General features: G+C 35.7%; 1 protein-coding gene and 1 pseudogene across 1 annotated transcript; one reads left to right on the top strand and one right to left on the bottom strand.

The window, feature by feature from the left end:
* Positions 1-26929: 26929 nt before the first annotated feature.
* On the bottom strand, positions 26930-112806 carry LOC149547793 (uncharacterized). The gene is made up of 5 exons (XM_089791842.1): positions 112181-112806; positions 110985-112080; positions 110576-110890; positions 109297-110460; positions 26930-28368 (listed from the first exon to the last, which is right to left on the bottom strand). The coding sequence occupies exons 1-5, from the start codon at positions 112702-112704 to the stop codon at positions 27130-27132; spliced, it is 4338 nt and encodes a 1445-aa protein (XP_089647968.1). The 5' UTR covers positions 112705-112806; the 3' UTR covers positions 26930-27129.
* Positions 112807-112903: 97 nt separating this feature from the next.
* Positions 112904-131193, top strand: LOC149547792 (cell division control protein 2 homolog D-like; annotated as a pseudogene).
* The last annotated feature ends 12986 nt before the right edge of the window (positions 131194-144179 follow it).

Below are 144179 nucleotides of genomic sequence, written 5' to 3'. Positions count from 1 at the left end.
TTGTTTCTTATAGAAACTTCATGTAGAATCCACTTATAATCAGCTAAAAATAGTTAACCTCAAAATTTGTACCACTAGCTCATCATCCTTATCTTCCATTTGGTTCACAAAATTCAAGATAACAAACTTATCAGCTTAGATTTGGTGAATCTTTGACTTTTCAAATAATGTAGTAGCTCGGCACTATTGATCTTTTGATGCTCGGCACTTACTGTGTTACTTAGCACCAACTATGAATTCACTTGGCATCAACTAAGTTTTACTAATGCTCGGTACCTATTAGATTTTATATGGCTCAGCACCTAAACTTGTTTAGCACCAACTACTTCACTCGGTACACACTAGATTTTGCTTTTACTCAGCTCTTCTTAATTTTTTTTGCTCAGCATGAACTAAATTTACTCAACACCCATTAATGAATTTAGTCAAGCTTTACAGACAATTTTGTTCAACTTGTTCTTCTAAAGTTTCTAAGTGTAGCCAGCCTCTATACCTTCAAGTAGATTATCAATACATCATCTTATCATTGGCTTAACTGATCCTTGTACTTCATTACATTATCATAACTCAACCTTTCCTCTAGGTGTTGTTGTTACATCTTGTTGATTAAATCCTCTTCATCAATCAACTAAGTTATAGTACTTGGATCTTATAAGCAATTATCATTCCAGAAAATAGTAGGTTTGACATCAATGGCAAAATAATAATTGAAAACATTCTTCATCAACAATCTCCCTTTCTCAATAATGATCTTTTCAATTAGATTTCAACAATCTCCCTCTTTGGCATTGATGGCAAACCAAACTGATCAACCAAGTTACCTACAAATTAACTAGGTTAAAATAGTAAGGTTGAATGCTAAAAAGAAAAGCTTGTTCTTTCCATTAGCATTCTTACTATCAACTTCTTATCTTACCTTATTACTCCCTCTTACAAGATAGATCTTTATCCTAAACCTGTTTCTACTTATTCCCTCTGAGTTCTTGATCTTCTCCCTCTTAGCTACTTCTTCCTCTCTTTTTGCTATTTCTTCCTCAAGAGTTTTCCATCTATTTGATCCTATAGATTTGATCAGTTACTATTATTCCTCCCTTTTTAACAACAATGCCAAAGACATGTTATCTCAACATCTTAATCATGCAAATGTAGCATTTGTAGTAACTTCCAGTTTCTCCCTCTGTCACCTTGCTTATGACTATTTTGGAATTTTAGCACTTTGATTACTTTAGGAAAAATCCTAAAGTAAGTATCCTCTACATCAATTTATATCATTTCAACAATCAACCTATTTGATGCAAGGCAGTCTTGTTGTTGCTCAAACAACCTTGAATAGGAGTATCACCCCTAACTTACCTCTACAATATTCAAATGCATTTTTGGGTAATGGTTTTGTGAAGATGTCAGTAATTTGTTCCTTGGAATTAACATATTCGATCTTCACCTGTTTGTCTTCAACTAGCTCTCTTACATAATGATACTTGATCGCTATATACTTTGTCTTGGTGTGCATCATAGGATTCTTTGATATTTTGATGACACTTTTGTTATCACAATAGAGTATCATAGGTTTAGTTATTTCTTCCTTCATACCTTTGAGTAGATGCTTAATCGATACAATATTGGTGTAGTTGATGGTAGCAACAACATATTATGCTTTAGCTATGGATTGTGAGGTACAACTTTGCTTTTTACTAGTCCAAGTAACTAGTCTTCTGCCCAAAAAGAGTGCTCCTCCACTGGTGCTTTTTCTATCATCTATGTTGCCTCCCCAATCTGCATTAGTGTAGGCTCTTAACTCAAATTTTTCATTCTTCTTATAGTATAGGCCAAAGTCATCTGTTCCTTTTAGGTACCTCAAGATTCTCTTTACTACCATAAGATGATTTTTTCTTGGATTTGCAGAAAATCTTGCAACTATACCAACAAATTATGCTATATCAGGTCTACTATACACAACATATTGTAACTTACCAATCATTGACTTGTATAGTGTCTGATTCACTTCAGTTGATTCATCATTCTTTGATAACTTATGTCCTATTATCATAGGTGTAGTCATAGGTTTTGAGTCTTGTAATCCAAATGTTTTTAGTATCTCCTTAATGTACTTTGACTGGGTAACAAATATGCCATGCTTTAGTTGATAGATTTGTAGGCCAACAAAGAACTTGATTTCACAAAACATTGACATCCCAAACTCATGCTTCATCTAATCGGCAAAATCCTTGCATATAGCATCTTTACCTCCAAATATTATGTCATCAAAAAAGATTTCTGATAATAGTATGTCCTTACCTCTTTCTATTTTGATGTACAGATTGTTGTTATCATTAGTTCTCTCAAATCCAATCTTTACAAGATATTTGTGAAGCCTCTCATACCATGCTCTTGGCACTTGTTTTAGCCCATAGTGTGTTTTATGCAATCTACACACCATATCCTTGTTGTTTTCATACACAAATCCTTTTGGCTATTCTATGTAGACTTCCTCTTCCAATGTACCATTCAAAAATTCAAGCTTAACATCCATCTAGTAGACGGTGTATCCTTTGTAGGTAGCATATGCAAGTAATGTTCTTACTCCTTCCATTCTTGCAACAGGGGCAAATGTTTTCCCATAATCTATTCCTTCTTCTTGAGCATATCATTTGCAAACTAGTCTTGCTTTGTTCCTTGTGATCTCACCATTCTCATCTAGTTTGTTCCTAAACACCCACTTAGTTCCAATCACATTTTTGTCAGCTAATCTTGGAAATAGGCTCCAAGTTTTTCTTTTCTCTATCTGGTCAATCTCTTCTTCCATGGCCTTGTACCAATCATCATTTTCTAGTGCATCTCTCACTATTTTGGGTTTTGTCTAACTCAACAAGCACAATTCACTCCTTAGTCTATTTCTTTTCATTGGTCTGGCATCCCTATTTCCAATTATTTGTTTAACAGGGTGATATCTTCTAACATACTTGGATAATCTTGATTCTGTCCTTGCTTCCACATTTGGTCTTTCAGTTTCAGAGTCACTATGTGTATCTCTTTTAGGTAACTCAACATCTCTGTCATGTGTGCTAACTTCAAAATCAGAATGAGCATTTTCTTCATACTGCAACTTGGCATCTAAATGCAACTTGTCATTTACTAGTTGTGACTTGGCAGCTACTAAAAGTTGTTGATTCCCAATTTGACTGGCAACTTCTTCTTCAACAGGCATTCCCTCATAGAAGTATACAAATGATTTTTATTCCTATGGTCTTTTGATGGGTTCATCATCATGAACTTTTGTGTATTCATCAAAACTTACATTTGCACTTTCCACAATTTTGTTAGTGTTAGTATTTAAACACTTATATGATTTACTTCTTGTAGAATAACCAAGGAATATACCTTCATCACTTTTTGCATCAAATTTTCCATTTCTAGTATCCTTAAGAATATAGCATTTTCTACCAAATACTTTGAAATGTTTCACATTGGGTGAGTGACCATACCATAATTCAAAAGGTGTTGCATTTGTACCTTTCTTGATTTGTACTTGGTTCAGGGTGTAGACAGTTGTATTTACAGCTTCTCTCCAGTACTTTAGAGCAACATTTTTCTCCATCATTAGTGTTCTGGCATAGTCCATCACTAATCTATTTCTTCTCTCAGTAATTTCATTAAGTGGAGGGGTTCTTGGTGCTAAAGTATGTCTCTTGATTCCTTTATCATTACAGAACATCTCAAATTCTTTTGATGTGAACTCTCCTCCTCTATCTGATCTTAGACACTTTAGACTCTTTCCTATTTCTTTCTCAACCCTAGTCAAATACCACTTAAACATTTGAAAGGCATCAGATTTTTTCTTTAAAAACACGATAGTCATCATCCTAGAGTAATCATCAACAAACAACATTATATATCTATCTCCTTTGTAACTTTGTACTTCTATTAGACCACATATGTTAGTATGAACTAACTCTAATACTTCTTTAGAAGTATAGGTTTTTCTTTTGAAGCTTGACTTGGTCATCTTGCCTAGTTGACATTGTTTGCATATTACATTATCAGGTTTTTTCAGTTTAGGCAAACCTCTAACTTTCTTCATATTGTTGATGCTAATCAGATTGTCAAAGTTGACATGACATAGCCTTCTATGCCATAGCCACACATCATCAAATCTTACAATAAGATAGGTAGCATCCTCCATATCTAGGCAAAATAGATTACTTCTAGTTTGGTCTCCTTTTCCTATCATATTTCCATTAGTGTCATAGATCTTGGTAGTTTTATTTTCAAATTCTACTTTGTAACCTATATTGCTTAACTATGACATACTCAGTAGATTGTAGTTCAAACCTTCAACATAATATGCATTATCACAAGAAATCTTCTCTGTAAGCTTAATGGAACCTTTTCCTTTTGTTAGACATGGAGCATCATTTCCAAATCTAACACTATTTCCATCATACTGGGTTAAGGTAACAAACTTAATTTTGTTTGTTGTCATGTGATGTGAGCATCCACTGTCTATGATCCATTTGTCATTCTTGTTCACATAGGTTACCAGTATTGTTGCTTCATCTTCATCTGAGCCATCCTTCATACCAACATAGACTACCTCATCGTCATGTTCATCTGAATCATCTTCTTCAATAATGTAGCACTTCTTTCCTTTGTCTTTGTAATCTTTGTCATCATCCTCTCTTCTATTTTTGTACTTTTTCCCTTCTCTGTAGTTCTTCTTTTTTGTACATCTTGCTACAATATGACCAACTTCATTGCAATTGAAACAAATGATAGGCAGCTTACCTTTGAATTTACCTTTTCCTCTGTGAAATCTTCTAGCTAGCAGTGCTTCCAGTTGTTCAACATCTTCTTCATCTATATTGTTGTCACTGGATGCATATTTTATCTTTCTTATCTTCTTCTTTGGTTTCACTTCTTCAGAGTCTTTCAACAACAGTTTGGCCTTGAAAGCAGATTCAAGACTCCTAGGTTTGTAGTTATCAAAGTTGAATAACTCAAATGTAGTAAGTCTTCCTACTAATCCTTCAAGACTTAGTTTGTTTCCTGGTATGCACCTGAATTCTTGAATAGCTAAGACTCTAATAGCATAGATAGGTAGTAGGTTCTTAAGACTTTGCTAAGAATAGTTTCATCATCTAAATGACTAGCAGCACTTCGAATTGCACTTACAACCTTTTTATTTTGGAGGCATATTGAGCAATGTTCTCACCTTCCTCCATTCTCATGTCGTCAAACTTTCCTCTGAGGCTTTCTAACTTGGCTCTTTGGACATTTTTATCTCCTCCATAGATAGTTGATAGGGCTTCCCACATCTTGAATGCAGTGTCACATCCTTTGATGTCATCAAATTCTGCATAGTTGAGGATAGAGGCAATTTCCAACATTGCCTGGTTGTGCTCATTCTTTTTCTTCATATGTTTAGCAATAGGCACACCAACTAGATCAACATGTTCCACTGTAATTGAGGTTTGTGCATGATCACATATTGATACAAGATGTAGCTTCATTAGACTTTACCATGCAACAAAGTTGTCTTTTTAGAGCTTGGAAACTTCTCTCTTAGACATCTTGATCTTTTTTATTCTAGTATCTTCAAACTAAATCAGCAGATGACTCTGATTCCAATTGTTAGAAATGCTTTTAGAATAATTGAGGCCAGGGGGGGTGTGAATCAGTTATTCAAGGTCTAGATGTCCCCATAAAAAATTTTCACTAAGTATAGTGAGCTCATTCAACAATTCATACATCCAAGCTAAACAATCTAACTAGCAAGTTACTGATAAATCAACATGCAACAATAAGTCATGAAAGATCAACACATAACATGGTGATTTACGTAGAAACCCAATTTGGGAAAAACTACCAATAACATGCTACTTCTTTCTCACTCTTCTAAAGTGATGCCCTATGAAAGGCCAATGCTTTTAAAGGTTACAACACACATTGTTAAGTGTGACCCAGTTAAGGGATTTCAATCACCCTATTAGAAGTGAGCTTGGTTAAAGGACCTTAGAGCATTCACTTGGAATGCCACCTTGTTAAAGGATTTCCCAATGGTTGTTAGACCAACCTAAGTCCATAGGATTTTTCCCTGACTGGTACAATTGTTAGAGAGTAATAATAAGGGCTTTTGATCTTATATGACTTACAACTTCACTTGTAGATTTTAGATCTTAATTCAGTTTATAGTTCTGCTTGGCTTTTAGTCTCTGCAACTCTAACAGCTTGTTCACTCCTCAAGCTTCTATCTCCATAAGTCTCCTTGCTTGTTGTGCCAATGTAGTCACTCTTGTGGTCACTTGATGAAGCAGAGTCTATGTACTCTATTCTCCCTTAGGTCCTCTTGACCTTCTCTATTTTTCACTCCTCTACACACTTCAACACATTCTCTTGCCAACCACTTACTTTACTTCATGACCAGTAATTCCTTAAGTAGGAATTTAGAATTCTTTTCCTACTCTAATTTCCCTCACTTAGAATAGGGTTTGAATGGATTAGGTCAGATACAATGTATCTACCCTTTATCTTGTTTCTTCTAGAAACTTCATGTAGAATCCACTTGTAATCACCTAAAAATAGTTAACCTCAAATTCTGTACCACCAGCTTATTATCCTTATCTTCCATCTAGTTCACAAAATTCAAGATAACAAACTTATTGGCTCAAATTTGGAAAATCTTTGACTTTTCAAATAATGCAACAACTCGGCACTATTGATCTTCTGATGCTCATCACTTACTGTGTTACTTGGCACCAACTGTGAATTCACTCGGCATCAACTAAGTTTTACTAGTACTTTGCACCTGTTACATTTTTTTTTGGCTCGGCACCTAAACTTGTTCAGCACCAACTACTTCACTCGACACACACTAGATTTTTCTTTTTCTCGGCTCCTATTGATTTTTTTGCTCAGCATGAGCTAACTCTGCTCGGCACCCACTAATGAATTTAGTCAAGCTTTGCAAACAGTTTTGTTTAACTTGTTCTTCTAAATTTTCTAAGTGTGGCCAACCTCTATACCTCCAAGTAGATTATCAATACATCATCTTATCATTGGCTTAACTAATTCTTGTACTTCATTACGTTATCGTAACCCAACCTTTCCTCTAGGTGTTGTTGTTACATCTTGTTGATTAAATCCTCTTCATCAATCAACTAAGTGATAGTACTTGGATCTTATAAGCAATCGTCATTCCAACAAATAGCAGGTTTGACATCAATGGAAAAATAATGATTGAAAACAGTCTTCATCAACAATCTCCCTTTCTCAATAATGATCTTTTCAATTAGATTTCAACATATGTATATATTTTGACCCTCACAAAAGGGTTGTAAACTAATGTTTTGAAGCCACAAACCTAAATGCAGACAAAACACTACTTTAAGTTATTTTGCAATTCTAATAATTTCCTATGGTGGATTTGTAGTTAGAGAAGAGGGAGAGGTAAAGAGTCTTAGAGCTATGACTCAAGTAGTAGCCCTATTAAAATTTTGAATGCACATTAGCTATTGATTGTAATGATGATGTGAAGACTAAATTTGTTCTTGACATGCTTTCAATTTGCAATGTGAATAAAAGGAAGTTGTTAGTTTGTTGTAAGTTCCTATTGATGTAGAGGAAACAATGTAGAATCAACAAACTCAATCTCCTACCCTCCTAGACACAAGGATTCACTTGGTAGAATAGGTGGTCACCTTTTCACACACCTCATCAATCAGTTGTCTCAAAGGAAGCCAAAATCACTTCAAGCTCCTGTAGATCTTTAACAATTTCCATAAAAAATTCTTCATTGGAAGCTTTAGTGAAATATTCTTTGAATTGAATTATGAGTTTATCATTTTCTAGCTTCAAAAAAACTTCATACCACATAGCGTATGTAGACTTATACTATACAAATGGAAAACAATCAAGTTTGCGCATTCTTAAAGATTTTCCTTGTAATACAAGATTAAATTTTCCTTGGTAAGCTATTAAATGTATTTCAACTATATACATGATGTTTCTTAGGACTATTATTATTATATATTGAGTAGAGAATGTACGCCATATAGCGCATGCATGCAATGGAATGGTTTGGGCTTGGAAAATCTAATCCATAGTGTGGACACGTTTTTTGGGACCAAAAAGGAATTTGGCAACTTTTTCCTCCCCCATCTATGTGTGCATACTTCCATAAAAATCCAAAATATACAACGGGACCCAATTGGACTCAAGCTAAGAGTATGGCTCTCACAAGACCCCTTTAAAGCACACTGAATGTTCTCATGCTACAACCTCAAACGCCCACCTCACGTACTTAAGATGTGACCTCAAATCAAGCACTAAGTCAAATCCACCCAAAGGAAATTAAGCCAAACAAAGAACAAGGAAAACATAGTCAAGTTTGCTTCTAGGAGAATGGATTTTTCCCCAAATCGAAAATGAACAACGTGAATATATAGAATGATTCTAGACATGGAGGAAAATCCACTCCAATGATCAAAAAATTTCAAATATTAAAAAGAATTGGGTGATATGCAAAATGAGGAAAACCCAAAGTGCTCAAAAATTCAAACTTCACATAAATTGACAAAATTAAAACACATTTGATATTTTTTGCCTGAATTCTCATTAATCTAATAAAATCTAAAATTCGGTCACACAAAAAATCCCAACAGCATAATGAGCTGAGAAATTTAAACCCCAAACACAAAAGAATTAAAACACACACAAATTGTACAACCAGGCAATGAAAATAAACAAAAATGTGGGGGGATTCTAATTCTCAACCCACAAATCTATTGCAATTTAGTTGACTCAAAAAGAAGAATTAAAACAAAAGATTAAGAATGCCCTAACTCTTAAGAATGAAGAATCTTTTTTTAAGAATAAAAATAAATGGAAGCGTCATCAAATAACCTAAAATCTTTGACAAAGTTGATGAATTACAACATGAATGATCTAACAAGTCACTCCTTGCAATGATCTACGACCTGAAGTTCACACAATGAGCAAATCATGATTTTTCTCTAGCAAGGTTTGGAGCCAAAAATCTGAAAACACGCATAAACATCAAATTCTAGGTAAAAATAAACTCACTTTTTTCCAATATAAGCATTTTTTAAGTGACATAAAAAATAGATCATATAAATGATTGAATAATCAATTGGACCCTTTTACTAAATAATATAAATTGATTCTAGAAGTCAATAATCCAACTGTGACAAATTACTCGGCAAATAAAATCATATAATAATTTTCCTAGAAAACATTAAAATCAACATTTAAATTAAAACTTTCCATGACAATTATTGGGCTCTAAATTTTTTAACACACTCACAGGTCAAATCATGATACAATATGAAATCCAAATTTACTAGCATGTACTAGTCGGATAATAATATGATACATATACACCATCTATACATGAACGAAATTGGATCAATATGCAAAGCCAAAGTTACTATTGCCTAGGAAACAGACACACTTAACTCCTACAAATGTTGTGGAATGTCATGTTTACTAAACTAAGTAAACATCAAGTGTAGATGCTCATAAAATAATTGTTGAAGTACATAAAATATATGATAACAATAGTAAAGGAAATCAATGCATTGTATAGATATCACGAGTAAGTATGACTCCAACTCACTTCATATAGACACAAGGGGAAAATGAAATAGGGAAGTACACATCATATCATAAATTGATATTGCATTTAATTTAAAATGACTATTCTGAGCATATATCAATGAAAGTAAATAAATGATATCCATAGCATAAAGCATAGTAATCATGGGTCCAATGGTCATCATTGTGATGTACAATCTATAATCTAAATAAATAAAAAATCAGATATCATCATATAGAATAATGTCATGTCAGTAGCATCATCATGCAGAAATGATTAAATGCAAATTGTAACATACTTTAACATCTAACAACTATGATACTGGTAATAAAACAAGTATTGTCATCAATGCATCTCACAATGTCGATAATCACATAATAATATCCAAAGTATATATTAATCAAAATAACCCTAGAATGTTAACCATGGAAGACACTACACAACTACCTTTTCATCTACTATATTCAACTTTTTTTTATTGAACGTGTTTTTTTTACTAATTCTTATATAGTGACCAAATTTTTTATAATAATTTGATTATGCATTACTCTAATTGTGCTTGTTTCTTGATCTAATTCTACTCATTTTGGATCTTGGAGTGCACAAAGAGTTCCTTGATCCTTGGTTGTGTTTATCTATAGTATTCATTCTTCTTTACCAAACCTCATAATTGTGTCTCTTATATGATATGGTTGTTGGGGAAATTCTCAATAAATATTTAGAAATTACCTTAAATTGATTATCTTTGGCTAGAGCTATTTACTAGTGCAATGTACACTCTATATTGTTATTTTAAAAAATCCTCTTCATTGATCTAATTCAACTTACTATAAATGCCCATTTTTTTCCATTTTGTCTCATCTTTTTTCTACTTAGATTCACCTATTTTTAAAATTAAAACTCACCTACTAACTTCTATTAGTGCACTATATTAAGGGAAAACATATACTAATCTTATAAGAATTCAGTCATGTATTTGTCCACAAATAGGATTAGTAGTAACAAATTGCAAAAGAGGTGAGCCAAATCTAATGACTTTCACCTAGATGACCTTGATGAAAAGATGAGCACAAAGAATATGGGAATTTTAAGCTATTTTGGATAAATCAATTGGAGAGTTGTAGTTTGGGAGATTGTTGGGTCTTTCTTACATGGTAATTGTGTGGTTGAAAAGTGAATTAAGACTAATTAGCGTGAATTTTAATTACCATCACCATGTCAAGGGTGGTGAATTCCAAACATTTCAAAAAAACTAAAAAGATTATACTAGATTTTTCAATCCAATTTCTCACTTTGATCTCATTTTTAAAATATGTATAATTTCCATTTTATGTTATAATTTCCTCTTAAGTGAATACTTCTTTTAATATAAGATCAATGTTAGAGATTTTTTAGTTGTTTGTAGCTACATGTAGATTTTTAAATAGGTTGTAAGTCATGTTTATTTTGTTTAATATATTGTTGCATTTCACAAATATGAACTTAATTGTTTCCATCTTTTTCGTAGTTGTTTTGGATAATGGATAATTCTCATAGAAATGGTGAGGTTTTTGGGAAGAATACACAAAGCCTACAATTTTTAGTGAATATTTTTAAAAATATGAGAAATCTTAATAATAAGATAACGAAGATCTCTACAAAGGTTTTGGAGCAAAAAAATGATTAATAAATGGTATTTTTTTAACACTAATTAGATCTTCATCAACTCATTAAAATTTGTATATTTATTAAATATATGCTTTATAGTTAATGATAATGTTGTTGTAAGGAACCCTTTAGGAGACATTGACGAGTCATGCTCTGATCAAGAATGTGGAGAAGCGTTGGCTGCCGGCTAGGCTAGGGTTTTTCCCCTAGCCTGTTCTTGGTGTTTGATCTTTACTATTTTTTTGTTCTGTTTGGATTGCTAGCTACTGGACATAATTTGCGTCGGTGTTTTTGGAAATCTTCTACAGTCAATTTTGGATTGGGGTTTTATTGTTTGCATGGCAGGGCCTGGGATTTCTTCTCCGTTGGTGAGAACAGATGGTTCTTCTCCAACTATGCATGCAATGCGATCTGAATCATTTTATTCAGGGGAGAGCTCCAAGCTTAAAAAAGTTAATGGTTGTTTTCTGCGTAGCCATGATCGCCCTGTTCTGGTTATTCCTCCAACGGCTGTAATGGAGGACATTGATTATTGGACCAAGCATGCTTTGATATGCAAATTTCTTGGAATTTGAATTTCCCTATCCGCTCTTGAGGCATGGATCCGCTGCTCATGGCAGGTGGAAGGCGATGTGGAGATTATGTTGGCGAGGAATAGTTATTTTTTTGTTGTATTCTCTTGCATGTCTGATCGGGATTGTGTTTTTGAAGGAGGCCCTTATTTCTACAATCATGTGGGGTTATTTGTCAAACCTTGGCATTCAGGTTTTAATTCTGTTGAGGATCTCCCTTCAACAGTGCCAGTTTGGCTTCGCTTGCCTCGTCTTCCCTTGGAATTTTGGCGTGAAGACATCCTTCGACAAATTGCTACTTTGTTGGGGAAGTCGGCTGCGATTGCACATCAATCCCTTGATAAAAAGGTTATTTCTTATGCTAGAATTTGTGTTGAAATTAATTTGAATAACCCATTACCAGATTCTTTGGAAATTTGTATGGGGGATTTTTCTTGGGTGCAGCAGTTAGATTATGAATCTCTCCCTTTCCGTTGCCGGATTTGTCATTAGTATGGTCATTTACTGCGTCAGTGCCCCCGTAACTCAAGATTCAAAGGAGTGGATGGTTCTACAGCTGGCAATACTGGTGGTTTGGCAGATACTACAGGGAAAGGACAATCTCAAATGGCTAATACTACCAAGGGGATGAATCCGCAAGATGCTACAGGTAAGGGTAAGGCTCAAATGTAGGATAAGGATGGATTTACCCCTATTCGTCCTTGTGCTAAGGGCCGTGTTTAAAAGAGGCCTTTGAAAGAAAGATTATCTGATTCAGGTTTTAACCGCTTTGAGGTGCTGGATAGTATGGTTCTAGAGGAGGGTATTCCTCCTCCTATCTCTTTTGATCCAGTTTGCCCAGATGAGAGATCTGTTCCTAATGATGCTTGTGGGGCATCTAACCCTTTAAGCGAGCTTCTTCTACTCCTCCTCTAAGGAGTGGGCGCAAAACAGACCAAGAGAAGATTAAACTCACAGGAGATATATTGATTGAGTCTGGTTCAATGAAACCTTTGGATTCTCATTTTCCCAATTCTACCCAATGATGATTATTCTCTCATGGAATGTAAGGGGGTTGAATAGCATCCCTAGACAAAAGGCTATTCATAACTTGGTGGTTGATCATAGCCCTGATGTTTTTTGTATCCAAGAGACTAAGCTCTCTGTGGAGTCTATGGTCCAACATGCCTCTAGTATTTGGTCTCATGGCCAATGCCAGTGTGTTGGGGCAATAGGCAGTGCGGGTGGTTTAGCTATATTTTGGGATCCTCAAAAAATTTCTCTTCTTGGCTGTATGTCTTCTCACTCAACTCTCTCTATGGTAGCTTCTGCTCTAGACTCAGGAGAGGTGATCATGGTTACTAATGTGTATGCACCTGTTGATCTTGTGGGAAAGGAGGAACTTTGGGAACATATTCAATATGTTAGAAATTGTCATCCTTATCATCCTTGGGTGTTAGCAGGGGACTTCAATTCAGTTTTAAGTCTGGAGGAGAAGCATGGTGGTTTGGCTAGATTGGGGCCTTCTGCTGCTCTTCTTCGGCAACATATATCTCTTTTGCATCTCTCTGATGTTAAGCCTTCTAATGGTCTCTATACCTAGAATAATCACAGGACTGGTGTTGCTGCTATCTCAGAATGTCTGGATAGATTTCTTGTTTCTTGCTTCTGGGTTAGTGGCACCCTTACTATCTCTTCAGAAATCCTTGATTGGAGGGGTTCAGATCATTGGCCAATCAAATTTTCCGCTATAGGGGCTTATGTTCTGAAGCATCCTCCTTTTAAGTTCCAGTTGATGTGGCTTCGGGACTCCTCTCTTCATGATTGTGTTTTCTGTTGGTGGAAAGATGGTGCTCCTGCATATGGTACTGCAATGTTCTCATTTTCTAAAAGGCTTCAATATGTTAAAAGGCAGCTCAAGATATGGAATAGGGAATGCTTTGGGAACCTTCACTTTATGAAGAGGCTTGCTCAAGAAGATCTTGATGTCATCACAAGGGAGATTAGAGATCGAGGTTTCTCAGAGGATCTTGGCAAGGCTGAATCCCTTGCTTCTAGAGCTCTAGAAGAATGGGAACTTCGAGAGGAAATTTTTTGGAAGCAAAAGGCTAGAGTTGATTGGCTCCAGGAAGGTGATCGTAACACTGCCTTTTTCCATAAAACAGTGCAATCTCGCTGGAATCAGAGCACTATCTCTTCTTTGGTTAATTCTCAAGGTATCCAACTGAATTCCTTGCCAGCTTTGTTCCAGGAGGCTATTTGGTACTTCTCTATCCTCTTCTCTGAGGACTCTCCTCCTGCTGATAATGAAGAAAATCTTATTTTGTCCTCTATTCCTTCCCTTATCACTCAAGAAATGAATGATTATCTCATGCATCCTATTTCTTTGGAAGAGCTGGAGGAGGTGGTCTTTGGCATGCCTAAGGGGAAGGCTCCTGGTCCTGATGGCTTTCCAGTTGAATTCTTTCAGGAATTTTGGGACATCATTAATCCTGATTTGTTGGAGGTGGTTAAAGAATCCTATGCTAGCAAGCAGATGCTTCGAGCTTTGAACTCTACATTCTTGACTCTTATTCCTAAGAGAGAGGGTGCTAATCAATTGGAGTTTTTTAGACCAATTACCTTACGTAAGGTGGTTTACAAAGTTATTACTAAGTTGATTGCTGAGAGATTGAAAAGGTGGCTTCCCATTATTATCTTAGAAGAACAAGGTGGTTTTGTTGCTGGCAGACAAATTTTGGATGGGGTGGTTATTGCTACTGAGGCTATTCACTCTATGGCTACTTCAAGGGAGAGAGCCATGTTTGTTAAGCTGGATATGGCTAAGGCTTACGATAGAGTTAAATGGAGCTTCCTAAGGAGTATTCTTCTTTCTTTTGGATTTAGCTCTGACTGGGTGAGTTGGATTATGAGTTGTGTTACTTCTGCCTCTTTTTCTGTTCTTATTAATGGTCAACCTTCTCAACTATTTGGTGCTTCTAGAGGCCTCCGCCAGGGTGACCCTCTCTCCCCATATCTATTCATCATCATGGCTGAAGGCTTGGGCAGATTCATTAAGCATCAGGTGTCCCAGAATTCTATTCAAGGCTGGCGGTGGGGTAATGGCTTACCTTCTCTTTCCCATCTTCAATTTGTTGATGATTTTGCTCTTGTTGGTCTTGTTAGGATCAAGGAAGCTGAAGCCTTTCGACATGATTTGGACGTTTATTTGGCAGCTTCAGGCCAGAAAGTTAATGAGCACAAATCTTCCATTTACTTTTTTAACACTCCTGATTCTATTCAGCACAGGATTGTTGGTATCCTACGGTTTCAAATAGGATCACTTCCTTTGACTTATCTTGGCATCCCTATTGCTGTTTCCAGGCAGCCACATCTCTTCTGGCAAAATTTGATTACCAAGCTTCAGGATAAGGTAAATCATTGGACTCATAGATGGCTTTCTACTGCTGCCCAGGTTACTCTTCTTCAAGCTGTTATCCAAGCTCTTCCTACTTATCGAAGCATGGTTCACGCTGCACCTATTTACTTTCTCAAGGAGTTTGATGCTCTTTCTCGGCAATTCCTTTGGAGTGGTAATTTGCGTAGTACTAAATGGAGCTTGGTTAATTGGGCAACTATTTGTAGGCCTAAAAAGGAGGGTGGTCTTGGTCTTTGATCTGCTCTATTGAGTAGTCAAGCTTTGGCTGCTAAACTTTATTGGCGATGGTGCTCTGGACAACATCAATTTTGGGCTCGTATTATCACTCATAAATATTTTCATGGTGCTGCTCCTTGCTCTGTTTCTACACTTCCTCTTGAAGGTCGTGGCTCAATGGTTTGGCATACTTTGAAGACAGGTGCGATGTTGATAAAGAGGGGTCTGTTTTGGATATGTAAAGGAGGTTCTCAAGATTTGTTTTGGTCTGATGCTTGGGATGGATTGCCTTTCATTTTATCTATATACCCTCATCTTCAGCCTCTTTGTGACTCTTTTCTTGCCGCTGGATGGGATAAAGTGGCTCATTACAAGACTCCTTATCAATTGGGACCTGTTGTTGGTTATAGATGGAAGCATTCTTCTAATTGGCCTCCTGGCAGTACAGACATGGATCGTCAGGAGCTTTCTCAAATTTTGGCCTCTAGAGAGTGTTCTTCTTTGCTTGGTCCAGATGTTTTGGCTTGGGGCGGTACCTTGTCTGGTAAATATCATGTCTCTGCTGGGTATCAAGAGATAACTAGACAATTATTTGGGGATGCTGAGGTCCCTTGGTGGAAGCAAGTTTGGAATAAAGTTTCTTGATCCAAGTGCAATTTTTTCATGTGGCTAGTGGCTCACAACCGTTGTCTTACCTAGGATAATCTTTGTAAATGTGGATTTCAGGGCCCCTCTTATTGTGTTTTGTGTGGTAATGGAGAGGAGTCTTTCTCCCATCTGTTCTTCCATTGCTCCTATTCTACTCAGATATGGCACCTTTGGTGGAGCGCTTGGGGTTGCTCTTGTCGGCATGCTTCCTCTTTGCCTGAGTTCTGGGCCCGCTTGGGTACTGCTCCCTTCAAGTCTTCTTTTCTTCATGCTGCTTGGATTGCTAGCCCATCTTTTATGCTTTGGCATATCTGGTTGGAGAGGAATCGTCGCATATTCCAAGATGTTCGGCTTGGTGTTTTGCATCTTTGGTGGAAAATATCACATTCTCTTCAGGAAACTATTCTTGTGAAGTGTGAGCTTGATGGGGGTATGGATCCGGTTGATCTTGCTATCTGTAATCGCCTCAATTTTCATCTGCAGGATGGGGCTCCAGCTCATAGGTTTCCTTCTATGTCCAGGCAGCTTCACCATCAGAGGAAGGGTCAAGTTAACCGGGATGGGCACTGGACTCCTCCTCCCTGTGGAGTTCTGAAAATTAAAACACTGATGGTTCTTCCCGTGGGAATCCTGGTCCGGCTGGTATTGGCGGAGTGGCTCGTTGTAGTTCTGGGGATGTTAAATTTTTCTTCTCAGTTCATAAGGGTGATTATACTAACAATCTAATGGAAGCTCAGGCTATTTTATATGTTGTGGAACAGTGTTGCTTCCGGGGATGGAGTAAGATTATCTGTGAGTCTGATTCCCAAGTGGTGGTGAACATGCTTTCTTCGCAAGAGCTTGAGGATGTTAGTTGGCAGCTGGCCACTGTTGTTAAGCAGATTCTTTTCTTCTCTTCCTCTTTTCAGTTCATTAGGTTCACGTATATTCCTCGTGAATGGAATAGAACTACTGATTGTTTAGCCAAATGGGCATCTAGTCATGATCCGGGTTGGAATATTAGGGATAGGAGGCAATTATCCTTTGAGATGGTGCAAGAATTTGATGATCTTGTTGCTCAGGATCGAGCTCCTTGTTGAGCTCTCCTTGTTGTATTCCTTTCTGTCTTAATAAATTTTTACCCCTCTTTTTGCGAAATTGTTTTAATATCTATTATGACATTTTGCTATTATTTCTTTTCTTTTTTTAATTAAATGTTAAGAATTATGGATAGATTAAGAGTTTCACATACATTGTCACTCATTGTATAATTTTTTTTAATTATAAATATAATTGATGTTGGAATTGGATATCATTGTTAATCTTTAAAATATCAAGATAATAAGAAATATCATAATTGCCATGATGTCAACATTTAATTTATAACAATAATTGACCTTAATGCATTTATAAATTTGACATCGTATAAGATAATGTTATTCTAATACCACTTATCTTAAAATACAAAAACAACATAGTCTATTAAGTCATTCTTCTTTAAATATTCTTATCTTTAATAATATTTATTAATTGCAAGATTTTAAAGGATTAAGTTTTTAGAGTTATTTACTTGCAATGCATTTGGGTAAAAGCACATCTATGTCATTCATACAAACACCTAATTAGTTCAATTGAAAATATTAATTTTATTTTCATTTGGGCATCTAGAATAAGAATTTTCAGATATTTAAATAAACTAGAATTCAAATTACCAAAAGTGCTCCTATTGAATTGAAAGATATTTTTTTATTATATACGTATATATGCATATGTATTACAAATTTTTATTTTTAATTATTATTAAGAAATAATTACTAAATTCTTATTTACAATTTTTTATTTCCATTTAAAATTTATTTGCATAAAAAGAAACTAAACAAGAGCATTCTGTCATTAGCTTTGAAGGCTTTGCAAAAATGTCTGACCTAAACTTTTGGGCTTCACTCATCCTAAGGTTATCATTTACAATTTTGAAAAAATGTTTGCTAAGAATACTTTTCTTAGATGTTCAAACTCAGACCAACAAGTAGCCAACCATCATTCACTTTAGTCGAGACAGGTGTTCTAGTAGCTTAAACTTGGAGGTTTTTTCAAACCATTTTAATTAAACAGTTTCATTAACTCACATAGAAATTGGGGAGGATCTTGGTTTGGCTCTATCTAGTCAACACACATCCTTGTCAGTGTGTATTTATTAATTGCAACTAATGAAGTGTGTGATACTCAAGCATTTGTCTTTGTTGCTTGTAAACTCTGCATCTTACCTTTCTATTGGGCGTTTTGTATTTATCATTGTGATAAGCAGTAAAATATGTCTCTCTATCATTTGTCAGTTTTCTTATCAAAGCTAGATGATTACTCTTGGATGTTTGTATTGGCTAAAAAGCTTGTTGAACGAATTGTCGAGGCTAAGTTGTAGTAGACATACTAAACACTTCCAAAGCATAAGGACAAATGACTTGTTGAAAAATATGTGTCAGCATTTCTACAAACATGTAAGGATAGTATAACACAAAATCAAATCATTTTATACTCACGTAAATCAACAAGTAAAGGATCTTCAATAGGGTAGTAAAGTGTTTGTCTCTCACAACATCGGAATCACCACTACAAAACATGAATCTCGTACAAACAAAATATTTTGCAAGTTTGTCGAAGCAAACAAAAGGAACTGTTAACTTCTCGTTAGGAACATTAATTTTCTTTTCCACAGTTTTGACACTTTCATCAATTGCAGCAGATTTGACGGGTATATCTATTAATGGGCTTCAATAATTTTTAGTCTATCTAATTTGCAATTCTTCTATTTGTATAGAATTGCTGGACGAAATTGGCCTGTAAAATCTCCATGCACAGGTGAGATTAAATCTTTTAAGTACTCAATAAATATGGGATAGTGTACAGGTAAAAAATATCAAGGATAATTATTTTAAACTTTTTATGTTATTGGGAAGATGAACAAATGCATATTTTTACATATCCCAAGTTTTTTCCATTCAGAGTTTTGATGAACAACAGGAGAATAATGAAATGATAAGTGCACAAATTGAAGTATACAAAAATAAACTAAAAACGGTTGTATTTAAATCATCATTATTGTTATGTTTGAAAATTTTATTTATTATATTTTATAAAATTATAAAGAATTGACGATTTAAATATATTTTTAATATTTTCTTTCTTTCTATTTTCTAAAAATCCTTCCAAAAATATTGTACATATTTTTTTATATAACTTTGATACTTCAAAGAATAATATATTTGATAAATATTTAATAAATTTATAAATTTTCTAGCAATAATGGTATGTTTAATTTTTTTTATTAGGAGGAGGAGAAGATGGAGAGGAGGAAGAGACAAATGAGGAGGAGAAGTCAGAGATGGAGGAGGAGGAGAAGAAGAAGAAGGACAAGGAAGAGGATGACATAAAGGAGGGAGAGGAAGAAGAAGAAGACAAATATGACAAAGAAAAAGTAGAAATGTTTATTAATTTTATAAATTTTCTAGGAACAATGATATCTTTTTTTAATATTATAAGGAGGAGGAGATGGATATGAGGAAGAGATAGATGAGAAGGAAGAGGGCAAGCCAAAGATGGAGGAGGAGAAGAACAAGAACAAGGACAAGGAACAGGATGACATAAAGGAGAGGAGGTGGAGGAGGAGAATAGGAGGAAGAAGAAAGGGGGAAGATGAAGCAGACAAAGAAAAAGTAGAGCATAATTGTATACATGGTTATATTTTTTTCTATAGGGTTATTAATACTTACAAACTCAATAGTTTAACACACAAGACACATTTGCACAAGATCAAATATATGTTTCCAATTGATGAATAACTCATATATAGAGTTTCTTATCAACTTGAAACATAGTGAGATATTTCTCATGCATACACATGACTATTGCAACATAAGAAATTTTATTGTCATTGTATCAAAATACATATCATGGAATCTTACAATGGAGTCACTTAAGTTTTAAATAGAATAACAATTACAATAAATCTCTCACATAAGCAATCTATGAAATGTAACTATTGATTGATTCATGAATATACATGAGGACAAATAACTCATTTACATAACTTCAACATAGACTTCATATTAGTGGTTATTCCCTTACATGAAACTACTTCTTTCATTCCTATACAACTTATGAATATGGAACAATCTTTCTATTGCATTGGCAACCATATGCATAGCATCACATATCATTTTCCCCCTTCACAATATTATACAATAAGATAGAATTCCTTTCCACATTACGTAGAACACAATGGAGATTTTTCTATCACAATACATTACAAATTAACATGGGAAAGATTGATTTCTTCAACTATATCACACAATAGCATAACTCTTGATTCTTCAACAATGTCAAGGAGAAGCCCTAATTTCTTCATGGATCCCATAGCACAAACTTACAAATAAAATAAAATCAAGAACCATGGAGGCTCACCTCCCATCCTAGGCTTCTAAGAACCCACCCACCAAGCTATGGGAAACAAGGCTCAAATGGGTTACACTCAAGCAACAACAATGCATAAAACATAGCATTAAAACACATATAAACTCCCTCCCAAAGTTTAACACAATTGATTCTCCATTGGAATCATGAGACATGGGTGAAGGTGGGCTCTCCAAAGAGGAGAATGCCATATCCATACAAGTATACATATTTGCAATTGCATCATACCCTTTCGAGGCTATCAAATTCATCCTCCTCAATACACCAATACAATTATACCTCTCATATCACAAAACAAGGCATATGGCTCCAATGGAACCCATACTCCATGAACAACTAAACCCTCTCTAAGAGGAGAATTTCTCAACTTCATTGTTGAGCCCAACTAACCCCTTCACCCAAGGCTTCTCTTCCCTGTTAAGGGTGAGTGAAGCCTTCGCACCCATTATAAAAACAATGAAAATTTTGCAAAAGAAATCCATCACAAATAATGGCACATACCAACAATCTCAACACAAACACATTACATGAATCCAACACAAACACATTACATGAATCCAACACAAAATGAATAAGAAGAACATTGAGCAAGTGCAATGAGAACTATGGCATGGGCACCAACCTTGGTCTAAGCTAAAGGAAAATAAAAGTTGTTGAAGAGCTCCCTTCTCCTTAGTCCTTCCTCCTCCAAACCCTAATTGTCTCTAAACTTAGAGAGTGGGTGAACGCCCCGCTAGTTTGTCCAAGTCCACTAACAAGACTCTCCCACTATCTCTTTTGGCAAAATCATCAAGCCACTATCTCTTACAACTTTGTCCCCTACCAATTTTGGTACATTTAACTAAGTGGAAAGATGGGGATGAACTCATGGGACAACTCAATTTTTGAATTGGTGGAAGAATGCATTGTTTAAGGGGTTCCCTAGGCTAGCCAAGCACTAAATGGTCAAATTTAGGCCCCTGACATGTTATGCCAACATATGGGTGGCTTATTTTCATAGAAACAACACTTTGGGACCACATATTGACCCTCTAAAATCCTTGTCAAGGTTGAATTCGAATTTCTCTTGATAGTGACCCATCCTATCCTTTCTCCAAGTGGATTTACTTAATCTTTTGAAAAGCAATTAGTTTAAGGTTAAGTGCTACCATGACCAAAACCCTAGGTGAGATGTCATCAACACATAAACAATTACAAGTGTCAAGTGACACATTAAAACACATTACACATGACCATGACATGTCCTTAATGTATTTATGAATTTAAATTTACTACACACATGCAAACCTACATTTACAAAATAAACACATCACAACAAGGCTTTGAATCTTCCAAAGATTCGCCTTGGCTAAATTGTGTCCACATAAGTTTGGACTTTGTTTCCCTAATTAATTTTTCCATGGTTCAACTTCTTGCACACTAAACCAAAGCATCAATAGCCCAATGAAAATTCATATAAAATACATGTATATAGGTGCATGAAGTCTCCACATTAACACACTCAATTATCATAATTAACTTTTAATTCATAATCATTTCATATAGAGCATACCAAAACATTAAAATGTCAGAGGGATGCATATCAACATTAATACTTAATCACATGATCAAATTAGTATTTTGAACCACATCATAATCCAATTCCTTACATAATGGTGAAATAAAGAATATATATTGTTAAATCATCCTACACAAAAGTTAGGTCATATCATAGGTGAAATTCACCAAAATGTAAACATCACAATTAGTATCCTTTATAATTCAATTATATCTAGTATGATTACTAACAATATTTCTTTATAATTTGCTAATGTTGATGACAGAAATGTCATCCTGGGTCGTGGTTTCTCTTGGGAGGAAAGGTTTCCCCTGATGGCCAAACCTTGGTTTTTGGCATTTAATCCGACTACTAAAACTTTTAATAAGATTCCTCTTTGGGTGAGGTTATTGAATCTTCCCCTTCATTTCTAGCAGGATTCAGTCCTAGAGGCTATAGGGGATGCTCTTGGCGATTTCATATTGGTTGATTCAGTTTCTTCCAATGTCTTTAGAACTACGTATGCTCGCATCCTAGCGGAGATGGATACCTCCAAGGGACTTCCAGAAATGTTGAAGTTGGCTTCTCCAAATGGTTCTTGGATTCAACTACTTTGATTATAAGGGTTGTGCTTGTTCTTTTTTGGACACCATTTGGTGCTCCGTTTGTCTGCTTTTTCCTTTTTATAAGCTTCCAGTCCCATAGACCCACGTTGTGGTCTTTTGTTGGACATTAACAAATTTATCTTATCTTATCTTATCATAAGATCGGCCATCTTGCTTCGAGTTGCTCCTCTGACAAGGCTAGATCGAAGAAATCACCTTCTTGGTGGTTGGGGGTTTCGGATGATCACTATACGATTCATAAGGTTTCTATGGAGGTGGATGGTTCGGATAGCTCTTCGCATTTTGATCTCTCTTTGGCTAAGGGTTCTGTTGTTGTTTCTGATGATTCGAAGATTGTCCCTTCTACAATTTTCAATCAAAATGTTGTTTCTGACTCGTTGCTTGCTCTTATCTCTATTGATTCCACTATTGTTCCTTTGACAGCTTTGGATCATAATGTTGTTGTTGTCCCTTTTTCTGTTGCTGACTCTATCTAGAACACTGTTGATGAGGGGTTTTGGGGGGTCAGAAAGGATTGGCAAAAGGCTACTGGGAAGGTAGAGGATGGTTGGACATCTGTAAAAGGAAAAAAAGGCAAATCCTTCGTTCCTCCTTTTGATATGTCTTTACGTTCTCAAAAGACTGGACCAAAATGTAAATCTTGATGGTCTGTAACTTCTTGGGTTGTTTGCCCTCTTGTTGGGCACTTTGGTGTGTCCCTCTATTTTGCCAGGTGGCTTTTTGCAGTTGTGTTTTGATCCCCATTGTTATATCTTTCTTGCCCTTTGTAAAAAGATTCTAGGTCCTTTCAAAACCTGTTTTTACTTAATCAAAACAATATTTCTTTATCATTATGAGATAACACATCATAAGGCATATGGATAACAACGTGAAGTTTGCATCCTATTTGCAAGAGATTGAAACATATCATCATATCTCTATATCTTACTAGCTCCTAATCTTATTTGTGTCATCCAAATTTATAATCGAGCACTAGGGAAGGGGCCTCATAGATTATTTATGTTGACTAGGAAATCACCGCTAAATAATAGAGATACCACAAGTTTTATTGCTAACATTTATTAATGCATGTATGATCATTTTAAAATTCATTCTAATAATTTATATGGGCATTTTTTACAATTTTTCTAATATGGTTAAGGAATGCAATGGCAAAACAAAGAATTATGACGTGATTGAGGTGATTTTGTGTTTATAGGTAGATTTTTCATTGTCCAAGGTCTTCCTATGGCTTATGTTGTTTCTATCAACAAACTCAAAGAAATGGTTGTGCAATTTTAACTCACTTTGCCCTTTGTAGATGTTAAAGCTTTTAAACACCTTTTTTCCCCTTGTTTATAGAGGTCAATTTTGGACATTTGTTGTTTGATTGTAGTAGTCCAAATGATTAATAGATATGTTGATAACTGGATGGTTTTATAGTCCATCTATTTAAGTGTTTGTACTACTTACACTTTAAAATCCTACATTACTTAATAGAAATATAATCCTATTTGCATTTCTTATGCAACAACATAATTTTGTTTACATGAAATGTCAATTTATAGTTGGCACCAAAAATTCTAGTTTGAACTACCCTGAGTTTGAACACATATAACCAGAGCTAGTACCACACTTGAACAAATGTACTCTAACCAAAGCCATTACCAAACTAGAACCTTGAGTGCAAATGAGTGAGAGATATCACTCAATTGTTGAGGATTGGTTGTAGAGTTTTCATAGCATTGTTAAAATCTTCTATATCTTGACATGTCTTGCATGGTTAATGTTAGCATCACTTCGTGGATTTTGTTTGATGACAATGATAGTTTAAATTAGTTACTAATATTGTTGATCGCATAAATTGTAACATGTGATCAATACAAAAGATCAAAAATTGGTATAACCCTTGGGCCTCTAAAAGAACAAGTGCTAGTTATTTTGATTTTTTTAAATGAAAATGAAATAAACCCTATAGCAAAAATATGAAGAATTGGTTTTTTAAAAATAATATAGCTCAAAAATCCAAAATAATAACAAAATGACTGCTAAACATTATAAATATTGTTTAATATTCTTAAATGCACGATTTTCTAAGGAAACAAATGATTTTAAATGGAGAGAAAACAGAAGTCTCCGCTAATAAAGGCAGGACTAAAAATTCAACGAGTCCGGATTCCCTAGCAATTTCCTGCATAACGAGTACGTGCCTTAAAATCTGCTCAAAAATGCTCGATCCTTGGGTCAGCTCCAATAAGTCTTAGTATATGATCACTCCCATACCCAAACGTGGTTTAGGTCATTATCACTACTGGTATTTGCTGTGTTTTGAGTTGTTCTATACTATTTTGGAGGTACTTCTTAACGCTGTATCTCTTTTAATGTAAATGATTCAAGGCGCTTCCTAAACCTTGCTTGCTTTGTGACGTGAATATCAGGATTTAACTGTGTGATTTTTGAGTCAAACTCGATGACCCATGTTTCATGAGTAGTGATTCAACATGAATCCATCTCTCATGAGAATAAATGGAACACTTAGCACTCATTGGATCTAGATGATGCTCACAGGGGTGAAGCACCGGGACTTCCCGGGAGGTCACCCATCCTCCAACCTGAGCGCGCTTAACTACAGAGTTTCCTCTACAGTTAAACCCAAAGTTTGCAACCCCATTTGCAAAACCTTCACCAAGTGTTGTGCCTTATGAACCATTCATTAGAAAGCCCCTTAAGCTCAAAGTAGGAGATGATTTCCACAGCTAGTCAAATTGTGATGTGAATATCAGGGTTTAACTGTGTAATTTTTGAGTCAAACTCGATGACCCATGTTTCATGAGTAGTGATTCAACATGAATCCATCTCTCATGAGAATAAATGGAACACTTAGCACTCATTGGATCTAGGTGATGCTCATAGGGGTGAAGCACTCGGACTTCCCAGGAGGTCACCCATCCCAGTACTACTCCAGCCTAAGCGCGCTTAACTACAGAGTTTCCTCCATAGTTAAACCCAAAGCTTGCAACCCCATTTGCAAAACCTTCACCAAGTGTTGTGCCTTATGAACCATTCATTAGAAAGCCCCTTAAGCTCATCAATTGATAAGTAGGAGATGATTTCCATAGCTAGTCAAATTGTGATGGGTTAAAAATTGTATAAATTGTATAAATTGAAAAAACAAACGCCGATTGCACAATCATAAACTGAGCGGTACTTATTAATAAACAATGTAATAGTTTTAAAAATAACACCTCCGACACCATGATGCTTATGACCACTCCTAATGATTGATTGGAAGGAAAAAGCTTTAAAGGTAAAAGAGAGTTGATTGAAAATGGACGTGGCTATCTGATATTGACTAATTTTCAAAAAATCAAAAATATCATAGATTTTTCTAAAAGTTTCTGTATTTTGTCTTCATGATCTGCACAGTTTGTAGTCGGAAAAAAACAAATTTGAAAAAAAAGGCTACATTTTCGTGAAACTGAAAAAACAAGTTTGACTTTGTTTTGTCTTTAGTACAGTTATCTGAAAATTAGCTTGTCCCATTTAAAATAGCCTAGTCTTCCAATAGTGTAAAGTTTGTAAAGTTAGTTGTTAACACCTCAATGTTTCCCAGGTGATGCTAGACATAACTTGCTATACCAACTTTTCTTCATGCCTAAAAATTTGAATTGTCATGAATAGACACCAGTGGAGGACAAGAAGATTGCAAATACGTAATGTAAACCAGAACACTTGAACTTTTATCGGTGGACGATAACTTATTTAGCGATTTAAATAAAGACACCAACAATAACTGTAATGATTAAAAACATTTATTGTCACACATGTATATATAACGTTAAAAGACTTTATAAATTAGAAACCACTTCAATTTTTCCTAAAGAAACGGAGACACCAAACCTTCCAACCCCAAATTGTTATCATCCATGTTACAATAACGCATATAAATACAGATGAAATGAAACCAAATCATTGGGAGAACAAGGAGAAATCATTTTTAGTTGATACTTTGAGCTCCAGAGGAGTTCTATGTATTTGTTTTAAATTCATCAACTGCACTTCTGTATAATAAGCACCATGTTTTGAAGGGCACTGACGGTGTGCTGAGTAGACATAGCGACATTTAATGAAATTAAGATCAAAATTGACAAATAATGTGAACTTAAGCGTGATCTAATATCAACAGCTAAACTTAAATTTGAGACCAAATGCTGTGACTTGACATGGTATAAAAGTAGTGATGAGAACATATTTTAAAAAAAATCGGGTATGTCCATATTAAACAAATAATACCGTAGTTTCCTTGGAATTTAACTCTAAATGTACATGATAATTAAGCTTGGGTTTCTTCGACAATATAAAGGAAAATACATTGTCAATCAAAACAGCCTAATTGACAATGTACACAGAGCCCTATATACTAGTCGAATGAATAAATTGTCAGCATACTATTAGATAGCTCTGTTTTGCAATCCAGTACTCATGAAAAGCAGCCATTGTTCCCGTCCTGCTATTACCTTGAACAAATAAAGAACAATTATTCCCATGAATCTCCGAATATTTTGATCCCATGTCTCTTTTCTTATAATCAATTTCAGTACCTCATCATGGGATACCTCATCCTCAAATGTATCAGCAATTCCAGATAATCTTTGTACCATTGATTCTCTCAGCTGAGACAGACATTGCGTCCGTTGTTTTAATAGTCCCTGATCAATGATAACCGTGAAATCTTCCAAAGATTTCAGGGCCGTCTCCAGGAGACCGCCAAAATATCTGATATTTGTCCAACGTACCATCATTTGTTTCAAATCTTCCCGGTGTTCATCTTTGAATCCTACTGCTTTCCAACTTTCTACAACTCTTCTAAATTCTCCCAGTAGTTCAGGTTGAGGTTCTTCTGCTTTCCAGCTTTCCAACACTCTTTCCATATATTCCATCTGCTGAGCTTCTATTTCAGACATAGATGCAATCATACCTTCCAACACAGTATCTACTGGGTGTTCAGCTTTAAACCCTACTGCTTTCCAACCTGAGCCGACTCTTTTAAAATCCACCAGTACTTCATCTCCAGCTCCTGCCTTCCAGCTTTCCAACTGTCTGTCCACTTGTTCCATAGGTTTAACTTCAGACAAACATGCAGTTAAATCTTCCCACACGGGATATGCCGGAAGTTCAGCTTCAGGTTGTTGTGCTTTCGAACTTTTTAACACTCTTTTGGTATCTTCTGAGCGTTCAGCTTCAGCTTCAGTTTCAGATTCTTCTCTTTCACAACTTCCTAAAACTTCTTTAAGAATTCTCACAAATCCAGCTCGAATTCGTACGCTCCAAGTTTCCTCCACTCTTTCCATGTCATCTAAGTGTTCAGCTTCCCAACTTTCTAGCACTCCTTTACAAATTTTCTCGATTTCAACTCGATTTACTCTTGCTTTCCAACTTTCTGCCACACTTTTCTTATCTTTCTGGTGTTCAGCTGCAGCGTTAGGTCCTCCTCCTTTCCAACTGTCTCCAACTCCTTTCATACCTTCCGAATGCTCAGCTTCAGGTCCTTCTGCTTTCCAACTTTCTGCCGCTCTGTCCATATCTTTCAGGTGTTCAGCTTGAAATTCATTTTGGGCCTTTATAAGAAATTCAACTAGTTCTATGAAAGCTTGCAGACGTTCTTTATAAATTTCTAGAACAATCATTGCCTGTCATAAAAAAATATATATATATTAGTACTACGAAACTTCCAGGTATCTGTGCAAAGCTAGAAATAGGTAAACGACTAACAAATGATTGGCCCGCAGAGACATTATTTTACTCTATAGAATACAATAGGCTTTCACTTTCCCAAGTGAAACTAATATAAATCATCTCAAGGAAAATTAAAGGTCAAACATGCCATGGTAACAGTGTGGTTGATCATATTTTTTACTCATTTAGGGCTATTTCTAGCGAACTGGAGTTAGAAATTGGGAGATTCCCTACAACAAGAAGAAAAACAAGAGTTCTAAGAGAGCTGCAGTCGCTGTCTTATGATAGGGTTGGAAGGGGAAGATAGTGAATGGTAGTTGTCATTGTATAAGTATTATTCTGAAATAAAAATAGTTGCTGAATAGTAGAAATTATTCTGAAATAAAAATAATTGCTAAATAGTAGAAAATGATCAATAGATGTGATTGAATTTAACCATTTTGTATATATGACAATTGATATAGAACACCAAATTTTTCTTTGAAAAAATTAAAACACTAAATACATATAATGACCATAACCATGAATCAATTTTGAATTTTCATTTATTATCACTGACATTTCAACTTCTCTCTATATATTACAAAATATTTCAAATTTAAGAACATGAGTCATGATCAATCATCTAAATAAAATTTAATTTTAAAAAAATTCAAATTAATTTTTATTATAAAATTATTTATTGTGTGCATTTGAAACTATATCTTTACATCAAATTCAAATTAAACTCAAACAAATTTTTTTAAGAAATTCCTTTGATATTTTTTACATATTTTTCTATTAAAAATAAATAAGCAACTTACACTATTTTAATTCAAATTCTCCCAATAATGAAAATATTTTTTAAAATTTATACTTATTTGAAACAAAATATTTATTTATTAGATATCTTTAGATTATGTTAAAAAAGTTATCTTTGTAATACTAAACTTTGATATCTAATTAAATTTATCATTATACTATCTAATTTAGAGTCGTAATTAAATACTTTCCAGCACACTAGTAACCAGTAACAAATTCCAAATAGTTATTACATTTAATTGTATGACATTGAATGTGTGATATTATAAGTTACCAATTTTATGATTAAATTATTTTATAATGTAAATGTAATCATCAGAGATTAGGTAATAATTTTTTTTTACCTCAGTTTTTAATTCTTTTTCTAATACCAACATTTTATCCCCAGCATAAGATTTCAGTGTACTGCAAGTAGAGATGTCCTCCTCAAAGTGACTTCAACCAGATTTTTTTTTGTTGATGAACAAAATAGTAAATTTTCGGCACAAATTTCTACCGTCAATTATTTTGGTTGATGATAAAATCACAAATTTCCAGTTAAAAAGATGTTAGACATCCACTTTCTGGTCAGTTTCACCATCTGTTGTTCCTGTCACTTTCGTCATTAAATGCACTGCATTTAAATCATGTATATCTTGTCATTGATTTTTTATTTTTTTTAAATTTAAACGCAAAAAGACCCCAGCAAAATTATCCTTCACCAATCAAAATTTTGAAATTTCTACCAAGAAAATATTTTTTAAATAAACATGCATCAAACTTTATAGATTTTGAATTTTTGAACTCCAAAAATTAATTCAACATGGAAACTGGGAACATTAGTTCTAAGGCAGGGACTAATAACAAAAAAAATATATAGTATCACAAATTTCCATATGTAATTAGACAAATAAATAACATTAGTATTAGGTCAAATAAAATTAAAGATATAACATTATGATACATGAGAACTAAGAATTTTTAGGATAACAATTGAAATAAAATTTTAAAAAAGTATACATGTATCTCTATCATAAAAATAGTAATTATTTGTCCCTGCCTTAGGGTATTAAATTCTAATGATTCCACAGGTTGATGTTCAATTAGTTTAACAGTAAGGAAAATTCAAGATTCTAAGGTTCCGAAGTCTTTAGTTTTAAAGTGAATTATTGATCACTAATTCCTATTTTTCTATTGGTTGTTGCCAATATTGCTGGGGATAAAATTATTTTCTGACCCCAGAAAAACAACTAATATATACAAAAATAAAATTATTTTCTGACTGGTTCACTATGGACAGATGGCAAGAAATGATGGAAAGGGTACTTCCAATAATAAATTTGCGTGGTTCAAAAGGGAAAGTAAATCGAAGTATATGATTCGAGTGTAATTTTTATTATTTACTTTATCATTTTTTCATACTGGACACCGAGTAATAATTCAAATTTCAAAAGGCTTCGGCTTCTTGGAGATGATGATATTGAGTGGTATAGGGGTAACAGCAATTGGCACGTGATAACAAATCCGAGAAGTGACACAGGTATTCATGACAGTAAAGGCTTTTATGAGTATTTTGTGCAACTTATTTTTTCACGTAAGTGTGACTATGTTTTTAAAATTTACCTCTGGTCTAGAGCTTTGAAAGGTGTGAGAATTGTGGTGAAGGGTTCTGCGATGGGGGCAGATCTGTTGCATATTGAGTCTTCGATGATAGAGGAGAGTGCCCATAAACCCCTAACCTGGTACATACTTAAGGGGATTGGTCTTGTTCATGGAGGCGCTAAATGGTTTTGATGAGAGTTGCTCTCAGCAATTTGTGAATTCCTGGGATGATAGAAAGGTGACGATTAATGGTATTACGTTTCAGGTGTCGGAGGAAATTATTTCTTTGGCGGTGGGCCTTGCAATGAAAGGGAGAAAATGGCAAAAGGTGACTAGGGTTGCGGACAAAGCAAGTCTAAATCGCTTCTTTCAAGAAGGTGAAGAACTCATTCGTCATCGACAAGGGTTTCTACGTGATAAGCTTCTAGAGCCATGGAATGAAGATTGTTTGGTACTAATGAAATATCTCACCTTAGAAGGGAGGTATGGTGTGTGCTACTATTACCATTTTCCCCTCCTAAATCATTTCCGCCATCGTGATTATATTTCTATTCCTTTCTTCCTATTACATGAATTAGTTGATACTATTTCTGATGTTAAGGAAAAGATGAAAAAGGGGGTTAATTATAAAATCCTTCACTAGAGTTTGATGTTCTGCCTTTACCAATCCATTTGGCATTGTTAACCCCTAGAATTGTGGAGGCTGATATCTCGACCCTTCGTAACCCCCGCCCTCACCATATCCCTCTGAGAATTACTAGCCCTAGAGCCCCTAGCCCCCAACCATCACCCAATGGGTCCCCTGAGGAGAGACAAATTACCCCTCCTGGTAAAAAAGTGAAAACGGAGAAAGGGAAGGAGGAGCTGGAGGAGTCGGAAGAAGAGGCTAGAGGTGGAATTCAAGGTCTGGAAGAATTTCAAAAACGAATGCCAAAAAGAAAATGAGGTCCACTGCTTCACAGGAGGAGGATTCAGATTCTAAGGAGACAACCCACCCCAAACAAAGAGTGAAACAATTGATGTTGAACTATGGCTTGGGGAATGAAGAGGATAAGGAGGTGGAAATTTCGAACTCTTCTATGTCAGGCTCGGGTGGTGAGGATAAGGAGAGCAAAGAGATGACCCATGTCTCCACTTCTATTACCATGGGTATGGTGGACCTCACGTAGGATCAGTTCCTAAAAATGGTGGAAAAGGCCCCCTCCCCTACGACGGTGTCATCTCTGGCTAGAGCGATACTTAAAGAAAAGAGTACTTCAAACCCCTCGGTTTTGCAGGATAAAGGCAAGGACATGGTGGTGGGCAATTCGGGTGGTAAGCTCAAGGATACTGAGGAGACCCACAATGTGGAGGTTAAAGACCTGAGAGATTGGATGTAGGCTCTGGAGGAGAGGGTCAAACTTCTGGGAAAGTTTACCATCAAGGTGACACACACGACGGCCACCACCCTGCACCTACTGAAGGATAACCAAGAGGAGGATTTGACTCACAAGGACTCCAGGATGCTCTTTGATTTCTTGGCAGAAGATTGGGCCAACATCCTTCTCAAAGGGAAGGATGAGAAGAAGTCCAATTAGGACCTACTCCCCTTTGTTTTATGTGTTTGTTGATTTTCTAGTTTAAGGACTTTGTTTGTTTAAAGGTCGTTTTGCCTTTGTTTAAAATCTCCTTTCTTTTAAGTAGTACTGTTTCAGGTCTTCTTAGTAGGATGCCTAGTAGTTTTTATTATTATGCTTCTTTGAATGATGTTTTTGTTTTGTTAAGCAGTAGTAGGGGGTAATCTTTTGTTTGAATAGTAATCTGCTGGTTGCAGGCCAATTTGTCTTATGTAAGGGCCAGCCCCCTTGTTTTGGCTGCTTTATTATTCAAAAATCAATGGATAAACATGAAATGAATTAGTTGGCAACAATTATTGTTCATTTGGGACTATACGCCATAGTGTCATGTGCTGAGGAAGTTTTGGTTTTTATCTTGAGAACAATCTAGATATTTCTTGCCGCCTTGACAGAATATAGGTTAGGATTTTTTGATCTTATGATCTAGCTGCAACATGCTATTCATCGTGGAATGTCTTAAGAGCACCGAAGATTATTGTGACAAGGATTTTGGTGATAGTTTGCAATCCTTGTCATGCTTGAAAAAATCATCTTTGCTGGTATATTTTGCTTTATGTAGATTAAAATTGGAAATTGTCATCTTCATTGATGCTTCTAAATTTTAAAATTTCTCATGGCTAGTTATGACTTGTTGATGGTCTCTTATGGATTGTTTCAATTCCCCGTTCTACTACTTCTAAATACCATTATCAAATTCCGCTTCTTGCATTCTAAGTTGTTTGCATGCAAAACCCCAATCTACAGTCACGTGGAGTATTCCCAACCACGAAAGTCATCCAGAACCGGCATGAGGAAAGCTAGCTCGTTCTCGTCCTACTCCAAGTTCCAAGTCCACCTTGCACATATCAACACCATTAGTGGTGAGAGCCAAGCCGCAACCATAACCCACTAATGTCCCAGCATTGGTCATGTCTCTTTTTCTGCAAATTTTTTACAATTTTTTCTTGATTTGGGCGAAATGGGTCATTCAAATTGAATGATTTATCTATCGAAATGGGTCTTTCAAGTTAAATGTTTATTTATCTTCAGGCTGAGGGATTAGAAAATACGTACAAGTCTTCAAGAAGGAAAAGAGAAATCCCAAGTCCTTGTTGAACATGTCAAAATGTAGACATTACCATGGTAGGGATGGTCTAAAACAAATTAAAGGTAAAATGTTCTGGTGAATAAAGTATCACTGTGGGCAGTATACTCCCCTTTTGAAACAGTGGACCTAGCCAGTGTTATGCAATAGATACAAAAATCTTGCTTCTAATTGTTCAAACCATTTCTTCCGATTAGGGAGAGGAAGTATGGCTCTTCTTCAAACAAATTCTGAATTCTTCCAAACTGTATTTTATTAATCCAACTCTTAACAGCCTCAATTATTCTCTTTGTAAATGCACTGATAAACTTAATAGAAGACTGTAATTTATTCAATTTCAGAATACTGATCTGATTGTAATGTCTTGCAGGTATAAGCGATCGAAATGACAAAGTTATTATTCAGACTTGAGAAGTAAATTCTGGAGTTAATGCTTTTATTGCTTCTGATATCCGAATGCAGATATAAAACTATTTATTGTTTTCGATGGTTCTATCTCTTGCGAGTATATCCACATATATAGCCCTTTGAAAGGGCGGTCATGTCTATTCTGAATAAGGAGGCATGACGTTTCAATCAGAAATAGTTATCAAACAGCCCCAACCCTAATCCGGTGTTTAGCAAATAAACTAATTTAGCACCCATCACATTTGGTGTTAGTTTGAATAACTAATAGAAAGCGATATATATATATATATATATATATATATATATATATATATATATATATATATAATGTAATGTGTAATTTGAACAATGCTTAATCGATTTCAAGAGATAATTGAGGGTTTCATCCTTGGAAAAATATGCAGAGTCAGATTGCTGATGGAGAGGAATAGATGTTTAGTTTATATATATATATATATATATAGTTTTAATTTTTAATTTTTTAATTTTTTTGTATGTATGTATGTATACCAGTTCACAAGGTATACATGTATGCATACCCAAACATCAATTTTACATCCCTCCATACTGATTGATGCTACTATATTTTAAAACTCCCTCTTAGCTAGGAAAGGCAACAAGGTATGAATAGGTTTAGATATCACCTAGCACGTGATATCAATGAGTATACAAAATATCAAGTCGGTATGATACTTGTATATCCTAGTTATGGTATGTGCACTAACACCACGTTGCATGATGTCTACCATAACATGTCATGGCACGTCCATGGACAATACGTCACATAATGTCCACCATGATTATCTCATTAAGACCAAATTGATCTGCAATAGATATCAAGTCAGCATGATATCAATCAATTAGTTTGAGAGATATTAACTATCAAGTTATCATGAAGTAGACATTGTAAAGTCGTCACCTTACAATGTTGAATACAAATGTATATTATAGGAAGATCATCACCTTCCAGTAATATACATAGGGGCCCATAAAGTCATAGTCACACATATGACAGAAGAGTTTACACATTAAACGTCTTTAAAATATATACTAGTAGAAAAGAACAATTTTTGAGATTTAGTGTCAATGAATTACATTTCAACCATACTAAGTTTCTTTCTGAGGTGCTCCACTTTAAATCTAGAGAGAGGCTTAGTAAGGATATCTATTGTTTGATCATTTGTACAAATATATTCCAATTGAATTGCTTTCCTTTCAACCATATCCCTCACACAGTGATAAGAGATCTCTAAATGCAATTTTGAATGTCCCAATGGATAGTAGTAGGTTTCAAGAATGTTCCAAATAATCCCACAATCAATTTTCGAAGCCATGCTACTTCTCTAGCTCCCATGGCGGCTGCAATATATTTTTCTTCATTGGAACTTTGTGCTACAGAAGATTGTTTCCTACTTATCGCAAACTAAAACAACATCCACACGTGCTCTTTCAATTAGTTACACTTCTGGCCCAATCTGAATCTGTGTATCCATGTAAGTCTAGATCAACATTCTTATATTTGAGTCCATATCCAATAGTGCCCTATAGATACCTCAAAATGTGTTTAGCAGCAACAAGGTGTATTTCACATGGTTCACACATAAACTGACTCAAAGCATTCACTACAAAGCAAATGTCAGGTCGTGTGTTAACCAAGTACATCAGGAATCCATTGATTTGTCTATAGAGGGTAGGATCTACAAATCTAGATTCAGTTGCTACTTCTTTCAACTTGTCTAAGTTTGTTTCAATGGGTGTGGACATAGGCCTACAATTTACCATTCCAAATCTTTTTAGAATATCAACGGTATATTTTCCTTGATTTAGAAGGATACCATCAAGCATTTGTTAGACTTCCAACTAGAAAAAAGTGTAGTATACCCAAATCCTTCATATCAAATTCTGATGCCAAATCTTTCTTGCATTGAGTAATGAGTTGATCTTCCATGTAACCAGCAGGTCATCAACATATAGAATTAATATTAGTATGTCACATTTAATGACTTTAAAGTAGAGATTTGGATCAACTTCATTCTTAGAGTAGCCTAGTCCCATAAGGTATCTATCAATTCTCTTGTACTAGTGTAACATAATAAATTTCTGATAACTATTTTAACCAATAAACAAATGAAATACATCAAAATCTTAACCGAATAAAAGATGAGACAGTTATATCAGTTATTCTACTCTTTCACATGGAAGGGAAAAATACTAATTAGCTGTAACTTATATTCCAATAACTAGAAACTAACAATCATTTCAACTACTAGGTTCACATGATATTCAGTTAGAACCTACCATTGCATTTCATTTCCTATATCTAATTTTTTGACATCTAGAAATAAGAAAATGCAAAATTTAAATTACATGATAATATGTACATTAGATGAAATACAGAAACATGAAATAGATACCAGAGAAAAAGCAAATGATGATGTCCCTATGTTGTGCAAATCTTGGCATATAGAAGAGAGGAGAAGCATTGCTATGGACTTAACCTCCCAACTACGGACCTTCAAGTATCCCCACACAATCTCCATCGAGAAAGGCCCTCCCTACCCTTGGGACACCACTGTCTTGCCACTAAGCATCCTAGTGTTAGAGTGTTGACTAGTTAGCTGATGAGATCGTGGATGCTTTCCAATCAGCCTATCTTCTAGCTGCTAGCACTCTAACCTCTAGAGATCGCAGTGGAAATCATGCCATTAACCTACTTTGGCCAAGGATTTCGAATGGGCAACATAGATGCCTGATCACCCACCACTCAACTTAACAAGAAATTATACAAAGGATTTCCATGAGCTAATTTTGTTACTGAAATTTGAATGTTGTTACTGATTATGTTCCCTTTTCATTGCAGGGATATTCCCATTCACTCCCTTCATCTCGACCATACCGGCCTTCATCGATGAATTCTGTGGAGGTTTCTTACATGATATATGATTTATATACATTGTCATCTTTCATGCCAAATCTGGCCTATGGCATCATAAATGAGTTATGCTTTCATTTTGATTAATTCATTATCATATGGAGCAGCACCCCATCTTAGAGATATATTGACCATATCTTTGTATGAGTTAGCACTCTTTGACATAATAACATAGGTGCATTCACCTTCAAAAGTTATCACAGGCAAGGTCTTTCGATAAAAAAGTTGTTCTTTTCTTATTAAAATTTTAATAGATAAAGAATACTCGGGCTAAAATCATCCCGATTCTGGATTTCAAGAAAAGATAAATATAGAAGCCTTCCTTATGAGGCAAGTCAGCAATTTCAAATGCATGACTTAAGCAGGATAACAATACAAAAAATGTAATGTAGGACCTAAGATCGGTTTAGCACGATTTGGAAATGTAAATGTAATGATGTCAAGTATGAAACCCTCATGTGCTATCAATCTTAAAATCTCGTCTACCATAAGGAATCTTGAGAAATCTTAAACAAGCTCAGCTAATTCAAAGATAGTCATTGTATATGATCACACTCTCGCTTGGAAAGAGCAAAAAAGCATGGCAAGTAAAATGAATTATGGCAAAGGCAAAGATGCTTTGGAGAACCGACCGAGAAGGTGAAAGGCAATATATATAAATGCATCCTTGTTGAGGGGAGCAAATATATGCAAAGAGGCATCCATGTGCATGCTCAGTTATGCAAGAATTATTGAAGTGGCAAGGCGTTCGCACGAGCCTTCTAATTGAATTTGAATTTTTTTTAAAATGGAATTAAACATATAGCCTAATGACATAAAAGAGATATGGAAAAGGTAGCCGCTCAAGGCATAATAAATAACTATTGCCAAACTCCGAAATAAAATTAAGGGTGGCAACTGATGTCTTCATTCATGCCTTAATATACTAGTGTCGCCCCTTTATATTCATGCTTGTTTGAGTATCTTAACTTATATATATATATATATATATATATATATATATATATATATATATATATATATATATATATATATATATAGGTTTGCATACATATGTATGTGTGTGTATACATATGTACATATTTTACAACCACCCAAGTATGAGTATAGACACGATATTAATATACTAAGACATGAAGGAATTGCAAGGTATACAAAGATCATCCACATTATGAAGGTAATCTTTCTCATTTGAGTTTTTTTATAATGTTATAATTCGACTAGTTAGCTCATGGCAATCCTTTGTACATTCTTGTTTGTCCAGCCATTTCATCCTTGAACCAAGTAGTTGGATTTCATAGCTGATGTTTTGACAATGGATTTAGGTGTCCCATTCCAAACTCTCATTTTGGCAACACTCCCCCCTTCATTGTAATCCTGCAAAAACGAAAAAGGTTCCAAAGTAATAACATGTTTTCATAGTTTTGAAATATAAATAAAATATTACATAATCATTTTCAATTTCTAAAATATTCATGTTTCAATTTCTATCATAAAGACTAACTAACATGTCATATGAAATTATAACTAATAACCAAAATTCCATTTCACATGAATCAAATATCTCAACAACTTTACCAATTAACTAACTTCACATGAATTTTCAATGGTTAGAAGATTATTTTAAATTTAGCAAAAACTTAGGATGTAACAACTAGGCTCTAGGAGCCTGTTTGAGTCCATACAAGGCTTTCTTCAATTTGCATCATGAATCACAAAACCGTCAAGTTGTTCTAGATATACTTCTTCTTGAATAGTCATGTTCAGGAGTGTCGTTTTAACATCCATCTAGTGTATCTTCTAGCCCATTGCTACAACAATGGTTATAACTACTCTAACAAAAGTATATCTAGCAACTGGCACAAATGTCTCCTCGTAATCAATTGCCTCCTTTTCTGAGAAACCTCTTGCTACAAAACGTGTCTTATGTTTCTCTATACTGTTGTCTACAGCATGTTTAATTTTGAAGAGTCATTTAGAGGAGACAATAGGGACTTCCCCTTAGGTATAGGTACTATATCCCACACATCATTTTTTAGAATGGATTGATACTCTTCTATCATGGCATCTTTCCATGTTTGGTGTTTAAGAGCTTCAGTTACACTAATAGGTTCTGAATTTATAATCTCATGCATTAGTGCCACGTAGTTTGATAGTATATTAGGCCAACTAGTTTCTCTAAAGGTGCGTTTAGGTGCAGCAAACTTTTCTACTTCAACAACCTTTCTAGCCCAAAGTGGTTGTTTCCTTTTGTCAACATTATGATTTTGCTCCCTCTGAATTTCAAGATCAGTTTGGTTTTTGTTAGAGGTTTCTTCTAGCAATTGTCTGAGGCTCAAAAGTAGGTTCCTCCTCCATATTCTCGAGTGAGTCCTAAATTTCTAACTAATCTGAGCTCTTTGGCCCTTTGAAGGCCTCAAAGGTCACATCTCTACTCAACTCTACTTGGCTTTGATCAGGTAGGTATATCAGGTAGGTATATCCTATAGCCTTTAGAAGTTTCACTATAACCTACAAAGATTCCTTTTCTCCCAAAAGGTTCTAATTTTGCCATTTTCTCTTTACGTACATGTATGAATACACGACACCCAAATATCCTAAGATGGCTTATATCAGGTTTTATCCCGGTAAAGGCCTCTTCTGGTGTTTTATTATCAAGATGTGAGTAAGGGCATCTATTTTGAATATAGACAGTTGTTCTTGACACATCTACCCAAAACGAAGTATCAAGATTTTGGTCATACATCATTGACTTTGCAACTTCCACAATAGTTATAATATTCCTCTCAGCTACCCCATTTTGTTGAGGATTATAGGGTACAATGAACTCCATCTTAATCCCGACATTAATACAAAATTCTCTAAAGATTTTGAAAGTGAATTCTTTCCCATTGTCAATTCTTAGGGTTTTAACTTTCTTTCCAGATGAGTTTTCTGATGGGGCCTTGAATTCTTTGAATTTCTTAAGGATCTCTTCTGAATCTTTGCATTTCAGGAAGTAGATCCAGGTGTTTATGGAGTGTATCGTCGGAAAATGGAAGCACTTTCATTTAAGACTGGTTTAGCCCTCAATGTAAGTGGTTTGGGGTCATGTCATGCACCTTGAATGGGTCTTTGACTTGGATCTGGCTTTTTCCCCTATTCTGCCCCCTTTTCCACTTTATTTCTGCACTTTTCTGGCATTCTAGACTGAGATCTTGAGATTTTTGACCTCAGAGTCAAGGATGACCTTTTAGGTCAAGGTCGAGGTCGACCTTGACCTTGACCTAGGTCAAGGATGACCTCAACACTAACCTAGGGCAAGGTCGACCTTGTCCCTGACCCCGGGTCCAAAATTCAAAGTTCCATGATTTCCAGATGTCGGGTTTTGAAAAAAATATTTTTCAGCTTCCGGGTCGGTTGTTTTTGTCTCCAAAATGGTAAACTTTTAAATTACATTTAATCTAGGTCAATTTCTAGGGCTTAAGATTAATTGGGATTTAATGTTCCCATGTCGGCCTTCTCTAGAAGTTTGTGCCCTAGATCTCTATATAAGGAAGCCTTCTTCCCTCATTTTCTCTAACAAGGCAGAAGTGGATAAGACAAAATTATAATCTTTCATGATCAAGCATTCAAGCATTATCAAGTTCAAGCAAACATCAATCTTCAAGCATTCAATTCATCAAGGAGATCCATTAGTAGCCATTGAAGGATTCAAGCTCTATGGAGCCCTCTTGTTGAAGATTCATCCATTTCCATTCAAGCCTCTTTCTAATCCAAGATCCATTCAATATTGGTGTTGAAGATCTAAGACAATTGATTTGAGACATCCTACATCATATTCTACATTCATTTGGAGCATCCATACTTGTGGATTCAAGGATTTGAATCCTCCACAAGGATTTCGATATAAGCAAGGTGAATAGTTCCATTTACTTTGTTTATTCATATTGCAATTTCAATTACATTTCAAGGTTGATTCCAAAATATGGTTTGACCAAGGCAAACCCCCCTTCCAACAAACAAAATCATTTTTCTTGCAGGTACAGGTGTGGAATAGCGAATTGAAGTACAGATTTGGATACCCTTTTTGTCGAACTTGCGGGATCTGCGAACAAAAATTTTGTCAAAGTAGTGCAGGTCAAGGTCGACCTATCCTCAGAAAAGAAAAAGATTTCTAGGTTTTGTAGATCTTGCAGTTTCCGTTCAGGATAGCGGCAATCAGTAGTTTCTAAGACTATCTGATAAGGTTTTCAGCCGATTCTTTTCTGGAGGTAACTACTTTTTTATTTCTTCATTTCAATATTAGTCTCCCATATTTATATCCCATATCATAAGAATTTATATGTCTGTGTAAAATATGGATTTAGGGTCTCTTTCATGTGCATTATTCTAAACCCTATTCTTCATCCATATTTTATCCTATACATGGAGAAATCATCCACAAAAACTACATAGTATAGAGACCCTTCCATTGAGGGGGTTGACATAAGTCCACATAAGTCTCAGTGGACTAATTCCAATACATTTTCAGTTTTTCTTAAACTATTTTGGATGGATCCTTTAGTGTTCTTCCCTAAGGCACACCCCTTACATTATGGATTGCATTTAGTTTGGAAAGTCCCCTCAATATTTTTTTCATAGATGTTAGGGCTCAAAAATGTGTGTTCCCTAATCTTTTGTGCCAAATTTCATTGGAGTCATAGGTTTCATGATGAGTGCTTGTTTTGACTCAATGCAAAGTTTGTATAGATATCCATGTCTTACACCTATTATTTTAGCCTTCTTAAAAGTGGCACTCTTTGGCCATGCCAAGACTTTTTCATTCATGAAAGTGACTCTATATCCATTATCTTCTAGAGAAGATATAGATACTAGGTTTCTTTTAATTCCTGGTACAAATAGTACATCTTGTAGTTGAATAGTGATAACCGAATCTAATTCGATTTTACAAGATCCCACTCATTTTACAAGATGTACAGAGTCATCTCCAATTGTTACCTCTTTCTCAATTTCTTCAACCATAGTATCTAAATGTTCTCACAATCTGGTAATATGTCTAGATGACCCACTATCAATTACTCAGGTATTGACTTTATTTGATACATGATTTGATAGTGCTGAATAGAATAGGAACTTCTCAAGATCCACTTTTGTATTTGTTTTTCTGACTTCAACATAGGATGCTTGTTTTTAAGTTTGCCAGGGCATTTAGTAGCATAATGTCCATATTCATCACATCTAAAACATTGGACTTGCGAAGCATCTCTCCTTTCCTTGCCCTTTCCATGAAATTTTTTCTTCCTTTTGAAGTTCTTCTTCCCTTTCTTATAGTTTTTGGCATTCAGAACATCTAGGTCTTCATTTATGGATTTTTGTTTGATTCCTTTTGGTAATTGCCTAGCTTCTTCTTGTAGGCAATCAAACCTTAGGTGGTCTAACTTTGGGAGTTTTGACCTTGCATTTATGCCTTTCTTGAATGATTCCCATGAATAGGATAGTCTGCTTAGGGTTATTAGGGATAATTCTTTGCTTTCTATCTCATGCCCAATGTTCGATAGTTGATCCCTTAACTCTATTATTCTCATAAAGTAGGCAATCACAGATTCTCCTTTATTCATACTTATGTGATTCAACTATATTTTGAGTGCAAGAGTTCTTCCCGTATTATTTATCTCAAAGGTGCTCTCTAGAGATTTTAACATGAGGTTTACAGTTGTTTGTTTTGCCAGTATAGGTACTATGTGGTCTCTCACAAAATCCACTATCAATTTCATAGCTTTCTAGTTATTTTCAATCCATTGAGATTTTTCTGGTTCATCCTCAGGTTCTGCCCTTTTATCTTTACATGAGTCTACTTTGTGCTCATCAAATATCTACACGATTCTTGATCTCCACACTATGAAGTTGTTGGCTCCCTCAAGGTGATCCTCAAATCTGATTTGTCATTTTGAATGAAGTGTGACAGAACCTTATCAACGTAGATAGTCTGATTTCTCAAGTTTACCTTTGATCTTCCTAACCTGGCTCTAATACCACACAAATGCAATGGTAAACTTAATAGCAGACTGTAATTTATTCAATTTCAGAATACTGATCAGATTGTATAGTCTTGCAGGTATAAGCGATCAAAATGCCAAAGTTAATATTCAGACTTGAGAAGTAAATTCTGGAGTTAACGCCTTTATTGCCTCTGATATCCGAATGCAGATATAGAACTATATATTGTTTTCAATGGTTCTATCTCTTGCAAGTATATCCACATATATAGCCCTTTGAAAGGGTGGTCATGTCTATTCTGAATGAGGAGGCATAACATTTCAATCAGGATTACTTATCAAACAGCCCCAATCCTAATCAGGTGTTCAGCAAATAAACTAATTTAGCATTGATCACATTTGGTGTTAGTTTGAATAACTAATAGAGATAGATCTATATATAAAGCAATGTATAATTTGAACAATGCTTGACCGATTTCAAGAGATAATTGAGGGATTCGTCCTTCGCAAAATATGCACAGTCAGATCACTGATGGAGAGGAATATATGTTTAGTTTATATATATGATTTTGTATGCATGCATGTGTACCAGTCCACTTACATGCATACATACAAAATCTTATATAAAAACTAAACATATATTCCTCTCCATCAGCAATCTAACTGTTACCCGGTCATCAGTTTTACATCCCTCCATACTGACCGATGCTACTATAGTCAATACTCTTTATTCTGCATTATTCTTTAAGGTTATTCCATTAGAAGACTCCACCAATGTCATCAAACATTTTCATTGGCTGATCATTAACTTCTCTATACAACAAGGGATTTTGGATGCAGGGATACTAGTTTAGATGATTCCATCCTTAATATATTTTGGAAAGGTTAATTCTGCATTCTATAATAGATTTTGGATTCTCTGACAAAACATTCCAATTTGATTTTTTTTTGTAAATCAATGTTGTTCTTCCATTTTCTCAACGTTATGTTTGAATATGGGTTAGGGGCATTTGTGGATACATATGATGAGATTTTGAAAACTTAGTGTCAACTAATGATAATAACAACATATAGCTTTAACGTCTCTGCAGATGAAAGTCTCTACAGATGAAAGCCAATTTTTTAGAATTGATCATGGGACAGTGAGTTGTAGTATCAAAATTTGTCAGATGTTCACTATTACTTTCGTTTGCAAAGTAAGAATCATATTCTCCTTATTCACCAAAAATCCTTACCCCACAAACAAACACCTGAAACTTCATAGGAAGCACCATATCCTCCTTATTCACCGAACATCCTTACCCCACAAACAAACACCCGAAACTTCATAGGTCATCTAGTTCTAGTTCTCAAATGCCTTCAGCTCTGTTTTTGCCTGTCAAATCTTCTTGCTCTGTTTGGTATTTTTGTTCACCAATTTACTCTTATTTCTGCAGACAGCCCAAAAAAAATAAAAGTTTGTTTGCCTCCTTGTTTTTACCATCGCAACACAAAGTGAAAGCAAGGAAATGTAAACTCACGAGTCATTACATTCGTAAGTTATTGCAGGAAGAAATTATAAGAATGCATTGACAATCCAACTATTTCTCTGTTTTGCAACCCATCCTCTGCAGTCTACAACCAGTTACCAGACATGTGATATAGTAATAGATTAAACAGTCTCTCATACATTCCTCACACAAGGTCAGTTACCAACTGTTGTAAGCAATGTTCTCATTATTGCCTTCAACTTCAGAAAATAAAAAGCGCTAATTTGCTATCTTCTGGCAGCCTGAGAACCTGGTACCACAGAAAATAACAGATTTCCTTGTCCTAATAGCAAATAGCCTTCTCAGATTTGAACACATGACATTGTGGTCACTTATTTTGTATTGATTACTCTAGCTAATAATCTAGAAAATCAGATAGCTTAACAACGTATTTCATCTTGCAGCTCATTGCTTCTTCAAAATTGATGTGTGATTCTCATGTCTGTACTTCAGGAGCATTGACCCCAAGGTTATTATCTATACAAAATAGATATAATAATGACTGTTTCTTGCTATACCTACAGTGCCCAAATATCACACGCTAATCCTAATCTAAACCTTATGAAAACTGGACATAATTAATCCTAATCTGCACCTTATTAAATCTGGACGTAATTTTCTAGTCCTGTTTTCCTAAGCTTGTCTCACCTGCTTCTAACCCTTGCAAAAGGCCAGGACTCCAGCTCAAGCAGAGCTCTTGTTTCATAGAAATAGTCCACAAAGTACTTATTCTATTAGATGTAGATATTAGAAAAGACAAATATGGTAGTTTCTTACAAATTTGTGTATGATGGAGAATACAAGACATCAAAGGGAATGAAAAGAAAAAGTACATGAAGGAAAAAGAGGGAAGAACTAATTTGTTAAGAGAATCTAATTGTAGAGGATTTTAGAGGGAATTGTAGCAAATTTGTATAACAATATAGAATAATAATATCACACTACTAATAGCTAGAATATTCACAATTATTCATATTGTATAGGAGAGACCAAGATAAAGGCATTACCCTGGCAACTAATACAAATTCTAAACCATTTAACTAAAAGAAATATCAATAAAATAATTAAAACCTAGCAAGAGATAAATCATGCAAAATATAACATGTTATAGTTAGAATCATAGTTCAAAATCTTGTTCTCCGCCACTTATTGGTAAGGCAAAATAAAAAGTTCTCGGCAAATATCGAAGATAAACTGACAACTTCTCAGGGAAATATTGGGAATTTTTAAAAAGGCTTAAGTTTAATTAGAGATACATTTTTTTGCAAAATTCAATAAGGATATGCATCTGATAATTCAGTAAATGTGTAAATAAGCCAAACAAGCTGATCTAGATATATACAAATGCAATATGTAACAAACTTGCTTCCTCATGTGGAATATCAATGGCTGACAGCCATATTCAAAGACTGTGAACTCTAAAGCAAACTAGAAATAGAAAATTGTCTTTGTAAAACGATAAGCAAATACAAATGTCAAGAACAATATGAAACTAATCTACATCTTCCTCTTCCCCTTCCCACCAAAAAGAAAAAGAACTTAGAAAACTTACATGTGAATCCAGATTTGCTTGAAAAATTTCTTCGAATCTGCTTGGAATTCACTTCAAATCCACTGAAATTGATCTACAAGGCTGCCAAAGACTATTTCTCTCCACCCAAACCCTTTTTTTCTCCTCCAAACACTCAAAATTGCAAAATAAAAAATGAATGGGCAACTCATTGGGCATCCTAGTTTTACTAGTGCTGCCCAAGAGTAGTTAAGTTATCGCAAGAAGTTCTCTATTTATCACAAAGAAGTGGCCAACTTATTGTCAAGATTTTAAGGTCTTCTCGGCTTGAGTTTCTCACCAAAAAACCTTAAATTTCTTGTTTTGCAAAAGTTCTCACAAGAAGCAAAGATATCTACCACTTCTTGGAGAGATTTAATCTATGGTTAGAATACCTAAAACATGGTTCTTGGAGGGCACACAATATACATTAAAAGACTATTTATCAGGGTCATTCATAATAACTTTTTATTACGTCAACAATAAAAGGATGTTTGATGTGGTCATTCATATTTTTTTTTATCAAAAAGGATAATAATGTCATTTTTGTCTCATCAGAAGTGGAAATATCAACAACCTAACAAAGTAACATACAAAAATCATGGTTGAGTAGCTGTATCCCTCATCTTGGCTTGATCTTACTACCGCTACATGCCATTGTAGAGGCATGGGAGGTTGTAATGAAGCAGCTACACCTTCTGTCACTGGTTTTGGTCTTGGCCCAACTTGGTACAGAGATGGGTTGCATAAGTTTGGTAATGAAGCTAAAGCTAGACATTGGTTTGGTGCAAGTTCCTTCGCTATTATAAGTTGGTTCTTGTGCATGAAATTATTAATATGGGGATGGAAGATGGGAGCTATGATTTTGCGAGTCTTTGTTTTTTATGTGGGACTTTAGTCTCCTTTATGGACCAATAAGAATCTACCTCCTATTGTTGTTTGTAGTGGTGATAGTCACTTTGTGCTTTGGGTCTCCTCGATGTGTGAGGCTTGGGCTCCAAAAGTGTTGAGTGGATACTTTGAGGTATTCTATAAATGGTGCCTTTACTTTTTCTATTGCAGTTACAACTCCCCAATGGAGTTTTTTTTTAATTGTTGTGGGGTTTTATTTGGAAGATTATTGGAAGAGATTCTATTTGTCAAGAAACTCCTCTCCTCTTTAGTCTTTATACCTCAGGCTTGAATGGTGGAAGGATGAGCTTCTTGTCCACGATGTGGCTCTGGTGTGCAGAGAGTTTAGAGGGAATGGTGGCAATGATGTTGTGGGTGCTATGTTTGATAATGTAACTGATGGAGTTCCTTTTGTGTTCTTCTATTGGAGGTTGTTTAGCTCTCATTTATGAGATAGGGGATTTTAATAGATGCTTGTAAGTATGCTATTGGTTAATCTAAAAGGATGCAAGGATTCTTATCTTTCTCCCCCTTGAATGGTGTACCCATGCCTTGTAGGGTTTCTTGGCCTATCCTTAGCCTTATTTTGATATTTAAGCAATAAACATTGAGGTTGCGGTGCATGTTTTTCTTTTGACAAGTTTTTGTGGCTATTTTTTAAATGTAATTTCTAGGGCATCTCTATCTGAATATCCTTGTGAGCTTCTTGTCTTGCTGATTTTTTTTGGCTTTTCTTATGTAATGGGAAGTTGTGGTGAGTTCTGATTTTCTCGATGTTCAGGCTAGTGCTAGCAATTTTTAAGATGCTACCATTGTTTTGGTATTTCTTTTTGTTAGATCTAGCCTTGGTTGGGATTCTATTGGCCCCCTTCTCTGTTGGAGTTTTGTGGCTATTGGTTAGGCTCCCTCTAGTGTAGCTTCTACGGAGGTGAAGCCGCCATCTATTGAGGTGGTGCTTCATATGGTAGCTTTTTTCTGTCAATGGTGTATTTTGCCCCTACTTTTGTGTCCATATCCTTGTTTAGGTAGAGGCATCACATATAGAGGTGGGGATTTGTTGGTAGGAAGTTGTGGGTGGCTTCTAAGTATGTCATTCTCTTGGCAGTAGTTACTTTGAGACTGCGTGGATGCTTTCTCAAGTTGCCCACTTGTTTCCTTCCTTCTTATTACTCTTATTGAGGTGGGATCTCCTTCTACAGAAGTGAAGGGAAGTTATGCTAGTGTGGAGGTGGTTTTCTTCGGGGAATTAAGTACCAAATGTAGTTAGGAAGTTTCAAGTGCCATTTCAAAACTTAATCAAAAGTGTTAGGGATCCTTGGAAAAATCCCTACACTTGTTGTACTTGGCTATTTTAGAAGTGATGTTTTTTGATGGCTTGTGGGAATTTTTGTTGTTCCCTAAAGGTTAAGGGTCTTTTTGAAAACCCTTTAAGGTATTGGGTCCTTTTAAATACCCTTGACAATTTTGGATTCCTTATAGAAATCCTTCTTGTTCTTGGATTAAGCAATTTTTTCCATTCGGGCTTTATTTTCTGTTCTTCTTTGTTGAATGCTTATCTTTCACTGTATTTGATATTAGGGCCCATTCAATCCCTGCAAATCTAATAAAAAACAAACAAAAATCATTGATTGTTCAAATTTTCTAAAAAACACTTTAGGATTATTCAATAGTATAGAGTTACCACTTAGGAAGAACTAGAAGGAAATAGGGTGAAATGGCAAGTGGACTTTAGAGAAAAACTATTATAGTTGACAATTTTATTTATATTAAGATAGTTAATCGAGAAGTTATGGGATAATAAAGGAGAATAGTTTTTGTTGTTTTTATGATCTAAAAAAATAAGTTAATCTCAAATTCATAGAAGTAAATTAGAGGGTCAAATAAAAGAGTTGTGAATTGTAGAAATTAATAAAATATTCATTCATAGGCTATATGATCAAGTTTATGCTAAAATTAAAACAATACAATGAATATCAAAATATTTTGATTGAAACAATAGATATCAACAAGCATTAACATACTTGGGTTAAATTTGTAATGGACATTTCCGACGAGGCATGGGATGCCTTTTGCTCCGTCGGATTTTACAAGGAAAATTGGATTTTCTTTTTGAAACATTTCCCATATTTGTCAAAATTCTAACACGTGCATATAAATAAAAAGGTGATTTTTTTTCATTTTTTTTCCTGTGAGCACTAACGGGAGAGGCAAAGGCAGAGCCCGCGCATTTGAGAGCTAGACCATCAATTGAACTGGGCGCAGTGGAAGGATTCAGATAGTTTTTTGATTCAGAAAGCCAAGCTTCTTTAGACGTGTTTCCAGTATATTTCTTCCCCGAGTAAAACTTCCACTAGGATTTTGATTAAGGCTCTTTTCTAATGCAAAGTAATGTTGGTTCTTTCCATGTATAATGATTCTTTGGTTTAAATATGCCCTAACTTTCTTGGAGGGTAACATTCCCCCCATTTTCTCCCCATTGCTAAATACAACATTGAAGTTCCTAGCCTCCTTAGCTACTGGTGCTCTAGGTGGATCAACTTAGTCAATTCAATCCCCTTCCTTTCTATAGTGCAAGAAATTAAGAAGAGAGCAAGAAAAGGAAATTATAAAATTTCATTAATGACCAAATCCAATCAAAGGGACTCAAGTGTATTTGGTTACAACAGAAAAGTGCTAGAATTAAAACTATAGATATGGATATTGAAAAGTTTAATTACTTTATTTGCTGATTCGTAGAAGTTGCTCCTAAAATCTGAGAAAAAAATCATGTACTTAAACAATTTTAAAGTTTAAACTGAATCTGGTTTCTATACTGTGCTTATATGTTAATTACAAGTTTACAAGGTCTCCCTCCCTACAGTAATTTAAGAAAGCAAACTTTAATCATTACTTGAATTTCTTCCTTCCCTTTCTACCACCTCTATACAGTAAATCAAGAGCAAGTTTATTAATTAATTAAAAATAGGATTGCCTACTTTCTTTTCTTGCTCTGTAATTAATTTCTTCCTATAGAACTCTCTCTATTAAATGGTACAACAAAGCAGCAGAGAAAGTTTATAACTTCTAATATAGTTTTCTACTTCCATTTCTTTCTCTCTTGTTAATTTCTAGCTATAGAAACTCACTCTCCCTTTATATATATATCCATATATACCTGTTGAGTGGTACAGTAAATTAAAAAAGCAAGTCTATAATCTTTAATAGAATTTCATACTTTCCTTTCTTGCTCTCTTATTTACTTCTGGCTATAGAAATTATATAATTTTTTGCAAGTTCTTGTTATTGTACTGCTATTTGTATCAAAATCTTAGTCAGCCAAGTTTGGCCTGGTGTTGCCATGTTAAATCCATTCAGCTTACTATGCCAACTGTTGTCCCAATATCATACAGGAGAGGCTGCAATATTGAGATGTAACACTATTGCGCAATATCTGCACAGCAAAAACAATTTGAAGAGCCTTGTCTTTGTTATTTCCAGTCTTCCAAGTGTATCATCTATACCATGTTCCAAAGCTCCCATTTTGGCGCATGCAAGATATCGTAGGTTTGTATGATTTGGTTGTACACCTATTTGTACATATTCTCCAATTATTGCAATCCATGAGATGAAATTTCTTTAAGGCATTTTGTCAAACAGATCACTTGTCTTGTCCATGATTATATGTTTTGAAAGCGTGCCTACCAAAGCAATTGCAACATTATCTGACAAAGCTCCTATATCCTTTATGCTTTGATGGTTGTCCATTCATGGTCTAAAGCTCACATTTTGGCATAGGCACAGAGGATGTGGAAAAGGTTGTGGATTCTGGCTTGAATTTTTCTAAAGCCTTTTCATTGAAATTATTCTGTGTACATCCTACAATTATTGTAGTGCACAAGAGTGCACTTCTTTCAGGCATTATGTTGAACAATTCATGTGCCTTGTCTATGCTTGCACATTCTGAATACATGTCTACAGGGAAGTTGCAACCATAAAATCCTCAGCAACTGGTTATAGAACTGAGAAAAGGTGATGCCGGTATAAGATGCTGCTATTGGTAGTGATGCTGAGTCAACTAGATCAATGATAAATGGGGCAGGACCAACTATAGCTATAATTCATCGGCTGCTATCTTTGCAAGTGCCCTACTAAGGGGCAATTGGTTCTGTGGGCCTACTGACAAGTTTCTCATCGGGGCTTATCTATTCCATTGGCACAGTCCATTAAAAAAAACCTCCCCACTTTTTAACAATCCATTATCATGCCTAACAACATCCATCTTTCCACTATACTCAGCATTGTCAACATGTTTAATACTTGTTGATACCAAGTGATCATGCATATACTGAAAAGCATCATAATATGGATCAAAAAAATTGTATTCCCAACATGGTGGATGCAGGTGACATCTCTCGTATTCAGAAACACAACCATGTTTAATCACCATCAATCAACTACACTAGGAATTCAAAACACTGATAATCCACCTTTTGATCAACTTCAACACCCAAGAAAGCCTTGTCACATTCATCCCTTTGCAGCCTATGGAAAAATTTAGGGAACTTCACATGTACCAAAACTTATGATTTCCTCCCTAGTTCATCCTTTGAATTATCTCTCATATAAATGTAAAGGCTTTCAAAAGAAGGGTAATATGATCGCCAAAGTCATCATGGAAACATGTATGAATCTAAACAATTTTATTACAAGCTGTATAGTCCTCTACAACTTCAAACTTGATGTCCTCATGCACACTTTTCCTGCAATTCATTGTATTCTCAAAGTCCACATTATGTTCACCAAGTGACCTTATCTTACTGATTTTAGCCTTATTCGCCTTCATTTTATCTTCCAATAATCTCTTTGAGAACTGGTTTTCTCATTGACATAATAAGCTTAACATGTGTGAAAACTATGAGGAGACCTTCCACTTTCACTCAAATTATCATTTATAATTTCAGCTCACTCATATATTTAGGATCTACAGGTGAATCCATTTTATATATAGTTTACCACTGAAACTTAGACAAAAAACAATTTGAGTGTTCTCACTGGGTGCAAGTATACAAGAAGAAACATAAGCATTGAAATTATTTCTAACTGAATTGTCAACATAACTGTATACGTGGTTATACTTTAGTTGTTACCCATTTGAAAGTGAATTCAAAAATTTAACTATATCACTATACTTATACTCTTCATTAATACCATGATAAATAAAAGGCTTTAACTGAACTTTAGTTAATGTAACATCCATTGTTGGTGATCCTCATTGTTCCAACTTAAATCATTTCTTGGACATGTGTAATGGATTTGACAAGAACCCTATATTTCCAATATAACTCCACAAACTTAGTTTGGTTTATAGTGGTGATCTATACATTATTTGAGGCAACAAACTCCTCATCATATGAGGAATTACTTTCAAGTACATGATCATCATATGGTTGCACAATACATTTGATAATGAAACATAAGGCACGATTGCAGTTTGAGACACATCTTCTTGACTCATGTTCATTTCATCACTAAATGGTTCACGATTAGCATTTGACATGATACCAATCCTATTTTTAAGCCATACCATTGTACTACAATTTACCAAAAAAGAATAAATCTTGGATGGTTAATCTGTAAGATTTATACAAACCCTTGCTTAGACCTCTTTAAATGAGGGTTGACAAACAGTTCTAGTAAAATTGTTAGAATCTGAAAAGATTAATAACCCAGAAAACTAGTGCAAAGAGTAAATATCTAAACTATGAATGCAAATGATACAAAATCAAAATAGCATCATAGAGTTAGTCTCCAAGAGAGTAATGCAAATGCTGGAAGCAAAATAGCATTAAGAGGATGCAAAAACAAGAGATACAAATACAAGCCAGGTAGCATGCTTATATAGGCTAGAAAGAGGGAGGAGGTGGCAACACCAACCAATGAGGAGCAACCATCTATCGGACTAAAGATAGCAAAATGTCTTCCTAAGATAGCTAATGGATGCTCACATGTAGGAAGGTGACACCTCACAACCATTCACCTAATAAGACATGCTTTATTAACCTAAGCGAGATTATTAAAAGTGTAGGAAAAACCTAGCAAAATAGAAAAAATAAAAAAACTACACTAACACCCCCCCATAAGCGAAGCTTAGGTGGATGCTAACCTAGCAAAGCTATGAAAGCAAGAAAATGGGTCCCGGCAACAAGGCCTGATCAGGTACCCAATACAAGAAAAAGAACTAGATGAAGGAAACTAAGCCTCCAATCTAGGAAATGTCCCAAAGAGAGGAACAAAAAAGAGCATGAAGCATCTCTGAAGCATGAAGCTGCAAACTCTGTCAAAATGTTGATCTGTAGAACCTCCATGGAAATAGAAGGCACAAACCATCAACCAAAGAGGCATAGAACAACAAGTGAACCCCCCCATAATGCTGAACAGGGAGAGGGGTGACAGGAACACTGAAATGCAATGCCAAAAACATCTGCAAGAAGAAGAATCAGGAACACCAATAGTGAAATAGAAGTACAAGCACAGGATAAAGGGCGGTGTCACCGACACACTGCATGGGCTAATGTCGTGGAAGAAAAATTCACTTGACAAAGGTGGATGAGCACAAAATGGAAAAACATCATGACCCCCCATGGCACTTTATAACTGAGTGCGAGTACAAACAAACACAAGGTGTACAAGATCCCAGATATGCAAAAGTAGGCACTTTATCTCAGTGTGTTTACAAAAAAAGGAATGCAACAGAATAGAAGCATACAATGCTCAAAAGTCAGAAAGAAGAGTGAGCCAAAAGAACAGAAAAAGAGATTCCAAGACCTATAGAATCCAAGTAATCCGCGAGAGTGCGAAAGTGCAAAACTCGACGGAGAAAGAACTTGGAGCAGAATCTGGATAAAAAACCTCTGCAACTGAATAACTCATAGAACCAGCTTTCCAACGATATCTGGAAAGCCCAGAAAAGAGTCTGAATGAGAGAGATATGGCTCCCGGAAGAAAAAATAGAACATCTAGCTTTGACTGCCAAAATAGGCAACCAAACTGTAGCAAAAATCAAAAAAACTTATACCATCATCTCCATCTCAGAACTAGCTTTCCAACGCATTTTTCGAATCGAAAAAATAAGTCTGTATGCTCAAGTTACGGAAGAAAAACCGACAGGGCCTCCTCATGAAGAGCATATGCTAAAAGTGAAACTTGGGCACAATAATCAAGGAAAAAAATAGCACCACTGCGATCTACTCGAAAAATTATGCACTTTCAAAAAAAGAATCGCCTCGATACGAGGTCGTATGAGAAAGTTATGATCCTCTGAAGTTTCCAAAACGAAAACTGTGCACAGTCACGGCTGAGAATCTGCAATTTCTGAAGAATTCATGTATGAAAATCAAAAAACAACTCCACTAATGGATAGAGCACAAAAAAATAGCCAAGTTCATAACAAGAATCATCAAAATCAGAGTCCGTATGAGCAAGAATGAGACATTTGAAAACTGCGTTCAAATCTGCGACTGCCAATGGAGAGGGGTATGGCTGTAGCTTTGCATGCTCGATTCTGAAAAATATACAGCTTGCATGCAAAATCTAAAAGATACCCAGATGGTTTTTCGAGGCTGCGAATAAAACCCAGAAAGCGTTTTTCTTACTGATGTACAAAAGATGTTGCTGTAGTGTAAATTAGATGCCTTTAACAGTAAAAAATGGCTCCAAAAATCAAAAAACGACCCCAGCAACCAAAATATGACATGCAAATGCTGGATCAGCTTCTTAAGTCCATCAATGGCATGCTGGAACCTGCAAAACTGATTGAAAACTCCAAATATACAAGTTGGTTGTCAGATTTGAAATTGAAACCCTAGAGAAAAACCGTTTTTGTCAAAACTTTTCTAATTCTCAGGATCATCCAAAGATGCAAGAGAAGAGCATACTTTGTTTTTCAAAAAACTACAATAAATTTTATTTGCCCCCCCCCGAATCTCTCAAATAAGAAAACTAAAATCTACTCTTGCACATAGAAAAGCTCTGATACCATGTTAAAATCTGAAAAGATTAATAACCCAGAAAACTAGTGCAAAAAGTAAATATCTAAACTATGAATGCAAATGATACAAAATCAAAATAGCATCATAGAGTTAGTCTCCAAGAGAGTAATGCAAATGTTGGAAGCAAAATAGCATTAAGAGGATGCAAAAACAAGAGATACAAATACAAGCTAGGTAGCATGCTTATATAGGCTAGAAAGAGGGAGGAGGTGGCAACACCAACCAATGAGGAGCAACCATCTATCGGACTAAAGATAGCAAAGTATCTTCCTAAGATAGCTAAAGGATGCTCACATGTAGGAAGGTGACACCTCACAACCCATTCACCTAATAAGACATGCTTTATTAACCTAAGCGAGATTATTAAAAGTGTAGGAAAAACCTAGCAAAATAGAAAAAATTAAAAAACTACACTAACAAAAATCTATTCATTCTTCTACCCTTTTCACAACCAAAACCCAAACTTGTTCTAAAACAAAGTTAACTCATAATAGAACCATTTGCGAATCAAATTCAAAGGCTTAGTTCTATATCAAAGGAAATATGCAAGGAAACTGTGAAAAATATGACCTAGATAAAGTAAGTTGTCAATTTTCTTTTACAAATTATATTATTTTCAATGGTGTTTAGGAGAGCCCCCCCATCCTCCACAACTCCTCTATACTCTACAAATGACCAACTCTTCCTTCACATTGCAAAACAAAATCGATTGTCCTTTAAATCTTATAACAATAATCCATAGTAACATAGAGACGTGTCCTCCCCACCCGCCCCCCCCACCCCATTTTGCCCCATGTCTCAGAGACTAGGATGCACCAGGGACTTGGGGACTCCGTCTCCCCGTTCCCAATGGTGCCTCCAGTTTCTGCCACATCTATCGAGGATGGAGGGACATTACAGCGTTAACTATTTGATGATTTGATTACTTATATTCAATGTTCAACATTCCAATTCAACATAATGTTCAACAAATTTCCTCTTTTACATCTTTATATCTTATATTGCAATACATCTTTTCATAACTAGCATTATAGTATCTACAACCCCCCTATCCCCTATTCTCACCCCCCCACCGTCCCCAAATTAAGGCCCCTCTATCCCCTTGTCCCGGAAACTTGTCCCCCTATTCCAATGTCCTCTCGTCCCCTAGGGTGGTGTAACTATGCAATAAATAAAGGTACTGAGGAAAAAAATTGTCTCAAGACATCTGGGATCCATCTATCTACATTAGAGGGATTGGTCATGTTCCTTGATGTTCATTACAACTATAAAACCACCTTGGATGCATCACAAATGCATAAAAACTAATCAAACAAATGAAAAAACTATGATTGCCGATAAAAATTATTGTACAGCCCTTATAGGGCCTTGTTTTTCTTGCATCAGATAGAGCCATTTGATCTAATACTTGGCACATTTGAAATGGTGTTCAAGGAACTACTAAATCCCAAGTTTTCATATTTTTCTATAATAACCCTCAACAAGTTATAGCTTAACTAAACATCAATTTTTCTTCACAAGATTAATGGTTTCACATGTTGTCAAACACTTTGCATGAAATCTCTATCTCGCTGTCTTTTATCTTCAGATTACTTCTGCTTGCTTGTAATGGTTCAAATTTAGTTTAGACACATGCAAATGTTTATTAGATGTCCAAAAAAAGAAGTTGAAGTACAAATGCAATCTTTTTTTACCATTCAAATACATACATGTGATTTCAGCCTGTGAAATGTGCATCTACAGCCAATACACATTTTTACAAATATTTGGCATTATCTAATCACTGAAACATATAACTACAACTCTGACAAAATTTGCAATCAAATGAAGAGCCTATAGGTGACTGCTGTAGATATCAAATTGCACTAGATTTGTATGAGGAACAATGTACAACAGTATGCTCCCTCCAACTTAAGGCAGATCGCAATTAGCATGTAATAAACACTGCCTCAATAAAGAAAACATCAAACTCCAAAGGAAAACAGAGGTCTGGAACTTATAATTTCTATCTCCAAACCCTTTCGAATCAGACCAATTCACTCACAAACATCAGCTTCTCTTGCACAGTTAATGTAGTTGAGAAGACAAATCAAATTCCTATACTTCGGAAGCAATTTGCACTACCAATTTCAGACAATCTTCCACTACACTTCAGCAGTGGATAACAAATCCTTAGAACAAACCTTTATACTTCAGCAAGGGCATAAACTTCAAAACCTCAGAAAGCCACAAAGGCAACAAAAGCAAATAAATATTCAAACGTGTTTTTCCCAAAGAAATGAGCTCATATTTATAATGTCTTTGTTGACAAAAGTTTCTAAAAGAACTCAACTTCTGAAATTGTGAAAGTTTCCCTAAAGAACTCAACTATTAAAAATTTTCAACTTAACTTTTTTGGCAACATTTAATACTTGGCTTAGGCATAATATTAATGAAATAAATGGCCCCTTCTAATAATGACTCAACAATCAACCTAAGTGATATTATAAAGTTAAATTATAACTTTATAATAAGTCATTTAATGATTTAATAATAATTTGGCCACTAACAATACTATAGCTCCCAAAATACTTATCATTTAAATATGTCGTCTGAAATAGGAGTCACACCTATTATTTCTCCATGTGACCAAATGCACTTTCCAAAAATAGAAAGGATCCATCCCAATCAACACCCAACTTACCACAAATAGTAAGTACACAAAACTAAGCCCAAATGAAGTCTGATCTGAGCCAAACGAAGACCAACCTGTAAGTTTTTGAATTGTGGAGAAGACAAGACCCTCCCAAGCCAAGCCACTGTCTCAAAAGACCCTCTATCCACAATAAATAACCTACGAGGATCACAATAATAAGCCAATCTCTCAAACTCTAGTTATCAATAATGGGGACATTACAGTCCTCCCTCCCTCAGATTGCTTGTCCCCAAGCAATCCCGGAGCAAAATGAATATCAAAGACCACCTGGATCCCAAGGGTAGAACTGTGTACTATCCCTACTGTCTACAACCAACTCCTATAGCACCAGTACCCAAATAACTGAGATCAACATCAAATCATCTGAAAACTTACTCTAGGCACTATGGAAGGCAACAACACATCAAAACTCAACCCAACTGAAATACCAACTCTATCCACACCTGAGTCCCCATCAAATTGACACTCACACCCAACTGCATTGTGGAGATGGTAACAACCATAGGTACCTAAAACACTACCACCAACTCCAACCTCTAACAAACTGTCCTGGGTATGTAGATACTGCAAAGGGTCAAACTTGCAGCTATCAATCCCAGCTGCAAAAGATGGTGCTAACCCATCCCATAATAGATGGTATGAAACTAGAGCCAACCCACACCGACGTGAAACCAAATCCTCTATCTATGGGTCAAACGAAAAGTGATGAGCACTCCTCACAATGTAATGTTGATAAAAACTCCCAATCTCTGTCAAGGGTTCATTAGTATCAGTCTGAGAATCAGAAGAAGGCTCCAATCTCTAACTCCAAACTACCGGTTGGGCAGGATCCTGGGAAATCCTCTCAACAAGCCCAACCACGAAATCCCTGTGGCGAAGCATAGCAGACAAATGTAACAACCTGCCCTGTTCTGTTATTTTAATGTCTATTTCTTCCTATAATTTTGTCAAACAATTGTCTTGCAACTAAATTTCTTATAGTTTTTAGCTTGATGTTGATCAATGGTTTCTCAAAATTGTTTGTGTTTCATATGAGATGCAAATAGGAGGCAACATAGAACCATATGCAACTAATAACAATGACCATTCATTTATTTCTTCTTTCAGATTATCAGGAAATTACAACTACCATAACAATCATATCTTCTCATTAAACTCAACGCATTATATCAACTATAAAGTTCAATGATGGTCCATACCCATTGCGGTTACAGCAGTGTTAATAGCTCTAGAATTGCTACAGTAACTTGCAGCTATAGTGATCTAGACTACGACAGTAACTTGCTGCTACAGTACCGCGCTACAATGATTTCAGACTGCTACAGTACTGCGCTACAGTGATTCGGGCTGCTATAGTAACTCACTGCTACAGTACCACGCTACAGTGATTCGGGCTGCTACAATAATTCGCTACTATAGTGATTCCGACTGCTACAATAACTCGCTACTACAGTACCGCGCGATAGGAACTTGCTATTACCATGTTGAATCTCAAGACCATATCTTTCAATGGCGTCAAGATTTCCAGCTTGAAGGGATTTCATCCTTCAAACTATTGAGATATAATCTCCAGAATATTACCCAATTTCTTTGATATTTCCAAGCATGAATAAATGAGAGCTATCCTCTTTCTTTTAATCCCTTCCTCACTTGTTCCACGCTTTCGTCTTGCCAATGTGGGATAATACATGAGTTTTAATATTACTTCTTTTTTCCTTTTACAAAGCCCATGTATGTACTCAAAAGGGGAATCTTGATTTTTTTTAAAAGTGACTTTATGAAACATTATAATATTTAATTTAAATAGTCACTTTAATGTTGTAACTTCAAACATTAAAATAATATACCAAATAAACTCGGAATCCCACATCTAATAGCTCATTGGAAAGAGCCCAACAAAACACATCTCATCCTGTCACTGAAAATTGAAGGCACTGCATCCCCCTATTGGCTTACTAAAAATAGTAAGTCTTTCCGAAAACCCAACAAATAAACTCCGTTTGGCCTGTAATTAAATTTGACTAGGCCAAATAACCTCAGGATCCCTTTTGAAGTCCTGGTTAGCCCTCAGGACCATACAAGAATGGGCTAACGACAACATACATCCAGACTGGCTAAGTGGGGGACATTACAGTCCGCCCCTCTTGAAATTGCTTGTCCCCAAGCAATCTCAACTCAAGATGCTGAATAATCTACTCTACCTCCCATGTCGCATCCTCAACTGGTAGGTTCCTCCACTTCACTAGGTACTCCCTGATAGTCTGCCTACGAAGCACCCTCTCCCTGGAGTCAAGTATAGCCTCGAGAATCAAGATAAGCTTTCCCTCATCATCGAGAGGTGGCAATACTACTGAAGGCACCACATTATGCCCCAATGCCTTCTTAAGGCGTGACACATGGAACACGTTATGCACTTTACTGTCTGTAGGCAGCTCCAACTCATAAGCTACCTCGCCCACTCTCCTGATTACTTTGAATGGTCCATAGTAGCGTGCTTTTAATTTCTCTGCTCAACTCTTCTTGAGAGAGGATTGTCTATACGGTTGTAACATGAGGTACACCATGTCTCCCACCTCAAAAGACCTCTCAACCCTGTGCTAATCAGCATATTGCTTCTATTGATTTTGTGCCTTTTGCAAATTTTCCTTCAAGGATCGCATAATGTCCTGAGACACCTGTAAAATATCCTTGGCCTTAGGCACCCTACTGTCCCCAAATAACAAATCCAAGAAATTAGGAGCATCATACCCGTACAGTGCCATGAAAGGGGACATTTGAATAGACATATGGAAAGAGATATTATAGTAGTACTCCCCTAGATGTAGCCACTTCACCCAAGCCCTCTGCTGCCCTGCAATGTAGTTTCAGAGATATCCCTCAACCCACTTGTTCACTATCTCTGTTTGCCCATCGGTTTGGGGGTGGTAACTAGTACTCGGAGTGAGCTCTATTCCACATAACCTGAACAACTCCTACCAAAAGTGGCTCATAAATCTGTTGTCTCTGTCACTAACTATGCTTTGTGGTATCCCATGTAGTCTGAATACCTCTCAAAAAAATAGTTCTGTTGTTTGTGCTGCTGAATACGTAGACGAAATTGCAAAGAAATGTGCAAATTTTGTCAATCTATCTACCACAACAAAAATACAATCCCAACCCTGTGCCTTGGGGAGGCCTATGATGAAATCCATGGAAATGCTATTCCACTTCTTCTCTGGTATGGGTAGGGGCTGTAGTAAACCACCTAGAAAGGAATGTTCCTGTTTGTTCTGCTGACATACTGGGCACTCCCTAACAAACTGAAGCACCTCTGATTTGAGTCCTTTCCAAGTGAAGCGCTCTCTCACCTGCCGATATGTCTTAAAGAATCCGAGATGTCCTGCCAATGGTGAATCATGAAATGCCCTCAAAATCTTCTGCTTCATAGCAGACCCGAGTACTAAATAAATCCTTTCCTTGTAGATGATCAGATCATTTACAACGGTGTATCGGCTATCCTGAATAGCCCCCTCAATAATGCCAGATGCCCATTTATCCTTAGCATATTCTGCCAAGATTATTTCTCTCCAATCATCCATGACTATCCCAACAGCAAGCAAATGAGGCCTCCTGGATAAAGCATCTGCTACAATATTTTTCTTCCCTTTGACATAGACCATGTCGAAATCATAGGCTTGTAATTTACTCACCCATTTCTATTGCCTGTCATTAAGATCCTTCTGTCCAAGGAAATGTTTCAAGCTATTATGATCTGTTTTTACTGTGAATCGGCTTCCTACTAAGTACTACCTAAACTTAGCTAGTGTGTGCATGATTGCTAGCATATCTTTGTCATAGATGCTGTAAGTTCTCTCAACACCTCGTAATTTTCTGCTCTCATATGCGATGGGATGTTTGTCCTGCATGAGAACAGCTCCTATGCCCTCTCTCGAGGCATCACACTGCAACTCAAAAGGCCTGGTGAAATCTGGAATGGCTAAAACAGGACATGTACTCATCAGCTCCTTGAATCTGTCAAAACAATCCTGAGCCCTCTCTGACCACTTGAAACAGTTTTTCCGTGTCAAGTTTGTGAGTGGTGCTGCTATCTGTGAAAATCCCTTCACAAATCTGCGGTAGAACCCACAAAGCCCGAGAAATCCATTGAGTTGGGAAGTGTTCCTCGGCAGTGGCCAATCCAGAATAGACCTGATCTTGTCTGGGTCAACCCGAACACTTCCTGCACTAATAATATGCCCTAGATAGAGCAACTCTGTCATCCCGAACTCGCATTTACTCATCTTGGCATATAATGACTCCCTTTCTAGAATACTGAGCACGGTATCAATATGCTTCAAATGTTCCTTCCAAGTACGGTTGTATATCAGTATATCATCAAAAAATATCAACACAAACTTCCTCAACTGATCTCTTAACACTCTATTCATATAGGACTGGAAAGTGGCGGGGGCATTAGTCAACCCAAAGGGCATGACTAAGAACTCAAAATGTCCATGGTGGCATCTAAAAGCTGTCTTCTCCACATCCACCTCTCTAACCCGTATTTGGTGGTAGCTGAATCTCAAATCAATCTTAGAGAAGTAGCATGCACCGTGCAATTCATCAATAAGCTCATCGATGAGTGGGATAGGGTATCGGTTCTTGATTGTCTTCTTGTTTAGCTCCCTATAATCAATGCATATCCTCATTGTACCATCCTTCTTCTTCACCAATACTACTAAAGAAGCGAAAAGACTCTTGCTTGGTCGTATGTGCCCCATGTCAATCAACTCCTTGATTGCCTTTTCTATTTCATCCTTATATCTCTTTGGATGGCGGTAGGGTGTGATGATGATTGGCTTAGCCCCTTCCTCTAACTCAATAACATGCTCGATTCCCCTATCTGAGGGTCTCCCTGGAGGTATCTCACCAAACACCTTAGTATGTTTGGTTATTATTTTTTGTACATCAGGTGGATACTCCTGTTTATGCTGCTCTGTCACCTCAGGCATTACTCTGAACTCTGTTGTCCACTGCACCTGGTCGTGTCTGAAGAAACTTTGCATCCGCTTGAGTGACACCATTCGTAGTCTCCCATCTGACAAACCTCTAAGCACTATCTTCTTACCATTTGCCTCAAACCTCATTTCCATTTTCTGGAGGTTAAATGTAAACTCTTCTAGAGATTTCATCCAATTCATCCCAAGCACCATATCTTGATCACCAATGTTGACAACAAAGAAATCTCCCGCCATGTCATAATCTCCCAAACGAAGCTGCAAGTTGGAGATTTTCTTGGTACAGTCGATTTTGAAGCCGTCGGCAACCATCACCTTAAATCCCCTATGCTCTTCTGTATGTAGCCCTCTGCGTGACACAAACTTTTCATCAATGAAGTTGTGTTACCCCTGTATCAATGAGTGCCACAAATCTTTGTCCATCCAAAGTTCCCCTAACTTTGAAAGTGACGGCCTCCTATTTACTGGACAACTGAGCTATCGTGCTATCACTGTGTGCTTCCTCATGTGAAGAATTATCATCTCCAGCTGATTCTAATGACTGCTTTGAATCTCCATCCACTGACTCTTCGGCTGAAAAGTACTCCATCTGCTTAGCTTTTGCTTTCAATGGACACTTATGTGACAAATCCCAAGGCTCCCTGCAATGAAAACAAAGCTTCTTCCTGAGATCATTAAGTGTCTCATTGTCCAACCTCTTACTTTCCTCCTTAGGTGGCTGAGCCTCTCTATGAAAAGGTTTACTGTCCTTATCTTTCCTCGAAGGGAAACTCTTTGCCTAGAATTTATTTTTAGAAGCTGAAGAGGAATCCATGTCACGAGCTTTCTTAATGGCTTCCTGCAAAGTGGAAGGGTTGAGAGCTTTAATCCACCCTCTCAACGGATCAGCTAACCCATCCATAAATAGAACCAATATCCTTCGTTCAGATACATCTGTTACTAACACTGCAAGTTTCTGAAACTTTGAAATGTATGTTTCCAATGATCCCCACTGTTTAAGCTGAGCTAACTCCTTGAAATGGAGTTCTGGATCCTTCCTATCAAAACATTCAATCAGTCTCTCTGTAAACTCCACATATGAGGTAATCTGTGCATGACCCATAGTGACCATACCATGATGCCACCACTCGTGTGCTAACCCATCCAGATGAATTGTTGTATACTTAATAGCTTCTTCCTCAGGCATAGGGTTCAATTGAAAGTATGTGTCAAGCTTTTGAACCCAAGCTCTTGCTGTGGACTTCCCCGAGCCATCATAATATGGTAACTGAAGTTTCCCTACTTTCTTCCGTAGCTCATAGCTCTGGTTCCTGTCATGTCCACGTGGCATATGTTTCATCCGCACATCCATATACTCCCTAAAGGTAATTGCAGCAGTAAAATCTGGACCTCCGACTTCCCAATCTCTCCTCAACTGGTCCTGTATATCAATGATTTGGGGCTCTAGTACGGACTGCTCTGGGGCTCTAGTAGGAAATGTGGGAATCATGGGCCTTGAGCTCACTGTCCTAGCTTGTTGGGGTGCATGACCGAAATTGTTCCCAACTTGGTCACCTCCATTATGTGTCCCATCCTGATTATTCCCATTCTGATTGTTACCATTTTGATTATTACCATTTTGATTATCTCCTCCACCCATGTTAGCATTCAACCCCATTTGACGAGCCATCATCTGCATCATAAGCTCCAATCTCTGATTTTGTTCCTGTGCCCTCTGTTCTGCTAATCGATGTCCCTGTGCCAAGGTCTCTAATAACTGTAAGAATCTTTCCTCTCCAGGATCCCGAGCATTCCTGTCTCCCATATTGCCAATAACCTGTTCACCTGTATCAATATGATCCTCTAGATTTCCCTGTTCCTCTTGTCCTATGTTTAGACGAGCCCTGGTTCTTCTTAAATTATAGTGATGAGTTAAAGGTTGAACACTCCAATATGTCATATCACCACCTGTTCATTGTGTTTGTACCCACTAGGATGGCAGGATAAACAAGCTCTAATACCACTGTAACAACCTGCCTTGTTCTGTTATTTTAATGTCTATTTCTTCCTGTAATTTTGTCAAACAATTGTCTTGCAACTAAATTTCTTATAGTTTTCAGCTTGATGTTGATCAATGGTTTCTCAAGATTGTTTGTGTTTCATATGAGATGCAAATAGGAGGCAACATAGAACCATATGCAACTAATAACAATGACCATTCATTTATTTCTTGTTTCAGATTATCAGGAAATTACAACTACCATAACAATCATATCTTCTCATTAAACTCAACGCATTATATCAACTATAAAGTTCAATGATGGTCCATACCATTGCGGTTACAGCAGTGTTAATAGTTCTTAAATTGCTACAGTAACTTGCAGCTACAGTGATCCGGACTGCGACAGTAACTTGCTGATACAGTACCACGCTACAGTGATTTCAGACTGCTACAGTAACTCATTGCTACAGTGATTCGGGCTGCTACAGTGATTCGCTGCTACAGTACCGCGCTACAGTGATTCGGGCTGCTACAGTAACTCGCTACTACAGTGATTCCAACTGCTACAGAACCGCGCGACAAGAACTTGTTGTTACCATGTTGAATCTCAAAACCATATCTTTCAATGACATCAAGATTTCCAGCTTGAAGGGATTTCGTTCTTCAAACTATTGAGATATAATCTCTAGAATATTACCCAATTTCTTTGATATTTCCGAGCATGAATAATTAAGAGCTATCCTCTTTCTTTTAATCCCTTCCTCACTTGTTCCATGCTTCCGTCTTGCCAATGTGGGATAATACATGAGTTTTAATATTACTTCTTTTTTCCTTTTACAAAGCCCATGTATGTACTCAAAAGGGGAATCTTGATTTTTTTATAAAGTGACTTTATGAAACATTATAATATTTAATTTAAATAGTCACTTTACCGTTGTAACTTCAAACATTAAAATAATATACCAAATAAACTCGGAATCCCACATATAATAGCTCATTGGAAAGAGCCCAACAAAATGCATCTCATCCTGTCACTGAAAATTGAAGGCACTGCATCCCCCTATTGGCTTACTAAAAATAGTAAGTCTTTCTGAAAACCCAACAAACGAACTCCGTTTGGCCTATAATTAAATTCAACTAGGCCAAATAACCTTAGGATCCCTTTTGAAGTCCTGGTTAGCCCTCGGGACCATACAAGAATGGGCTAAAAACAACATACATCCAGACTGGCTAAGTGGGGGACATTACAACAAAGTCTCTACAATCTTTCCCACCAATCTTTGAATAGCACGAGAGCCTCGGATGAGAGTACAATCAGACACTCTGTATGAATCCTCCCGCACATCCAAACTCTCAAAAAGATACTCCATGAAAGACTCCGTGCAACAGAAACTATATGTGGAAGCATCAACCTGCTCTCCTGCAACCCACAGTTGATCCCTGTGAAAATGTGGTGTTTACCATATGGGGTAAATAGTTTAATGCATACAGACAATAGACAAGAACATGTACACAGCAGTACTCCTTTTACTATTCGCATATATGCCGCAGAGCTAACATAGTGCTTCCAATGATGATTAAAACCATGATCCAAAGTCCATTCCAGATGGTGTACATATACCATTCCGAAGGGGTGACTCAACCGTTGCGCCCATTTGGATACTAATCTACCCATCGGCTATTTTATAACTTTACCGGCAACATGCTAATCTACTCGTCGGCTATTTTATAACTTTACCGACAACATGCTAATCTACCCGTTGGCTATTTTATAACTTTACCGACAACATCATCCCCCCCAAAAAGAAAAGTTGTCTTCGAACAACAATTACAAAATATTCACCCATGCCGCTTTCTCTGCTTCCAACTCCTAGGTACACTAAGCCAAGTGTCGCTGAACTGCCTTCAACTGGATGATCAGCTCCTCCCGAGCTCTCCATGCATCCACCAAGACAGCTTCACATCCAACACTTACTCTAAGTGCCTCAAAGCGTATCACCCCTCTTGAAAGGCTTGCTCTAGTGCTCTCTCTACCTCTGGTACACAGACGCTCTATGCCTGCAGTAGTTCCAGGTCTCATCAACTGCTCACACTTCCCACGACTGATAACTGCACCAACTGGGGGACTAGGCGGCATCGCCCCAGCGGTAGATTAGCATCTGAAAGGATGCATGACGGTTGAGCCACCCCTTCAGAATGGTCTATGTACACCATCCGGAATGGACTTTGGATTGTGGTTGTAATCATTTTTGGAAGCACTATGTAATCTCTTCGGCATATATGCGAATAATAAAAGGAGTATTGTTGTGTTACATGTTGTTGTCTATTGTCTGTATGCATTAATAAACCGTTTACCCCATACGATAAACATGTGGCACTGCCAACTGTCCAATGTTATCAGCTGTATGAGATGAAGAAATAGATTCACTTCAAGCAAAAAGAAGCAAATCATCATGAGAGTTTGACTCCACTGATACTCTTACCTCATACATACCTACTGCACCCATATCCCAGACGAATGTGTCTGCCACATCATCATGTCACTCATCCCCAAACGTGGAAGCAAACTCACCACCAACCACAATATGTAACTTAACAAGGTTTAGGGCTGGTGTTGATTGCACCCACTCTAACTCCACGGTAACCTCATCCAACTATGACTGTGACTCCTGAAGAGCCAACAGAGTATACTGAAGAGAGTTCACAGTCACCTTAAGTTCTTAGGTGAGCTCAACCACCTCCTCTTTCTCTAACAAAGTCTCATAACAGGTGCTACCCCACTCCAGAAGGTAATCCCTATAAGCAACTAATTGTGAATAGCTATGCTTCAAGATCCTAACGGCCCCTCGAAGCACAAGAACCTATGCTAGGGAAAGACTACTATCATCGTGCTCATCTAACACATGAGCACCCCAACCAAATGTAGCTAGCATCTGACGGATAGCATCATAATGCTCAAGAGTTGAAGAAAAGTCACTATCACTCACCTTCAGCTGACAAGTCACATGATGCCTTTGTAACTCTTGACTCCTATGCAAGCTCTCTGTCTTACTAACTACACTGTGATAGAAAATTGAACTAGAACTTCCCACCACAAGATCGCTCATACGTGTACTATCATCCTTGCACAACTCTGCATCCGAGATACAACTACTATGTACCTCAACCAACTCCTCATCCAAAGAAATGGAAGCCCTCGCAATATCAATCCTCTCACATGTCTCAACTTCCATCTCAATAGTAAGATCTTGTAAACATCAATCCTGCGACCCATCCAAAAGCTCCTCGGAGTCATTAACCAATATCTGCCAAGGGGTGTAATACCCAGTACAGCTCATAGCATCATCAAACGGATCATCAGATGTGTCCATACTATCTACATCCACATCTCCCAATAAAGCCTCAACTACTAACACATGACTTTGTACACATGACTCAATGTCAGGTTGTGAATCAATAATAGTAGAGTATGAACCCACATCTATTGACTCCGTTGTAACGCCCAGATCACCAACGTCATAGCTGGGTGACTCCATGTGTGGCTCAATCCCACCTAAGGAAGCAACTGCCTCCTAGACTGGAGCAACACTATGACAACTCACATACAAATCTCCAATAATAATTCCCTCCTCAAGAGATCCTGAAGTGTTAGTAATAACAACTACATCAACTATCTCTACACTAACTACAACAACTCTGGGAGCCTCAAACTGCTGAAGCTCAATGTTGTTATCCACCAAGGGCACTGACACATTCACATGTCCATGTAAAACAAGTCTGTCATCAACACTATAGATAGGACTAGCAGGTGACGTACTTATTATAGGTACATCTGCATCATAGACACTCCTCAGGGAAAACTCAAGCTTCAAAGGAAAAAGTAGATCTGCGACTTATAATTTCTATCTCCAAACCCTTTCGAATCAGACCAATTTACTCACAAACATCGGCTTCTCTTGCACAATTAATGCAATTGAGAAGACAAACCAAAATTGCTATACTTCAGCAGCAATTTGCACTACCAATTTCAGACAATCTTCCACTATACTTCAGCAATGGATAACAAATCCTCAGAACAGACCCTTATACTTTAGCAAAGGCACAAACTTCAAAACCTCAGAAAGCCACAAAGGCAACAAAAGCAAATAAATATCCAAGCATGCTTTTTCCAATGAAATGAGCTCATATTTATAATGCCTTTGTTGACAAAAGTTTCCAAAAGAACTCAACTTCTGAAATTGTGAAAGTTTCCCAAAAGAACTCAACTCTTGAATCTTTCCAACTTAACTCTTTTGGCAACATTTCATACTTGGCTTAGGCATAATATTAATGAAATAAATGGCCCCTTCTGATGATGAATCAACCCTCAATTTATAATAAGTCATTTAATGATTTAATAATAATTTGGCCACTAAAACTATTATAACTTCCAAAATACTCATCATTTAAATATGTCATAGGAGTCGCACCTCTTCTTGTGACCAAATGCACTTTCCAAAAATAGAAAGAATACATCTCAATCAACACCCAACTTACCGCAAATAGTAAGTACACAAAACTAAGCCCAAATGAAGTCCAATCAGAGCCAAACAAAGACCAACCTGTAAGTTACTGAATTGCGGAGAAAAGAAGACCCTCCCAAACCAAGCCACTACCTCACAAGACCCTCTATTCACAATAATTGGCCTACGAGGATCACAATAATCTCTCAAACTCTGATACTGGCAAAAATGGGGACATTACATTTTCCAACAGTGCAATTTTGAATTATGATTCCATCTTTATCAAACCCTCAAATTAAGGGTTTCAACAATTGTTTTCACAACAGCCAGAGCCCTCGTAGAGTCCAGGAGAACACCGGAAGGATGAACAACCAGGATGACAGCCAAAAGCACTGCAACAGCCAGGACTCCAAAAATGATTAGGAGGATAGATTTTCCCAGGTTGAACAAAAAGTCCAGAGGTTAGACAACATCATCCAGATTCTAACTAATCAAATTGTGGACACTCTGCACACTTTGAACGAGAACATTGTCAACCTAGGGGATACTCTTATGAGAATTGGCGTCGGGGGGAACACGGGGAAGCTGACTAGCCAGAACATTGGTAAGGAAGAGGCCGATCTGAATGCTGGTAGGGACCAGGTGGATCATTTGGACCAGGAGGAAGCCCAGAACATCAACCAGGAAGGAGCGGACAACCAGAAGGATAATGAAGCTGCAAAAACTCTACAGGATCTGGACAAGGACTGGATAAGGAGAACCATTAGGTTTGGTTTTCCTTATCAATCTAGCGGCTGGCTTTTGCCTCCTGGCCTCTGGCCTTTTGTTTCTTTTTGGCTGTTGGATGCTATTTCGTGTTTTGCTGGACTTTATTGTCTTAACTTTTATGCTGTAAAACTTTCGGGTTTCAGGTCCCTATAAAACCTATTTTCCTTAATCAAAAACAATTGTTTTCACAAACTGACTTTGATCTCTCATTATACCCAATGGATAAGCACAAAAATGGATTCAAAAGGAAGAAGACACATTTTAATATGTTGATGATTATAGCTTTGATTAGATGATTGATGAAATCAAATGTTTGAATGGCCTATTGGCCTTAAACATTTGATATTCTATTCAGATATATTATGCTTGATTATTGTTAATCATAATATATGTGTGTGTGCTCTTATAATATAACACACACACATATACATTATAATCATATATATATATGGTTTACATATAGAAGATGATAAATATTTAGCAGATTGTCCTTTCTCTTCAATCGAATTGGGGGTGTAGAGGGTTTCTCTGCATCATTTGCATATACCATATAATTGAGTGTTATTATCAAAACGATGCAAAGCAACCTCTGCGCCATGGATTCCAATTATTCCTATATGCCCTCTCGTACTACAAATGTATGTGTTCCTTAGAAGACTTTTGATAACAATAGTTGAGAAACATTATAGACATCGTGGTCACAAATTTCTACACACACAACATAATTGATTCGTATACCCAAATGATGTAGAGAAACCCCTGCTCCCCAAATTCTAGGTAGACACGATAGGGGATCCAAAATCATTTTTTATTTTTGAACCCCTTAAAGACCCATTATGGAATTGCATGATCTACATTAATCTACAGTGCACAAGAATATTCTTGATGAATACAAGATTTCAGCAACATCTAAATAGATGTCGCTACTCTCTTGTGTTTATCAAGAATACTTTTTGTGGAGTTAGAGTAATATAGATGTTCCTTAAAGGTTCTTTAAGGGGTCCAAAACTAAAAGATAGTTTTGGATCCCCTATTGTTTCTACAAATCAATTATGTTGTGTTTGCAAGATTTTGTGGCCATGACACCTATAATGTTTCTCAGTTGTGTCATAGGACCCCTTATGACCCTTTACGATCTTTAATAATACATTACCTTTCAGGATCCCTAAGAAAATATCTTAGAGGTCTTAAAGGGTCGTAAGGGGTCATAAGGGTTCCTAAGAGGGCCAAATGAACTTCCACCTTCACGTGGTTGGCCGTATTAAGTAGAGAATACTAAACTATTCATGAAATAAAGAGAAGCTCAATAGTGAATATTTTAAGGTCAGGACAAAAAATAATTGTTCCTACTCTTTTATTCATGTAACTATTAAAACCAGTTACACCTATGCACCTCATCAACACTAGGGCTGGAGGAATTTAACACAATCACTAGCACATTTGTGCATGGATGAGAATCAATGATCTAAGTTCAAACATTTTGAGAAGATGTATGAGTGGAATATAAGAAGGAATGTTGTTGAAGGTGTCATCTATGTAAGATGAGGTGGGACAAAAGTGACGAGGGTTTCGAAATTGAGTACCAGAGAAAGGATATGACGATTTGTAACCTACATCAATGACACCTTCAACAATTTTCCTTCTTAGATTCCCACTCTTACCTCTTCTTAATCTCAAAACTTTAGACATTGATTCTCATCCATGCATGGATGTGCTAGTGATCATATTAAATTCCTTCAAACTTCCAATGTTGATGAGTTGCAGAAGTGTAAAAGGTTTCGGTGAGATTGGGAGCAATTATTTGGCCCTTGCGGTCCTGAGGGGCCAAATGAGCTTCCACCTTCACATGGTTGGCCCTATTAAGTAGAGAATATTAAACTATTATTGAAATAAAGAGAAGCTCAATGAGGCAACACACTTTACATATTTCATCATGCTTCATCGTTAATCTTATTCTAGCACAGCATATGTTCCAGCACAAGATGATGATAGGTTGAATATACACAACCCAGATATGATTTCAATATGAAGGGTTAATATGAATTGCCAACCAGTTGTATAAAAAAATGCTTGTTCTTAAATATATAGCTAAATATGCATCAAAGGCATAAAGGAAACTTGAGGGGTGTATTCATACTAACATACATATGCAAACAAGCAGGTGAAGACCAAGCACTAGCAGCATATCGCAGATTTATGGCTAAGATTATTACAAATCATGATATTGGTGCACATGAGACATGCCATATGCTATAGAAATCAGCACTTTTCATTTGTGATTGTTCATTTATAACACTTAAAGTTGGACGTAAAGTTTTTCATCAGATTAACAAATATCTAGGTGATAATACATTGCTTGAGAGCTATCTGCACTCCTACATGCAATGGCCTTCTGAGATGGAACTGATACCATTATTGAATCTTCTAGATCATTTTCATCTTTGGCCACATGCAAAGGGTGTGAGTGGAAAGCTAGAAAACAATAAGGCAATTGTCAATGTCTTCCCCATTTTTAAAGTATCCCTGATGAAGATTTCGAACAATTCAAGATGTTTTGTTGGAGTGAGCTTCTTTTATACAAGCATTACCATAGCATCTCTATAGATATTAGTCATATTAAAGCTGAAATTATTGCAAAATGGGAAAAAAAAATGAAAGTAAATAACTACTATGTTTGTCATGTGGACTTCCTGGTCAATATAGAGGTTGACCATGAGGAGGATTTAAACAATAAAAGTGAAGCGGATGTGAAAAATACAAATTCAATGAATGAATGGGATTTTCTATCAAAAGTGGAGCTTGCTGGTGGTGAGAACTTGAATGCCCTTGAAATGCTTGGTCGACATGACTTTTATAATATCAACAAATGGGATGAATGTTCTATACCTCCACATTTTCACAAAACACTATTAAGCACTTCATAAGTATAGACAAGACATCCCGAAGAGATGACCACTCCATATTACAAGAGCATGCTCCACTTTATCCATTATCTCCCAAACAAGAACTAGCACTTACCACTATCAAAAATCTTATAATAATATTTCCTGCAAATAATCCTTGCACATGATCATACAAGGAACAACAAGCATAGGGAAATCACACTTGACACATTGCATCAGACATGCACTTTGAGTTTTAGCATAAAAGAATAATAATCTACTCCTTACTATTGCTCCTACAAGAATTGCGGCATTCAACATATACACCACAACCATACATGCTACCCTTAGAATACAAATTAGAGAAATTTACCCACTACATGGACAATCTCTATTAGTCTTTCAAGAAGAGATGAGACAAGCAAAATACCTCCATATTAATAAATTTAGCTTCATAGGACCAAAACTACTTTTGAACATAGATAATAGATTGGGTAAAGCTTTCCCCCATCAACAAAAAATGTGCTTTGGAGGTATATCTATAATTCTTGTTGGTGACTTAGCACAACTACCCCCTATTATGGATAAACCAATCTATGCATCACACTCAAATGCCAAATACATTTGGAGGCAATTCATGACAATTATCACATTGACATCCATATTTCGCCAACAAGGTGACATTCAGACTCAATTTGACTTTTGTCATATGTTGCAAAACATTCACAATGCGGAATCAATTGAACAAGATTGGAAATTACTAGAATGCAACGTACAAACAAAACATTGTGTGTTTCTAAATAAAATGCCTTTACAAAATATCTAGTGGGGCTACACAACAAAAAAATGCTTAAATTACTCAATCTTCCTTTTGCACTGAGTACTATAGTAAAAACACACCAACAACCAAACATTGACAATGATGTTGACCGACTTAGAAAAAAAACTCTTGCTATATAAAGGCCAATGAACAATGTTAGCAACAAATCTATGGATTCAAACATGTCTTGTAAATAGATCAGTTGGGGAGGTGGTAGATATTGTGTACATGCATGATTGTAGACCACCAGAACTACCTATATATGTAGTTGTCTCATTTGATAATTACAATGGCCCACCTTAGAACCAAGATGACCCAAAAAGTTTACCTATAAAACCTATAGCCTTAGGTAATCATAAAAAAATACCACTATCCATATCATGGGCACTCATCATACATAAATCCCAAGGATTGAGGCTTCAAAAATAACAATTGATATTGGTACAAAAGAATGACAAGGTTCAACTTTTACAGCTATATCAAGAGTTAAACCACTAGACAACCTTCATATAAACTCACCATTATCCTTTCATCGATATTCAAGAATGAAAAACAATCCATATACAATTATCAAGTGAAAGGAAGAGTCTCAATAGAAACAACTTTCACTATAGTGTAGAAAGGTACAAGATTTCGTACTTTCCTTTCTGTACACCAAATTTTATTTTATTGGTTTTCAATTATTTGGCACACTTTAGTTCCATTTCTCTATTGTAAACTATATGCCTTAATATATATGTCTCTTTGCATGTTTACTTCATCACTTTTTTATTGGCTACATTTATGCATTTCAATATCTTCTTTTCCTAATGAATATAATTGTTGTTACAGGTATGGTGAGAAGATGCCCCTTGTGGTGATGCAAATCATGTTTTTTTGAAAAATAGTTGTATTACCAATGTTTACCTAGGAGAGTATTAGCTCAATGGTTGTTTCATACAAATTTCTTCTACTTGAAATCAGTCCTTGTCTACTCTTCTGATAATGTTAAACTTAAAAATAAAAATGTGCCTAAAAGCTTCTACTATTTTGCTTCGAAAATAGCTTACTTTGTGGGCAAAACACATACCAATTTAACTATCTTTGTTTTTTGTTTTCCTCTTCTACATTTCTTTTTGTTTATAATAAAAAGCATATGAATTTAAGAACAAACTATGTTTGTGACCCAACTGTTTGTTATTTAATTATTTCAAATTAAATACATTTACTTTGTTTTCCTCTTTTACATTTCCTTTCATATAATATTTATTTGTTGACAAAATAATATATGTGGGAAACCATTTGATATAGACTTGCACCTTATATCACCATTGACTTATCCCTGGCTCCTTCAAGTGCATGTCCTAGAATCTATTTATTATAACCTCTTGTTTGTTGGTTTTATCCTTTATTTTTTGGTCTTGTGCATTGCAAAGATGTTCATATTAGATGGTTAGTGACCATAGTAATGAGAATTGCCCAAAAATCACGTGAATTGACAATTTGGCGATTCGATACGAGCTTCCCGATTTTTTTGAATCGTTGAACCAAATCGGAGATTTCATCACCATGAATCGCTAATTCAGCAATTCATCTAAAAGATCACCAAAATCGCCTGCATGAATAGTGAAAAATCTAAAAATTGTCATCTGTATTCTGAGTCAGCCAAGCAGTGCTTCTGGATGTGAGCACAGTTGGTCCATGTTTGAGCATATCCACTTGAAGAGCAGAATTAGATTGTTTGTGCAAAGGTTGAATGATCTTGTCTTTGTTCATTACAACCTTCATCTTAGAATCAGATAGATTTTGGGTGTTGACTCCTTTCCGATCATTCTGGACTCTAGAGGAGATTGATCGAGAATCGGAGTGGCTCACTAAAGCTGTGGATCCGGTCTTCACTAAGGCAGAGTGGGTTGACCGCGTAGATAGAAAGGATGAGGTTGTGGACATGGAAGAAGAGACGGCTAGAGCACGTTCAGGCACTAGCAGACACATACAAACAAACACGAACACAGGCCCTAGTGATGTTGTTTGTGAGCCCATCTTACATGTGGGGGCTATGACACAGCAATCCTCTAGGACCTACCTTAGATGTCTTTGTAGAAAGAAGATAGGATACTTTGAGGCTAAGGCTGAGGCTACGGGCGAGCTTAAGGATGATGATTAGGCTTAAGCTAGAGCCTTGTTTTTTTATTTTGTTTACAGATACAAATAGACATATGTTTCATGGATCTTCATCTTACATACATTGATGATTTGATGTCTTATGGATCTTCATCTTACATACATTCTATGATTTGACTCATTATGATCCTATGATTTCTATTTACTTCAGCTACAATTTACATTTTACATGTAATGTGATGGATTTATCATTTATGTTCCTTGTTTATCTATGTTAGCTTCTATTTGATGATGTTATAGTGTGTTTAAGTTATATTCAATAAAAGGTGCATGAAATAAGTTCTAAATTGTTAAAATCTCTAAATTTCAAAAACTTTTTTAATTTGCCAATTCGATTCCAATTCATGGCCGATTCGATTCAGCCCTGCCGATTCCAATCCGACTCCGATTCTCGTTACTTTGGTATTGACATACTAGTTACTTGGAGAAACCCCATCTATATGGATAATAGAATGGAGTTCTAAGATTTGGTTCATTGTTTGAGACCATTTTTTTTTAATGCGGTACAAAATTTACCACTAAAATCCTCGTGAGTTGTGGACCTATTATGTTTCATATGTTTTAAGCTCCTAGACAACTTGGCTGACTTATTGTATTGAAGATTTCTCTTATTTTCAATTGTTAATTTTTAGATATTTGGTTATTACATTGTTTAGGTGGCATCTAAATTTGACATATGCATTGTTTTATTGGGTTTCATATATCTAAACGTGGTTTTGTAGGTTTTACATGTTAGCTAAAATGGTATGTAGATCTATAATAAGATAAACATAATGGTATTTTAGGTGAATATAGTTATAGGTTTCCATGGCTTCTTGGAAGGTTATTGATATATTTCAGTGTGTGTTTGTTTGGAATTTCATATGTATTATTGATTTTAGTGTTTATGTTTTTGAAATCCACATGTTCCAGACTTACAGTTGATTATCTTTTGTATAAATGACATTGATATGGTGTTGAATTTTTCACTTATTTGAGATTGTACTACTTATACATTGCTTCATTCAAATGCTGCATATTTATGGATCTTCTCATTTATCTAATTAGGATTCAATTTTGTAGGACTTCTTGTATCTCGTCATTATTGCTTTGGTATGTTTACTATAGTGAGAAAGGGATTTTGTAGAGTACCTATTATAGTTTTTCACTTGAGTCCCAGAAATTTATTATTGTGCATGAGAAGCTCTATAAACCTTCACTAGCTTGGTATTATTTGTAATTCCATGTATAACTTGATCTCAATTTTAGTGATGTTTATACATGGTTACATAATATACTTTATATTCCTTGTGTCAAGATTTTGATTTTAAGATGTTGTCAAAAATTGTTTTCCATGGATAATGTTTGACTAGAGGATGGATGATATTTTGCACTGTATGTTGGTGTCATGTGAAACTTGGATTGTGTGCTTTAGAATAAAGTGAGATTTTGTCATCTCTTTTTTTGTTGACAAAGGATGAGTATTCACATCTTTTTGGTTTGGAGATATGGGTTTAACTCTTCCATTTTGGAGTTGTTTGCATTGATTTGTTTGGTCACATTGGAGCCAAAAAGGATCTTCAATTGGGAGATAGTTATCATCATGCCTGGAGAGCTTGGTTACATGACTCAATGTGATGTTGGAAAATGATGTGGACTCATAATTTTATAATGATGGTTATCTTCATGTGGTTTGAAAATGGTGATGTCTTGACATTCCACGGAGGACTCGAGTCTTTTTTGAGCTGTAGACTTATGAAATGTCCTTTGTAGCATATGAGATTATTTGAGATGTTAGATGATGATGCCATGATACTTTTATAATCTTAGAGTTGAAATTATTACAATGGTCTTGTTGGCGCTAATTAGTTTGAGTATCAATCATTTTCTTGGAGCTTCATGATTTTATGAGGTTTCATTTGAAGTTAGCATAGATTTATTGGTGGATGAACATGAAGGATAATTTGGTGAGGCTATGAGATCTCAAGTTCTTGTGATTGTGTGTTTATAAGGTTACTCTTTCATGAGGGTTTTAGGAGAGAAAGACGAAGGAGACTACACCTGGTTATTGATGTGAGTCCATTATGAGTTTGAAGAGAAGATTGTCATTTATTTTAATCTTTTAGTACTTGGCATTGTTTCCTTGTGAAAATCTTATTTTTTAACCTTTGTATATACTCAATAGGTAAATGATATGTTACCATGTTATTAAATGCATTCTTTCTTTTATATCTTTTTGGTCAGGAGATTTATTCTTGAATATAGAAATAAAAAGGATTTTTAGAGAGGACTATGAATGGTGTATAGATTTATATTATTCTCCTTCTTGTTGTTCTTGAGCTTTGAAACAAGTACTAAAAACTTATTTGAAGAGGCTTAGGAAATTATTTCTATCTTTGTGCACATTTCGTTTGTTATGGGAATGGCTGGTTTTGGTTTACATCTATATCTAGCATACTTTATTTTATTTCGTTGTTGGATTCTAATATCATTTTAGTATGTTAATAGTGAAGGATACCTTAAATTACATAAATTGGTATATGTTTTTAATTAAATTAGTAGGGAAGGGCCCTAATCCCATACAATAAAACAGTTCATAATATAGCAATCAAACTTCAAGCTGTCGTGTCATGAAGGTCCAAAATCACACGCTAAAGCTTCAAATTTTATTCAAAAACTTTTAGCATAACCACCACTGACCCTATCTCTACTGCTACCCCTATACTTCAAAGAATGAACATAAGTAGTAAACAAACATTGAAAAAACTATAGCTATGTGAGTTTGAGTACATATTCTTTTGAAGTTTAAACCATATAGTCCCGTACTGGCCCAGGAGGCCATTAAGCCTTTCAAAAACATCAAAATTTTACTAGAAGCAGTTTGTAAACTAATATAAACTAAAATATAACTAGCGCATTGTCCCTATAGAACATAGAACAAAATAAAAAGAGACAAACAACCTCAGATCGTTGCTTCATTAATAGCATCTCCATGGCTAAAAGTCTCCCAATTCTTTGAGAGACACTGCAAAATGGCAACCCCATCCTTGAGCTTATAATTCTTTTCATCCTCCTCTATCCACCAGTTCTTATTAGATTCCTTTTCCTTTTTTAAGGTCTTCCTTATTTTTATTTGTCGTAACATGAGTCCATAATAGGTTTGCACATCAGACCATCTGTAATCCTACAAAGAGAAGATACTGCATTGCCTAAATTCATTTTGGTTTCAACAAAAGAAGCAACATTCCTCCACTATTACAACCCTGTTCAACAGGTCTTTGAATCTCTCATTAAGCTAGGGATAATTCTTCTTTTCTATTGCTATGTTTTAATGAAGGGAGAACCACATTTATATTTTATTCCCTATTATGAACAAGGGAAGCACAAATTGTGTCTATGCTATCATCATTATCATCCAGATTAATGGTTATATTCAAGGGCTTCAATTTTTATCCTCCTCACTGAAGTTAACATCTTTACGCTCGTAATCCTATGGAATGAGTTATGGGAAGATTTGACAAGAATTATTAAGTGGTAGAAGTATCATCAGAATTTACCAGGACTCGGGTGCATCAAAATGGCCTCTAGCAAGCTAGCTGGCTCCATGCCCTCTAGGTCACCCTATTCATGCCATTCTAGAGTGAAATTTTAATCATAGATAGTCTTTATTTCATATTTATATATATGCAATCTATATATATGCACAGTTTATCTCATTTCTTCCCTACATATTGTATTTTCAATTACAATTTTACATATTCAACATTCAACTCATCAAGGAAGGAAACTCATTGCATTCACATAGTGCTTGAATCTCCTTTAGCCAAGTGGATCATATTCCTTTAAATATGATGAGAGAAATTTATGTACAAGCTCCCTAGTTTGACTATCCATCCTAGTGATTGCCCCTTGCTCCCTATTATTTTCATCAAAATATGTTTCAAACTTTAATTTTCTACATCCAAGCCGTGCATCCTATTCTGTGACTAATTCACCAAAGATAGATATTTGTCAACAATATTTGATATGGACCTGTTTGATAAATGGATATAAATATTCTCATGTCAAATTCTAAATGAATATAAATATTCTAGCCTCAATGTTTACTCTATACTCATTTATGAGATTGTTAAGAAAAATGTAATAAAATGGGGCTGGAAAGCTTCATAAATCTTACAAGTAAACCAAAAAAGAATGAAATATGGGATTTTTACAAGACCCCATTTGCATTATTTGTCATGATAGCGACATGTTATATGGTTTGTGTTCTAGGTAGAAACAAGTCAACATTAAAAGTGGAGAAAAATAAATAGGCTACATATACTTCTAATTATTGAATAAAATTGAAAAATTGGTTTCCATGTGCAATCATTTTAAGTGTAGATGATCATGAAACCTTTCCTTTGAAACAATAAACTTTGATCCAAATGTGGAATTACCTAGAATAGATTATATTGAGATTCAACATTACAACAATAATAGCATAGAAAAAATATCTAGAATTAAAAGTGAGTAAATGATATAAAATAGTAAGTGGGTGACTAAATGGGATATTAGCATGTAAAAGTGTCACAACATCAATGCATAAATGAAAGGACAAATGAGAGAAAATCAAAGGAACCATGTGCTCAATGCAAAGTTATAACCTTCCCTTATATGATATTCATTAATCTTTCAGATTAATTCCACTTATGTTCCTTAATAAATAGAATATTATCAAAATTATGTATTTAACAAGGTATCTTCATTTATGATCCATTAAATGAAAATATTATTTAAAATTCCATGAGTCCCCTTATAATTATTTTTTTGTATCTAACATATTCTGCATGCAATACCATATCCATAATTAACAATGTTCTTACCTCTATTCTCATCAATTGATTTATTTATGTTCAATGATTGTGCTCTACAGGTGATTGGCCCTGTACTTGCTTCGTTCGATGTCCTTATTGGTGGCTCGTGGGTCTTCCTTTCACTTAGTCTTATTAGTGATTTATTCCTTTGTCTACTTCTATCGATCTCCATACTTCCCGCCACTTCCTTATCCGTGGTTTTTTTATTTATATTTTCTTCTGATTGGTTGTCTTCCTCTTCGATGGTTGAGTTTGCCAATAAGTACACCACGGTTTATACTTCAATATTTTACTTTTTAATGCAGTGTGTATCGCCGATCCAATCTTTCTTCCCCCCTTATCCTTTTTGTCGATGTGGTGATAAATGTGTTTTTCTGATTTCAGAGTGACGTGACCCATGGCCACGTCACTTGGCATGGGTGACGTTTGGATTTATTTATTATTTTAATTAACTTTTATTTGACCTTACTCATAATGTTTGTATTAAAAAATGGTAGTATTGCAATATTGCCTAAGTACTTTAAATCATATTTAAAGTTACCTTTAAAAAGAATTCACATCCTATGTCATTTCCAATATATAATGATAATCTATATATTCTATTAAAGGATAACATAAGTTATTTTCAATATATAATGATAAATTGTTCATTCTATTAATATTTTTAATTCAATTGAGCTCCATTGCAGTCCTTCTGTCTCGAATTTGCTTGTCCTCAAGCAACTCAAGTTTTTCCTCCTTTTCCCAAGTAGCATCCACTTCTGGTAAGTTCTTCCACTTGACTAAGAATTCTATAATAGTCTTGTTTCTTAATTTCCTTTCTCAAGTGTCCAAAATAAATTATGGTATTAGAGAGAGTTGTCCCTCATCATCCAAGGGGGGTAAATCTGCACAAGGCGTTACTTGTTATCCTAGAACCTTCTTAAGTCTGGACACATGGAACACATTATGAATCTTACTATCATTGGGAAATTTGAGCTCATAAACTACTTCTCCAATCTTCTTTAATACCTTATATGGTTTGTAGAATCAAGGCTTGAGTTTTTCTGCACCATTCTTCTTGATTGAGGTTTGCTTATATGGTTGAAGTCATAAGAATACTAGGTCTCAAACTATAAATGACCTTTTTGTGCACTTCTTGTCAGCGTAAATCTTTTGTTGATTCTTTGCTTGACATATATTCTCTTTTAATGATTTAATGATATTTGTGCTTTGCTTTACAAAATCATGTGTGCCTAGTACTCTACTTTCTTGAGGGATTAGACTTCCAAAATAGATTACCTTAAATGGGCTCATTCCTATTGACATATGATGAGTGGTGTTGTAGCAGTATTCTCCTAAGTGTAACCATTTAATCCAAGCTTTTTGTTTTCCTGTAACATAGTTCCTTAGGTATCCTTCTAACCACTTATTTACCACTTATGTTTGCCCATTTCTTTTAGGGTGATAGCTTGTGCTAGGAGTTACGGTTGTTCCTGCTAGCACAAAAGGTTCTTGCCAAAACTTGGTGAGGAATTTGCTATCTCTATCACTTAAAATGTTTTGGGGAAGTCCATGGAGACGAAAAACTTCCCTAAAAATAACTCTATTATGAAATCCATGGATATATTTTCCCATTTTTGGTCCGGAATGGGAAAGGGTTGTGATGCAAGTGTACACAGACTCACAAATCACATAATCATCACTACTTAACTTATCAGGGCAATATTGCACACTTTTGCAAACTTTTAACCAAATCAACAAACCACGACAGAATTTTCCACTTGAGAAGAGATGACAGTAACTTTCACAAATGAAGTAATGAATAAAAATACTTACATGAGATTAAATAAAGATAAACTACAGATGCTTGTCCAGATTTATAGCCAAATCCATTCAATAGAACAAAAGTTAGTAAACTTTCCAAAACGGCCAACTCTAGGACAGATTCAGACCTAAATTCACCAAAACGGCCATAACTTCTTCAACACTTAATGGAATTCGATCAAACCAAAACCAAAAGAAAGATAACTCAAATGCCTTTCCGAAAATATAAGTTGTAGGTTTGTATTTTTTCATATGCATTTGTACCAATAGAAACAAAAGTTGGATTTCTGGAAATTTACATAGAAAATTAACATTAAACTTGCAAAACAAAATCTCCTTTCATTTCTATTCTTCTCAAAAACATTTCCAATCATTCCAATCTGTAAATCACGACCATTACATGATATTTTAATGTCTTTTCAATTCCTCTAACTATTGGATACCTCCTATGATCTTTCACCTTCTCTCTTACATCATCTTTTTCATATTGTCACATTTTATGACAATATTTACTTATATATTTGACAACTTTTGAATTTTTCCATAACTGACCTCCAAGACTCCTAATACTATAAAAATATGATAAATAAAACATAACACATTATTCCTATCATATTCTATGACATTTACCTACTTTAATCAAACTTGACCATATGAACTTAAATGGACAACGTTGACAACATTTTATAAATTATTTCCAAGGCTTAACTTAGCCATACATGTTGACTCAAATAGACATAAAATATATTGGCAAACATTAATTTGACATTTCAGAACAAACATTAATGAGATATGTATTCTTTATGTCCATTGTTCTAGGTGCTCCTACACCAGGTTGTAGTATTCCTATTGGGTGGTATTAGCTCGGGTTTATTCTGTTGACAAGTCATGCATTCATTTACATATTTGAATACATCTTTTTTTAAACCTTTGGAAGAATATTTCTCTCTAATGTTCTTATATGTCTTAAAGTATCCGTGATGTCCTACCAATGGGTTATCATGGTACTCCTTAAGATTTTTTTCTCTAGTCCTTGATTGAGGAGTTAAGTACAATCTTCCTTTGAAAAGGATGATGTTTTCCCAAACTCTAAAATCTTCATTAGGTAGATTTCCTTCCAACATTTCATGGGTTTGGGGATCTTGAATGTATTCCACTATGAGAGACAATCAGCGACTCCATTGTTAATTCCTTTTACATATTCTATATCAAAGTTATATGTTTGGATCCAACTGAACCCTTTTTTTTGTCGATCTTTAAGATCTTTTTGACTTAAGAAGAAATGTAAGTTGTTATGCTCTGTCTTCACAATAAATTTCTCCCAAACCAAGTATTGTCAAAATTTCACTAAGGCGTGCATAATGTCCAACATTTCCTTATCATATATAGAGTAATGTTTTTTCTGCATTTGTTAACTTGCAACTTTCAAAGGCTATTGATTGCTTCTCTTGCCTAAGTATTGCTCCAATTCCTTCCCCTGATGAATCACAATGTAATTCGAGTGGCTTTGTGAATCTAGAATAGCTAAAAGTGGACAAGAGCACATAGTTTCTTTGAGTGTCTCAAAAGCTTGTTGTGCTAAATCATCCATGAAAACGCTCCTTTCTTTGTTAAATCTGTAAGTGGGGGAAGCAATTTTTGAGAACCCTCTTACTAAGCGTCAATAGTAGCTACATGACCGTACAAACCCCCTGTGTTGGGTTAGTTTTTCTGGTTTTGGCCATTCTTTAATAGCTTTACTTTTATCCTCATCAACACTTACCCCCTTCGCATTGATTTTGTGCCCCAAGTATATGATTTCTTCTAAGACAAATTCACATTTTGAAAGCTTTGCATATAGTGATTTTGTTTCTAGTATATTCAAGGCTTCTTTGATATGTTGGAGGTGTTCTTCCCATGATTTGCTATAGATAAGAATGTCATCAAAAAATATTAGTAGAAATTTTCTCAATTGTTGCTGAAATATATGATTCATACATGATTGGAAAGTTACCGATGCATTAGTGAGACCAAATGGAAGTACTAGGAAATCAAATGTCCATAATGACATCAAAAAGCAGTTTTGGGCAAATCTTCCTTCCCCATTCTTATCTAATGATATCCAAATCGTACTCCATGTAATTCATCCATTAGTTCGTCAATCCTAGGAATAGGGTATCTATTTTTTATAGTTTTCTTATTTAATGCTTGGTAGTTGATGCACATTCTCATAGTACCATCTTTCTTATTTACCAAGACTACTAATGATGCAAATGGGCTACTGTTGGGTTAGATATGACCCATCTCCAATAACTCCTTGATTGCTTTATCTATCTCTTCTTTGAATTTATGGGGGTGTCTATAACAAGTAGTTATTACTGGTTTTGCTCCTAATTCTATGGAATGTTCAAATCCTCTTTTTGGAGGAAGTCCTGCGGGAATTTCTTCAAAGACTCTTTTGTATCTTTTTACTATTGGTTGGATATCAATATGGATAGTTTCTCCCTTTGGATTTGTCATGTCTAATATCATACATTGTGCAATCCATCTCCCTTGGTCATGATTAAGTATTTTTGCCATTTTCTTACAAGAGACCATCTTAGGCGATCTGTCTATTATTCCTTTTAATATGATTTCTTTTCCTTCATGTTGGAAACAAATCTTTGAATTTGGGCTATCCATTATGAATCGCCCAAGGGAATTTATTCATGGCATTCCTAAGATATTATCATTCTTAATATCTATCACATAGAAGTTTCTCTTAATTGTGTGCCCCTTAGGGTAACTTCTAATTGGAGTACTATATTTGTACAATTATCTATGGATCCATTTCCAAAAGCCATCTTGAAGCCCTTAAATTCTTGTGTTTTTAATTTCCTCCTTGCTACCAAGTGTTTTCCAATGAAGTCATGCATAACTTCTAAGTCCATTAATGCAATTATTCTCTGTCTTTTAACTATCCCATTCAGTCGAAAGGTCCTCAGTTTTTGCTTTTTTTCTTGGGGTATCATCTTTAGAGATTTCCTCTATTTTGTTCATTTTTCCCTTTTTACATTGATGATTAGGTTTCTATGGCTCTCTGCATTTAAAGCATAGATTTTTTTGAAATAGTTCTTCTTTCTTTTGACACCGATGTTCCTTACTCCATGGTTCCTTGCAAATGTGACAGGGTCTTTCTGAGCGGTCTCTCTTGGGCCCTTCATTCTGATAGGGTACCTTGGTTCCAAAATTCTTAAGTCTTTCCCTAGGGTTATTAGACTCAACTTTATTTGCCTTTCTGATGGCTTCCTTTAATTGTGGCTCAAGGGAATTTACATGCATTTTAATGGAGTCTTTAATCCTTTCTATAAAAAAATGAGTGAGTTGGCTCTAAGACAAGTTTGGAACCATCACTAATAGGTCTTGAAATTGATTTGCAAATTCTTCCACTGACCCTGATTGTTTAAGGTGAGTTAGCTCTTGGAAGTATCATTTAGAATCCTTTTGATCAACCCTATTCATCAACCTCTGAGTGAATTCACTATAGGTGGTAATCTTCTTGTGTCCTAAGGAAGTTTTTCTATAGTGCCACCATTTGTGGGCTGAACCTCTTAAATGAAGTATGGAAAACTTAATTGCACCTTCTTCGGTCATATGACTATATGATAAATGTGTCTAATTTTTTTATCCAGGATTGTGCAGTTTCTTCCTTGAACCATTGAAACATGGGAGTTTTACTTTGTTTACTTTTGCCTGAAGGTCTTCATTTACATGATTTTTCTTGCTGCTTTCCATGGTTTTGGTTTTGTAGTATTCTTCGACGGAAATAAGTTGTCGAATGTTTGGTTCCGAGTTTGCATATAATTGTGCAATTTCTTCCACGGTGTTTGCATTTGTCCCTTCTTCTACAACAGACTCTCCTCTTGGAATGAATGAGGGAAATGTATCTCTTGGAGCTGAACTTTGAGATGAGGGTTCATTTTCCTCGTGGTTAAAATAAAAATCTCTTTGGGGGTTAGATCTTTCACCTTGATTGTTATTGTTGCTTAAATTTTGTATAGCTTCCAATAGTAGTTTATTGGAGTTTTCAATCATTTCATTAGTTTGTTCCATAAAGTTTCTTAATTCTTGGACTAGTTAATTGGCTATTGTTTTGTAAACTTAACCAAGGTTCCAAAGTTGTTAGGATTAGGCTCTGATACCACTGTAATATCCCCACTACTTCAAGCTAGAAAACCTGCAAAAACAATTGTGAGAATCATAATGATCATGAATTTCATTGTACTATTCTAACCATTAATCTTAAATCTCAGCCTTAAAAGACATCTCTAGATCAAGTTTGCTAACCTTAGTTATTCAACCGTCTTTTCTAGAATGCACCCTTTAAGGTTCACATATGCATATGTTGACAACATTATACTCCCTCAGGCATGCAGGTCGGATGGAGGTAATTTTCACATACCAGCATTATAGAGGTTGTATCCATTGAGGAGTGTTTGGCCAAATGGGTGTTACACCCATCTCTGATACCAACACTTATATCCATCTCTCTTGTGTCAGCAAAACAAGTAGTTTATACTTATCTCTGATACGAACAATAAGAGTTACCATTTACTTCATCGTATTAGCCAAATGGAAATATATCCATCTCTAATACTAATACATGAAGTTATAACCTTCCCTTATATAGTATTCATTAATCTTTTAGATTAATTCCACTTCTGTTCCTTAATAAATAGAATATTATTGAAATCATGTATTTATCAAGTTATGATCCATTAAATGAAAATATTCTTCAAAAATTCATGAGTCCCCTTATATTTATTTTATTGTATCTAACATAATCCACATGCAATACCATATTAACAATGTTCTTACCTCTATTCTCGTTGATTGATTTATTTATGTCCAGTAACTGTGCTCTACAGGTGACTAGACCTGTGATTGCTCCGTTTGATGTCCTTATTGGTGGCTCACAGGTCTTCCTTTCACTTAGTCTTTTAAGTGATTTATTCCTTTGTCTACTTCTATCGATCTCCATTTGATGTCCTTATTGCTCTGCAGGTGACTACACCTGTGATTGCTCCGTTTGATGTCCTTATTGGTGGCTCGCGGGTCTTCCTTTCACTTAGTCTTATTGGTGATTTATTCCTTTGTCTACTTTTGTCGATCTCCATACTTCCCGCCACTTCCTTATCCGTGGTGTTTTTTATTTATATTTTCTTCTGATTGGTTGTCTTCCTCTTTGATGGTTCAGTTTGCCAATTAGTACGCCACAGTTTATACTTCAATATTTTACTTTTTAATGCAGTGTGTATCGTCCATCCAATCTTTCTTCCCCCCTTATCCTTTTTGTCAATGTGGTGATAAATATGTGTTTTTCTTATTCCAAAGTGACGTCACCCATGGCCACGTCACTTGGCATGGGTGACGTTTGGATTTATTTATTATTTTAATTAGCTTTGATTCGACCTTACTAATAATGTTCGTATTAGAAATTGGTATTATTTCAATATTGTCTAAGTACTTTAAATCATATTTAAAGTTACCTTTAAAAAGAATTCACATATAACCTATGTCATTTCCAATATATAATGATAATCTATATATTCATTAAATGATAACATAAGTTATTTTCAATATATAATGATAAATTGTTCATTCTATTAATATTTTAATTCAATTGAGCTCCATTGCAATTTGTTGGTTGTTCGTACTACTTTTTCCAATGATTACTAGATGGCTATGGAAAATTCCACTACGCCCTTGTATCCTTCGGAGAAATAGGGAAGCAATAGGGGTTTCTCTAAATCTATGCTGGACCTTCATGGCTTTTTGACTGAAGGTAGCATATTGGATGTGGAGTTGCAAGGAAACCTTTATACGTCGTCGAATATGCATTTTGGGGAACACCTTATCCAGGACAAGCTTGACAAGTGCTTGCTCTTGTTTAGTGGGAAATGGGAGACACTTTAAATAAGACTGTAAATCTCCCAATTTTGCGCCACTAAGCCATTCAAATATGTATGTGAGAGAAATAGGGGAATTTCCAAGTATGATTCCACTTATGATCCAAATTAGATTAGGAAGAAGGGAGCTAATACTAAACTCAAATTATAAAGAAGAATGCAATACAACGAAATGTACCCTTTGGCTCTTGATAGGGTAATGTGAATGTGAGATTAAACTAATTGCTTAAATAATATAAATCTAGATGCTATGTGAACACAATTAGCTCAATTACGATATAAATCTAAGATAAAGATATGAAAGGAAATAAAATACAAAAGACTCTCCTTGAAATGCATAGAGGAAGATGTATTTTCGCTCCAAAACTCACAGATCTAAACTATGTCTGAATATCTGTCCATGGATCTCTGAATAAAATGACGAAAGGAACAAAACCCAGAAATCTCCCCAAAAACAGAGAATAAAGGACTAGGTCGACTTGGGAAGACATCCTACAACCAGATTAACATGGTCTGATGACCTAAAACTGACTTCTCCAAAAAACTCCCGAAAAGTAGGTTTCATATCTGCAATCCTTTCATTGATAACCTGCAAATCAACACAGAAAATAGAGGTTTTGGTGTTGGGGTTTGATGAGGGCTTGCCTTAGTCAAGCCCTAAGTTAAGGAATTAACTATAATTGAGAAATGTAAATGTAAATGATTGAACGACAACATAAATATTAGGATTCACCTTACTTAAAACCCTTGTTTGTAAGGATTTTATATGTAAATGTATTGTAGATCTTGAATTAGGAATGTAGGGTATCTCCACTCTTTGCAATGGATCTACCATTATCCCATCATGGTGTCATGGATATAAAAGTGCATCAATGAAGAAGATGATGAATGCTTCAATGTAGATCTCCTCCCTTGATGGCCAACAAGAAGCTAGATCTTGAAGAGAAAATGCTCACAAAGGATCCTTCAACTCTAGATAGAAATCTCCTTGCTTAAATGCTTGAAAATCTTGAATACTTGAACTCCTTGTATGATAAAGGCAGAAATCTTCACTCGAGAGAAAGAGCTTGAGTGCTTGAATGAATGAAATGCTTAAGATATGAAAATGAAGCCTCCAAGTCTCCTTACATATGAGTTTTTGGGTGGGAAAACAATAAAAGCCGACTAAATAACGGTAAAAAACTAATTAAATCCCCGAGGCCTTTTGAACCTCAAGCCCCAAAACCTCCAAGGACTAGGTTGGGTCAACCTAGTCCAAAATAGGTTGACCTGAGTCGACCTGGTCCTAGAGATCAAGTTTGGGAAGCCATAGAGAAAAGGGGCAAATACTAGAAGGAATAAGGTGGAAAGACAAAGAAGAGGAGGGAAAAGGAGATCGAGCACAGGCATATCCATGATTCGAAGAGTCTATTATGAAGAGGGAGCTAAGAGGTCTTAAAAGGCAAGTGCGTCCATTTTAAGACAGTACAGCTCTCCAATAATTGGGACATTTTAAATGATAGCTCTGTTTCTTCTATTGTGAGATTTGGGTTCGATCATCACCCAATTCAATTTATGTGGGATTCGAGGATGATTAAAGAAAAGTCTCCTTTATGTTTGAAGTTATGTGGACCCACAACCCTGTTGGTAGTGGGTTAGCATCCCTCACAGGGTTCGTGACATGGATTAACTGCCTCTTGTGGTTCTATAAGACTATTGGTTGTGTGAGGCACTAACAAGTCGATCTTTTGGTGCAACAGCAACCCTAGCCTTTCTAACAATTGGTATCAGAGCTTGGTTACAAGTTCGAATCTTGCAGGCCACAGTGATTGACACCAAGAGGGGGATTGTTGGCACTGGACCAGCATCCCTCGCAGGGTTTGCGACATGGATAAACCACCTCCTATGGTTCTATAAGACTATTGGTTATATCAGGCATTAACAGATCGATCTTTTGGTGCAACGGCAACCCTGACCTTTATAACAAACCCTAATATTAAGTTTTTGTTAAATGGATGGTGGAAAATTAATATTAACGGATCAAATATGTCTAGGCTAGCCAACAAACTAATAAGTGTTAGGGCTAACCTTTGATACTGGAACAAGTACACAATTGGGAGTCTCTTTAAATAGAACGCTAAAGCGAAACTAATCTCCAAATAATCTAGATTGATACAGCACTTTTTGGTTGGAAAGAGAATAGAGATAAAGAGAAGGTTCTTTTACTCAAACTTCATAAAATTGTCAACAAAGAGGAACCTTTTCAGAAACAACGATCCAAAGTCCAATAGATCATTGAGGGTGATAGGAATAGCAAGTTCTTCCACCAAACCGCCTTGAAACATAAGAAAAGAAACCAAATCAGAGAGCTTATCTCTACCATGGGACACCTTCTGTCCTCCCCGACTAATATTGAAAATGAGGTAGTGGGGTATTTTTCTAATCACTTGAACCAACCTCCTCCCTTGGACCCTAGTTTGGAGGTCTTGCATAACTCCCTCTTGGATTGTGTTCCTTTGTGTATTTCTTTGTAGGAGGCTACTTGATGGGGACACAACCCAAGAACAGAATGGACACAACAGAAAAGGGAAATTGTATTAACTAAGAAAATAAGCTATTACAAACAGTAAAGAGAAAATAAACTTCAGAACATGCCCTAAGGGCTTACAATAGCATAAATCTAGAGATAATTTCTCCTTTCAGTACCTCCTCTCAAACTCCACTCCGAACTGCCTTTTACAATGCCAGAAATCTCCTTAAATAGACCCCGGAGAGTTAAGGACTAGGAGTACATTCTAGAAAGTGCTAGTAGGCATCCACCGACCAAATAGAAGGTTCCAGAAGCTGCATTAGAAGTCGGTGCAAATCTAGAAGAATCCAGAAACGGCAACCGAACTTCCGGGAGGCATAACTTTTGAACCGTAGCTCCGATTGACGAACCGTTTACATTTTCGAAAAGCTCTCGAAGTGCTCTATAGCCCTATGGACAAGCTTCGCTCGTCCCCCATTTTTCGGCCCTTTTCGAGGTCATTTAATGCCCCTAACCTGACTTTGAAGCATTCTTAGGAGGTCTCCAAAACCCGAAAAACTGCAATAACTTTCAAACCGTGGGGCCTTTTGACCTGATTCTTTTTCTGGAACGCTCTAAATCACAATTACATTCATCTGGCCAATTCACACCTTCTAGGTCACCAAAATGATGGCCAAATTGCATGCTCCTATTTTTTCGGGATTTTCTAGCTCACTGATAGTGGAACTGTGAGAGTTGGAAACTTTATTTGGCCCAAATGGGTATCCAAAAATGAAAACACATGAAACAGAAACTAAGTCTAAGTACATTTTTTTTTGGGTGACACAGGATTGCCCTTATACCTCTGGATGCTCCTGCATCACTACTGACATCAAAAGGCCCATAACTATAGAGGACATGAGGTATGTTACTTTCTCTCTCAGTCCCTATAGATCTGCAAGGCCTAATGGTTTTCTCCCTATTTTCTTTTGGAAATATTGGGATATTGTCTGCAAGGATGTGTTTTGGGCAGCTTGGGGAGTTTTCTCTTCTGGAGCTATTCTAAAGGAGTTGAATAACACTTTCCTTGCTTTAATTCCCAAATTTGTTGGTCCAAATACAATTATGAGTCAAATGGAACTTTGGAACCAAATGGAGTCAAAGAATCAAAATCATCCTTGAATATTAATTGGGAGATCTTGAAGCCAATAATGGCACTTTGTAATGGACAATTTGATATAAATGTAAAAAGTCCTAGAAGTCTTGATAAAGGACTTAAGACCAAATTTGATGTAAGGCTGGCCAATAGTGCCAACATAGGATCTAAGTTGATTAGGAGGGTCAATTAGGTCCTAGGAGTAATTATAGATTGAATCCATGCACTCAGAGGAGTTAATTTGCTAAAATATGCAATAAAACTAGATATGGAATTCAAATATTTGAAATCTAATGGCTAGGTGCATTTAGGAGGGAAACTAGTTTTAGGACCTTAAACATGTTTGTAATAAGTTCCAACTAAATGAAATTGATTGAGGAAGTTGTCATACACCCTATATGGCCTGGTCAAGGCATGGGACCAGTATAGTGGTACAGATTTGATCAGCATGTGTATGGACTGGTTATGGGAAGTTCAATAAAACATCACTTTGCAAGCATTTTGTGCATGGTTTCTTGATTAACTTTGGTCTATTGAAATATTATGATCTCATAAGCATATTTATACCTTGTTTGATCAATTTCTAATGTACTGAGATTTGTAAAAATTCTTCCTGTTAAGTTTGTTGTTCACTGCTTTAAGGGTTTCACTGTTTTCCTTTATAGCTTTGAGTGTTCACATGAAATGTTGATCATTCCATGAATGTAGGAACCTGATTCTCATGGAATGATCGTGTAATTGTATGTACAAAGTAATCCTAACAATGTTTTCACATGAAGTTCTAAGGATTGATGATCACTAATGAAGGTTGTGAGTGTGAAGGGCACTAATTTCATGGCTATGGAGCAGCAGCAGGAGTTCCAGCGATTGGAGGTCTGTGTTTTATGATTGGAAGTGGTTTGTTATGGTATGGAGAAGGTGTATCAACTCTTAGAAGTTTGAGATTTGATTGAGAAGGTGTACATTGAGAAAACCCTACCTTTGAGGGTTTGTAGGAGACCAATTTGGGAGTTTCTTACTTGCAGGGGTCTGAAGACTATATTGATTTGATTTTCCTTGTGTTGGAACCGTTTCAGGGGATTGTTGAAAGTCTTGGAGTTTGAGAGTAAGTGGGTCTTACACTTGCTTTGTAAAATGACCCTATTTTATGCCTTGAATAGGTGGACAGTCTGAAGATCTGTACGTTAAGCCAAAACAACCTATGCTAGGCTTGGGATATGTTAAAGAATGATGAAATGGGTATCGGAATCCACCATTTGCTTGAGGAGTGTTTTGGAAAGTTTGGGACTAAACATCACATTTCTGTCACTGGAGACCTACTAGGAAAACAATTAGGCCTACTGGATAGTTTGGGGGATTTGGGTGTTGTTTAAGAACCCAAATTTGGTTGAAACCCTTTGAGTCCACCTTGTATTGGCCTAAGACAGCCACCTTGTTCACTGGAGAGGTGTTGGAGTTGTTTGTGAACTTTTTGCTCTTTAGAGGGTTTGGGGAACCTTGTATTTTCCTTATAGGTCTAAGTGGGAACAACCTTGGTTTGACCCCACCACACCTTACCTCTGCATCAAGTGGTATCAGAGCCTAGAAGCATCCTAGGTTGAGAGAGAAGAAAACTTTTGGGGTCTTTTGGGTGTTTGATCCTTTGTGGAGGCCTTGGAGTGTCTTTTTCCTTCTGAGTGTTCTACAGTTGGTCTTGGTACATTTGGAGATGACAGAAGGAGAAGATGATGGGATCCCTAAGAGGGTCACTAATGCTAAACTTGCCAAGCTTGTGAAGGAGCAAATGGTAGAGAATAAAAGAATAAGAGCAGCCCTTGAACAAGAGAGAAGGGAGAAGATTGAAAAGGGCAAGGAGATGAGATCCTTGGTTGGCGAATTGACTATACTTGAAAAGAGAGGCAAGAGCAGGATAGAAGATGCTGATAATATTGAAGATTATGGAGAAGAAGAAATTCCTTTGAGAGAGGAAGCACAATTAGATCCGGAAGATGTGAGGATGGCTAAGTTTGCTAAAGCCATAAAAAGTGGAGATGCAAAAGGAAGATCAGACTTATCCTTGTATGCAGGTAAGATGGATGATGAGGAACTCATTGATTGGTTCAATGCCATGGAGAACTACTTTGAGTGCGAAGACATTGAGGATGGGCAAAAGGTAAAGATTGCAAAATCAAGATTAAGAGGACATGCCTTGTTATGATGGGATTGTGTTCAAGCAAAGAGATGGAAAAATAGCAAGACAAAGATTACTTCTTGGTATATTATGATGGACAAAATGAAGGTAAAATTTTTACCTAGTAACTACAAGGTACAGATGTACAATAAAATGCAAGGTCTTAGGCAAAGAGACTTGGATGTACAAGGGTACATTGAAGAATTTCATAAGTTGGACATGAAGAGGATGTGGAAGAAAAGATGGCAAGATATTTGGGGGGACTTAGATTCAACATCCAAGATGAATTAAGTCTTGCAACCCCTAGATCAATTGAGGAATGTTATAAATTGGCTGTGAAAGCTGAGGAGAAGTTGAGAAGAAAACAAGACAAGAATGGTGCTTGTAGAGGAAATCCACACAGAGGCAGAGGAGGCAGATCCAATGATAACAAGGACAGCCTAGTGATGACAAAGGCAAGAACATAAATGCTGATGCAAGGCATAGACGAGGTGGCAGATTTGGTTATGGTAGAGACAGTGCTGTATTTTCACTGGTAAATGCTTTACTTGTGGAGCGATTGGGCATCAATTCCATAGGTGTCCTGAGAAGGAGGCTGACTTCAAAAAGATAGAGAAGAGAGTCCACTTCACACAAGGTGGAGAGGAAGAAATCAAGGAATGTGAAGACAAAGGTAAAAGCATTGAGATAGGGCCATATACTGAAGGAGACTTCTTGATGGTGAGAATAAGACTACAAATGCAGCCGCATCCATCTTTAGAACAAACTGTAAAAGTCATGGTAAGATTTCTGGGATGCTCATTGAGACAATTTAGTTTCTTATGAGATGGTTAACAAACTGAATTTGAAAAGATTTCCCATTGCTAAACCATATAAGGCTTCATGGGTGAGTAATGAGCAAAACATTATTGTTAGGGAACAAGCATTTGTTACTTTTTCAATTGGAGCATATGTTGATAGGGTTTTATGTGATATAATCCCTATGACCTGTTGCCATATTATTCTTGGAAGACCATGGCAAGCCTCTAGGAATACAGTGCATTTTGGTTTGTCAAATGTGTATGTTGTGCATAAGGATGGTAAGAAATTTCATCTTGCTCCTTTACCAATTGATAGTAGTGAAGGTGAAAGAATTGTATGTTTTGGTGCAAAGGAGTATGTTACTTTGCAAGGGCAGATAACAAGTGGTTCTGAGGATTTAGGAATGAAGCATAAGACTTCATTGGTGATGATGAAAAGTGTTGCTGTTACTCATGAGAAAGGCAGGGACTCTGATTTGCAGCAGACAGTGCATGATAAGGGAGTGATGATAGCCACACTTTGGAGTCCTATGATGCCACCAAGGAAAGATGATGTTGGTATGTCCATGGAGGGCAGTAGTAAGGGTTTTTGGATCCTCGTGAGAAAGATAAAGGGCAGGTTGAGAGGACAAAAGTTGACTGTCCTAAACAAACTTACAAAGATAATGCTTGTAATAAGTTTTCTTTTGTTGGTTCTAACACTTTGACTGCAGGAGGCACACATATGACAAATATTAAGTTGGAGGTATCAATCTAGAAGAATGGGTGGCTCACTCTTGGGAAAAGAGTCTTTTTGGAGGTGGGCTGCATGGTGCAGGGGCACCTAGCCAAACACCTAAACCCACTTTGGAACCAAGTGGAGTCCGAGAATCAAAAGCATCCTTGAATGTTAATTGGGAGATCTTGAAGCCAATAATGGCACTTTGTAATGCACAATTTGATATAAATGTAAAAAGTCCTAGAAGTCCTGATGAAGGACTTAGGACCAAATTTGATGCAAGGCTGGCCAATAGTGCCAAAAAAGGATCTAAGTTGATTAGGAGGGTCAATTAGGTCCTAGGAGTAATTATGGATTGAATCCATGCAATTAGAAGAGTTAATTTGCTGAAATATGCAATAAAACAAGATATGGAATTCAAATATTTGAAATCCAACGGCTAGGTTTAGGAGAGAAACTAGTTTTAGGACCTTAAACATGTTTGTAATAAGTTCCAACCGAATGAAATTGATTGAGGAAGTTGTCATACACCCTATCTGGCCTGGTCAAGGCATGAGGGCAGTATAGTGGTATGGATTTCATCAACATGTGTATGGGCTGGTTATGAGAAGTTCAATAAAACTTCACTTTGCAAGCATTTTGTGTATGGTTTATTGATTAACTTTGGTCTATTGAAATCTTATGATCTCATAAGCATATTTATACCTTGTTTGATCAATTTCTAATGTACTGAGATTTGTAAAGTTTCTTTTTGTTAAGTTTATTATTCACTACTTTAAGGGTTTCACTGTTTTCCTTTATAGTTTGGACTGTTCACATGAAATGTTGATCATTCCATGAATGTAGGAAACTGATTCTCATGGAATGATCATGTAATTGTATGTAAAAAGTAATCCTAACAATGTTTTGACAGGAATTTCTAAGGATTGGTGATCACTAATGAAGGTTGTGAGTGTGAAGGGCACTAATTTCATGGCTATGGAGCAGCAACAGGAGTTCAAGCCATTGGAGGTCTGTGTTTTATGATTGGAAGTGGTTTGTTATGGTGTGGAGAAGGTGTATCAACTCTCAGAAGTTTGAGATATGATTGAGAAGGTGTACATTGAGAAAACCCTACCTTTGAGGGTTTGTAGGAGACCAATTTGGGGGTTTCTTACTTGTAGGGGTTTGAAGACCGAATTGATTTGATTTTCCCTGTGTTGGAACCATTTCAAGAGACTGTTGAAAGTCTTAGGGCTTGGGAGTAAGTGGGGCTTACACTTGCTTTGTAAAATGACCCTATTTTATGCCTAGAATAGGTGCACAGTCTGAAGACCTATATGTTGAGCCAAAACAACCTATGTTGGGGTTGCGATATGTTACAGAATGATGAAATGGATATCTGAATCCACCATTTGTCTGGGAGTCTTTTGGATAGTTTGGGAGTAAACTTCACATTTGTGTGGCTAGAGACCTACTAGGAAAACAATTAGGCCTACTGGATAGTTTGGGGGATTTAGGTGTTGGGTGTTGTTTAAGAACCCAAATTTGGTTGAAACCCTTTCAGTCCACCTTGTATTGGCCTAAGACACCCACCTTAGTCACTGGGGAGGTGTTGGAGTTGTTTGTGAACTTTTTGCTCTTTAGAGTGTTTGGGGAACCTTGTATTTCCCTTATAGGTCTAAGTGGGAACAACCTTGGTTTGACCCCACCACACCTTACCTCTGCATCAGACTAGCTTATTCACTCGCACCAAAAAGGTTTTGTCCTTGGAAGACAAATCATAGATGCAATTCTCATGGTGCATGAAGTTCCTCATTCTATGGATAAAAATAAAAAATAAAGTATGAGTCTTAAATTAGACATATCCAAAGCTTACAATATGATCCTTAGGGATTTCCTCACTGTTGTCCCAAAGAAAGCATGGGTTTGGAGAAAGAAAGCATGGGTTTGGAGGAGGATTTTGAAGCATATGGAAGTGTGCTCCAAAACTCTAAAGTTCTCAGTACTCATCAATGGCTTCCCAAAAGGCTTATTATCATTGTCAGTTGGTTTTAGGCATGGTGACCCCCTTTCTCCTTATCTATTCATTATTTTAGCTGATGTGCTTGGTATAAATCTTTGTAGATTAGTTTTTGCTGGTTTGGTTTAAATGTTTTGACCCTCTACAACTCATACTATAATCCTGCACTAGAAGTTCGTAGATGATACTCTATTTTCTAGGGAAGTAACTATTGTTGAAGCCAATTGCTAGAAATCCCTTCTTAGAGATTTTGCTTTGGTGTTTGGCCAAAGAATTAACCTCCAAAAAAGTGCTCTAGTTTTTTTCAATACCCCTAGGAATCTTCAAAATAGAGTAACTGCCTTGTTGGGATGTCAAATTGTTGTTCTTCCTTTGGTGTATCTAGGTATGCCTCTTTCTATCGATAGAGTTGATAATTCTATTGGGTCCAACTTACTTGAGAGAGTTCAGTTGAAGTTGGCAGCTTGGAAAGGAACTTTGTTACTCTGTTAAGTAACAACGGAAACCTTCAAGTGCTCACTATTGTTATCCAAAGTATTTCCCTATATATTATGTCCTTATTTCATATACCTATTGCTTGGACCAAAAAGATGGATGTTATTAGGAGGTTCTTATGGGTTGGAGTTGAGGAGAACAAACGTATGTCTCTTGTTTACTAGAACATAGTGTGTTCTCCCAAGGATCAGGGGGGTCTCATTGTGAGGGATACCTCCTTAACATTGCTTTGCTCTCAAATGTGAGCTGGAATATTATGGACTTTGAAGTTTTCTGAGCTGGTATTATGAGGGCCAAGTATTTACATAACAGAGAAGGATCCCTCCTCTTAAAAAACCCACTCCCAATGGATTTCAATATTTGGAACAATCTTCAAAAAATGGTCCCTCTATTACTACAAAGTAGTTTATGGAATGTGGAAATGACCAAGATGTTGATTTCTTGTTGGATTCTTGGGTGAGCCAACCTCCATTGTTCTTTCATCCAGTTTTCCTTGCTCTCAAGAATATGTTGGTGGAGCATCTTAGAAAAAAAGTTATTGACTATTGGGACCTCTTTGATGCTCCCCTAAAGTAGAAATTTGAGAACAACTGGTTTAAGAAGGGACTAAAAAGGATTGTTGCCCAACTGATTCAAATTCTTTCCTCTCTCATGGTCTACAAAACTTATTAACCAGATTTTTTTATTTGGAATAACACTTCCTCCAAAGTTTTCTTGGTTATGTCAAGATTTGAGTTACTGACCCCTAATTGGCCCTAGGATTTTAATTGGATTAGGATATGACTCTCAAAGTCCTCCCCAAATGAAATTTTTCTGGTAGACAATTTTCTATAGAAAAATCCCCACTCTAGATAATTTGCAAAAAAGAGGGAATCAACTACTAAACAGATGCACCCTGTGTGAACATGCCTAGCAATCTATTTCTCACATCCTTTTCTCTTGGCTTGGGAGCTTAGATAGTGGATTTTGATTCTTTTCAAACTCCAATGGTGCCGGTTATTTCCCCCAAGGTGGTGGTAGATTCTTGGACTCCCCTTTCTAATCGTCCCTTTACTAAAGAGCTTTGGTGGCAAGCACTCTTATATGGAAGTTGGTCTTTATGGAAGAAAGAAATAACCGCATCTTCAGGGGAAAAACAAGCATGTTAGTATGGTTGTCCATGCCTTGATCAACAATATCAAGAAAAACATATAAGATCATTATATTGGAAAAATAGAACAGCACAAACAAAACAGAGAAAGAAAGAACTTCCAACTTATTATTCTTGAATAATAGATGCATATTTATACAATAGATTGACTCATCAGCATTCCTAAATGATTACTAATTAGATTGATAATAAACAATTTTATAATTGACAACACACACACATAAACTTGACAGCTCACTGAAGCTTATGGACACCTAACTCAAACATATCTACAATAAAAAACTTGATTAAAACTAAAACTCTTTGACTCACACCTAAACTAAACTTGTGTTGCCAACAACTCAACAAGGTTTGCCACATGTGCAACAATTATTATTGACTACTTGGAACATTAAATCCAACACCCCCACTTAATGTGACAACTAAAGGAAACATTATGTAGAAATTATACTTTGAAAATTAGTCATAGAAGAGTAAGACTTCCTCCAGTTACTCCCAACCGCTGGTATAGTCATGTAGCTATCATCCAGCTTCGAAACAACATTGGACAAACCGTCTCCACATGAAATCCCTCATAACCCTTGTAAACGTATGATGCCAAGCTTCCAAACTTTCAGATCTCCCTAAACTTTTGGACACACCATCTCCATGTGAGATGCCTCATAACCCTCGTAAAGGTATAGTTTCTCTGATCCTATAGCATCTCAGACTATTCGAGCATTCATCTAGCCTCTACCACATATTTTCCTATTTTTCAAAGCATTTATCTCTTCAAAATCAAACAAATTCTTCAATGAAATCATGATCATCAGGTGGTTCTTCTCCTGGCCTCATCTTCTTAACAACTTATTCTTTAACAAACAAAACTTAATAGGAAGATAGCTCTGATACCATATTGGAAAAATAAAACATCAGAATCAAAACAGAGAACGAAGGAGCTTCCATCTTATTATTCTTGAATAATAGATGCAAATTTATACAATAGATTGACCCATCAGCATTCCTAAATGATTGCTAATTAGACTGATAATAAACTACTTTATGAGTGACAACACACACACATAAACTTGACAGCTAACTGAAGCTTATGGACATCTAACTCAAACATATCTACAATAAGAACTTGATTCAAACTAAAACTCTTTGACTCACACCTAAACCAAATTTGTGTTGCCAGCAACTCAACAAGGTTTACCACATGTGCAACAATTATTATTGACTACTATTGGAACATTAACTCCAACACATTCACCCTTCCTCTCATAAGTATACTCTTGGATCGATTAATTGGGAGATTGCCCAAAGCTGAAACCTTGTTAGTTGTTTAAAAAATTATAAATTTCCTACTATGGGAATCAGAAATCAAATAAAATGCCCTCCAATATAGGATGGGTAAAACTTAATTTTGGTGGGTCATCTATTGGAAACCCTGGTCAGGCAGGAGGGGGTGGCCTCATCAAAGATATAAGAGGCAAAATCCCTGTCACATTTGCAACCAATCTAGGAGTCCAAATGCCTTACATGGCCAAATGTTTGGCTCTTTTTCGTAGGGTCGCCATTGCCCAGGAGAGGGGTTACCAAAAAATAATTGTGGAAGTTGAGGCCCTCAACATCATCAACATTCTTAATGGGGAGGCTGACGTAGGTTGGCAACGAAGCCATGTCATCAGGAAAAGCTTGGTCCTCCTGGACGCAGTGGAAGACGTTAGATGCCAACACACCTTGCCAGAAGGAAACAAAGTTGCAGACAAGTTAGCGACAAAAGGAAAGTATGCTAAGTATTTAAAAGTTTGGGACAATCATGAGTCAATCCCTAAGGAGGATCATGCGGAGATCTCTCAGGATATTGTCTATAATGTCCCCATCTTTTTAGCATCTCAGTGGAGGTTCTTAGCCTTTACATTCTCCAAAGGCTAAATGGAAAAATAAAGAGAAATTCATTGAATTAATTTCTTATAAAGTAATTATATAAATTAAAATTAAAGGTGACTTTATATTTAATTAATTTAATTACAAGTGACTAAAGTTAAATAAATTAATTAAAAGAATCTTCTAGAAGGAAGAATTAAATATTATTTTATTTTTTCAAGAAGGAGATCCGTCTATTGGAGGAAAAGAATAAATAGGGAGGGCAGCCTCATTGTTGAGCATCGAATGTGTTGCTTTCTACTCTTCCGAATAACTTGTGGAGCCAAGGGTTTCTGTAGTTGCTACATTGATCGTTAGGAATGGACACTCCCATTGATTTGCATAACTGAGGTAGTGAAATATCTTCCAAAGGGTTGCTGGTGTTGGAGAAGACAAATCAGTCTTTTCATTGTGCCAAATTAGTGGCCTAGGGCCAGATTTGTGGACTAAGGAATAAGTTGGATATTGCTACAGTAACTCTGCTACAGTGACGCTGCTATAGTGATTTGCAACAGTCAAACTAAGATTTTTGGAGCAATTCCAAGTTTCTATCTATTACATTTTGCATTGTTTGAGAGTAGATATTTAGGGCATTGGTAGGGTTTTTTAAATCTGTTGTAATCTATTTTATATCAGAATCTTGTCAAAAAGGATTAGAATATCATTGGAAATCATAGCAAGCATTGCCCTAATGTCTTATTGTTGTAGATGCATATTTTCTCATTTGTAACCAATGCTATATGTTTTAAAAAAATTAAAAAAATTGTTGTTGGTTGTTTGGAGTTTTGCAAGCGTATCAATTAAATTTTGGCATATATATATATATATATATATATATATATATATATATATATATATATATCCCTTGTGTGCAAAGTGTTTAGCGATTTGGAAGAAAAAATCAGAATTGCATAGGATATTACAATGGCATTAGAGCTTGCTTGCAAAGTGTTTGACAAAATGTCGAACAACTAAATTAGAGAAGAATTTGGTGTTTCATTAAGTGATAACTAGTTGGGGTTATTACAGTGGTATCAGAGTGGTTTCCTGCCATCCTGTGGGGTGGGAAAGTTATTTTATTTTCAAATCTGTTGTTACATGTGGAGTGAGCAGCACTCTAGCATTTTCTAGCGATGGACAAACATATGGAGACTCGCAATTCTAAAAGTCGATGGTGTAATGATGAAGTTAGCACAAAAATGAATGCTTTGTAGGAAAGTATGGAGAAACTTAAGCTTCATCAACAGATGTTGGTAAAGAGCTTGTCGAATCCAGAGACTGTTGAGAGTGCAGTGAGGTGTATGGTTTCTGCCTTTAGAAGGCCGAGATCGAGGTTGTAGGGAAGGAAGCTTGAGCTTTTTACGACATGTGTCCATGATGAAGATGTACCTGTATTCTGTACAACACCAGCTAGTCCTATCCACAATGTTGATGATGGACTTATTTCACAGGAACATGTCGATGTGTCAATGTCCTTGGTGGATAGCAACACTGAGCTTCAGCAGGTTGAGGCTCCCAAGGTAGTCACTACGGTTAGTTCAGAGGCAATTGATGATGTAGTTGTCACTAACTGTTACAGACTCTCCTGAGGAGGGAGTTGTTATTGGAGACTTATATGTCAGCTATCGTAGAGTTGATCCAGTGTAGGAGGCAGCTGATTCCTCAGGTGGGACTAAGGCACGTATAGAGTCACCCAACTATGATGTTGGTGATGTGGGTTTACGCTCTAGTATTACTGATTCACAACTTGATGTTGAGTACTGTGTGCAAAATCAGGAGTCCACAGTTGAGACTTTGTCAGGAGATGTCGATGCAGATATTTTGGACACATCTAATGATCCATTTGATGATGCTATGAGATGTATTGGGTATGACACCCCTTGGAAAATATTGGGTGATGACTCCAAGGAGGTTTTGGATGGGTCCTAGGATCGATACTTACAAGATCTTACTATTGAGTTGGAAGTTGAGACATGCGAGGAGATTGATGCAGCAAGGGCTTCCATTTCTTCGGATGAGGAGTTCGTGGAGGTACATGGTTGTTTTATGTCAGATGCAAAATTTTGTGAGGAAGATAACACACATACAATCGATTTTGTGGTGGAGAGTTCTGATTCAATTTCCTATCTCGGTGCAGTTAGTGAGACAAAGAGCTTGCATAGGAGTCAGGGATTACAGATGCATCATGTGACTTGTTAGTTGAAGGTGAGTGATAGTGACATTTCTTCATCTCTTGATCATTATGATATTATTCGTCAAATGCTATTTACATCTGGTTGGGGTGCTCCTATGTCAGATGAGCACAGTGATAGTAGTCTTTCCCTAGCAGAGGTTCGTGCACTTCGAGAGGCTGTCAGGATCTTGAAGCATAATTACTCTCAGTTAGTTACTAATAAGGATTACCTTCTAGAGTGGAGTAGCTCCTGCTATTAAACATTGTTAAGGAAAGAGGAGGATGTGGCTAAGCTCACCCGAGAGCTTGAGGTGACTGTGGACTCTCTTCAGTATACTCAATTGGCTCTTCAGGAGTCACAGTCACAGTTGGATGAAGTTACCATGATGTTAGAGCGGGTACAATTGACACCAGCCCCAAACCCTATTCAGTTACATATTGTGGTTGGTGTGAGTTTGCTTCTATGGTTTAGGATAAGAGATGTAATGATATAGCAAACACATTCATCCAAGATATCACTGTAGTATGTACAAAGGAGATGAGAGAATCAATGAAGACGGGCTCTCATGGTGATTTGCTTCCTTCTATTGGAAGTGAATCTATTTCTTCTTTTCATACAACTGGTAGCACTAGCATTGTCACATTTTTCAGAGAGATCAGCTGTGGATTGCAGGGGAGCAGATTGATACTTCCCCATATAATTTCTACTGTACTAAGTCATTCATGGAGTATTTGCTTGAGAGCTCGGATTTGCGGGAGGTTTCATATAGTATATCTAAGGGTACTTTAATTTGAGGCTCTCGTGCTATACAATGATTGGTGAGGAAGATTGTAGAGACCTTGGCTACAATGCTTCCCAATAGGGATTATGTGGTTGGGTTTGCTAAGAGGGTTTCCCAGGATCCTGCTCGACCAAATAGTTCGGAGTTAGAGATTGGAGCTATCTTCTGATTCCGAGTTTGATGATGATGAGCCCTTGATACAGATTGGGAGTTTTTATCGGCATTACACTATGATGAGTGCTCATCACTTTTCTTTTGACCCGCAACTAGAGGACTTGGTTTTCAGCGTTATGGATGGTCACAAAAGGTTTGGTATCCATTATACCCGCAAAGGGTGTACTTCTCCACCAAGGGATCGAAACTCTGAGATACAGGGGATCAAAACTCTGAGATATTGGGTATTGTGAAATAGTTGGATGTGCTAGTGAATGAGATGAATCAAAATCACAAACGGATGACCCAACTGATTTCAAATCCGAGATTATGATATCGCTTTTTCGAAGAGCGAAATGTGATGATACAGTTGCGGCTTCAGATTTGCGGGATATTTCTTATGAGACAATGCATGGGTTGAGCACAATTGAGGTCGAATGTGATGAGAATTCATGTCAGGTTAAGTCAAGTGATGCAGTTGTTGGCATGAGTTCCCTAGATCATATATTTGATGGCGATGCAGCGATAGTGGGAGTAGGAGCATGCGAGGATACTGTCATATCAGAAGCCACTTCTGTGTCGGTTGAGCCATCCAACGAGGAGTTTAGCAATATGCATGCGGTTCTAGATGTGAGCTCTGATGATTGTACACTTGTTATTGTTGATGAGGTGAGTGATGTAGTGACAGAGTCATGCTATACTATCGATCAACAAAGTGTTGATGTTCACTTCATGGACAGTCCTATGTTCGACATGGATGCAACATTGTCTTATGACAATCCGTTGTTCAAGGTTGATGTTGATCACTCACCTGAGTGGAGTTGTGCTCAGCTTTCTCCATCTGTAAAGACATAGTTTTGTGTTGCGACGATTGGTAAAGTTCCTGTGTCCACATATTTTGATGTGGCTACAACTATTGTTGATACAACTGGCATGAGTGCATATGGTTTTCCTGTAGCTGCGTCTCTTCACAGGATTGTTGATCAGGATTCTGGTCCAATAAATATTATATGGGCGGGAACCAAGATGAAGATATTTCTTGGGGGTTTTCTTATGGTGATATTCTAACTCCTACATCATTAGCACAGGTTTTGAGTGCTATACTACAAGTTATGTTGTTGGTCCTGATGATGTTAGTGGTATGCAATTGGTTCAATGTTGACAGGGGTGTCACATACTACTTCAATTGGGATCCAGGTAGAGGTTGGAGTTCACTATGTTGTTGGATTGCTTGAGGACAAGCAATTTCAAGGAGGGCAGACTGTAATGTCTCCATCTTTTTAGCATCTCAGTAGAGGTTCTTGGCCTTTACATTCTCCAAAGGCTAAGTGGAGAAATAAGGAGAAATTGATTAAATTGATTTCTTATAAAGTCATTAGATAAATTAAAATTAAAAGGTGACTTTATATTTAATTAATTTAATTAAAAGTGACTAAAGTTAAATAAATTAATTAAAAGAATCTTCTAGGAGGAATTAAATATTATTTTATTTCTTTTAAAAGGAGATCCGTCTATTGGAGGAAAAGAATAAATAGGGAGGGCAGCCTCATTGTTGAGCCTCGAATGTGTTGCTTTCTACTCTTCCGGATAACTTGTGGAGCCAAGGGTTTCTGCAGACGCTATATTGATTGTTGGGAATGAACACTCTGATTGATTTGCATAACTACGGTGGTGAAATATCTTCTGAAGGATTGCAGGTGTTGGAGAAGACAAATCAGTCTTTTCATTGTGTCAAATTTGTAGCCTAGGGCCAGATTTGTGGAGTAAGGAATAAGTTGGATATTGCTACAGTATCACTACTACAGTTACGCCGCTACAGTAACTTGCTACAGTAAAACTCAGATTTTTGGAGCAATTCCAGGTTTCTATCTATTACATTTTGCATTGTTTGAGAGTAGATATGTAGGGCATTGGTAGGGTTTTTTTAATCTGTTGTAATCTAATTTATATCAAAGTCTTGTCAAAAAGGATTAGTATATCATTGGAAATCATAGAAGGCATTTGCCTAATGTCTTATTGTTGTAGATGCATATTTTCTCATTTGTAACCAATGCTATATGTTTCAAGAAAATACAAAAAAATTGTTGTTGTTGGTTGTTTGGAGTTTTGCAAGCGTATCAATTAAAGTTTGGCATATATCTATATATATCCCTGGTGTGCAAAGTGTTTGACAAAATTCTCAAGTTAGCAATTGGGAAGTAAAAATCAGAATTGCACAAGATATTACAGTGGTATCAAAGCTTGCTTGCAAAGTGTTTGACGAAATGTAAACAACTAAATTAGAGAAGAATTTGGTGTTTCACAAAGTTATAACCGGTTGGGGTTATTACATTGTCACAATTTGAAATGATAATGAGGTTATTAATACTTTTAGTGGTATTAATTAACAAGTACTTGGGTAATACTTTTAGTGGTATTAATTAACAAGTACTTGGGTTGGCATTTGGATCGCCGTTCCTTTTACCATATGTTTCTAGTGGTTCCTTATTTGAGGTATTAAAGGAGGCCTCTTTCTTGTTCAAAAAGTTTTCTTTTGCTCTACTCTTCTATAATCATTGGCAATCTGTATCTTTGCCTTTGGCATTGGGTTTTCAAGTGAGGGGTTTGGCCTTCTACAAGTATGAGAGAAGAATTAAACTAGGTAGAGCTTGGTAGATGCAATGAATTCAAAGAATATGCTAGGGTTTGGCAGATAATCTATGATGGGCATATGGCAAAGTATGTAGAGGGCATGCAGGGTTTTGATCAAGAGTTGTCTCAAAAATTTCTACACTGGTGGGAGGATGGAAAAGTTTTGATTAGTGGAGTTGCTTTCGTAGTCATGACGAAAAACCATTGTTGTCATTATGAAGATGAGCATGGAGGGGACCAAAATCCCTCGGAAGTCCAAAGTCTCTTTCAAAGAATACTTTCAACTCTTCATGGACCCTAGCAAAAGAATCTCAAACTCCAATGTGGGCTCAATTGGGAGCAGCTTCTGGGTGATTGGAAGATGGTAATTAAAATTCTCATTTAATTTGTGACCCTCAAGGGCAGGTATAAGCATTTTCACTCCCACCTGTTTCCTATGTTAAATCACTTTAAAAAGAACATTAAATTATGTTTTCAATTTTTTATTTTTCCATCCCTATCGCTCTCTGTGGATAAGGCTAAAGTTAAAAGTGGAGCCCTACTTCATTAGGGTTGATCTTTAGACTCTATGAGTTGCATTGTAACTTGACTCCTCGTGTTGGGTCGTCTCCTACCCTTTCCATTGAGCTTAACAATTTGGTGCTCACTCGTGTTTCGTCTATTTCTAAACCTTAGTCAACTCCTCATAATGTGTGTACTATTTCTGGTACAGGAATCAACCCTTCCCGTAAAGGCCAAATTTAAAAATGCTCCCCAACATGAGGAAGGGGTGGAAGTTTTAGATGACTCGGCTCTGGCGTCTTTTTGGTCAATAGAGTCTTCCTCGACCCCTGATAATTTTAACCCCAACTCAGTCCCCAATACACCCTCGACCTACTTCCCGCCCTCTCCTCAAACCCAACTCAGTTTCACTACTGATCCTCATATCCCAAGGTCTTCCTGTCCTATCTTGCTTCCTAACTCTTCATATGGTATTGACCTAGAGGCCCTTACCTATAAGGTGGATGAATTGTATATCTACCATAGATGACTAGGCTCTGGTCTCTTTTTGGTCAAGAGAGTCTTCCTCAACCTTTGATAATTTTACCCCCAACTCGATACCCTCAAACCCAACACAATTACACTGCTGATCCTCATATCCCAAGGTCTTCTTCTCCTATCTTGCTTCCTAGCTCTTCAGATGGGATTGACCTGGAGGCCCTTGCCTATAAGGTGGATGAGTTGTACATCTACCATAGATGACTCAGCTTTGGCCTCTTTTTGGTCAACAGAGTCTTCCTCGACCCCTGACAATTTTACCCCCAACTCGGTCCCTAATACCCCCTCGACCTCCTTCCGACCCTCCCCTCAAACCCAACTCAGTTACACTGCTGATCCTCATATCCCAAGGTCTTCCTCTCCTATCCTACTTCCTAACTCTTCAGATGGGATTGACCTAGAGGCCCTTGCCTATAAGGTTGCTGAGTTGAACATCTACCATAACAGATCGAAAGTTGTTTCTAAATGGCTCTTGTTCCAGCTCCAAATTGCATGGTCGAAAATCAACAAGTTAGAAGTTGTGAGGGAGGCTGAGCGTAAGGCAGAAGACTTGACAAAGGGAAAAAGAGACGAAGTTTTGTGGGAGGTTGGGAAGGATTTTGGATAAAGGCTTCAGAATTGGGAAATTCTCAAAGAGCGGATTATAGACCATAAAGCTTAGGTACCCTCGGAAGAGAAAAAAAATGAAATCATGCACGTCTTGGCTTCTCTGAAAGAATGCCAGATGCAATTCGGTGAGCAGATGCTGCAATTGGCTACTCAACACAAGAAGGCACAAGATAAAACAGACAAGGTTATTTGGGGTATCTAGGCTGAGTTGGAGGAGAGGAAGCTGAAGAGGAAATGCAGAGAGGAAAGTCGCAGCAAGGATGAGAGTCTCTAGTTGATGACTGAAAATGATGTGGATTTCAGGGATGTGGCTTCATCCAGGCCCCTCAAAAAGGCCTCTTTCCTGGATAAGCTCAAGGAATTGAGCAAGTAGCAGTTCTGGTTCCTGTTCCTGTTCGGGTCCTATGTGATGGTGGGTGGTTGTTGGTTCCTGGGTGTTAGGTGTTGGGTGCTGGTTTTAGTTTTTGTTGCTAGGTCTCACTTCTCGTGACCCCCTTTTTGTTGTCTGCTAGATGACGTGTTTTTTTACTATTAAGGGTTCCGGCCCTCTCCCACTTTATCTAATCAAAACAAAAAAGGTATAAACAACCTACCATTTGGAGCTTATGTACTATGCAACGTATTTTGTTGCCTTCAATAGACAACACGATTGATTTTTTGACATTATTAAAAATGTTCTTTCTATTTTGAACATAACATATTAAAACAAACAAGATTTTACAATAAATAGATAAATAATACTTCTTTTTGTTTTAGAAACATTTTCATTGAACTTAATACATATATAATTCTTGGTTTCCTAATTTTCCTAGCAGTTCCTGCAGAGTAATTACGTACCTTATACACTCGCATGAAACATGCATTCCCTACAACAGCTTCAGTCAGCCTTAGTGTTTCACCACTCCCGTGCCCAACAGTGATTTGCATTGTTGTCAGTTCTCTAATTTGCCATAAGATTTTGCACTGAACACTGTCAGGACACCTTGCAAATCTTAGCATTTGCATTCTTTTCAGATGTGACATCTCAGGTAAGATTTCCAGTGTTGTGCAACCCTCAATATCCAGCTTTACGAGACCTTCAGGAAGATTTGGCAACTCAACTAGCTCGGTACATTCACAGAGGACTAGTTCAGTTAATGGGGAGAACAGAGCAGAGCTTAAAGGCAATGTGGAAAATTTATTATCTTCCAAATGGAGAATTTTCAAAGATGACAATTCTGCAAAACTCTGCGGAATGGACTTTATGTCACAATATCCTGCCTCGAATCTAACCAAAGATTGAAGTTTGGAAATAGTCCGAGGGAGTGTCGTTAAGTTTTCACATCTGTTGAGTAAAAATTCCTCCAAAGATTCAAGGCCACAAATTTCATCCGGAATAACATATAAAAACTCACAGCTGTTCATGTTGAGGCAGCGCAAGTGTTTGAGATGACCGACTGATGGAGGTAAAGTAACAATCAGACAATATTCTAGATCTAATTTCTCCAACCGGGATAGGCTGCCAATAGAGCGAGGCAACTCTTTTATCTCGAAGACATCTTTAAGTTCCAATATTTTGAGAGAACTGAGATCTTCGAGGTTGTCTGGAAGCTTGCTAAGATTTGAGCAGTAAGAAATAAATAATTTTTGCAAACAAGATAGCTTTTTTATACTACTTGGAAGTTGCTCTAGGTTTCCACACCGAGAGAGATTCAAAAACTGGAGTTTTTGCAGGCAGCCAATGGAACAAGGTAAAGCCTTTAGAGAAGAGCATTCTGCCAAGCCTAATTGTTTCAGTTCCAAGAGGTTACCCAAACAATCCGGCAGTTTCTCTAACCTAGAACAACCAGAGAGTTCCAAGTAGTAAAGCTGTGTCAGAAGCCCAAAGGAATCTGGTAGTTGGGTGATCTGGGAGCATCCTGTCAAATCTAACTTGAACAAAGATTTCGGAATTGATAGAGCGGGAAGCCTCAGCAAACTCGGACACCAGTTCACCCGAAGAACTCTCAGATGTTTGAGCATCTGCGAAATATATTGGATTCTTTGTTAATACTTACAGGTAAGTTGATGGAATCAACCCATTCAGGATTTTATGTAATTCATAGTGGTAATATTTTTAGCTAAATAGGCTACTTACCTTACGATTTAATTGCTCATTCCACAACTGCCCGAGTGAAAATCGTAGGTCATTGCCATGAGAAATGCTCGTGGAGCTTACATCAAGAATAGCTATATTCTTAATTTTCCATTGGTGCGGCAGGACTTCCAATGGACACCGCTCCCACTTTAACCATTTCAAATCTGGTGGCAATTCACTTGTATCACTTTCCTTTACTATAGTATCCTTGAAACATAGGTACCGAAGACCATTCATTGAAACCAGACTATTCTTTTTCAATTTGATTCCTTCCCCCTCTTGTGCGTGTACGAGATACTTAACTTTCTCGGTGCCCTGACCAGGTGAAATACAACATTAATCAAAATATGATCACTATCATACTCATTCGTCCCGTTTGGCAAACTTAAAGAATGTGGAAACTTCTTACCAGTTTCTGAGTAATTACTTTGTGCACATCCTCCTGCTTCCACAGTCTGCTTCGCCTTCCGGGATTTCCAGGAGATTCATCTGCCACTATACGTCTCCCTAAATCCCGTATAAGATCATGCATTCTGAACTTATTCTCAGCATCAATCTTTAAGAGCAATTTATGCTGAAGATTGCGGAGGGTTATCTCTACGTCTAATCCCAATTCTTCCCAGAAGATAGATGGCTCTTCTCTATCTTGGCCAATGAACAAACATGCTATGTCCAGGAATATCTCTTTCTCGAATGGAAGAAGTGAATCATAACTGATCTTCAAGGGCTCAAAAATATCTGGATCGCTGAGATTCTCAAGCATTCTAAGCGCTTCTATCCAACATTTATCACTTGTCTCTCTGCCAGATAAAAATGCACCCAGAACCTCTAATGTTAGCGGAACCCCACCAGAAGCCTTGACGATCTTTGTGGATAGTTCTTGGTAAGAGTCATATGGATGTGCTTGCTTAAACGCATGCCAACAGAACAACTCTAAAGCTTCATCCTGCCGAAGACCTTGCAATTCGTAAATGTTTTCAGGGGGCATCCTTAATTCTAGGACATGGCGGTCCCGACTAGTTACAATGACTCTGCTACCAGGTGCACAGCAATCTAACATAAAGCTGTCAAACTGCCTCCGATGATCAATATTATCTAGCACCACAAGGGCGCGTATGGAACCCAAGTGAAATTGCAGAAGCGATTTGCCATGATTAATGTCATTTACATTCATTTCAACATTTGACAAATCCTTTAGCATTTGCGCCTGTAATCCTATGATACCATGACGCTCATGAGCGCTCCTAATGTCTGATAGAAAGCAAGAGGCTTCGAAGGTTGAAGAGAACTCGTTAAAAATAGCCTCGGATAGAGTAGTCTTCCCAATGCCTCCGATACCCCAAATGCCTAGTCGAATTGTTGTGTCAGTAACATGTAGGTCTAACATCTCCTTCATCTTCCACACATGGTGCTCAAGTCCAACAGAGTTTCGAGGCAGTGGTCGAGGTACGCAGTTCAATGCAGTCATGTCGGACACAACTTGCTTCACCAATTTCGCTTCGTACCTGCAAATATGAAAGGCTGTCAATAAAGGGTAAAGAAACAGATATAGCTGAATATTAATGGAGGGCGTGAAAAGAGCGGTATCCTATATTGAGTGCATACCCTGCAGCCATGTAAAGCGACCATCCAGATAAGGAGGAGATGTAATGAAGAGCTTCCCTCCATTCATCAATTACTTGAGACTCAAATCTACCTGGAAGATTAGATTTACTGTAATGCCTTTTGAAAGCCTCTGCATATGTGCCCTTTTCTTTGAGAGGATAGCGGACAGATGAGGGATCGACACCGTAAAAGAGAGGGATTATTAGTCCTCTTGATCTGCACTTCCACATTTGCCTCGCTTCTTGCAAACACCAAGTAGAGTCTGCGTAACCACTTGAAAAAATGGGAATGAGTACGGCACTGTTCTGGATCGCCGCCTCCAAACTCAGTTCAATAGACTTTCCTTTCTCAAGTCTTTCGTTGTCGAGAAAAGCATGAATTCCAGCGGATTTGAAAGCCTGAAAGAGATGATCCACAAAGGATGTTCGGACATCAGGCCCTCTAAAACTAAGGAAAACATGATACTTGAAGCCTGAGAAGTTAATTTTCACTGAGCTCGGCCGGAAATCGGTGAATTCAGCCATTGTAATATGAGATTGCTGTACACAACCTTACAGGACTACGAGAAAGTATTTCTGAGGACTTGAGGGAATGATGGATATATTTCGAGTCTCAGATAAATGCACGGCTTTTGAACGAACTCAAAATAATTTTTTGTGCAATTGTTGTGAGTGTTTCTGTAGTTGCCGGGTGATTGATTGATAGGGGCAGCGGGAGGCGGAGATGGACGCCAATGTCTATGCTGGTATCAAAACGATAATTTTTCATTTTTAAAAAATAAAATAAAAATCAATTTTAAACCGTATTTAAAATTTAAATTTATTTTAAAATGTCCTTTTGATGCCGGTATAGACATCCGAGATGGACGGGGAGATGAAGATATTACACACTAAGGTTATAAATTAATTTGAAATAAAACAAAGTTAATTTTTAACTATTTGGAACTTTGATTCTAAGAGTAAGTTGTTAGTGTGTGATGTATAATGTTTAATGCAAGAAGGACATTATGTGTCAATTAGACATTGATGTGACTTTAAAGTCTAACACATTAATGTCGAACATTTCAAAAAATAAAAATAAAGCATCTTTCTCACCAATGCTTATTGATGTCTTTGAATGAAGAAAAAAATTGAAATTAATAAAATTTACAATCAATTATAATAATTGTTTAAATGTATTTAATTTTTATTTATTAATTATCTTAAAATATAATACAGAATATTATATTGCTAGATAGCTAAAATCTATAAATTCTTAATAAATTGTATATGATTTCAAATTCAAATCTAATTATATTTTATCTATTCTCAATTTAACCTAATCTTATATCGCTTTATACTCTTACCCAAAGCTAGTCCATCTTCCACTCGCACGATGTTGCTTTAAACTTGTCATGTCCATTGTTAAGGGAGTCATAAAATTTGCTACCATAGAAGGTTATATTAAGTTCCCTTTATTGTTTCTCACAAAGAAATTGATTTACAAGTCTTAACTCCTTATCTAAAGTTTTTTATGGTTGAGGATTTTCAATGAAAGCTTTGCAAAAGTGTGTGATGATAAAAAAATAAGTGATAGGATGTGGAACTTAGGGTCAGTCTGGTAGTAGGAATTGAGGTGGAATTGGCAAATGCAAATACCTGAATATCCAAATTTACATTGCTTGTTTGTAAAAAAATAAAAATAGAATTAGGATTTTCAAATTCAACTTTTAGCCCAAAATGGGTATACCAGCCTTCCCACTCAAAAGGTGGAATTGAAAAACAAATTCCAATTCCACCTTTTTCTAAGCCCAATTTGATCCATGGTCGAGTCTGGTTGCATGTGTTACCCTCATTTATCATGTGAAGTAGAGATATTTTTCATTAGAGACACGTCTGTCAAGCAGAGCAAGCCCTAATCCATTGAGTAGAAGCAAGCAGAGCACATCATTGATCACCGCCATATTGTTCATTTGTATTTCACCATTTTTGTAAGGTAATTCTCTCTTAGAACCCGCATCATATTCTTGAAAAGTGGAGAGAAATGGAGACCTGTGACCTGCGTTGTCATTTGTTGTGATTTGTTTTGTCATAGTTGCTTATATTTTATTTGTTTCTTTTCAAGCTCATTGAAAGAGGAAATGTGATGTGTTTGTATTCTTTAGAACAAAGTTATGAATTCATTGGCAAGGGTAAAACAATTAGTTTTAGAAATCATAGCCTGGCCAACTACAGAGGAATTCATGAGAGGGTTTCTTTGTAAATGAGGAATCACATTGTACTCGTTCCAAACTTTTAAGCCATTGTTTTCACAAAATAACAACAGTTCCATATCCAATCTAAAACAATAGTTCATACTCCTCCCCATTTCATGCATTAACCATTATTTCCATTCTATGTATTTAACCACCACTCTCAAATAATACATTGCATGAAGATTATTTGCCAACAAGTTATTAGCCCATACAAAACATTTCTTTTGTGTGTATGCATGTTTTCTTGTACTTCTTTTCAATATATTATGTAGCAAAGTGTTTTTGACATATACAAGTTTAAAAATTTGGACTTTTTGTTCAAATATGATTTGTTGTTATTTTCTTTTACAAAATTCTTCATTTTGGAAAGATATTTGAATGGTCATCGGTAATTATTAGTGTATTTTAATATATGTATTTTTTATTAAAAAAAATTGGTGTGTATCTAATGTGAGAAATGCCTTGATGTCTCTAGGATGGTCAAGGAATGCCATGTAGTTATCCTAGGCCCATCAAGTTGAACCCATTTTCTGCTAAAATTTTGATTTTGTCCTCACTGGCTTAAAAAAGGATGGGGCAATTAGCGAAGGATGATCCATCCAGGCACCCTATCAACAAAATATCCAAGAAAATTGGGTTTTGTAGCCTGGATTGGATATGTTCAGAAACTTTGTTAGATAAATTGGTAATATCAATACAAAAACCTAATAGCAAGGAGGATCTCTTGGGTAGAAGACAAAATGAAAGTGTTAAAGAATTTGATAAGGATTTACCATCTACAACACATTGGTGTTAGTAGATGCAAATTGCAACAAGCAATATTCTTTAGTAAAATTTTCATTGAAAAACAATAAATAATGGTACTTGCAAACCCTAGACCCTAGCATGTGTTTTCAACTTTCAGCTCATTTGTAATGGATTATGATTTTCAACTATCATGATCATGTATATGCATATAGGTTGAATTCATTTTTATACTTATAGTTATCATTAAACAATTTTTGTCATGAATTATCACTTTTATATTTATTATATAGTTTTGCACACTTTTTACCTATATACATGTGACCCATTTTTTATTTCTCATTGTGGGGAAGAGATGGTGTCTTTTGCCCAACATAGAATGAATCTGAACAACACACCACATGCTAAGGGAAGCTCTCCATGATCTTACTAGCATCCGTAATCATCTACTATTTCCACAATTCCACCTGAGTGAATCAATTGAATCTATTGCTTCTCCATGATCTTACCAACATACATAGTTTCATCTACTATTTCTACAATTCCATCTAAATGAATCAACTAAATATTTTGCTTCTCCTTGGTCATTATTTTAGCAACATTCATGGATTCCTATTGGATCTGATCCCCTATATTTGAATGACTTAATTTAATCCCTTGCTTCTCATATTTGGTATGAAAAATCCAATGAGAATGAACCTTGTTCTTTCTCTTATTAGTGGGAAAAATATATACTAGTTTCCCATCTTTCTCACAAGATTCAACATGAAAAATTACACATATATAAAAAGATTTCTAACATAAATAGAGGGATTCACAATATAAACAAAGAGATTCCCAGCATAAACAGAGGAATTCATAGTATAAATAATGAGATGCACAACATAAATAGAGGGATTCAAACTTAGATTCACAAAATAAAGAGATTCACAATATAAATAGATAGTGTGGGGAATTGGCAAGGAATGGATGGCAATGGATTGCAATAGGGAATGCATCTTTTTAAGAGAATTTCAAGTCAAAACAAGAGCGTTATTAACTAGATGAATGTTCCATAATTATTATTTTTTGTATTGTGATATGTAGAGTATTTTTGCAATTTCATATCATATACATTTTGAAATTTGGTTCTCTTAATCCATTGTCTGGACTGAATACATTTTAATATCTTTGTTAATTATATAGATTTAGGTCATTGATGGATCTTACTAATGATATAAAGTTCAACAACTCATTTCTAGGAAGACCAAAGTCATTCTTTCTCTTGTCACTATTTTAGCAACATTTATGGATTTCTATTGGATCTCATCCCCTTCATTTGAATGACTCAATTCAATCTCTTGTTTCTCATTTTTGGTATGAACAATCCAATGAGAATGAACCTTGTGCTTTCTCTTATTAGTGGTAACAATATACTAGTCTCTCGTCTTTCTCACAAGATTCAACATGAACAAATACACATTAAAAAAAAGATTCCTAACATAAACAGAGGGATTTACAATATAAACAAAGAGATTCCCAACATAAATAGAGGAATTCATAATATAAACAATGAGATTCACAACATAAATAGAGGGATTCAAACTTAGATTCACTAAATGAATAGAGAGATTCATAGTATAAATAGATAGTGTGGAGAATTAGTAGGGAATGGATGGCAATGGATTGTAATGGGGAATGCATCTTTTAAAGACAATTTCAAGTCAAAATGAGAGTGTTATTGACTAGATGAATGTTCCATAATTTATTTATTTTGTATTGTGATATGTAGAGTATTTTTGCAATTTTGTATCATATACATTTTGAAATATGGTTTTCTCTTAATACATTATCTAGACTAAATACATTTTAAAATCCTTGTCAATGACATGGATTTAGGTCATTGATGGATCTTACTAAGGATATAAAGTTCAACGACTCATTTCTAGGAAGACCAAATTCATTCTTTCTCTTGTCATGCTTGCGATATCCATTGTAGCATCTGCACAAAAAGTTAGAAGAGAGAGACATAAGCCCAAAAGAGATGAAAAATTATTTTATAAGCATTTTTTTTATAGGTAATTGACTAAAGCCTAGATTATTTATTATTCATTTATTATTATTGTTAAGATTAATTATTATTATGTGCTAATCTCGAGTAGATTCAAACCATAGACCTCACCGATGCAAGGCTCACAATTTACCATTCCATTGTAGGCTCTTGCCTCATTTTATAAGCATGTTATCCATTCAAATGAGATGGATTATCATGACCAAATTCTCATGAGTAGAAGAGTCTTCTTTCCTCTAGCCAATATTCTTAGGCAAAAAGGAAGCATTGAAGATACATTAAACATAACATTAGAAGGACAACTAGTGACGTTCTTCAATACCCTCGGCTAGAAGTTAGGAATCATAAGACTTTCAAAAAATTTGGTCACTTAGGAGAGATAGTAAGTTGATACTTCCACAAGGTGTTGAGGGCTATCTTAGTGCTCTATGGTGATTTTTTTATACACTTTTCTCCAAACACTCCTAAAATTATTGGGAAGGATCATTTTGGTCCTTATTTCAAGGTAACTCTCCTTGTGGTACATATTTGTTTGCTTGATTATAAATCATATTACTGCACACTTGATTAGGAATTTGCTTTCTATAGGATTTTATTGGACCAATTTATGGATCAGTCCATATACCATTTACTATTGATGCAGACATACAAGCTAAATATTGTGATAGAAAAGGCAACTTGTTGCAGAATGTTATGGGTGTGTGTTTGTTTATTATAAGTTCCAATACTTTATTTCTGGTTGGGAAGGGTCTACTATAGATAATCATATTCTTTTTTCTTCCTCTCTTAAGATTAGATCTAGTGGTAGTTCACCTTGGTATATGAAATCATCCTGTAAATGATTATATAGTGAAGTTTACAAGAAATGTAACAATGTTATAACAATATTTTTTTGTACATTTATGTAGGAAAATATTATTTAGTTGATGTTGGATATCCAAATGTACCAAGATTTCTCGCCCCTTATTGGTGTACACTTTATCACCCAAAGGAGTTTTCAAGAGAAAATTTGATAAATGCTCCACAAGAGTTAAATAGAACCATAGAGACTCCTCTCTTAGGAATGAAATAGCATACAATGGGGATTTGAAGCAACATTTCTTATCTTGAGGCATGCAACATCTTATGAAATCATGATACAAACAAAGATTATTTTTGCATGTTGCATACTACACAACCTTAATCTGATACATGACAACATTCCATCTAAAGTTGAAATTGAAAAGGATGAAGATCGTGATAAAATAAATGTACCAATACTTTAGACATATGGGATGCCCCAGTAAGATAGATATGATTGGGAGAAGTTTCAAGATGAAATATCATGGAGAATGCGAGAATACTATAGATCTCAAGCTTAGTTATAGATGGATTTTTTTAATTTATTTTTTTGTATTTTGCTTGAATGTTAAATGTATGGTAGTGGTACTTCGTATTTATGAAATGTTAAAACCTACCAATTCTAATTTATCCATATAAGCTTTGTACTCCATAGTTTTTTCTGGTTGTGGAAGGAGCTAGTTGAGGAAATGTGAGATAATATTTTTCCTTTGAGTGAAAGGTATGGACCAATTTTTTGGGGTTGTTCTGAGATTTTTAGACTAATGTATTGATTAAGGTTCAATAGACCATGTAATAGTTCAAATCTAATACTAAGTTTTTGACTCATTGTAGGATTTCTATGCAACAATACTTATTTTTGAATAGACCATGTAATGATTGTGGTTGAGTGTAATAAGAATGATAGCCTAGTTATAGTTTGAATGTTATAACTATTTCATGTTATAATTACGTGATGTAGGAAATGAGTGCAAGTGGTGTAAGGCTCAAGAGGTTGAAATTATATTTGTACAATGTCTTCTTTGTGTTATAATTGCACTTATTTGTTAGGATTATATGTGGAAAAGTGCATAATTAGATGTGTAGAGATTTTCTTTGTTTGGACTGTAATTGGACCATTTGCATAAAAATGTCAAAGTTGGAGTTCTTTTTTGTAATTTGTTTAGAATTCTATATATATATACATTGGAATGCCAATTTTTGAATATATACATTTGACTATCAAGATGCATGTCAAAATAGGAACAAAAATTTCTCTCGAGAAGTATCTTATGAAATTATTGAAAACAAAATTACATGTTATGTCTTGCATTCAAATGTAAACTTGTGTGCATTTGAATTGTTTAAACATTAATCTTCCATTAATTAGCAATGAATCCTAGATAGAAACCAATGATCTTCTTAAAAGTGGTATACCTTTCATCGTATAAAGTCAATTTAAACAAAATAGGAAAAACTCACAAATTGCCTAGAGATTGCACTTATGAAAATTTTGAGGTTTTAACTTGTTGAAGATTTTGCATTGAATAATTAAAAAATTAAAGGTTTTTTTCAAATAACAATATTAACCTTATTTAAAAAAAAGATTTTTCAGAAATATTAACAAAAAAATTTTAAAAATTAAAAAATATCTTCCAATTCTAGAAACCAAATGTGGAAATTTCATCTTTCAAGTGAAACAAATGGGTCCAATTCATATTCCAGAAACATTTATCTGGATTCACAAATTCTAGAACTAAGCTAATTCTAGGATTACAAAATTTAGCATTTTGCAATTCTTGCAACCAAATGGGCCATTGTGGAATTGTTATGATTTCTTAACTCTTATTAGGGTTATGACTCAATTTTGAGTGTTAGTTTAAATCTTATAGAGAATATTTTTGTTATTAATTACAACTATGTTGGAAGGATTTCATTAGTAGTTGGTGGAATTGGGAAAAATGGAGATGCTTCTCAATTTTGTGTATTACTGATGTTTTAGAAAAAAAAATTGATGTAAATTTAAGGTTTTGATTAATCATTTTTGTAGATTTGAATTTCATGATGTAAATTTATAAGTTTGTGTTAAAAAAATTTGGTCTGACTAATCATTGAGAAGATTTTCTATAGCCGCATTAAGATAAATTAGTCTTGTGTGTGTGCACATCTATAATAACTTCAACTTTTGATTAGTTTTGATGCATCATACATCTTCATATATTTTTCCTTAATGATTGTATCTATAAATCTTAGATTGTGAGATCTTTTATTTAATGTTATATGAGTTTTCTTTAGCTTCTTGGTGATTTAATTTGCAAGATAATTCTATGAAAATTTATGTCAGTTAACATTTCATTTCAGCAATTTGCTTAAATTCTTATTACCCTAACTTATTTATGGTTACTTTGAAGAATAGGTTAAATTAGGAACTCATTCTAGGAGATAGATTAAATTGCATCAATAGACTTGCATTTAATCATAAATGATAAAGTACAAAAAAAGGTGTTATTATTACTAATTGCAACTCTGCACTTTTATCTTGAACCGACAAAGGCCTCCTCACAAAAAATCATATTAGTAGATAATTAGGCAGGTGTTAGTGTTACAAGCTAGGGTTTTCATTGCACCAAAAGATCAACATGTCAATTCTCAGTACAACCACTAGACTTATAGAACACGAGAGGCAATTAGGCCATGTCATGAATTTCAAAGGGGGACATTGGTAGTTAGTCCAACAATCTCCCCCTCAATATTACACAAAGAGGTTCTAACCTATGACCAAGCTCTAACACTACTTGTTACTAGCTAGGGTTTTTATGGCACCAAAAGATTGACCTGTCAATGCTCGATACAACCACTAGACTTATATAACATAGGAGGAAGTTAAGAAATGTGACAAATCTGAATGGGAAAATAGGGGTTGTTAGTCCAATATTTAGTTAGTTCCCCTTGTATTATAGTAGTTTAGTTTTATTTTGATATTTTTGCATCTTTTTAAATTTGGTTTCCATATAGGGAGTTTGTATATTTTGTTGGGGTTATTCCCAACAAGTGGTCCTTGATAGGAGGAACATGTATTTATTAGCCCAAATGTTTGAAGGGTTTTGTCTTGCAAAAGTCATCTATAGGAATCATGAAGAGAGAAGTTTTTCATTAACTATCATATTAGAATCAAAAGCCAATCATTTTCATCACATTCACACACTTAAGTACGATATACAATGATTGTTGGTTGCTTGGGCAAGTATCATTTGAAATTGGTTGGATCTTAATTTCCATTAATGACTTCAATTCTTATAACCCTGCTCCATTTATATCGTTACTTGGAAAGATTTCAAAATACAAATACAAATCATAAAGTCAATGAGAAACATCAAAGTTTAGTCTAATCGATGTCTTGGATAATATAAAGTGATCTCAATTTCTTATTAACCCTTCTATATTCTATTTAATTTTTCTAGAAGTTGTTAATCTAACTCTATAAAGCCAAGATCACCTACATGCAAAGAAAACCTATCACTGAGAAGAATGGAATAACAAAGCAAGGGTTTAGGCTCTAAAAGTATGAAAGATTATACTATGAGATCAAACAAATTCAATAAAATATACAATAATCAATACTTATATAGGAGATCAAGTAACCTAAAATAAGAAACCCTAAAAAAGTAATTATTTAATAATTAATATATTTAATTAAATTTAATTAACACATAAAGTGTTATCTTAAGAGTGAAGTAAATGTAGCTTAATGATTAAGTCAAATAACTCAATAATTAAATTATTAATTTATTCTAACACCCCCCTTGAGATGAGTAGTAGTGCAAATACAAATAATGCAAGAGAATTAAAAAAACTACAATATTGAAAGTAAACTTAGGTCCCGATAACATGTCTTAATGAGGTACCCAATCACAACCAAATCTATGTAAAGAGGAGAAATAGGAAAAATCACATGTAAAAAACTCTACTTTGGAAAGAGATGGAAATAATGCTTAAAATAGAATATGAAGAATGGTGAATGGTTGAAGAAGTCTCCAAACAAGAGGATGTCCCAAAAAATAAGAACAAATAAAGAAATTGAAAACATTGTTGAAGAGTAATTGTTGATCTGAAGAACCTCCACTGAAATAGAAGATGACCAGGTGACAATATAATAATTTGCATGAATACCCTCAAATAACTCTAATTAAATCGACATGCAAACAAAGGCAAACAATTGAAATCAAAGACACATATGGCATAAAATACCAAAACCTCAAGAGTTGATCAATCAAACATGGAAGGTTTCCTCCAAAGTAAGAATGAAAGAGTGTCGATATGGTTAATGATTCATCTCACCAAAATGCATAGGTACCCAACCACTATATTTGCCTAGTACATAGGATTAAATATGAACCAAGAAGTCTTAGAACAAATAGGGGAAACCACCCCATAATATAGACAAGGGAGAGGTGATAGGAATTGAAAAGGATGGCCAACAAGAAATGCATGTTGAGGAACTAGGAACAAAAAGATGCACAAAAAATACATAATGGTATTGTGAGGTGATCACTCTCTTGAAATGTATCATGAGGCTAATGACATATAATGAGCATTCACTTGACAAAGGTAGATGACAAAAAAAGAGGTAAATGACAACCCCCCATGGAACTTTATAAGTAGTGCATACACAATAGGACACAAGATGTGGTAGATCAAAGTATACAAGGAACAATGGCACTTTATATTAGTGTGTCGTCACTGTGTTTGCATGAATAATTATAAAAATATGCCTTACAATGATTAAGAGAGACAAAAGGCTAGTCAAACAAAAAGAACAACCAAATATGAGGTATCCCACTCAACAAAATCTATCCTCAGACTTGAAACATTCACGATACTCACCAAAGTGCAAACATACAAAAAATAATTAAAACATACTTGGACCAGAATATGAAAAAATACCCATGTCATTATAAAGAGAACAAGACCATCTTTCCAATGATGTAAAGCTTTTGAAAAACAAACTCCATATGCTCAAGTTATGTCCCTTGGAGTGCGAAATAGAACTTTTGGCTTTGATAGCAAAAATAAGCCATTAAAAAAGAAAAAAAGAAATTGAACCTCCAAAAATAGATAAAGCTTGGGAAGAGTTTTCCATGATATACTATTTGTCTTAAAATGTCTTTGTATGCCCAAGTTACAACCAAAAACTAAAGGGTGCTCCAAAAGGGCCCAAAAGGGGTTTAAAGGATTATTGATGTGATTCTAATGCAATGTTGACACCAATAGTCAACGAGGTTAGATTTTATGGCCATGTGATCATCATTAGGAAAAACTAATCTAGCCAAAAAATAGTCACTTGAATTTTTTCTCTCACCAAACAAAAATATGATCACTAGATACACGAATCGGGCACCGCAAATCAATCAAAAAAAATTCTCAACTATGTTGAGGTGGCTAGTCAGCATTGATGTGGTGCTACTAGCATTGAGACACTTTTTGAATGTTGAGGTGGCAGTGATAGGTAATCAGAGGTGTTAGGGTAGGTTGTTGTGTGGTTGATTTTCTTTGGGTGGTACATCAAAGGAGATGAAATTATCATGCCATAAATTTTTAACATAAAATTTTAACGCGAGAACACAACTTTTTTTTTCTTTTTTTTTGTAGAATACATTAACGTTTTCCTAACTAGATGAATGGTTTCGTGTGCATTGTGAAGGGGGATTATACTCCTATCAGGTGGCGGTTATATTTGTTGTTACTTTGTATGATTAAAAGTGTGAGTTGCATGCTAAGTTTAGAGTTTACAATGAAGCTTTGATAATTACCTAACTGGAGTTGTCGATAAGATTAAAGGATACATTATCCGTATTTAACTTGGAGTTGTTAAGGTTCGTTAATGGATTAAAAGGCTCTACTAGGGAAATGAAGTTACAAGCCCTTAGTTTTCTGCACTCAAACCAAGACACTCTGATGGGTAGATGTGATTTATCTTATGTGAATGTGGCGATGATAACATAGAAGATGGCAACAAGAGGATGTTATTACTCAGTGTGTCTCCATCAGTATTTGGGTTACCATTATTATTATATGTTCTATTATGAGTTTACTACTATTATAGTTATACCTTACCAGTTTAGTTTGCATCTTTTCACGAACAGGTTACATTATTATTTTCAATTATCAACTACGAAGCTTGGAGTTATTGTGCAATTATTATCTTGATCAGATTAGTGTTCAATCTCGTATCTCTTTATGTTGACATCAAAACATTGTTAATTCATATTTAAAATTAAGTGCCCATCTTGGTCATCTTGACTATACTACACTCGACCTAAATAACCACTAATTAATATAAGATAGATCAAAATGATATAATATAATTTTAAATAGTATATACCTAAATAATCTAAACTTATATATATCTACTTACATAATAAGAGAAATATAAGACATATCCCTAGTTACCCATTCTATCCTTATACTAGAATTAAATGTGTTAAATTCAATAACATCTCCCTATAACTATTTAAACAATCAATAACTATATCCTATTTATATATATTAATTCCCACTATAACATGACTTTATTAACTTATGCATCACATTTAAATCATATAATATTAAACTAAGCCCAAATCCACATAACCAATTTCTTATAAATCACCTTATTAGTCCTATTATGTTGTCACTTCCTACTAAACACCTAGGCTAGGGGTTTTGTCCTTCATCATTACATCCCTATAGGATGTCTTGTCACACTTCCTTATGCAATTTAAGTCTATCCTCTTTTTCAAACACATGTTTTTGAGTTAGTTTGAATTGGGGCAGATTTTGTTTGATTAAAAAGTGTTTTCAACTTCCATCACATTAACTTGCTGCCCCACATGAGTGCCTAGGAAAGTGAGGAAGTAGGTGGGGAGCAAGTAGAGGAGTATGTGCGTTCCCCAAGACCTCTCCTCACTTAAGCATGCTTTTTCCTTCCATAAAGTACAAGGGTGATGTCGCTGTCCTAGGTGACAAGGCTCTCATTACATAGCAGCAATTTATGACTTTTTCTAAATCCCTTTCTTTTCATGTTCTTAGATGGTACGCCTAGCATTGAAAGCAAGTTGCATTTGTTTATTTTTTTCATTTTATTTATGGATTTTGTTGTTGACTTTGGCCCCTCAACAAAAAGGTGATGCCTTATGTTAGTAATATTATATGTAGTTTTTTTAATTTATTTTTTAATTTTAATTTGCTTCTTTATAGAGAGTGATAAGACACTTCGATTTTATAGTTCATTGTATATTATGACTTTATTACTAGCTAGGTATGTCTATTTTTTAGTCTTAGATTGCTTCCTATTCATTAAAATATTACTCTGAATTAGAAGAACTTGTATTCTTTTTTGAGCCCATACATTTTCCAGAATGCATATGTGCATCTTCAGATTTCATTTAAACATAGCAAAATATTTAGTTCTTATCAGACCTTCATTTAATTGCTAAAGTTCATTTAGTTGCTAGGGTTGTTTGGAGGGGATTTATTTTGTTCTAAGCACTACATTTCCATTCTAATAACCAATCTAACCATATAGCATACTATTTTAATGCTAAGTAAATCAAATTTGGAATAGGACTCAAGCCATGTTAAGCTAACTTTTATTGCATCAAGGTTTTCATTCACTGTAATATCATTCAATACCATGACTTAAAACTAGCTATCGTTCCTTCTATCAATTGCATACCATATTAACAATTCCACTACTCAACATCAAACTTTTTGATTATTCCTTATGCAATAGAGAAATAAAATATCAAGGTGGCAAGGTTCAGTTTCAGTCCTATTGTAATCTCAAGATATTCAGTTTCTTCTTTCTTCACATTCTTATGAAATATAAATGGGATAACATCAATACAACATAATCTCTCTAACGTGATCCATTCGAATTTCTTGCAATACAATATCAAGCATGAATTCTATCAATCTGATCACAACAGGGAAATCATACACAATAATGATACAACAACTTCTCTTCCTAAGGACATAAGAAATGGAAACAACACTACACTTTACAATACAATTTCCTTTCCACAACTAGTGGGAATTTATCTCTTCTTCTTAACACAATGATAATGTTCTTGCTCCTATGCAAGCAATAGACTCCATAATGTCAGACTTCCAAAACTCTTCAAAGGAAGACCTGCACAAGAGAAAGATAAATAGGAAACATGGAGGCTCACCTCCCAACCTAGGCCTCAAGGAGACCACCCCTGCGCTAAGGGAAACAAGGCTCAACCAAGTTTCATCCACACATCAACACAGCACATAAACTAACACAATCACATATGTTGCAACACATTTACAACCCCAACCAAGGTCTGCACAATGATTCTCAATTGGAATCATACACGTTGGGTGAAGGTGGAAACACAAGGAGGTTTACCATTTCATATCATATCTGCCATAAAAATCATGCCCTTTCGGGGCTAAATCAACAAAATACAAGGCCCTTTCGGGGCTTAATATCATGCCCTTTCGGGGCTTCATAAACATCTTCCACCACACACACTACCAACACAACATCCTCCACCACACACAACCAACAGCTTTAGCTTCCTACAACCCATACTTCAGTTACTTCCTTCCTCACCATTTCTCTCTTTGTTATTTTTTTTTTTAATCCTCCTCCAAGGCAAAATATGAATATGACAATGGCATACAATGGAGCCCATACTCCAGGGTCCTCAACTATGCAATCCAACTGCTGCCCATTCACCCTGGACTTCTCTTCCCTTCCCACAAGGGTGAGTGTAAGTCCCACACCCATAACAACACTCAAGCACAAACAAGAAAACAAAACCAAGTAAAAATAAAACAAGAAATTTTCAAGAGTACATCACATTATCACAACACAAGAATTCCAAGAACAATCCTACCAAAGGCACTCTTACAATTTCCAATGAAGAAGCATGGCATGAAGCACTAACCTAATTACAAGCTATGGCAATGGAATAAAGACCTCTTCCTGCTTGGCTTTCAAGCTTCTCCTTCCCAATCCCTGGCTGTCTCTAAAATTAGAGAATGGGTGAATGAATCCCCAAGATTGGCACAACTTCCCTATAAAGACCTTCACTTTCATCCTCACCTACCTCTTTTACTTTTGTGTTTTTCCACCAATGAGGACTTAACCAAGTGGTGTCATGAGGAAAGAAGTTAGGTTACAATATGATTTTCGAATTGGCTTGGAAATGACTCTTTTTGAGGGTCCCCTAGACTCACTTATTATAATATTTAACTCCCCAACCCACACTATTACCATGTGGGTGACTTGTTTTCACAAAAATTAACACTTAAGAATCCCTTAGGCTCTCTAAAATTCCTATCACTTGTAACTTGCATTCTGTCAAAAAGGTGATTCTTCCTAACACTCTCCAAGGTGGTTTAATTGATTTCACAATGAGGGTTAGGCTAGGTTAAGTGACTTTACGCCAAAGAGTCCTATTGGACATGTCATTTACACATAGACAATACAAGTGTCAAATGACACACACATGCACATAAAAACACTTCACACATTATGATGACATGTCACTAATCAACCATGCTCTCTGATTACAACACTCATACACAGTCACAGTATGAAATAAACACAATACAATGAGGTTTTGAATCTTCCAAAGATTCACCTTGGCTTAACCGTGTTCACATAAGATTGAAACTTGTTTCCCCCATTAATCACCATGGTTCCACTTTCCTGCACACACAACTTAAACATTAGTAACCCAATAAGATAATACAGGATCCATACAAACACGTACAACATAAATCCAATATCTCGTACTACTCATTAACGTATACAAGTAAGTATCATCTAATCATTTCTATTCTAAGTACTATCAATAAAACATTGCAACAACATATTCCATTTAACTTTCATCTAAGTGCATATTCAAAACATTTCATTATCATTCTCATAAAATATTTAAAACATTGAAATATTGAATATGTGTATCCATAGTAATCTTTCTGAGTATAAATCATTTTCAATTAGAGTATCATCACAACTCTTTTTCACCTAACAAAGAAACTCTGAATCATCTTTAGTAAATCGTAAAAACAATATAAAATGGATATGTGCGGACTGGTTAACTAGTAACTTTGATTAAGTTTAACTCCTTAGACTGTTAGAATGTTTTAGTAATTATGTCATAATAATTTAAAACCAAGTTTCAAACATATCCATGTATCTGATTATCATCATAACCTATACTAATAGTTGTTCTTAGTAGGTTGAATGTTATTTTATCTGTCCTAATTGCCTCGTAGATCATCCATAGTGTCTCATGGTCAGATTCTTGTCTTGAACATTTTAAATATCATTTCCATGTGGTCTTATCTTATCGACCTAATGTTACTGGAGAGAATATCAAAATCTGCATTAGTCTCCTAAAATCATAACTCACATTGTTATTTCATCAGGATCTAGAATAGGGTACTAGTGTGGGCCTTACAGAAATGGTAGGCAGGGTTGTTGTAAGTAGGTCCCAAGGCCAGCATGCGAGTACAGTTGGGCTAATTTGATTTTTTTTGAATCAATCCAAACCAAAAAAGGTCAACACTATTTTTTATTTAAAAAATGATTTACACAATTTGTTTTATTATATTTATTTAATTTTGATATATCATTGTCTTGGCAAGTGTACATAGGTCGTATGGTCTAGGGGTGAAAATGTTTTGCCTCAATAGTCAACTATTTCTATTATTGATTAATTTTATATAAAAATAAGGGGTTTTGGGCACTACAAACCCAATGATAAGGTCCATTTGAGCTTAAAGTGCTAAAAAAAGGTGACCCACTATTTCATAAAAAATCAAATAAAAATTTGTAATTTGTATGTGCAAACCCTTGTTATCCAAAATTGTTAAAAAATCAAAACAAGCTACAACAAATCAATGCTCTAAAACCATGTAGAAGTTGTAAATCCAGCTTCATGAAGCCAAGATCACTCGCATGCAAAGGTAACTTGCCACCAAGAAGACTAGAATAATAAAGCAAGGGTTTAGGCTCTGTAAATATGGAAGATTATATTATCAGAACAATTGAATTCAATAAAATATACAATGATCAATCCTTATATTGAGATTGAGTAACCTAAAATAAGAAACCCTAAAAAGTAATCATTTATTAATTAGTGTAATTATTAAATGTTTCTATTACATGAAGTGTTATCTTAACAATGAAGTAAAGATAACTTAATGATTAAGTCAAGATGGCTTAAAATAATTAAGTTATTACTTTAACCTAACACTCTTCCCATGATTCTTTAGGAAGGGTCATGTAAAAATTTGTGCATATTCTACATCATTAACTTATTTGATAGTTTAATTTGACTCTATATGCCCATCTTGGTATATTAATATTAAATATATATTTTTCTATTATTATTTATGATTTAAATTCACATTATTGAAGCGTGTTCATTGATATCCTTCCACTACCATCTATATTTGCCTATACTTGAAGGTTTACTTCCTAGCTCTAGTCTTGATCCCTTTAGTGAATCATTTCAATAAGTTGATAACAATATATGCATGGACTCTACTATCTACTTCATTCACTCTAATTTATGGTACCAAAAACCACTCTAGTCAATTAGTGTCCTTTTTCTCCAATCCATGTTGATGTAGCTATGACAAGAATTTTCCTAATAGAGATGGTTGAAAATATGCATTTTGATTCACACGATACAAAAAAATTAACTCTAGACAAAAGAGAATATAATCAACATGCTACACCATATTTTTGCATTATCATATAACCATATATTTACATCAATTTGGTTGCAACATGCATATTACTTCCTTAGGCTTCCATTCCAAATCACAACACAAAATCCCAGACCTTGATGTCTGATCCAACGAGATATCATCCAAAGATTAAGGAACATCCTGATATGAGCCACAAAGCTTTGATGATTAGGAATTGCTTCACAAAACTGGAAAACTACAACTAACTATTAGAACTTGAAGAATATAACTAGCCTAAACATAAATCCACAATAAAATATCCAATTAAGGTGAAAATCCAAACATAAGTAAAACATGATGTCCAAAACATACCCTAAGGTTTATAATAGAAAATGATCCAAAACCAAGGAACATCACCAAAAGCACATAAATTGGAAAACACTTGGGGTCACTACTACATTTGGACACAAATTACGATAGCAGGCTATTGCAATTGTAATGTCTAATCATCGCCCTAGCGACAAGACCATGAATTGGCTCCTATCAAATGAGCATCGAACTTTTGCTATCGCAAATTATGACAAGGCAGTAATCTATTGTAAAAGCAATGGCTAACACTATAGTTCAAGCTTCTAGTCAGTTGTTGTAATTGCGACGTTAATGCGACATGTATGTTGTAGAAGTGAAGTTCGTCCATCAAGACTGGCCATCATAATTGCGATGTAGTTGCGATGATTGTATTGTGCAAGTGATGGCTAGCCATCAGAATGTTTGTTGCAATTGCGATGGCTAGTCAAATTATTTTATAAAAAATATTTCTTTTAACCACCACCCATAATAATGGTGACGATTTAGGTGTGGCTCATGCAAATGAGATTACTTACATTGCTATGGAGTTGATGGATATGGACCTGCTGTCATTCATCAAGAAAACTATTCATGGAGGATCATTAATATATCCGTATAATCATGATGAGCATAACTAGTTATATTTCAAGAACATTAATAGGGCTGGCTTGGTGAAAGGGCTAATGTGGGAACTTTTTTGTGGTGTGACCTACTACCATGACATGGGTGTTGCACATAGAGATCTTAAGCCCAATAATTGTCTTCTCTCTATTAACAAGGCAGGAGGCACACTTTGGATTGGCAAAGATGGTAAAGGATAAAAAGAATTGTGTGATGGAAAGAAATGGGAAAGAATATGTGTCCTTGTGGTACAGAGCTCCTGAGTTATTAATGAAACAAAAGACATACAATTTCTTTGCAATTGATGTTTGGGCACTTAGATGCATATTTGCAAACTTGGTCATACGAGAAACCTTGTTTTATGGAAAATGTCTAAAAGAGCAGCTAAGTATTGTATTTCAACATGTGGGAGGTTCTGCCTGGGAGATGATAGACAAATGTGTGCAAATTTTGAGCAATATTTTGGGATGTGGTGAATAGAAGTCTGGTTTGCAGAATCAGCTTGAAAGAGCAGCTGAAAAGATGGGATGCTCAGTAGGCATGGTACAAACTTATCCTCCTGGTCAAGTGTAGCAGACATACATTAATGTTCCTTTCAATATCGAAAGCTCATTCTTAATTATTATGTTTGTAGTATTTAAAATTACAGAAATGTCATATTGACCAAAAAATGTGGCATATGAATTGAGATTACATATTGAACTATGGCCTCCTTCTACATTGCCTGAAACCAAGAGAATCACACAGTTAGTTGTCATGCAATCATAGGTTAATGTTTAGCTTCACTTGGTTATGAGAATAGTTTAATATTCTCTACTAATCAGGGGCCAACCACGTGAAGGTGGAAGCTCATTTGGCCCCATCCCCCCCCCCCCCCCCAACATGTAAATTCCTCATTAACATATACAATCTTTAAGATATGATCAATCTTTAAAGTTCCTGGAAGTTGGGCTACTCGTAGGAGAAGTCCATCATCATTGCTCACATGATTAAATTTATTTAATTCTTATTAAAAGAAAAAAGAAAAAAATGTTCACCTATTTCAAGATATATGACTTGAGGATATGATCACCTATTTCAGCCTGGAATATGAAGAAAACAATGTTCTTAAATGATATGTTTGACAAAATATTCATCTTCATGTGGATACATATGAAAAAATATAAAAATCTTCCAAACCTATAAAAGTGACATCATTTTCCCATCTTTTGGTGCATGTCATTTTTCCGTCGCATCCAAAATAAGATTTTGCCACTCTAAATCAATAATACACGTACAACTGCATTCTACATGCATGGACAATAGGTGGAGCTGAAAAAGTACACCACAATTGCATTTATTTCTATTAAATTTTTAAAATTATAGACCATCATGAACATTAGAACTCTAGTTGCTATGGCCTAGAGAATGTCCTCAACAAGCCAACACTTAGAAAGTCTTGATGTGCTTGCATGTTGAGGACATTACCCTTGCCTATAAGAGTCAAAGTTGCAATGTTTGTGATGGTCTATAACTTAAAATACATAATTATAGACCTCTAACAAAAATGTAAACCTATTGCATTTTTCAACTTCACTTGATTTTGTATGCACATGAATTGAGATTGCATATTGAACTACGACCTCCTTCCACATTACCTAAAAAAAAGAGATTCACACAGTTAGCTATAATGCAATCATAGGTTAATGTTGAGCTTCACTTGGTTTCGAGAATAATTTAATATTCTCTGCTAATCAGGACCAACCACATGAAGGTGGAAGCTTATTTGCCCCCCCCCCCCCCCCAACATCTAAATTTCTCGTTAACATCTAAAATCTTGAAGAAAGGATTTATCTTTAAAGTACCTAGAAGTTGGGATACTCTCAAGGGAAGTCCATCTTCATTGCTCATGAGTAATTCATCATAATTCTTTAGTGTTCCCATACATCTAACATGAGTACATCCAGGAATGTCCTCATCGCCTCCTGCATAAAATGAATCCATTATTACAAAATGCCCCCTAATAAATAATAGTTCAAGTGAAACAAACACATGAAAAATGAGAGAGAAAAAGAGGAATCTAATTACCAATAAGCATTTCCATCGCATCTGTGGCCATGCTACATGTTGAGTGAGTTTTATTATTTTTCTATTGTGCCAAGATCTCTTTGTTTATATGCATACATACATAGACACACACATATTTGTGTTGTTTGTATATATACATATACATATACATACATGCATACATATATAGAGATCACAAGGGCACAGCAGGGAAATGAAAAGATCACAAGGGAACGATAATCAAATGCAGTGATCACAAGGGCATGACAACAAAATCCTAGATCTCCACTAATCTCCACCAACGTTTAGAGCTCTCCACCCTCATTCAAAGCTCTCCACCCACTTTTTCGTGCAACTCTCAACAATCGATCAAAACAAATGGGGAATAATTAATGTCATGTTTTCTTTTTCTTTTTCTTTATAATCCATAATCCACAATCCACAAGTTCTCTCTGTATACATGCATACATACATACATAGATACACACACATGTGTGTGTATGTATGTATATATACACATATATACACATAAACATATTTACATATATGTATATACATACATACATACACACACATATACATACATGCATGCATACATATACACATACATATATACATAAATACATATACACACATATATACATACATACATACATATATACGTGCATATATACATACATACATACATATACACATACATACATACATACATACATACATACATACATCTGCATATGCAATTTTATCACCTTGGAAAACTGTATTTGATCCTGCTAGCTGGGAACAACTAATTGTTCAATTTATTGTACCTAATTTGATGATAGTTCTATAGGAATTTGTAATCAACCTAGCTAATCAACAACTACACCAATTTAACTGGGTTATGGCTTGTTTCTTTCTAAAAATATTTGCTATGATATGTGTTTGTAAAATTTCTTGTGAACTTTGTCCATTTTTCCTAGTCTGCATTATTTTTGTGTAGGATCTTGAGGTAAGTCACTTAGCATGGGTTGAGAGAATTTTATTGTTTTATTATTTAGATTCTAGAATATGTATACAGCTAGATCAATTTTTATGTTGTGCCAAGATCTCTCTCTATATATATACATACATAGACACACACATATGCGTGTGTGTATGTATATATACACATACACATATATATACATACATAGACACACACATATGTGTGTGTATGTATATATACACACACACATATATATACACATACATATATGTATGTGTATATATAATACATACATACATATACATAAATAATATTAATATATGTATTGCATCTACATTTTCTTTGTTATTGCTTATATTAAGAGTGTTTCAAGGTTAGCAACCACTTCAACATTCTTTGCATGGTTTAGAGGTAATGCCATTATGGCAGAGGCTTCAACAAGGGAATGAGCCTCATGATTATGAGATTTATGCAGAAGCAAAACTTGCTTCTTCAACTCCTTACACTCAACTGTTTATTGAAGTTATTCTTCCAACAGTGATAATAGTTGCTACAAATTCCTGAGAGCCAAGGGTGTTGACATTAAGGTCAATTTGTCTATCAGTGACTCAACACTTGGTGAAATGGCTACATTGCTACCAAGTTATATAGTTGCTACTGAGCTTATCATTCATCTAGTAGTGTTAATCAAGTGTCTTAGTTGCTACCAAGCTAAATAAACAGTTTTCAATTCATGTTGAGCTACACAACATCTACCAAGCATCAAAGATAGTTTCCAGTATAGCCTAAGTGTAGCAGTATCTACCGAGCTATCCAGTGGATGTGATGAAGACTCCAATGTTAACCGAGCTCTATAGTGTTAACCAAGCTCTACCATGTCTATGTTGAGATCTGATAGAAAATATCATTGCTTAAAGAGATTATTGAAAGAGGGAGATTGTTGAAGCAAAAAATGTGTTTTAGTCATTGTTTTGTCATTGATGTCAAACCTACTATTTGCTAGTAAGACAATTGCTTATAAGATTCAAGTACTATCACTTAGTTGATTGATGAAGAGGATTTGATCAATAAGATGTAACAATGGCACCTAGAGGAAAGGTTGAGTTATGATTATGTAATAAAGTACAAGGATTAGTTAAGATAATGATGACATGATGTTTGTTAATCTACTTGAGGTTACAAATGTTGGCAACACTAAGAAAGTTTAGAAGAACAAGTTACACAAAGACTATCTGCCAAGCTTGACCGAGTTGTTAGTAGGTGTTGAGAAAAGTTAGTGCAAGCTGAGTAGAAAATCAATTGGAGCCAAGTAAAAGCAAAAAATAGTGTATGTCGAGCAAAATAGTTGATGTCGAGTAAAGTTTAATAAATGCCAAGTGCCAGTAAACTTTAGTTGATACCGAGTGATTACACAGTTGATGTTGAGCAACGCAGTATGTGTCAAGCATCAGAAGATTGATAATGCCAAGTTGCTGCATTATTTAAAAGATCAAAGATCCGCTGAATCTAAGCCAACAAGTTTGTTTTCTTGAAACTTGTGAACCAGGTGGAAGATAAAGTTGATGAGTTGGTGGCATAGAATTTGATGTAAACCATTTCTAGGTGAATTCAAATGGAATCTAGGAGAAGTTTCTAGAAGAGATACAAGATATGGGGTAAATATATTGTATCCTACCTAATCTATCCAAACCCTATAATGGGCAATGGAAAACAAAGTGACAAAATATCTTAATTTCCTATAAAAAGGAATGTCTAGTCATGAAGCAAAGAGTTGAGGTATTGAGAGGGTCGGAGAAGACAAGGAAAGAATAAAGTAGAGAAGGAAGATAGGAAGTCAAGGACTCTGCATCATCAAGTGACCTAAAATGTGACTACATTGGCATGCTAAGCAAGAGGGCTTAAGTAGATGTATGCATGAAGGGTGAACAAGCTATTAGAATTGCAAAGAATGAAAGCCAAGAAAATTGAGGACTGAACAATGATCTATAATTTGTAAGAGAAGTTGTAAGTCATATCAGATAAAAGCTCCAATGTTACTCTCAAACAATTGTATTAGTCTAGGGTAAAATCCTTTGGATTAAGGTTGAACTAATAGTTATTTGAAAATCCTTTAACCAAGTAGCATTCCAAGTGAATGGCCTAAAGTCCTCTAACAAGGCTCACTTCTAATAGGGTGATTGAAATCCCTTAATTGTGTCACATTTAATAGTCCGTGTTGTAACCTTTAACAGGGTTGGCCTTTCACATGGCATCACTTCAGAAGAGTGAAAAGAGTAACATGTTACTGGTGGTTTTTCCCAAATTGGATTTCCATGTTAAATCATTGTGTCAAGTGTGTTGATGAATCTTTTATGTTTCATGTTTACATTTTTGCAAGTTGATTTAATAGTAACCTACAAGTTTTAGTGATTGCATGGATGCATGCATAGATATGAATGTTTTATGGGTTCACTAAGTTGAGAGAAAAGTTTAATTTGTACATCTAGACCTTGAATAACTAATTTATCCCCTCTCTCAATTATTCTAAAGAATTCCAACAGTCTACTAAGCTCGCACTATTAACTTAGTGAATCTAGTGTTGATCAAGTCATGTAGTGTCAAATGAGTGATTCAATGACTACCGAGTTTCTTAGCATTCGCCAAGTCACACAGTGTTGACTGAGTTTGAGCTACTTGAAGAGTGATTAGTATGGACTGAGCTTCTACTTCAACTGAGTGCCAGAGTTTTCCAAGCATAAACAGTGTTTTTTGTGTATCAGAACATCACTGAGTTTGTCTTCACAAACCCGTGTTAGAGCAGTTAGGCCAACTTTGTGAATTATGATGAATTTGGTATTGTAGCCAACTCCATAAGCTAATGAATTGGAATGGTATATATGTAATACATTATATCATATCCACATATTATGAGAAGATGAATAAGAAGTGTATAAGTTTGAATTGAAGAAGGTCACAACAAGTATAAGAGACAATAAAGATTTATCTATACAACCAAGTGATCATTGTAATATAGGGAATCTCATTCAGCAAATGAAAGTTGCAAAATAGAGATCACCCACTGGTTCATCCTAATAGGTGCATCAGTCAAATCCTTTAACAAGGTAGACTTAAGAGTCTTTTGCTAAATCTCCTAAACTGAGTGTATACTTCATTGTATGTTTGTAAATCCTTTAACAAAGTGGACCTCAAAGTCCTTATTACTCCTAATAGGGTAGATCACTAGAAGTGGTCAATTGTAAGCCTTAACAGGTTAACTTTATACTGCAGTACTAAAGCTTGTGGGTATCATCCCCACCCCAGTTTTAATTTCTAATTGAAAGGTTTTTGGGTCACCATATCTTGTGTCAAAAGGTTATGAATGTTATATTGCTTTCATTATTTCATGCATGCAATTAAATCAGAATAATATATGAAGGATTAATTGGTGAAATAAGATAAAGATTTTATTCGTTCCTGATTCACCCCTCCCCTCTTAGTAACCTAGCCTACCTTATATTTCCAACAATTGGTATCATAGCTACTGGTTCTCACATCATAAGTTTGACAACTTGAGATAAGATTAGAGGCAATGGAGGTATATAGGCTAGATAAGGCTATTGAGAATGAAAAGTTGGACCTAGAATTAGCCATTGGACAACTCAAGAAAGCAAAGGAGCAACTCTCTCAATCATTGAAAAGAAGGAAATATCTTGCAATACAAATGGATGACATTCCTTATAATGAAAGAAATATTGAAGACTTATGTCGAGAAAGAAATTCAGATGAAGCTAGTGCAATAATCAAAGATCTAATGGAGAAGAATTTCAATCTTCAAGAAGAAGTCAAAAAAATGAAAAGAGAGCAAGAAATCCAATCAGTCAGATTATGTGAATTCATGAAAGAAAAAAACAAAGCCAAAAAAGTGATAGAAGAAAAGAACAATGAAATTCAACAACTATCCCTTCAGCAAGAAAACTTTATTAATTAACTTAATGATGCAAATCAAGAGCTTATCAATCTAAGGATAGAGAAGGAAAGACTGTAGAATGATCTCAGCATTGAAAAGAAAACCAATGAAAGAATGATGAAATATTAGGAAAGCACGAATCAATTAAATGAGAAAAGTCAATATAGACACAAAGGCAAAGCTAGATTAGGATATACAGAAGAAGGTGAATCATCTTAGCAAGGAGCTCAAAAGAACAAAAGGCCTACTTGCAATCATTGTGGTAAGTTAGGTCATACATCAAACAAATGCTAGAGTAATGGTAAAACAAAATTCAATGGAAAGTGTTACAGTTGAAAAAAGCATGGACATAAAGCAAGTGAATGCATAGAGAAACCTAAGTTTGAAGGAAAGTTTCATAATTGCAAGAAACAAGGACACAAATCTTCAGAGAGAAAAACCAAGAAATGGAACCCAATAGAACAAATTGTGGAAGCATTATTTGGATGAGATTATAACACATGGTGTAGATGTCACTATTGTGGTGAGTTTGGGAACATTGGAGAAAACTATGTGAAACATCACATAAGGAAAATAGATACTACAAAAAGATGTTTTATTTGTACAAAACTTGAACATCTTGCTAAGAACTACATGAACACAAGAAGAATTGAAGATGAAAAGAAAGCCAAAGTTGACAATATTAGAAAATAAATGAGGTAGCAATAGGTATTGAAATCTCTAGAGAATGTAAACCAAGTCATGAAATTGTTAACACCCAAGTTAGTAAGTTGGGTGGCCCAACCATTTCAACTTAGTTCCCTATGGAGATCATTGGAACTATGATTCAGAAGAAGTCATCTAACATCAGTTCCAACCAACAAGTAGAAAGATCCATATCAGCATTCAAGATGCACAAGGATCACTAAGTGATACCAAAAGTTTAACACCTTGCCAAGCATGGTTAGGTTACATATCATTTCATAATGCAGACGCTAAGTTGGTCACTCTACCAAGTACCAAGATCAAACCAAATGGTGGTAATGTTATAGAGTTTTGAAGTTCTCTGAGTTAGTAGTTCCTACTGAGTTAGGAGACCTTACCAAGTTAAAGGTGTCTTCCAAGCATTAAAGACCAAATTGAGTGGAGGATAGCCTATCATCAAACGAGTATACATATGAAGCATTAATGTCGATTGAAAAGAGAAAATTTGTTAAAAGGGAAGAAATCAAACACATTATTTCAACACAAATTTTTAGAGCACAAAGTGAAGAGTGAATTCAGAGTTTTCAAGTGATTTAAGGAATTGTTTTTGAAGATTTTCCCATTTTTGAAACCCTACCAAGCAATGAAATCTTCGAGTAGCAAAGTGAAGAAAGGATTAGAAATATTGGTTCATGGAGTGAATTACAAGGCTCCTACATTCAAGCCAAGTCCAGCAATTGCAGAGGCACTTGACCTTGTTGGAGCACAATCACAAATTCCTCCCAAGGTACTTCTTGTCCATGATATCCATTCATTTGATCATTGTTCAATCCAATAACTTGGACTCCTAGGAATGAATGAAGTGTTCAATGATTTATGTGTGGATGGTGTTCTCAAACCTAAGCATAATCATTTGGAAATAAAGGGCTTAACACATATCCTACATATGCCAAAGGACTTCCAAGTCAAGTTATTTTGAGCTGAGTTCACAATGGAAAATTGTGGTTAGATCACCCTATCTTAATAACAAAGAAGATGATACATAAAATCACTAGATTTCCCATATTGAATAAAGCTAAAACCACTAAAACCCTAGGTCGGGCAGAATTGACAAAGTGTACTCTTTTCGAGTCGGATAGAAGAGGCATGAAGCTAAGTGGTGTGATAGACATGGAATTGAAGTTTGGGATCCATGTGATTTCTCATAAGATACACAGCTCAAGCTGGTTGAACAATGTGTCATGTGAGGCTATTAATTTAGCATACAAGGCAGTGAAGAATAACTTGTCTTTCAAGCTTGTCAAGCTATTGTTGACTCAATTTGACAATAATATAGAAAGCATTAGAGTTTCAAAGAACAACCTGTGTAAGTTCGATTCTCTTTTGACGCCTATTTTTCTTTGTTCAAAATTTTTTCCCTTCCAAAGGATCTATAGTATGGAGAAAGGATGTTCTAGGGTAAAAGCATAAACTTGTGTCACCCTTTTATAAAGGAAAAGGCTAACAAAAGTATAATGGTTCATCTTCAATGACATAAAAATGGTAGTATTATTTAGAATTTGATAATGAAGTAAACTAATGAAATGTGTAGAAATAGATGAATTTTAGGATTATAATTTTTAATAATTATTTGGAATAAGAATTGAAATATTTTCCTAATTTTTAAAGATAACTTTTTACTTGTTGAAAAACGCCGAAAATTAGGGGTCTAGTTCCCACCACAAAATAATGTGGAAATAAACTTATTTCCCTTCGATCTTAGATTATGTTATAGATAACATATATAGCTAGAACAATCAAAAATAAAATTTGGCTTTAGACCTATATTTTATCTTTCATAATGATTCAAATTTAACTCATCTGAAATTGATAGTTTTCATCTCCTACGACATTTTTTAAAACAAATCTTTTCTAACCAAGAGAAAAATTATACATTCCTCAAGATGACTCTCTCCTCTAGAATGTCATGTGATTTTAATTTTTTTTTGATATTATTTAATATTTTTTCCTTTCTCAAACTTGAAATCTTCTCGAGTGTTAAAATACATACTTGTAGAATTTTTGAATTACAATATACTATATATAATTAAAACACTATAAACTCTATATGAGAATATTCTTGACTTTGAAATCTATAAAATGGTGTTTATATGTTATTAAAAAAATATCATAAAAAATAGTAAGAGTTGTTGAAATATCAGTTTTTTGAAATAATTTTATTTCTTTAGTAATTGGATACAAACTAGTATAAAACATGCATTTAATAGACATTTCCAATTGGAAAAGTGTGAGACCATATATAACTTAGCTAGAGTGAGTTTGTCTAGATCATATGTTTGAATTAAATTAATTTTTAGATAGAAAAATTCAAATTCAATCATTCTGATAAGTTAGCCTGAAAGGTGACACAACTTTGTACTTTTACCCTCAGATAGTATTGTACCAAATCAATGAATACATAGTAGAAATGGATGAAAATTCTAGTAGCATTATGGATAATTACTTTGAGTCATTCAAGGAAAAGATGCAAAATAGATTTAGGATACCTAGTAAGCTTGTAGAAGACTATGAGCAAGATATATGTTTCATGGTTGATTGTGACAAAGTTTATATTCAAGCAGTAAAACCTAGAGTGGTATGGGTTAAGCCTTTGGATTATGAGGTTAACATTGATGACACTAAGGATATCATTAAAGCTCTATTGAATGAGCATGTGGATCCTAAAGCCACTTATTTTGGAACATATGATGAGGCAAAGGTCAGAATTGAGCTTGAGATAAAGCTACCTCAAGCAGTAAGTAGAGGAAGGAAGAGGATAGAGAAGATAATCAAGAATACGAAATCATCAAGCTCTCCTCTAATGCTTATCAAGGGAAATGGAGATGATGTTGAAGATGAAGATGAAGAGGATGAAGTAGAGGAAACTGAATCTGAGAAAGCAGAGCCTCCCAAGAAGAAGGGGAAGGTAATTATAACCAAACCTGTTAAGTCCTCCCCTGCAATATTTACAAGAAGAGTAGCCAAGTCCAAGAAGAAGCCGAAGTTAGATGAAGATGAAGCTAAACAGATTATCTTTAAAAGGTTTGCACCTACACCTCAAGAAAAATTAAAGAAGATGGAAGGAGTAGGCATGACATTTTTTAAGTCTCATAAGTATGAGACTAGAAGTGATGAAGAGAAAAAATAGATTGAGGTTAATGGAAATATTGGGCAAGTGGAAATACTCACCTTATGAGCTTTCACAACAAATTTTAGATGAACTTTTGGAAGCAGTTAAGCCTAGATGGGACAGTGCAACAAAGACTGCCAAAGACATCTATGAACAAACCTTGAGACAACTTATGCCGAGTCTCAATGAAAAGGAGGTGAATGAATCCTTGAAGAAAAATCAGAAGAAGCTCACTCTTAAATTCAACACATGTCTGATATTGCTTAAGGACATTGAATCTATGGTGCAGTCTACTTCTACCACATGGAAGAACATATATGAGTTGCACAAACCCAATGAATTTATGGTATATGTTAATGATAAGGATAGCAAACATGAGGATATCAAAGAAGAAGAAGAAATAAAAGATGATGTTGATCTTGATGATGAGGAGGAAGGACAGGAAGCAAGTGAGGAAAGTATTTCAAAAATATAGAGTATTGAAGAAACTGATGCAGAGAAGACTATGGCATTAGTAATGACTTCATTTCCTTGCTCTTTGAGAAAAGGCTTAGTGCAATCCAGCTTAGAGAAGTCTTCTGCCAAGTTAGTTGTGGTTACCATTGCTACACCAAGCACCCAACCAATCTCTGGATCACTATTACCAAGTGTTACATTGACTGAAGTACCTAGCACTTCAACTGTCAAGCAACAAGTTCTTCCAACATCAGGCTTAACTGAGAAACAACAAGGTATTCTTGTTGTTAGTGATATTCCTATATTTATTTTTATTCCATCTATTTCTACAATTGTTTCAATACCAAGTGTATCCATAGCTAGTGTAATGAAAGTTAAGAAGTAATCTCAATCGAGCATTGGAGTTCTAAATAAAGCTAAATAAATGGTTTCTACTATTTAAAAGGTTAAGGGTAAAGAAGAAGATGAAGAAATTGATCTGGATGGGGACATTGTTATTCCAAATTGGGATATCTCTATCCTTACTCCTAATCAAATGGATACCCTGAGAGAACTTTTGAAGAAAAGGGCTAAGCAACATAAGCTCAAAGAAGAAAAGAAGAAGAAAAGTCACTTTTGAGGACATATAGAGCATATTTGTTGATGCTCTGAGTATTGAGGTTGATAGCAAACAACCTATTTTGGATTAGTTAGCTGAAATTGTCCATAAGTATAATGAAGATTTTAATGGACAAGAAGAACTACTACAAAGATGACGTAGTGCAAGGCAAGAGAATCCCCACATGAGATGTCCTAGCCCCTAGCAAATAACCACACAGCAAAAACACAATAGCAAGAAGCAATAAAGAAAGATCTAATACCAAATCACAACTATTTATTTATAAAATAACTGTTACATGTAATGTGTTGGGTTGTAAGGCCTTCCTGATTATGGCCAAATACAATAGCAATTACAATAATAGTTTTGCAAGATCCCTCAAGATCCAATCCAAACCCTAGCTAGTCCAGATCCACATTCTGGTAGAAACCTCTAAGGAAGATCTCAACTTGTGCTCGCAAGTCCACCAAGCAATCTCCTTGTTTTCCAAGCCACAACTACTAGCTCTGCTCCAACTTCATACAAGGTCCAAGTGTAAACTGCCTCACATTCGAGGCTCTATCCATACATTCACAACTCCATCACAATCTTGTTGTAAACTACCTCACATTTAGCGCTTTGTCCACAGACTCAGGAAAAACTCGCTCTTCAGCTACCTCTTCTCCACGATGGATGAATAATGACTAAAGACTTCCCTACAATCCCTACTTATACCAATATAAGCTACAAGTTAGCCCAGAACACAAATTAAATACAAATACATAAATTAAATGCCACAAGTTGGCCTACAACAAACACCAAATTCCTAAGCAAGGTCGAGCTCCATAGACCATTCCAAGCAACCAAAGACCATGCCAAGCTCCAAGACCATGCCGAGCTCCAAAGACCAGGCCGAGCTCCATAGACCATGCCAAGCAACCAAAGACCATGCTGAGCTCCAAGACCATGTTGAGCTCTAAAGACCATGCCGAGTCCCATAAACCATGTTGAGCTCCCAGACCATGCTGAGCTCCAAAGCATGTCGAGCACCAGTCCTTCTTTGACTGAGTGCCAGTCCAAGCACCCACCAAAGCAACTATTGAACCTCCTCCCATGAACTCTAAAGTAGTCACCAAGAAAACCCAAGATGCTCTTGCATCAGACTCCCCAGGTAAATAGAAAAGTGTGTCCCACACTTTGATGCCCAAAGAAAGATCAACAACCAACTTCATCTTCACCAAAGGCTTCCACTCCAACAGGGACAAGAAAACCAATTTACACATCATCCACATCTGCATCATTATGTCAAACACCAGAATCTCAACCACCCAATCAACATGCTCACTCCTAGGAACAAACTAAACATAATGCTTCATCAACAAATCCTCATCCACATCAACAACTAGTGAATCCACACCAACAACAACTAACTCCACATTAGCAACAATATGAAGATCTCCATCAACACATGCAAAACTCACAACTCCAACAATCTCATTGATTACAACAAGATGCTCTACAATATATAACTCACCACCAACAATAATTGGATCATCTATGACCAAGCGCTCTACAATTTCCATGTCAGACCCAACCAACTGATCATGAAAACCAACCTCCG

This window comes from Cupressus sempervirens, chromosome 7 (genome assembly GCF_028749045.1).
Source record: "Cupressus sempervirens isolate cs-2001-9-10 chromosome 7, ASM2874904v1, whole genome shotgun sequence".
Lineage (NCBI taxonomy): Eukaryota > Viridiplantae > Streptophyta > Pinopsida > Cupressales > Cupressaceae > Cupressus > Cupressus sempervirens.
Note: the sequence above shows the minus strand (reverse complement) of the source record. Positions and strands in the feature narration are given on the sequence as shown.

Coding starts and splice junctions, on each gene's coding strand:
- LOC149547793 (XM_089791842.1), bottom strand. CDS start 112,704: ATGGCTGAATTCACCGATTTCCGGCCGAGCTCAGTGAAAATTAACTTC. Junction 110,461..110,575: donor ATGAGCAATTAAATCGTAAG/GTAAGTAGCCTA, acceptor TATATTTCGCAG/ATGCTCAAACATCTGAGAGT. Junction 28,369..109,296: donor GTTTCATGCGAGTGTATAAG/GTACGTAATTAC, acceptor TTTTTATGACAG/GCAATGATTGTTCTAGAAAT.